This window comes from Podarcis liolepis, assembly GCF_965112155.1.
Source record: "Podarcis liolepis genome assembly, chromosome: 7".
NCBI lineage: Eukaryota > Metazoa > Chordata > Lepidosauria > Squamata > Lacertidae > Podarcis > Podarcis liolepis.
In genome coordinates, this window is record NC_139561.1 from 7,591,096 (window position 1) to 7,731,873 (window position 140,778).

The window sequence follows — 140,778 nt, forward strand, 5'->3', positions numbered from 1 at the left end:
ATATTTTTTAAACAATATTTCTAACAGTAATTTCACAGAGCTTCTTGAAAGCCAACAAACGTTATTTGCTCATCACAGAAATTTTTGATATACTCTGTAAATTTCTTCCAGTCCTCGGAGAATCTCTGGTCACGTTGGTTCCTAATTCTCCCCGTCAATCTGTCCATTTCTGCGTATTCCATCAGTTTCATCCTCCATTCTTCTTTCGTGGGCATCTCTTCCTGTTTCCATTTCTGTGCCAGCAAAATTCTGGCTGCTGTTACTGCATACAAAACTAATTTCACATCTTTTTTACTAATTTCATTATCCAGTATTCCCAATAAGAGAGCTTCTGGTTTTTTAACAAAAGTATATTTCAACATTTTCTTTAACTCATTATAGATCATCTCCCAGAAGCTTTTTACCTTCTTACATTCCCACCACACATGGTAAAATGTTCCTTCTGTCTCCTTACACTTCCAACATTTATTACACACTTTACACATTTTACCCAGTTTTACTGGTGTTATATACCATCTATATAACATCTTCATAACATTTTCCTTAATCGTTGTACAAGTTGTAAACTTTAACCCATCCTTCCATAATTTAGTCCATTTCTCAAATTCAATATTATATCCGAAATCTCTAGCCCAACTAATCATTACAGATTTAACCTCTTCGTCCACAGTATTCCATTCCAACAATATTTTATACATTTTAGATAAAATTTTCACTTCATTATTTAAGATTTCTTGTTGAAATCTAGATTCTTTTTCAGAATATCCCCTCTCTAAAAACTCTTTTTTAAACATTTCATTTAACTGAAAATAATGCAGACAGTCCTTCACATTCTTTTACTTCTTCATATGGCCTTTTTCCCAGACTAGGGCTCAAGGCAGCTTGCACAAACTGAAACAACAGAGACAAATTGCAGAAAGCTAAAAAAAAAAGATAACAGTCTAAAAGCAATTAAACTCTAATAGAATTAAAACAGTATTGGGGGGGGACCCAAATCTATTTAAAAAGACAGATAACAAAAACAGCACAGCACTACTGTAAAGCCCTACTAGTTCTCAAAGGGACATGGGTGGCGCTGTGGTCTAAACTGGGCCCAGGGCTTGACGATCAGAAGGTTGGCGGTTCGAATCCCCACGACGGGGTGAGCTCCCGTTGCTCAGTCGCTGTTCCTGCCAACCTAGCAGTTCGAAAGCACGTCAAAGTGCAAGTAGATAAATAGGTACCACTCCAGTGGGAAGGTAAACGGCGTTTCCATGCGCTGCTCTGGTTCACCAAAAGTGGCTTAGTCATGCTGGCCACATGACCCGGAAGCTGTACGCCAGGCTCCCTTGGCCAGTAAAGCGAGATGAGCAACGCAACCACAGAGTAATTTGCGACTGGACCTAACGGTCACGGGTACCTTTACTTTTACCTTTTAATTCTTTATTCAGCAGATGCACAAAACGGCTCTCGCTGCAAATTCTGCTCCCTGAGTTCCAACACACAGCTATGAAAAGGAGACCGCCAAGTGCCCCCAGACCCTCCCTTCCATTGCACCCCATCCGCTGGGCATGTGGATCGGGTTTTCCCAAACCCACCTGAGTCACCATTCCTGCTCTCCTAGCCGGGGAAAGAGGGGGACTTGTCACAATTTCACAAATCCCCACATATGTAAATCGAGAGGCTTGCCAGCCCTAGTCAAACCCCACGTAGGACAATGCAGCCCAGCCAATGAGAGAAACAGGAAGCAGGTTGCGGTGAGGCAAAGGAGGAAGTTTGGTTCCGGTCGTGACCACAGCTGAGCAGCGACCGCGCACCCAGGAGTGCCCAGCAATGCGCTCAGACACAGCATCTGTGACGTCCGACTTCCAGTTTTGCTCAAGGGGTACTTGGAATACTGACCAGGCTGTGGCTTTTGGGATTCGAGCCAGGCTGTCGCTAGCAGGAGTGTGGGGCTAGATGGGTGACTCTCTGAGTCATCCTAATTGCTGGAGCACAACAGAATATAAGAAGCTGCCTAATGTTGAGTCAGGCCCTTGGGTTCCCTCTAGTTCAGTATTGTCTACACACGGATTGGCAGCAGCCACTCTCTAGGACAGGGCTAGGCAAACTAAGGCCTAGGGGCCACATAAGGCCCAATCGCCTTCTCAATCCGGCCCGTGGACGGTCTGGGAACCAGTATGTTTTTACATGAGTAGAATGTGTCCTTTTATTTAAAATGCATCTCTAGGTTATTCGTGGGGCATAGGAATCCGTTCATTTCCCCCCAAAAAATACTGGCCACATGACGGAAGCTGTACGCCGGCTCCCTCAGCCAGTAAAGCAAGACGAGTGCCGCAACCCCAGAGTCGGCCACAACTAGACCTAATGGTCAGGGGTCTCTTTACCTTTACCTTTACTCTCTCTGCCCTACATGGAGCTGCTGGGGATTGAACTTGGGAACTTCCGCATGCAAGGCGGCTGCTGTACCACTGAGCTACCCCGGAAACCCATGGGCAGGAACGCTCAGAGAGGCTTTCAGAAGCAGGGCTGCTGGCAAACCCAGAGTTCAGTTTGAAGATCCGGTTCATACAGCGCTGTTGTTCATTGTGTCTCATTTGGACACACATCCCCCTTGAGCATGCACGAGCCGCGCTGGCATTTCAGCAAGCAGCACATGCCCATCCACTGAGCCGCCGGTCGTAGCAAACCTAGGTGTCCTGCATTAACAAGGCCGTGGGTTTGGGGCTCGGTCTGGGTGATGCCCTGAGACCCTTCCAGTTCTCAGGAGCCTGTATCTGTGGGGGTGGCAGGTATGAGACCAAGCTTGCCAAACCAGCCCCTTTGTCTAGGACGGTCATGGTTTTTAGCTGACTGGTTAAGCACCACAATGAGCATAACCAAAGGGGTTGCTCTGCGCCATCAAACAAATGCGTGGGCCTCCCCACCAGCTAATGGCACCTTTCCATTTGTGGGATGCTCTCATGCTTTTGAATTCTGGTGCTGGAGGAGACTTGAGAGTCCCATGGACTGCAAGAAGATCCAACCTCTCCATTCTGAAGGAAATCAGCCCTGAATGCTCACTGAAAATTAAACCACTTCGAAACCAGTTTGTTATATTATAGAGGTTTAATGTGGGGTGCTTCTTGCTCACAGCAAGGAATTCTGGAGGGATAAGACCTGAGAAACCTCTGAGGCCCCCTCAGCTTACATATTGTTAGTTCTGAGTAGGCATTTTTTGAGACTATTTATGGGCATCAGGAAGGTGGCCAACAAAAGAAAATATCAGAGTAGATCTGTGCATGGTTTGAAGCTCAACATCAAAAAAACAAAGATCATGGCCACTGGTCCCATCACCTCCTGGCAAATAGAAGGGGAAGAAATGGAGGCAGTGAGAGATTTTACTTTCTTGGGCTCCATGATCACTGCAGATGGTGACAGCAGTCACGAAATTAAAAGACGCCTGCTTCTTGGGAGAAAAGCAATGACAAACCTAGACAGCATCTTAAAAAGCAGAGACATCACCTTGCCAACAAAGGTCCGTATAGTTAAAGCTATGGTTTTCCCAGTCGTGATGTATGGAAGTGAGAGCTGGACCATAAAGAAGGCTGATTGCCAAAGAATTGATGCCTTTTAATTATGGTGCTGGAGGAGACTCAAGAGTCCCATGGACTGCAAGAAGATCAGACCTCTCCATTCTGAAGGAAATCAGCCTTGAGTGCTCACAGGAAGGACAGATCCTGAAGCTGAGGCTCCAATACTTTGGCCACCTCGTGAGAAGAGAAGACTCCCTGGAAAAGACCCTGATGTTGGGAAAGATGGAGGGCACAAGGAGAAGGGGACAACAGAGGACGAGATGGTGGGACAGTGTTCTCGAAGCTACCAGCATGAGTTTGACCAAACTGCGGGGGGCAGTGGAAGACAGGAAGGCCTGGCGTGCTCTGGTCCATGGGGTCACGAAGAGTCGGACACGATTAAACGAATAAACAACAACTCCCCATTCTCTCCTTCATTCAGATTACTGGGTGGGAAGCCACATGAAAGAGTTGGGGGTGCAGGAATACTACTTGACCTAACCACCCAACCTAGCCATGGGTTTCTCACCAGCTGGGCCCCCTGGGACGCTGGAAAAATCCCAAAACGGCCTGATTACATCTCACAGCAGAAGCAAAATTCTTGAAAGCCTCCAGGGTGTCACTTCTTGTGGTATTCTTGTCATTTGCCTCTGCTGAGCACAGCAAATCCCCACAAAATTCTGTGCTTTCACAATTTGTGTTGTTGTGCTCATTTTGCAACGCAACCGCTTCCTGTTCATGGAAGCAAGAAGGAAAGGACTTCCTTTTCGCCGCTTTCGAAACGCTCAGGTACGAGAGGGAAGTTCATTTGCATGACCACGTCTTCTTCCGCTGCCGAGAAACAGATAAGAGAGCCATCTCTGCTGTAGCAGAAACCACTTCACAACAAGAAGAGCAGCTTGGAAGGCTAGAAATCCTCTGTTCTGGAAAAAGACCGGCGAGACTTCCTTGGACAGGTAAAACTTCTGCATTGCTTTGCAGGGAGGTTGTCTTGAGGAATATGTCTGGCTTGCAAGGCTGAGTCTATGATTAGCTGCATTAAATGTCAGCCAAAAGGTTCTGCAAGGATTAAACGGACCCCCAGGCAGACATCTGGGTGAGGGTTCCATGTGAAAATGGGATGGTTTAGGAGTCAGAACTCTAAGAAGCTGTAGTTAAGTGGTAGAGGATTTTGCCTTGCCAGCAAGCATCTTCTGGCAGGTGTGGAAGAGACTCCTACCTCAAACTCCACAGACCCACTGCCAGTTAGGTAATACTGTCCCAGGTAGACCCAGTTCTCTGTGAAAGGCAGATTCCTATGAAGCAGAGAAGAAGGAACCAGTTTGAGGGGGAAGCTGGCCCAGCCTGAGCCAGATCATCTCATGAAGAAGGGGGGCAGAGAGGACCCCGCCAACCCTGACTTTGGGGAGAGAGACCCCACAGCAACTGCCTTGAGAAGACTGGAGAGGTCTAATACCGTAGTAATAATAATAATAATAATAATAATAATAATAATTTATTTATACCCCACCCATCTGGCTGGGTTTCCCCAGCCACTCTGGGCTGCTTCCAACCTAATATTAAAAACAATACAGCATCAAACATTAAAAACTTCCCTAAACAGGGCTGCCTTCAGATGTCTTTTAAAAAGAAGATAGCTGCTTATTTCCTTCGCATCTGAAGGGAGGGCGTTCCACAGGGCGGGTGCCACTACCGAGAAGGCCCTCTGTCTGGTTCCCTGTAACCTCACTTCTCTCAGTGAGGGAACCATCAGAAGGCCCTCGGCGCTGGACCTCAGTGTCCGGGCCGGACAATGGGGGTGGAGACTCTCCTTCAGGTATACAGGACTGAGGCCGTTTAGGGCTTTAAAGGTCAGCACTAAGACTTTGAATTGTGCTCGGAGGTCTTTTAGGACCTGTGTTATGTGGTCTCGGCAGTCACCAGTCACCAGTCTAGCTTCCGCATTCTGGATTAGTTGTAGTTTCTGGGTCACCTTCAAAGGTAGCCCCATGTAGAGAGCATTGCAGTAGTCCAAGCGGAAGATAACCAGAGCATGCACCACTCTGGCAAGACAGTCTGCGGTCAAAGGGGAGACTTGCAGGTTTCATGAAGAGACCTCATCCTTCTTTAGCTGTGATTCCTGCATGGGGTTGGGCTAGATGACCCATTGGATCCCTTCCCACTCTACAGTTCTTGATTCATCCCCAAATGGTCAGCCCTGCTTTGCCTGACCCTTCAGAATGCAAGGTTGCCTAGTACTGTGGCTTGCAGTACCCATAAATTGCTGTATCTCAGGCCCACAGAGATATGATAAATCATTTGTATGATCATTGGTTGGGTGTTACTGGAGAAGAGAGAGCAACATGACCATGGCCACCTGACAGTCTGCCTTGAGGTTGATGCTCCAGCCCGCAGGAACGTAAGAAACTGGGCCATTGACTGCAGGTGCCCTCCAAGATTTCAGGCAGGGGGTCTCTTCCAACCCTCCCTGGAGATGCTAGCAGGGAGTGAATCTGGGACCTTCTGCTTGCCTGGAAAGTGCTCTAAACACTAAGTTATCTTCCCGGGTCTGTCCTTCTCTGCAGAAGCTCTGCAGCTCCTGGCAGAAGAGGAAGTCTGCAAGCTGAAATTCCTCGTGCAAACTGAAGTTATTTGAAGGCACTTGTGAACTTGACCTGCCTGATTTCCTTTTCTTGCACGCTCAAGGGTTCTCTTCACTTCCCGAAATTCTCCCTTTCCCTCTGCAGGCTGGAGATGAAAGTTTGTGGGAATTAGAGGAGAGTGCTAAGTAAGAGTCACGAGTACTCTGACTTAAATCACATCGAAATTCTCTTGAGTTTCTAAGTGGTTAAGGGAATTGCTTGTTTTCAGACAACAAAGATCATAAACTCCACCTTTATTCAAGTGATTTGCTTGAGTTGCTCATGTTTGCTGCCCTGCTTTGTATTCTGTGGGACCACAACAACCGTACGAACACCTTTCCTGGGGCTGCTGGTAATCTGTCCACACAGTGTGCACATAGTTTCAATCGCAATCTTGTTCGTCTGGTTACGAAACAGCAGCTTCGCTTCTCCTTCCTCTGAAGGTGCTCCAGTGTGAGACTCTTTCGCTAACTTCCGTAAATTTCTTTCTTCTCCCTAGATCAAAAGCCCCCATGTCCAGAGTGCCTGAGTGCGAAGAGGAGGCGATGGACTTCTGCAGGTAACCACCACTGATGGCCCCAGGCTGTGAAGCTGTGCTGGGTGCTCAGGGACAGGCAGGCAGGCAGGCAGGCAGGCAGACACACACACACACACACACACACACACACACGTTATGGTATTATTTACCGTATTTTTCGCACCATAGGACGCACTTTTTCCCTCCTAAAAAGCAAGGGGAAATGTGTGTGCGTCCTATGGAGCGAATGCAGGGGGGAGGCAGGCGGGAAAAGCCCTCAAGAGCCGCACACAAGCTCCGTGCGCTCTTGTGGGCTTTTCTCTAGGAGGGAGAAGGGACTGACTGGCTGCAGCAGTCCCTTCTCCCTCCTGGGGGAAAAGCCCCCAAGAGCGGCACCCTCTTTAAAGGCTGCGCGGCTCCTGCGGGCTTTTCTACGAGGTGGGGGAATCCCCCCACCTCCCAGAAAAGCCAGGAGAAGCGCGCAGCCCCTTTAAAGAGTGCACGGCTTCTGCGGGAGTTGGGGGAAGCTGCAGCAGATTCCCTCCTCCCGGGCTCCCTTTGAAGCGGCAATGTGGGAGGGGAGCAGCTTACACTCGTGTAAGCAGCTCCTCTCCCACTTTCCTCCTTCAAAGCAACCACGGAGGAGGGAAAGAGGGGACCCATGGATGCTCTTCGCTGCTCGAGGCTGCAGCAGATTCCTCCTCCGTAATTGCTTTGGAGCAGGAAAGTGGGAGGGGGGCAGTTTACACTCGTGTAAGCAGCTCCTCTCCCACTTTCCTGCTTCAAAGCAACCATTGAGGAGGGAAAGAGGGGACCCATGGATCCTCTTCGCTGCTCGAGGCTGCAGCAGATTCCCTCCTCCCGGGCTCCCTTTGAAGCAGCAAAGTGGGAGGGGAGTAGCTTACACTCGTGTAAGCAGCTCCTCTCCCACTTTCCTCCTTCAAAGCAACCACGGAGGAGGGAAGGAAGGGGACCATGGATCCTCCGCTGCTGGAGGCTTCAGCGGATTCCCTCCTCCGTGATTGCTTTGAAGCGGCAATGTGGGAGGGGAGCAGCTTACACTCGTGTAAGCAGCTCCTCTCCCACTTTCCTGCTTCAAAGCAACTACGGAGGAGAGAAGGAAGGGGACCATGGATCCTCTGCTGCTCACGGCTGCAGCGGATTCCTCCTCCTTGATTGCTGGGAGTTTCTCTGGGCAGGAATTCCCTCAGCTTAAGTGGGGTGGGGGAAGTGTGGCAGGTAGGGGGGTACTGAGAGACACATGTCTCTCAGATGAAAATTGGGAGTGGGCATTGTGTGAAGTGGCTGTGGATCTCCTGCCACAGAACTGTAGGACTGTATAGAGTTGGGAGGGCCACCCAAGGGTCATCTAGCCCAGCCCCCTCACAATGTAGGAATCACAGCTAAAGAACGCCAGGCAGATGGTCCCCCAACCACTGCTTAAAAGCCTCCAGTGGTGGAGACCCCAAACACCTTCCGAGGTCATAGAATTGCAGGGTTGGAAGGGAACCCCAGGAGTCATCTAGTCCAGCCCCGGTGGACAGCGGGCGCAATCCATCCCGTTGCGCAAGACTAAAGATGCTGTGCAAGGCTAAAGAAGAAGCCAAGGCAGTGAGCGGGATGGATCGCGCTTGCTGCCTTGTCTTCTTTAGCTGCACTGGAGAGGTTTAGCTCCTGGCTGGAGAGGTTGCGCGGCTATGGATCCCGCGCACTGTCTTGGTTTCTTTGCTCTTTGGGGCTGGGGGGGGGAAACCCGGGCTTCCCCCGCAGCCCCGAGAAGCTCTGGGAGAAGTGGACAGGCTGCATGCAGCCTGTCCGTTGCTCTTTGGGGCTGGAGGGGGGGATAATATTTTTTCCTTGATTTTCCCCTCTAAAAACTAGGTGCGTCCTGTGGTCCGGTGCGTCCAATAGAGCGAAAAATACGGTACTTATAGGCCACCCTTTGACACCCCAAGGCAGCTCACAAACAATGCAAATGCAAACATGCCAGTGCAAACGCGATAATTCAATAAAAATCAGACTAAACCTGAATATTCCAAACAGCAAATACAACATCCAGAAAGGCAACAGATTATTCCTTGTGAAATTAGCAAGAATTAGCACTTAAGCAGCAGCTCCCCTTTATATAGGTCCAAGGCAGGTGGAACAACTGGTGCCCCCGATGGTTCCCGCAGAGATTAATCACGTCACTATGACTGCCACCTGCTTCTCAGGTCCAGATATTGATTGATTGTGTGGATTCCCTAGCCCAGTGGTTCCCAACATAAACTCACCCCCAGCGCTCCTCCCCTATAAAAAGCATTGTTCATAATAGTGGTTTGCATGACCCAGAAAGGAAGATAATAGCACAATTAGCATTCAAAACTGCAAGAAATTATTTGCACATTTGTTCAGAATCCAATTCAAACTATTCAGTTTAATTAATTCGACAAAACTGGTGAACGATCTAGTGACGCCAGCTTGCAAAGACAGATAGTCATTTATACCTCAGGTGCCTCCCTGCCCCTCTTGACTCTTAGTGTGTATACAAACACACACACACACACACACACACACACACACACACCAGGTAATCCCACCACCCGCTTTGAGAACCGCTGAGCTAGACCCATTTTAATCCACCTTTTGGTCTGGACATGGAACAGAAGCAGCCAGTGTTGTTTTTGGCTGGATCTAGACACATAAAAAAAAATTCGGGAAAATGTGTTGTAAAGCTCATACTGTAATGGGAAACCATATTGCCAAAGGATCGAACTCTATAGCACCATCTGGTGTCACAGTGTTATAATGCATTTAAAACGCTTTAAAAAAACCCAAAAACTAATGTAGCTTAGTCCCTGGTAGAAGATGTACTATAGGAACTGGACAGGGGGATTGTGTGTGTGTGTGTGTGTGTGTGTGTGTGTGTGTGTGTATCTCTATTGATCCCACTGGACATGATATTCTTTTGGACAACCAGGGTGAGTGAGATCTTTGCCTTTCCTAAAGAGGCAGTTCCAGAAGATGTTGCCTGGGGTTTGTTTACCCAACACCTTGACTCCCCTGCAAATACCCCAAGAAATGTGCCGTGTGTGATGCTCATATCCAGCCTAGTTCCAATGATGTTGACTTTTGCCTGGGAGTCTCTGACCTGCTTCTCTCGCTTTCTGCTTGCAGTGTGGACGAGGTGCAGTTCTACGAAGAGGACCGGCCTTCTCTGGCCAAGGTAAGGAATTTCTCCAGGCTGCTTCTGTTCAAGAAAGCTCCTCTGTCCCATCCTAATCATGAGCAGAAATGAACACCTGAAAAGGGCTTAGTCAGCCAGATGGCTGGAGATGCAGAACCACCTCCAAGCAAGGCGGCCATTTGCCTTCCAAGGAAGCTAGACACCCCATGGTGGTTTTCACCATTAGAAGCATTGTCAGTGAAAAAAATAAATATGGAGAAAGAATGGCCAACATATAGAGAACTGTTAATTGAGGGGGGAAATCAATTGAGAGTAAAAAAAATAAACTAAAATGAGGATATAAGACATTTGTTAACTGATTGGCTCCAATATCATCAATTATCGTATTTTTCGCTCTATAACACGCACCAGACCATAACACGCACGTAGTTTTTAGAGGAGGAAAACAAGAAAAAAAATATTCTAAACGAAACAGTGGGTGTATGATTTTTGTGGTTCATGCTATGGCCACAGACATGTGATCTGACAGTGAGTTTGGAGTAGCCCAATGCAAAAATCCTGAGGATCCATGTGGAGCCATGCTTTGTAACCACGTTTTAAGTGGGGAGGGAAGGAAAAGCACTCAAGGGACAAGGAGCATGCATGGGGTGTGTGAAGAAGGATGCTGCTAATAATGCTATTTAGCAAGCTGAGTGGGGAGGAGAGAGGGACAGAGCCTGCTTGCTTTAAAGGAACCAACTGGACAGGAGCCGCTTACACTCGTGTAAGCGGCTCCTCTCCTCTCCCGCTTTGCTCCTTTAAAGAAGCAGGCTCTCTGTCCCTCTCTCTTCCCCACTCAGCGGCTCTTCTCCCGCTTTGCTGTTTCAAAGCGAGCCGCGGAGGAGGGAAGGAAGGGGAACCATGGATCCTCTGCTCACGACTGCAGCAGATCCCCCCCGCCACCCATAGGCATTCCCTCCATAACACGCACAGACATTTCCCCTTACTTTCTAGGAGGAAAAAAGTGAGTGTTATGGTGCAAAAAATATGGTAAATGACCTTTTTAGATTGAACAAAGGAGTCGCCTTTTTAGACTGAACCAAGTGCAGAAAGAACCGTTAGATAATAATGGAAAAGTTCTGTCAACAATGTATAAATTGTTGCTGGAATGGGAAACAAAAGATTAGGAAGTCTGTAACAATACACTAGGCAAAAGATGTGGGATATAATATACAATTTGCTTCATGGGGGAAGTTATGGAATAAGGACTTAAATTTACAGCTTGCTGTACGTTAAAAGAGAATTATATAAAGATGGTGTGTAGATGGTATTTGACTCCTACAAGACTAGCGAAAATGTATAAGAACACGACCAACGTATGTTGGAAGTGTAATGTTAAAGAAGGTACATTTCACCACATGTGGTGGACTTGCAAAATAGCTAAGGCCTTCTGAGAAATGATTTATAATGAACTGGGGAGGGATGTTTAAAATCATTCCAAGGAGGCTAGACAACTCCTCCCTGAGGGGCAATGCGCGTTGCCTGGTGCCCCATCCCTCAGCACTTTGCCTTATTTATTTAATATCATAAAATTTCAGGAGTACTGCCTGATGTCAATAGGCAGGGAGTTCCAGGGTTCAGGGGCCGCCACACGGAAATAATCAAGTCCTTACAATTGCGGAATGAGACTTCTTGTCCCCAGGTGGACAGGAGGGCACTTTGCTGCTGATGGTTTGACTTCAGCTGAGCTCTGCTTTGCTCCCCCACCCCAGGAGGCCTTCCCAGGGCTGAGCCATCCTGCCTGCAAAGTCGGCATTCAGGTGAAGATCGCCAACAGCCCTTCATCTCTGGGCTTCCAGAAGGCAGCGATCATTATGGTGGCGATTGAGAGGATGAAGAAGAAGAAGTCCTCCAAAGCCAGGGCGCTTTTCACAGATGACGACCTGATGGACATCATCAATTCCGTCTTAGGTACGGTATGGAACACCAGCTGGCTGCCATATTGGGTGTGATCCCGATGGGAATCCCCAGCAAGGAAGGAGTGTAAAGACGCTTCCTGCAGCAGGAGGTGGTTGAAGGACAAAGCACTTTATTCCATTTGTTGGCCAAGCAGACCCAACTGGAAGCTGCTGTCGTGTCGCTGTTCTTTTCCGCCATCCCTCTGGCCTTAGAGGGAAGCAACAGCCTTTGGACTGCAGGACCCTTCAAAATAATAATAATAATAATTTATTATTTATACCCCGCTCATCTGGCTGGGTTTCCCCAGCCACTCTAGGCGGCTTCCAACTGAATATTAAAAACAAGAGAGCATCAGACATTAAAAACTTCCCTAACAGTTTCCTTTGAGGTGGATCAGGGACACACAGAGGCCATGATCTCTTCCTGCTTGCCTAAACACTTCTGGGAGTTAGCACTGAATAAGATGTGGGCAAGGGACACAGGTGACGCTGTGGGTTAAACCCCAGAGCCTAGGGCTTGCCGATCAAAAGGTTGGCGGTTCGAATCCCTGCCACGGGGCGAGCTCCCATTGCTCAGTCCCTGCTCCTGCCAACCTAGCAGTTCCAAAGCACGTCAAAGTGCAAGTAGATAAATAGGTACCGCTCTGGCGGGAAGGTAAACAGTGTTTCCATGCACTGCTCTGGTTCACCAGAAGCGGCTTTGTCATTCTGGCCACATGACCCGGAAGCTGTACGCCGGCTCCCTCGGCCAGTAAAGCGAGATGAGTGCCGCAACCCCAGAATCGGTCACGACTGGACCTAATGGTCAGGGGTCCCTTTAAGATGTGGGCAGGGGCGGAGGAAGGGGCGGTGGGGCTGGGCCGCCCCAGGTGTCACCACTGAGGGGGGTGACAAAATGCCAGGTGGCACTCACCACGGGGCCTGCAGCGTGCCCGAGCCACGCATCTCTCTTGGGAGTGACATGGTGGCTTGGGCGCCCGCAGGCTCTGCGCTGCCCCAAACAGTCCGCCCACCGCCTCCCCCTCAGCTATAGGGCGGCTGAGTGGGAGGAGGCAGGCAGACTCCTCAGAGGCCCCACGGAGCGTCCTGCCCTGGCTCGCGCAGCCCCACAGGCGGCTGGCCCCACTCCTGGGTGCAGGGCACGCACACCACCCCAGGCGCCCAATCAGCTTCCTCAATCGCTGGATGTGGGGGCAAAAAGAAAGAACAGCTCTGGCTTGGTAAGGGTGGGGGCAGCAGCAGGTGGGCTGTCACTGCTAAAGGACCCCTGCCAGCCAACTTTTGTTTAAAAGCCTCCTATGAAGGAGAGAGCTCCCCACCTTCTGAGATCATACGTTCCACCAAAGAACAGCTCTTACTGTTGCGTTGCAAGTGGCAGGTCTTGACCCAGAGTGTCTTTTCCTCTTCAGAACCAGTTGACTTTGACACCTGCGAATGCACCTATGCCACAGATCCCATCTACCACCTCAGCAGGAGCATCTCCTGCAACATCAGAGACGTCAACCAGAAGTCCCTTGTCCTGAACGGGACAACCCAGCTGGTGGCCTTGGAGCTCCAACAGGCAGACATCAGCAAAGAAGGTAGGGAACCCCCCCCCCCTATCCTTGATGTTCCTCACCAGCCATCTCCTACAGGTGGCCAGTCCTAGCCGGGCTGAAATGTTTCTTGCTATTAATCCTGTGTCCTCACATTTTCCAGCGAGGGTGAAAATGTACGTCTATCGGCCGAAAATCGAGGAAGGCGTAGCGAAGATCCCCATCGCCCTGAAAATCAAAGGGAAGGAGCTATACCTGTCTTGCGTGCAGAGCGGTGACCAACCAGCGCTTCAGCTGGAGGTGAGAGGTTCCTTCACAGCTTATGCTTCCGGTTACTGGAAATCCCAAGAGGAGGGAGGGCTCTTGTGCTTAGATCCTGCCCACAGTGAGAACAGGATACTGGACCATTGGCCTGATCCAGCAGGTTCTTCTTTCGTTGTTGCGATGGTCAGAGTAAACAGCTCAGGACCGCAGTACCTAAAGGACCTCCTCTCTCCATATGAACCCACCCAGACCCTGAGATCATCTTCCGAGGCCCTTCTATGTGTGTCTCCTCCTTGAGAGGTCCGGAGAGTAGCAATGCAAGAACAGGGCCTTTTCTGCAGTGGCCCCCCCATTTGTGGAATGATCTCCCAAAGGAGCTTCGCCAGGCACCTTCATTATCCACCTTTAGGCACCAGCCAAAAACTGTAGAACTTCTGCCTGTCCAGTGCGTTTCCACTGCTTTGCTCTCAATGCAATCTTCTGGGGAAAACTCCACCTAAGGCAGGAATAGCAGAGGTGCAGCGGCGTTGCTGTCGTGAAGTAGAATAGGGAGTGATATAGTCCAGTTTCTGGCAGATTGACGTAACCCATAGATGGATTTGTGCAACCGCCACATCCATGCCTCATGATCTCAAACCCTGGAGGAGGAAGCATGTGCAACTCCTCCTGCCTGGAGATCTGAGTTCAAGTAGGCAACTCAGCTGGCACAGCGTCTCCTTGCAAAAACATTCCTCTTTAACTAGGGCTTTGGCCGATTGACATCCAGTGCCCTTTAAAAATGTGTTGAGGAGGGGGTGGTTATTGGGTTTTCTTGTTTTTACTATGTATTTTGTGTTTTTTTTTGTTGTGGTTTTACGTTGTTAACCACCCTGAAACCTAGTGGTGTTGCGGAGCTAGTGTAGGCGCCTTGGAAAGTGGATTTCCTTAGATGTAATCTCACCTTTTCCACCTGCAGGAGGCCAGCATCGAAGGGGACCTCGACAAATCCCACAAAGGGCGCTTTCTCTTCTACAGAGTTGCAGTTGGGGACTACACCAGATTCGAGTCAGCTGCCTTTCCTCAGTGGTACATCTGCACATCTGCCCAGGTCAACAAAGCTGTCAGCGTGACAAACCGGATCGGGGAGGTCTCCATCGTGGATTATATTGTCACATAAAACGCGCAAGACGCGCAGAACCTTTACATGCGCCTTTGGACAAATTTCAGCCTCCTGACTCTGTGACAAGGAAAGACTCGTCACTGAGACAACGCAACCTTTGCCTCCTTTCTCTGGAAGGACTTGGCAGTTGCCAAGAAAGCAGTGGATAAAGAGGACCGCAGGGGGCTGGACTAAATGGCCCTTCGGGTCCCTTTCGGCTCTGCCGTTCTCTGTTGTATATTTATTGCAAGTATTTATTAATAATTTAATAATTATTTTTTGCCTGACGGCCCATCTTAATAAATTATCTGGTATGTAAGGTTGGCTTCTAACTGCAGTTTGTAAATTGTACCTCCGACACCCAACTGAACGAGCCAGACGGAAAGAGAAGGGCCTTCCGAAAGAGGGTGGGGGTGTCCCTTTAGCCAGACCCCAAGAGGGAGAGGCTGGTCTGGAGCCAAGGCAGCCCAAGAGGAGGGCTAGAGTCCTTGTTTGCCCCCCCCCCATTCACTCCTATGTGCCCGGATTTGAGGCTGCCTGTTAGCCCAGCGTCTGGTCTAGAGGTGGGGGTGCTCAGTGCCAAATCTGCCCACAATCAAACATCTGCCTCCCACAATTTTCTCTCGGGTGCCGGGGCCCAGCCTGGCGTGTATAGCAAAGGCCTGGTTGGGTAAGCTGGGTGGCCCAATGTACCCTGTGCGTGAACTATGGAACTCTCTGCCACAGGAGGCAGCAATGGACACCAAGCTAAAGGTAAAAGATAAAGGGACCCCTGACCATTAGGTCCAGTCGTGGCCGACTCTGGGGTTGCAGTGCTCATCTCGCTTTATTGGCCAAGGGAGCCGACGTACAGCTTCCAGGTCATGTGGGCAGCATGACTAAGCCGCTTCTGGCGAACCAGAGCAGCGCATGGAAACGCCGTTTACCTTTCCGCTGGAGTGGTACCTATTTATCTACTTGCACTTTGACATGCTTTCGAACTGCTAGGTTGGTGGGAGCAGGGACCGAGCAACGGGAGCTCACCCCGTCACGGGGATTCGAACCACCGACCTTCTGATCAGCAAGTCCTAGGCTCTGTGGTTTAACCCACAGCGCCACCCACGTCCCTTGGACACCAAGCTAGACGGCTTTAAAAGACAATCAGAAAAATCCATGAAGGAGGAGGGGACTCTTAATGGCTACTAGTCATAATGGCTATGCTGTGCCTCCGCAATCGAAGCACCAATGCTTCTGAACATCAGTTGCTGGAAACCACAGGAGGGGAGAGCGTTGGGCACTGTGAGAACAGGATGCTGGACTGATCCAGCAAACTCTTCTTGGGGTCATAGGGTCTTAACACCATTGCAGGTCAGAGTGGCAGTGTCTTGTGGTGAAAGGCAGTTTAAAAAAACAAAGCCATCCATCTATCTCCCTTGCTAGGAAGCCAACCTGCACTGGGTCTGGGTTAAAGGGGATGGGGATGTTGTTAGTGAAGCATCCCAGCAGGCCACCTCAGAACTTCCTGGTCTCCAGGGTCAACCCTGGGCTGTCTCCATACATCACCCCCCTGGCCCTTGTGGAGAGACATCACCTTGACCTGGTCTTTGCCACAGAGCAGACCAGTGGCACGATGTTAACTGGAGGAGAAGTTCATGGTCAGTTCTTTTTTCCCCCAAAATTTTTTTATTCATTTTATAACACAAATAAAAAAACACAAACAGAAAAGACAAACAATACTTGTCATATCCTTATTTTTCTAAACATTAAGTGGGCTTCCCCAAGTCCCAACTATCTTTCATTTTACTTCATCTTTAGCAGTTTACATATGTCATAATTTCTAACCATCTTTTTTTTCCTCCACACTTACTTTAACCACAAAAACTTCACATTTTATCACTTATAAAATACGCTATCTTCTACTTCTAACCCTACCGCATATATATCCACTTCCAAAGCTTTTCTAAGATTTAAATATTAACATATTTTTTTCAAATATTCCTTAAACTTCTTCCAGTCTTCTTCCACCGTCTCTTCTCTCTGGTCTCGGAGTCTCCCGGTCAGTTCGGCAAGTTCCATATAGTCCATCATCTTCATCTGCCAATCTTCAATAGTTGGTAAATCTTGTTTCTTCCAATTCTTCAGTAGCAATATTCTCGCAGCTGTTGGGGCATACAGGGCGAAAAAGTAACATCCTTTTTGAGGCTTTCACCCCCCCACTATACTAAGTAAAAAGGCTCCTGGTTTTTTAATAAATGTGTTTTCCAACACTTTTTTCAATTCATTACATGGTCAGCTCTTCTCATGGACGGGTCACAACCTGGTAAGGTTTGGACTGTGCATGGCTCCTCCGCTCTGCCGGGGGTAGGGGATCCACTGAGATGATCTGCCCCTGGAGACTTATGGGGCCTGGTAGGTTCCTGAGTGATCCCAGGGGTTCCTGGTCCACATGACCAGAACACTCTTTCAAGGCTCTTGTCTCACTCTGGAATGGAGGGGGGGCATTGGCACAATCTGAGTGCCCTCGCCATGCTATGGGATGAAGTCAGGGCTGACCCAGGATGTTTCGCTGCTTGCCTGAGAAAAACCAGAAAATGCAATGCACACACACACCACTGCAGCCTCCTCCACAGCCCCCCCCCCCAATTACTGCCTCCTCCGCAACCACCCTGGCACTACCTCCATCTCTGCAGCCCCCGTGGGCACAGCACACAAACACACAAGCAAAGCCTCCTCCACTGGGCTGAGATGCTGGAGTGTATTGCTACTACACCAACAGTATGGCATCTGAAGAAGTGTGCATGCACACGAAAGCTCATACCAAGAACTAACTTAGTTGGTCTTTAAGGTGCTACTGGAAGGAATTTTTTTATTTTGAGTATGGCATAGTGGTTAGAGTGTTGGACTCAAAGGCCTGGAAACGATGCCTTATGAGGAACGGCTAAGGGAGCTGGGCATGTTTAGCCTGGAGAAGAGGAGGTTAAGGGGTGATATGATAGCCATGTTCAAATATATAAAAGGATGTCACATAGAGGAGGGAGAAAGGTTGTTTTCTGCTGCTCCAGAGAAGCGGACACGGAGCAATGGATCCAAACTACAAGAAAGAAGATTCCACCTAAACATTAGGAAGAACTTCCTGACAGTAAGAGCTGTTCGACAGTGGGATTTGCTGCCAAGGAGTGTGGTGGAGTCTCCTACTTTGGAGGTCTTTAAGCAGAGGCTTGACAACCATATGTCAGGAGTGCTCTGATGGTGTTTCCTGCTTGGCAGGGGGTTGGACTCGATGGCCCTTGTGGTCTCTTCCAACTCTATGATACTATGATTTTATGATTCTATGACTAGGACCTGAGAGACTAGGGCTCGAATCCCCACTCAGCCACGAAGCTCGGTGGGGGCCAGTCGCTGCCTCTCAGACTAGCCTACCTCACAGGGTTGTCGTCGTGGGGGTTAAATAAGGAGAGGGGGAACCACATGTGCCACTGTTTGTTTGTTTGTTTGTTTGTTTGTTTGTTTGATTTTTGTTTGAAGCATTTGTAGCCCGATCTTCAGCTGAAAAGGCTCCGAGAGCAGCTCCTGGGAGAAAAGGATGGGATAGAAATGCAATAAAATAAATTAATTAAATCAGAATACATGTAATCCTATCTCAATTTAGCATGTGCGCACTCTCTCTCTCTATATATATATATATTAACATGGGTAAGTTTCAGGCTAATCTGTATGTGCCTACTCAGCAACCCTGCCAGACTTTCGCTCCAGACTTCCTTATTTGCAGTGCTTCTGTGTTAAAATAGTTATATTTCTGAGTCTCGCAGACTTGAGTTTTCCCTTCCGCTCCACTCGGTCTTCATTTCTCACGGGGCGGGGGGGGGGGAGTGTGTGCATGTGCGCAACAGCACGTCAGGGGGGAGTCCGCGCAGCCGTGTATCCGTGAAAAATAGACTGGGATGTGCATGCAGATGGAAGACAGCTGGAGTGCATCTTTGCACGCCCTCAGTTCACCACTGGCAACAGACACGCTGGGATTACGTGCCTGACAGTTTAGCGCAGCAAATTTCCCAGTTGTGTCATCAATGAAACATTTGGGCTTAAACAACAATTTTTTAAAAAAAAATCCCGGTGCTTTTCCTTTCCCTGAATCAAGGCCTGTTCCTGCCTCCCTCATGCTAATCCAGGGTTTTTCCTGGAGACCCTGCCTGCAGCCAAAGACCCAGCCTCTGTCGGCCATCTCTCTGGTGAGAGCATCACACTGTAATGAAAGCATCACCCCTTCAGCTCTTCTGATTCCTGCCTGGTGTGCATGGCAGTCTGGGCACTTCAACAAGCCTGAAATCCCATCGGCTTCTTGGTGCATGGAATGGGCATGTGGGTGCAGGTACCATCTTTATATATATATATAAAAATATTTATTGAATTTTTACAAACTATAAAAACACACACAATACACAATACAAACACACACACACCAAAACAAACAAACATGTATAATTTCAAATCCTTTTTTTTTCTTAAACCTTACTTCACCGACTTCCCCATACCTCCCCTTTCTGTATTCCATTTCCCAAATTTATTTCAGCAAATCCTCCCCCTTAATTTTATCTAATTTTTTCCTTTTCTTTTCTTTTGCTTAAACTTTTACCGCTATAATCCCTTACTTTCTATAACCACAACATTTTAACACTCATTAATTTTACAATATTTCTTAAGATAAATTTTGAATTTCTTCCAATCTTCTTCCACCGTCTCCTTCCCCTGGTCTCGGATTCTGCCGGTCATTTCAGCCAGTCCCATGTAGTCCATCACCTTCATCTGCCATTCTTCCAGGGTGGGTAAATCTTGTGTCTTCCAATACTTTGCAATAAGTATTCTTGCTGCTGTTGTAGCATACATAAAAAATGTTCTATCTTTCTTTGACACCAATTGGCCAACAATGCCCAAGAGAAAGGCCTCTGGTTTCTTGGGGAAAGTGGGTGCAGGCACCATGTTGGCCTTGGGCAGCAAAATGTCTTGGACTGGCCCTTCTGGTTTCACAGCCCTGGTACCTTTCCAGACCCCTGCCTTGTCCCCTGGGAGCAACAGGGAGGGAAAGGAATCTGAGTCCTGCTCCTAGAATCATAGGAGAGTTGGAAAGAAACCCCAATGGTCTAGTCCAGGGGTTGTCAACCTGGTCCCTACTGTCCACTAGTGGACGTTTCAGGATTCTAGGTGGGCTGTAGGGGCTTCTACGGCGCAAGCTGAATCCTCCTTCCATCGAGCACTGGTGGGCGGTAAGGAAATTTTACCATCAAGAAAGATGATAGACTATATGGAACTGGCAGAAATGACTGGCAGAATCCAAGACCTGGAAGAAGAGGCAGTGGAAGAGGACTGGAAAAAGTTTAAGGACTATTTACAAAAACATTGTAAATTGTATGAGTGTTAAGAAGGATGCAGGACTGAAAACAACACGGCACCAGCAATTCAGTTGAAAGAAACATGAGAATAAGTGAGATCTGAGAAATAAGATAAATTTTGGAATAACATTATGTCTAAATTAAGTATTTAAGTATTTGATAAAAATGTTTAAAGTCGGGGACATAATATTTGAAAACTACAAAATAAGAGTTGAAATAAGGCGATAAATTGCTGTGTATAATTCTATAACTGGGAACGCAGGAATAGGAGATGTGAGGAAGTCCAAAAGCTTAAGAAAAGATGGATGTTGGATATTTGATTTTGTGGTGTGTTTGTTACTATATGTTATTCTTTTTGTTTTTTTCTGTTGTTCTTTGTTTGTTGTATTTGGGTGAGGGTGTTATATGTGTTTGGTGAATTTAATGTTTAAAATCTTTAATAAATATCTTTTAAAAAAAAAAAGAAAGATGCATTAGTGGGCGGTAGGTATAAAAAGGTTGACTACCACAAGATCTACCCACCCTGGAAGAATGGCAGGTGAAGGTGATGGACTATATGGAACTGGCAGAAATGACTGGCAGAATCTGAGACCAGGGAGAAGAGGCGGTGGAAGAAGATTGGAAAAAGTTCAAAGATTATTTACAGAAACTCTGTAAAATTAATGAATGTTAGAATGATGTTGGATAGAAACTAAGTGGTCTTTTGCTGTAATGCTATAAGGGAATATGAGAAAATGGTTATTAATGGGTAAAAAAATTAATGTTATAATATTTAAAAATTGAAGATTAAGATGAATGAAGAGGGGAGGGATTTGCTGAATTAACAATTGGAACTGGAATACAGAAAAGGAAGGCGTGAGGAGGTCCGGGAAATAAGCAAATGAAAAATATGTGATGGAAAGATTGAACTGTTTTTTAACTATTTTTATTTTGTATTTTTCTTTTTTCCTTTTTCTTTTTATTTTGTAATTTTTTGAAAATCTTAATAAATATCTTATAAAATAAAAAATAAAAAGGTTGACTACCCCTAGTCCAGGGGTCAGCAAACTTTTTCAGCAGGGGGCTGGTCCACTGTCCCTCAGACCTTGTTGGGGGCCGGACTATATTTTTTTGGGGGGTGAACAAATTCCTACGCCCCACAAATAACCCAGAGATGCATCTTAAATAAAAGGACACATTCTACTAATGTAAAAACACGCTGAATCCCGGACCACCTGTGGGCCGGATTCAGAAGGCGATTGGGCCAGATCCGGCCCCTGGGCCTTAGTTTGCCTACCCATGGTCAAGTCCAACCCCCTGCAATCACAGCTAATTGATGCTAGGGATGCTGTGAAAAAGGAGGCTTTCTGTTCTTTTAAGTTATTTATTTCATAAAATTTGCCTGTGGGGGAAGGGAACCCTCCAAGCAGTTTGGAAAGAAGATAAAACAGAATTATCACCAAAAAAAATTTACATATCAGAGCCAGCCACTGTCTGAAAATAACTCCAGCCTCCAGGACTGCGATGATCTGGCAAGGTTTACTGGCCCTCCAAATTGATGGATAACCTTCACTGAATGGATTGGCCACTCCCTGCTTGCTCTAAATCACTGCTTCTCTTGCAACCCTGAGGCCATCTGCCGCATTAAGCCTCTGTCACATTTTGAATTGCCGGAAATTTTGCGGTTTGGAAATATCACTTCCTGGCTGATCATCGTGCTTTTGTCAGCAGGCAATGACATAATCTTCGCCCAACAATAGTACTGAGAATCATTTATACTTCCTAGTAAAGAGTCTGGAGAATGTCTGCTCTGTGTATGTGTAGGTGGGGTGTGTGTGGACGTTTTCCCCCTGCAATTTGCATAGAAAGAAAAGTTTATTAGTAAGCATGCATCTGGCTTTGCGGAGGAGTCTGCCCTTTCTGAGATTTCTAGCTTGTTGGAAAATGCCCTTCTTGACGCACAGAGAGCAAAACTACTTCATGGAAAGAATTGGAAGGATTCTAGTCCAACCCCCTGCAAAGCAGGAATCACAGCTATGAATCTCAGTCCAACAGCCACCCAACCTCTGCTTAAAAACCTCCGGAGAAGGAGAGCCCACCACTTTCTGAGACAGTCCATTCCTCTGTCAAACATGACTTCGTACTGTCAGAAAGTTCTTCCTAAAAGTCAGGGACTTTTTATCACATGCGGTGGGAATGTAAAAAAGTGAAAAACTTCTGGGGAAAGATATATAATGAGGTGAAAAAGATGCTGACATATACATTTATTAAGAAACCAGAAGCATTTTTACTTGGCATTGTAGGAGATGATATTAACAGACAGGACTGTAGGTTGTTTCTATATGCAACGACAGCAGCAAGAATATTATTGGCACAAAAATGGAAGCAAGAAGAATTACCGATGAAAGAAGAATAGAGGATGAAGTTGATGGACTATGCAGAATTAGACAAATTAACAGGAAGGATTCGATACCTGCGGGATCAGAGATTCTTAGAGGACTGGAGTAAATATATGAACTATTTGAAAAGTAATTGTGATGAACAGAGTACGCTAGTAGGACTGCAAGAAGTTTTGTAAGGTGGGTTATCTGAAATATTACAAGAAAGACTATGATAAGAATTATTAGTTAAGGATAATTAAATGCAATATAGAAATTAAGAAATGCAGAATAAGTGATAAAGAACAGAAAATCATCAGAGGTGTTGACGGAAGTCTAAAATATTGTATAAGATGAGAAGATATGTTGTATGGCTGTTGGAACTGATATGTTAAAAAATCAATAAAAATGTATAAAAAGAAAAAAAGTTCTTCCTAAAAGTCAAACAGCTCTTCCCATAAGGAGGTTCTTCCTGATGTTTAGTCAGAATCTTTTTTCTTGCCATTTGAGTCCTCCCCTCTGGAGCAGCAGAAAACCAGCTTGCTCCGTCTTTCACCTGACAGCTCTTGAGGTCTGAATCACCTCTCCGGTTTCGCATATCCAAGGCAGTGAGTCTTGCAAGACCTACTCCCTGTCTTGCTAACCTCATTCCACCTGGCTGGGCAGGGAAGGGCCTTGACTGATTGACTTCAGCTATTGAACAGTGAGTGCCAGAACGGAGATTCCTTCAAGACCTGCTTCTCAGGAGGTCTGCAGTCTCTTGGGGTGGGGTATGGTTTAAAGCTTTTCGTTGGGGTCAAGATTTAAATCCGGAGATGTGAATTTTGCTGATCATCGATATGAAATCTTTGTATCTGTATTTTGAGACCTTATTGTGCCTTAGATGGGAATTGCAATAAACCTAATGTATCCAAACGACAAGAAAGAAGATTCCACCTAAACATTAGGAAGACCTTCCTGACAGTAAGAGCTGTTCGACAGTGGAATTTGCTGCCAAGGAGTGTGGTGGAGTCTCCTACTTTGGAGGTCTTTAAGCAGAGGCTTGACAACCATATGTCAGGAGTGCTCTGATGGTGTTTCCTGCTTGGCAGGGGGTTGGACTCGATGGCCCTTGTGGTCTATTCCAACTCTATGATTCTATGATACATTTTGGGGTTGTTGTTTTTTAATCTGTTGCTTGGGACTACTTTTGTTATATATTTCTAATTGTGCAAATCTTGTATATCTTGCAGCTGCCTTGAGCAAGGTTTTAACTATGGAAAGGCAGCATACAAATAAATGAGATTGATTTTTCTCCAGATGTCTGTGGTTTACTTTGCCCTCTTCGAATGGCTGTCATGCTCCTTTGCATTCCAATTTCCTTCTCCTCTGCCCTCATTTGGACTATCAAGAGATGCTTTTGCCCTAATTCCTTAGGGTGATTCATCCCAAGCCTGATGTACCCAGCTCCTCTCGGAATTCCCCTAGAGGTCAGTTTAAAAGCTGCTCTGCAACAGTTTTTATATTAAGTGCCAGCCATCTAGTTCCATTTGGGTTTAAGTAAAAAGGTAAAGGGACCCCTAACCATTAGGTCGCTCACTGGAAGGACAGATCGTGAAGCTGAGACTCCAGTACTTTGGCCACCTCATGAGAAGAGAAGACTCCTTGGAAAAAACCCTGATGCTGGGAAAGATGGAGGGCACAAGGAGAAGGGGACGACGGAGGACAAGATGGTTGGACAGTGTTCTCGAAGCTACCAGCATGAGTTTGACCAAACCACGGGAGGCAGTGGAAGACAGGAGTGCCTGGCATGCTCTGGTCCGGGGGTCACGAAGAGTCGGACACGACTAAACAACTAAACAACAACAACCATTAGGTCCAGTCGCAGATGACTCTGGAGTTGTGGCACTCATCTCGCTTTACTGGCCGAGGGAGCCGGCGTACAGCTTCCGGGTCATGTGGCCAGCATGACTAAGCCGCTTCTGGTGAACCAGAGCAGCGCACAGAAACGCCGTTTACCTTCCCGCCGGAGTGGTACCTATTTATCTACTTGCACTTTGATGTGCTTTTGAACTGCTAGGTGGCAGGAGCAGGGACTGAGCAACGGGAGCTCATCCCGTCGTGGGGATTTGAACCGCTGACCTTCTGATCAGCAAGCCCTAGGCTCTGTGGTTTAACCCACAGCACCACCCGCGTCCCTCTGGGGTTAAGTAGCTCCCATTAATTTTGCTGGCTTGTCCCAAAACCTCCTCCAGTTGTATTGTATACAGTACCTGATTTCCAAAGTGTCAGCTGTTCCTCCCAGCTTTGTGTTGTCTGAAAAACTGATATGGATTCTCTCTACCCCAGTCAGGGTTGGTTGGTCAATTGGGCAGGTGGCTGGGACCAATCACCTGTCAGTCATAATGATGTCAGGTGATTGACTCCAGTCAAAGTTCAAAGAAGGTTGCTGCAACTGTCAATCGGCTGATGAGCGATTGCAGCAACCTCCTTTGAAGAAACATGTTCAGCAGCGATCAGCTGATTGCTGCAGGGAGCGCAACTGAGCCTTTGGTCTGATCCAGTAGGCTTACACTCTGGCTAAAATAAAATAATCATTGTTTGTCTGTAGGTTGGAATCCTTTTAATTTCAAGGGGAAAGTTAAATTAATTTTTGGAGGGAGCAAAACTGCATGCAAATGGAATTAAGTGTCCCTCACATTTGAAAAGCTTTGGTGTTTTAGTTTTTTTGGCAATGGATGTGTAGATGTAATAAATACATAAATTCATAAACTTATGGCATGCAGTATGGCTTAATTTCTAAATAAGAGATATAGAGTTGTTTTTATCTCAAAATCATATTTTGACGCTCTCACATGGAAGCTCTTTCCCTGACGAAAGAAGTGCAGAGATATTTTTTTTTTACTGCGAAGACAAAGGCCCTCTGCACATGTGTAATGGCACGCTTACTTGAGGAAGTGTACAAGTCCTATTGTGGTGACAACGCACGGTTCAAAATGACAGAGCTATGAAATCCGAAAAACTTTAGAACCATCTTTATGTATGCAACTACGGGCGGCTAGAATTTTAGTAGCAAAAAACTGGAAATTCCTACAAAGACTCAATTCCTACAAAGCTTGATTGGCAGATGGAGATGATAGAATCATAGAATCATAGAGTTGGAATAGACCACAAGGGCCATCGAGTCCAACCCCCTGCCAAGCAGGAAACACCATCAGAGCACTCCTGACATATGGTTGTCAAGCCTCTGCTTGACAAAGAAGGAGACTCCACCACACTCCTTGGCAGCAAATTCCACTGTCGAACAGCTCTTACTGTCAGGAAGTTCTTCCTAATGTTTAGGTGGAATCTTCTTTCTTGTAGTTTGGATCCATTGCTCCGTGTCCGCTTCTCTGGAGCAGCAGAAAACAACCTTTCTCCCACCTCTATATGACATCCTTTTATATATTTGAACATGGCTATCATATCACCCCTTAACCTCCTCTTCTCCAGGCTAAACATGCCCAGCTCCCTTAGCCGTTCCTCATAAGGCATCGTTTCCAGGCCTTTGACCATTTTGGTTGCCCTCCTCTGGACACGTTCCAGTTTGTCAGTGTCCTTCTTGAACTGTGGTGCCCAGAACTGGACACAGTACTCCAGGTGAGGTCTGACCAGAGCAGAATACAGTGGCAAGAGCAGAATACAGTGGAATACTTGGAACTTGCGAAAATGACTGGGAGAATAAGAGGAAACTCAAACCAGAAAGTGTGTAAAGAATGGATAACATTTTAAAAATATCTAAAACAATACAGTGGTACCTCGGGTTAAGTACTTAATTCGTTCCGGAGGTCCGTTCTTAACCTGAAACTGTTCTTAACCTGAGGTACCACTTTAGCTAATGGGGCCTCCTGCTGCTGCCGTGCCGCTGGAGCATGATTTCTGTTCTCATCCTGAAGCAAAGTTCTTAACCCAAGGTACTATTTCTGGGTTAGCGGAGTCTGTAACCTGAAGCGTATGTAACCTGAGGTACCACTGTATTGTGAAAATGCAAATCTCCTGACAGGTCTAGATTGAATCTTGAATATTAAGAAAAACTATAAATGTAGAAAATTTTCTGGATATGTAACAGATATAACAGGAAATGCATAAAGGTTAAGAATATGTAGAAAGCACAATGAGGTGAATCAGAAGTCCAAAGTGTGTGTGATGTTAGACGATGTGTTGTTAGTTAATGTTTAGTTGTCATTATGGTATTGTCCTTGTCTGTGTTGTTATATGTAAATTGTTTTGCAATAAAGTTTTTTTAAAAAAAAAACCACAAAGTGGCAGAGCTATGAGCCTCATTGGGGTGATACCCAGAAGCACCCAGGATGTCTGATAAATCAGGACGGTTATAGCTAGTTTGGTTATTGCTCGCAGTGGAAATTGTGGTTTTCAGTTTCCTGATGATGACATAAGATATGGAAGTTCCCCAGAGGCAAGGTCTGCGCAGGGAGCCACATGCCCCTGGGGATTTATTTGCAATTCAAATGAAGGAATCACAGAGTTGCAGAGTTGAAAGGGAACCCAAGGGATCATCTAGTCCAACCCTCTGCAATGCAGGAATCGCAGCTGAAGAATCCCTGACCACCCTAAAACCTCTGATTCCAAACCTGCAATGAAGGAGAGTCCACCACATTTTGAGGTTGTCCATTCCACTGTTGAACATCTCTTGCCGCCAGAATGTTCTTTCTAATGGTTGAGTTGCAATCTCATTTCTTGTCATTTGAATCCATTGGGTTTGGGTTCTACCCTCTGGAACAATACAGTGGTACCTCAGGTTAAGAACTTAATTCGTTCCGGAGGTCCGTTCTCAACCTGAAACTGTTCTTAACCTGAAGCACCACGTTAGCTAATGGGGCCTCCCGCTGCCGCCGCCGGAGCACAATTTCTGTTCTCATCCTGAAGCAAAGTTCTTCACCCGAGGTAATATTTCTGGGTTAGTGGAGTCTGTAACCTGAAGCGTATGTAACCCAAGGTACCACTGTATTGCTCCATCTTCCGTGTGACAGCCCTTCAGTTATTGAAGATGGCTAACGTGTCACCTCTGTCTTCTCATCTCCAGGCTAAAAATACCCAACTCCCTCTAGGGTTTCCAGACCCTTGACCATCCTGGTTGCCCTTCTCTGCACAGTTTGTCAATATCCTTGTGGGTGTGAGTTGGCCGTCACAGCAGACTGAAAATCATCCTCTGGAAAACTAAGATATTGTTACATGCCACCACCCCACTTTCTGAGCGGTGCAAGTTTCCAGGAATCTAGGGGCTTACACAAGGTCTATGTTTCCTTTGGAAAAGAGGCACAGCTGAGATTGTGGTGTCTTTATGATAGATGGTTTATTTACACATATATGCAACCTGAGCCTGCCGTGGAGGGGGTTCAAGGCATTGTGGTGTAGTGGTTAAGAGCGGTAGAGTGGTAATCTGGGGAACTGGGTTCGATTCCCCGCTCCTCCACATGCAGCTGCTGGGTGACCTTGGGCCAGTCACACTTCTCTGAAGTCTCTCAGCCCCACTCACCTCACAGAGTGTTTGTTGTGGGGGAGGAAGGGAAAGGAGAATGTTAGCCGCTTTGAGACTCCTTCGGATAGTGATAAAGCGGGATATCAAATCCAAACTCTTCTTCTTCTTCTACACTCCAAGAGGGTCCCATTTTCCCCATTGGATTCAAGCTGTCAGCCCAAATTGACCTTTCACCACCACTCCTCCAGTTTGCTGCATTTGACAGACTGACACCTCTTTTCCTTGATCATGCCACAGCCAACTGAAATCCTAAAACTTCTATCTAACAAAAACTCTGAGTTCAGGGAGGGGCTCCCCCCCCCCAAACTGTTTGCAGGTTGGCACAGAGTCTTTGATTTGCTGATAGCCCAACTTTCTGTCTTTCCTCCCTACTAATAGCCCATCTTTCAAGAGATCTTTTGAACACAGGGAGATGAAAGTCTGACTTCCAGTTTAACTCTCCAAGCACTGATTAAATTCTAACATTTACTAAGTCCAGGAATGATGTGTCTTGCACCCACAAACACTGGCACCCACAAACTCATAACAATGTTAAACCTGGACACATGAATTTTTATCATTTAGAATCAAAACTTACTAAGAATCCCTGAGTTTCTTTCATGTTTCCCACCATAATGAAAAATATTTTTGTGGGTTTTCAATTCTAACCTTGGAACAATATGTTGTCTTTCTTGCTTTTTAAATAATTGCTTTTTCCATGCCTTCCCCCCGCCTTTTTTCAAACAAGGAACTAAACTACTATTTTCTTAGATAGATCTAAAAGATAGAAAAACCCAATGGGGTGTCCAAGGGAGCGTCTGACAACACAAAATAACAAGGAAGTGAGTCACAGGAAGTGCTAGATGCTTATGCTGGAATTTTGCTTCGTATGACCAAAATAAGAACATAAAAAGAGACTTGACCCGTCAAGTCCAGCATCCTGTATCCACAGTGGCCAATCAGAGGGCCCTGAAGAAGGAAGCATGGCAGCCGTTGGGATGTCGTCATTGCTTCTGCTCAGTCCTGCAGCTCTTCCCTTGAACCTTGGAAGGATCCTGACCTCAGACTCTGTGCTTGCATCTAGCACTTCCTGCTATTAGCCCAAATACAGAGCTTATTCATTTCTTCATTGCACTTATATCCCACCTTTGTTCTCCTCCTCACCATTTTATCCTCGCAGCAACCCTGTGAGATAGGGTAGGCTGAGAGACTGTGGCTGGCCCAAGGTCATCCAATGAGCTCCATGGCTGAGTGGGGACAAGAAACCTGGTCTCCCAGGTCCTAATCTGACACTTTAACCCAGGAGTCAGCAACCTTTTCCAGCAGGGGGCCGGTCCACTGTCCCTCAGACCATGTGGTGGGCCGGACTATATGGGGGGGGGGGGGAATGAACGAATTTCTATGCCCCACAAATAACCCAGAGATGCATTTTAAATAAAACGACACATTCCGCTCGTGTAAAAACACGCTGATTCCCGGACCGTCCGCGGGCCGGATTGAGAAGGCGATTGGGCTGTATCCAGCCCCCAGGCCTTAGGTTGCCTACCCCTGCTTTTAACCACTGCACTGGCTTTTCCTTGCGCCCAAATATGTAAGAGCTGTTGAGCTGCGTCATCCTGTAACTGTTCACTCAGAAGTAAACTATGTTCGGTCATAAATAATAAGGAAAGCCCCCCAGCCTCAGTTCTCCAAGCTGTGAAATGGGAGGCATGAAGGAGATGCCCTTTCAATGAAATAGAAGGGGATATCTAGAACCAAACACATAGGGGGGAAAAATTCCACACCAATGTCAAACATAGTTAATTAATTAATTAATATCAGAAGGCTGCAAGTAATACAATTGTGTTTACACTATCCTGTACCTTATTATTCCAGGAAATAATAAAAAGACCTATTTATCAATAAGGGCATTATCTAGTTGCCTGCCCTCTCTGTTTCTCACCATGTAAGCAAGCTTAACCATGCATACAGAGTCCTACATTTTTGTTCTCCATTCTTTCGTGGACAGTGTCCTCATTACCGCCCCCCAGTTTTGACAAATAATAACTCTGACAGCAGTTAAGAGTTCATAGAATAATGGGGTCAAAGATGTTGCATTAATTCCCTGTCCTTTATTAGCACAGTTTCTTTAACATATCCAAATTGTAAAATCCATTTTGTTGTTTAGTTGTTTAGTTATGTCCAACTCTTCGTGACCCCATGGACCAGAGCACGCCAGACACTCCTGTCTTCCACTGCCTCCCGCAGTTTGGTCAGACTCATGCTGGTAGCTTCGAGAACACTGTCCAACCATCTCGTCCTCTGTCGTCCCCTTCTCCTTGTGCCCGCCATCTTTCCCAACATCAGGGTCTTTCCCAGGGAGTCTTCTCTTCTCATAAGGTGGCCAAAGTCTTGGAGCCTCAGCTTCACAATCTGTCCTTCCAGTGAGCACTCAGGGCTGATTTCCTTAAGAAAGAAGATCCATAGGTATAGCCAGTTATTCCTTCAATTTCCACTGCAATATCTTTCCAAAATTTTCTGATTTGGGAACATCTCCAGAATATCTGCTCTATCCCAGCATTTGCAGCCTTGATACCTATGGAGCTAAAAACTGAAAGCATACATTTGGCATAAAGTGTTTGCAGGGGGGAAAACAGAATAATAATTCTGGGCTTGTGCTCTTGAGAAGCAGAGAAAAGCTTGGCTTGGGGGACAGATTCTGCAGCTTGGATCAAATGTTCAGCCAGATGGTTTGTATTGTAGAGAAACCAGGCCAGAGGCCACGAACTCTCCAAGATCTGATCCCTGGAAGGAAGGAGCTGGTCTTCCTCAAGGGTGGAGCCAAGATAGTTCTCCACCCCACGCAAAAGACTTTCCAGCCTTGCAGGCAATCAAAAGTAGATTGCACAATCCGAGCTTGACAGCAGGTTCGTAGAAAAGGCAGAGGTGGAAATTCCAGCCTCAAGCCCCACCTTCTCCATGCTATAAATTTGGACAGAGGCTTCTGGACTGAGAACCAAAGCAGAAGAGCAGCAAGCAGACTTGGATCGCGAACCACAGGTAAGGATGCCTCCATAGATTCCCCTCCCACCTGGTTCCTGGTCACAGGCATCCTCCTCTCTTGGTGGCTCTGCTGAGGAGATGATGGATGGGGAGACTTCCTTTGGAGATGATACCCAAGCTCACCTTTGCAGCCAAATCCTGAAGCTCCTTCCCCTCCACCCTGCAGCCCCTTCCACCCAGATTGCCAGAGCTTGCCCCCTGCCAATTGGGGTTGCCAAGAGAAGCTTCCAGGGAATAGTCATGTCTTTCAGATACTGGCAGGTTGCCACTCAAGAGGCAATATGGGGTAGTGGATAGAGCAGAACTTTCCAAACTGTGTGTTGGCGTCTCGCGCAAACGCTCCACGTGCTCCTTCCGGGACTGGAAAGGGGTTTGTTTAACCTCTGGTTTGCTAGGAAAACTCAATTACTGTGTCGTGAAATGATGCATGTCTAAAAAGTGCGTCACCATTATGAAAAGTTTGGAAAGGTCTGGGTTAGTGTGACGGAATAGGAGCTGGGTTCAAATCCTTCCACTCAGCCATGAATGAAGCTTGCTGGGTGGTGAATTTGGGCCAACCGCTACCTCTCAACCCAACCTTACAAGACTGTTGTTGTGGGGATAAAATGAGGAGGGGGGATAGAATCATAGAGTTGGAAGAGACCACAAGGGCCATCGAGTCCAACTCCCTGCCAAGCAGGAAACACCATCAGAGCACTCCTGACATATGGTTGTCAAGCCTCTGCTTAAAGACCTCCAAAGTAGGAGACTCCACCACACTCCTTGGCAGCAAATTCCACTGTCGAACAGCTCTTACTGTCAGGAAGTTCTTCCTAATGTTTAGGTGGAATCTTCTTTCTTGTAGTTTGCATCCATTGCTCCGTGTCCGCTTCTCTGGAGCAGCAGAAAACAACCTTTCTCCCTCCTCTATGTGACATCCTTTTATATATTTGAACATGGCTATCATATCACCCCTTAACCTCCTCTGAACCATGAACCATGTACGCCACCTTGAGCTCTTTTGAGAAAAAGGAGGGATATATAAATGCAATAAATAAGAGTCTAAGGCAGGGGTAGGCAATCTAAGGCTTGTGGGCTGGATGCGGCCCAATCGCCTTCTCAGTCTGGCCCATGGATGGTGCGGGAATCAGCGTGTTTTTACATGAGTAGAATGTGTCCTTTTATTTAAAATGCATCTCTGGGTTATTTGTGGGGCCTGCCTGGTGTTTTTACATGAGTAGAATATGTCCTTTTATTTAAAATGCATCTCTGGGTTCTTTGTGGGGCATAGGAATTCGTTCTTTTTTTTTTTTTCAAAATATAGTCCAGCCCCCCACAAGGTCTGAGGAACAGTGGACCGGCCCCCTGCTGAAAAAGTTTGCTGACCCCTGACCTAGAATATAGGATCTATGTTTACCAATAAATCATTGGAAAATACTTACTATATTTTTGGTTTTATTACCGTAATCTCTCTAAGGATTTGCTTTTCACTGGGTAGTGAACAACTTCCAGCAACAAAACAATTGTTCTGGCCCTGAGCTGTGGTATGTCCAAGGCCCAGCTGGCATGAGTTGCCATATTTTGAAGAGCAAAAAGGAGGACCCTATTATGACTCTCATTTTAAATACCCCTACTCTATGTAGGCTATAAAAGGGACGCGGGTGGTGCTGTGGGTTAAACCACAGAGCCTAGGACTTGCCGATCAGAAGGTCGGCAGTTCGAATCCCCGCAACGGGGTGAGCTCCCGTTGCTCGGTCCCAGCTCCTGCCAACCTAGCAGTTCGAAAGCACACCAGTGCAAGTAGATAAATAGATACTGCTCCAGCCAGAAGGTAAAACGGCATTTCCATGCACTGCTCTGGTTCACCAGAAGCGGCTTAGTCATGCTGGCCACATGACCCGGAAGCTGTATGCCGGCTCCCTCGGCCAATAAAGCGAGATGAGCGCTGCAACCCCAGAGTCGGTCACGACTGGACCTAACAGTCAGGGGTCCCTTTACCTTTATGTAGGCTATAGAAGCTGTGGTATATTGCTATGGGGGGGGGCAGGAGGAGAGAAGAGGAAATCATAGAATCATAGAATCATAGAGTTGGAAGAGACCACAAGGGCCATCGAGTCCAACCCCCTGCCAAGCAGGAAACACCATCAGAGCACTCCTGACATATGGTTGTCAAGCCTCTGCTTAAAGACCTCCAAAGTAGGAGACTCCACCACACTCCTTGGCAGCAAATTCCACTGTCAAACAGCTCTTACTGTCAGGAAGTTCTTCCTAATGTTTAGGTGGAATCTTCTTTCTTGTAGTTTGGATCCATTGCTCCGTGTCCGCTTCTCTGGAGCAGCAGAAAACAACCTTTCTCCCTCCTCTATGTGACATCCTTTTATATATTTGAACATGGCTATCATATCACTCCTTAACCTCCTCTTCTCCAGGCTAAACATGCCCAGCTCCCTTAGCCGTTCCTCATAAGGCATCGTTTCCAGGCCTTTGACCATTTTGGTTGCCCTCCTCTGGACACGTTCTTTCAGCCACCAGTTATGTCTATGTCCCAACCAGAAAGTATAACCAGAGATATTTCAGCAAATTTAAAAAATCCACCTGGACAGAAATTTTACCCCTGAAAAAGTGGACGTGTCCTGGAAAAAGGGGGTGTAAGGGAACCCTATTCAAGGGGGGGCTGTGGCTGGTGGGGCTCATCCTTGTACTTTTCCCTTTCCAGACACAACCATGGCCAGAGTCCCGGACGTGTTGCTGAGAGACATCAGGTGAGCATCTTCCCCGCTTTCCTTGCTGGGTCATCTGCACTCCTGGTACAGTGGTACCTCAGGTTACATACGCTTCAGGTTACATATGCTTCAGGTTACAGACTCCGCTAACCCAGAAATAGTGCTTCAGGTTAAGAACTTTGCTCTAGGATGAGAACAGAAATCGGGCTCCAGCGGCGCGGCGGCAGCAGGAGGCCCCATTAGCTAAAGTGGTGCTTCAGGTTAAGAACAGTTTCAGGTTAAGAACGGACCTCTGGAACGAATTAAGTACTTAACCTGAGGTACCACTGTATCTGCTTATGCAGAGGCAGAAGCAGGGTTTTCTGTGGTGGGGTGTGATGGAGCGCCCCACACATAGCCCATGAACCTCATCATTGCTCCTCAGCAGGGCCTGTCTCAGGGCTGACCCACTTGCTGCCTGGAACAGAGGAGAAGATGCTCACAAACACCGCAGCTCCGGACGCAACTTGGGTGGCTGTAAAAGAGGAGTAGGGTTGTCAATGGCTACTAGCCACTGTCAGAGGCTGCGCTCTGCGTTCCCAGTTGAAGGCAGCAATGCTCCTGGATGCCAGTCGCTGGCAAACTGCTGACCGGAGAGGGCTCTTGCGCTCCAAACCTGCTTGCAGGTTTCCCATAATGGGAACTACAAATAATCCAGAATGCGGCAGCTAGACTGGTGACTGGGGGTGGCCGCCGAGACCACATCACACCGGTCTACCTTGGCTCCCAGTACGTTTCTGAGCACAATTCCAAGTGTTGGTGCTGACCTTTAAAGCCCTAAACGGCCTCGGTCCTGTATACCTGAAGGAGCGTCTCCACCCCCATCGTTCTACCCGGACACTGAGGTCCAGCGCCAAGGGCCTTCTGGCAGTTTCCTCCCTGCAAGAAGTAAGGTTACAGGGAACCAGGCAGAGGGCCTTCTTGGTAGTGGTGCCTGCCCTGTGGAACACCCTCCCACCAGATGTCAAAGAGAACAACTACCAGACTTTTAGAAGACATCTGAAGGCAGCCCTCTTTAGGAAAGCTTTTAATGTTTGATGCATTACTGTATTTTAATGTTTTCTTGAAAGCCGCCCAGAGTGGCTGGGGAAGCCCAGTCAGATGGGCGAGGTATAAATAATAAATAATAATTATTATTATATTATTATTATTATAACGGGCACCTGGTTGGCCACTGTAAGAACAGAGTGCTGGACCAAATGGACCATTGGCCTGATCCAGCAGACGCTTCTGATGTTCTTACACAGAAGCCAAATCTACCAGCAGCTGAATCTTGCCTCCATGCCAGCAATGGGGTCACATCCTGCACCAACCTTGAGGGTCTTGTGACAGAGACTCAGTCCAGGCACCCACGGCTCAGACCCCCAAGGAAACAGTGCAGAGCAGAGGCAGAGCAAGGCATTGCCTCAGGCGGAAGATGCTGGAGGGCCGAGCAGCTATGAATGCCATGCAGATGCCAGCTTGCTGCCCTCAGATATGGGGGAGGACGGTGCTCCATCACTATCATTTGAGGTTCAGCTGTAGCTCCAGGCGGTTTCCATATTGTCCTTTGCCTTAAGCAACTAAATCTCTCGGCCCGGCCCTGACCTTGAGAGGAAAAGCCTCCCTTGCCTTCCAGCAGTTGCCGCCTGAGACAGTTCCCGCCTCCCTCTGCCAATCTTCATTTGTACATTGCTTTGAGGGTTGTTGTTTTTTAACACTCACGCGGGTGGCACTGTGGGTTAAACCACAGAGCCTAGGACTTACCGATCAGAAGGTCGGCGGTTTGAATCCCCGCGACGGGCTGAGCTCCCGTTGCTCGGTCACAGCTCCTGCCCACCTAAGCAGTTTGAAAGCACGTCAAAAGTGCAAGAAGATATATAGGTACCGCTCCAGTGGGAAGGTAAACGACGTTTCCGTGCGCTGCTCTGGTTCGCCAGAAGCGGCTTACTCATGCTGGCCACATGACCCGGAAGCTGTACGCCGGCTCCCTCGGCCAATAAAGTGAGATGAGCGCCGCAACCCCAGAGTTGGCCACAACTGGACCTAATGGTCAGGGGTCCCTTTACCTTTACCTATTGTATAAATGTTATGAAACTGGAAGGCCTTGCTTGACCCCGTCACTGCCGTCTATTTTTCTGCCCCAAACCAAAGTCTGTTCTCCCATTGTGGGACTCCTGGGTACCCCTCTGAAGAGTGCCACCGTCTCTGGCATCTTCCCACCCCAACCAGTGCTGCAAGGCCCCAGGGCTGCCTCTTGCCTTCCTAGCCCTGCTGTCGCCTGGATGGGAAGAGTCACCAGCTGGCCAGGGCGGTGGTGGGCATTACCACCACTTTTTTTCCTTTCTCCTTCTGTGATGGAACTCCTATTTGGGGACTTCCCTGGCTTTTTTCTGGCCCACGTAGGACCAGTCTGGATAGTTGGCCTTGGTGAAGACCTGACATTTTCATCCCCCCAAAAGTTTTTGATTTGAGTTTCCATTCAAATAAGGTTGTATTTTAATTTTAATGTTTTGATGTTTTAATGTTGTATTTTAATCTTGTTTTTAAGTTGTATTTCAATCAATTTGTTTTTATATCGGGTGTTAGCAGCCCTGAGCCCGGTCTTGGCTGGGGAGGGCAGGGTATAAATTATTATTATTATTATTATTATTATTATTATTATTATTATTATTATTATTATTAAGTCCTATCCTTAAGGGTCTGCTATCTCAGAATCCAAACTCTCTTCTTCACCTCCTTCCCAACCCCCTTCCCTTCTAGTGAGGAAGAGATGGAGATGGAGTTCTCATTCGGCAACGAGGTAAGACGCCTTCAGCATTTTGGGGGGTGGGAGGGAAAAACCCCATAACACAGCTCACCCCCCCCCCCTATTCGGCTCCCACTTGGGAAGAGGGGTCGCTTGCAAGGCTTTCAGAGTGGCTTCAGTGGTACCCAGTGGGCAGGGAAGGCTTGGGGCTCAGCCCAGGAATTCACCCTTCCAGGCAGAGAGCCGTAGGCCAAGGTGTTTTTCACCTGGCATTTAAGCACAGTGCCACAGTTAGGCTCAGTGCCATTGTTGGGGAGGGACACAGCCCCAGATCTTTTCCGCCAGGCCCCCAGGCCTCCTGCTACCCTCCCCTATGAAAAACACTGTTCAGAATAGCGGCGTGAATGGGCTGTCGATGAAGATAACACAATGAAATTTTATTTTCTTTTCAATACAATTTTTATTGAATTTTACACAATTTTTCCAACACAAGATGACAAATCCTTGGCTGTCGTAGCCTAGGACTTCCATCAACCTCTTCTAATGGTTTTCTGAATTCCTTTCCAATTACCGAATTTTTCGCTCCATAAGACGCACCCGACCACTTTTTTACATTCCCACCACATGCGGTAAAACGTGCCCTCTTTTTCTTTACATTTCCAACATGTATTACCGTATTTGTTTTATACATTTTGGCTAGTTTCACCAGTGTTATATACCATCTGTACACCATTTTCATTATATTTTCTTTTAATGCACTGCAGGCAGTAAAGTTTATTCCTTCTCTCCATAACCTCCCCCAATTGTCTATTGTTATAGGTAAAGGTAAAAGGACCCCTGACCATTTAGGTCCAGTCGTGGCCGACTCGGGGGTTGCGGCGCTCATCTCGCTTTACTGGCCGAGGGAGCCAGCGTACAGTCAGATGGCCAGCATGACTAAGCCGCTTCTGGCGAACCAGAGCAGCGAACGGAAACGCCATTTACCTTCTCGCCAAAGCAGTACCTATTTATCTACTTGCACTTTGACGTGCTTTCGAACTGCTAGGTTCGCAGGAGCAGGGAAACCAGAGCAGAGCATGGAAACACCGTTTACCTTCCCACCAGAGTGGTACCTATTTATCTATGGGGAGCTCACCCCATCGCAGGGATTCGAACCGCCAACCTTCTGATCGGCAAGTCCTAGGCTCTGTGGTTTAACCCACAGCGCCACCTGCGTCTATTGGTATATTATGCCCTATACCTTTAGCCCAATGTATCATTACTACAACGAAAATTTCTAAACAGCAACAATTAATAACTCACCTTTATTCAAAACCCAGTTGGAACGGTTTAGCTGAATTAATTTAACAGAACTGATGAACTTGATCTGGTGATACCAGCTTTGCAAAGTCTGATATACCTCCAGTGCCCCCTGCTGCCTGCTTGCCTTTTAGCATTCTGCCCCCCCAGCGAATCCCTCTGCCCCACACTGCTCTGAGGGAACAAATAAAGAGGGGGGGTCCACATATGTGGTGACCTGCTGCTGCTACTGCTGCTGCTGCAGTGCTTACAAAAAGAAAAACCTGGATATTCTGCAACCTGAAGAAAGGCTAACAAAATAAATAATAATAATAATAATAAATAATAATAATACTACATTTTTATTTATACCCCACCCTTCCCGGTTCAAAAACCGGGCTCAGGGCAACAAATTTAAAACACTTAATTGTAAAAGCAGCATAAAACACAGTATGAAAACATGAATAACAATAAAATTCAAAAGTCAGACATCAATTTAGGGGAAATAAGCATTAGATAATCCCCAGGGCTAGCTGGCTGAATTGGTCCTACTTGGGCCAGTGAGGAGGAGGCCTGGGGAGAATTAGCTGTGGGGTCTCATAGAAGGGTAATCTTCATAAAAGGGGAGGGGGAGGGAAGAGAAGGGAAACAAAATATCAGGCTGAAATCAAATTAAATGCTAGATGGAATAGCTCTGTCTTATAGGCCTGACGGAAAGAGGTTAAATCCTGAAGGGCCCTAGTCTCATGGGACAGAGCATCCCACCAGGTCGGAGCCATCACTGAAAAGGCCCTGGCCCTCACTCCCCGCGATGGAGTGAGCTCCCCTTGCTTGGTCCCTGCTCCTGCCAACCTAGCAGTTCGAAAGCACGTCAAAGTGCAAGTAGATAAATAGGTACCGCTCCGGCAGGAAGGTAAACAGCGTTTGCTCGCGCTGCTCTGGTTCGCCAGAAGCGGTTTAGTCATGCTGGCCACATGACCCGGAAGCTGTACGCTGGCTCCCTTAGCCAATAAAGCGAGATGAGCGCCACAACCCCAGAGTCGGCCACGACTGGACCTAATGGTCAGGGGTCCCTTTACTTTTTTAGCATATCTCCTCTTAGTCATCTTCTCTCCAAACTTAAACATATTCAACTCCCTCAAGAGTTCCTCATAAGGAAAGAAGAGGGATTGACCTGGTTTCTTCTGCAGTTCTGGCCTAGGATGTTACTTCTGCTCCTCTGATAAGGCTGTAGCTTAGTTATCTGGTTGTAACTGCTCTTTACGTACTTAATTTCTACGCATGTGTAAAGCTAAGGCTGAGAGATGCCTCTCTATACGCTTGTGTAAAGCAAATGCCTTGCGGACTCCACCTTTGTGTGTTCCCCAGCGGCGGCTGTAGTTCCAGCCGAGCAAAGCTGCCTCAAACGTTACAGCTCGGTCTGGTTAGAATTACAGAGTTGGAAGGGGCTCTGCAGTGGTCATCCAGCCCAACCCCCTGCAATGCAGGAATCACGAAAAAAAGCATTCCTGTTAGATGGCTGCCCAACCTCTGTTCAAAAACCTCCAGTGAAGGAAGGTCCACCACCTTCCACTGTGGAACAGCTCTTGCCACCAGAAAGTTATTCTGAATGTTTAGTTGGAATCTCTTTTCTTGTAACGGAGAGACAGTGTGGTGCAATGGTTAGGACCCTTGTACCTACAGGACCGCCTCTCCCGGTATGCCCCACGGAGGACCTTAAGGTCCATAAATAGCAACACCCTAGAGGTCCCTAAGGAAGTCAGATTAGCCTCAACCAGAGCCAGGGCCTTTTCAACATTGGCTCCAGGCTGGTGGAACGCTCTGTCTCATGAGACCAGGGCCCTGCGAGATCTGAGTTCTTTCCGCAGGGCCTGGAAGACAGAGTTGTTCCACCTGGCCTTTGGCTTGGAATCAACTTGATCCCCTCCCTCTCTTTCCTTTTTCCTTTCTCCTTCTGTGATGGAACTCCTATTTGGGGACTTCCCTGGCTTTTTTCTGGCCCAGTCTGGATAGTTGGCCTTAGTGAAGATTTGACGTTTTCATCCCCAAAAAGTTTTTGATTTGAGTTTCTACTGAAATGACGCTGCATTTTAATGTTGTTTTTTAATCTTGTTTTTAAGTTGTATTTCATTCAATTGTTTTTATACCTGGTGTTAGCCGCCCTGAGCCCGGTCTTGGCTGGGGAGGGCGGGGTATAAAAATTATTATTATTATTATTATTATTATTATTATTATTATTATTATTAGAGTGTTTGATCTGAAAGAGGAGGGTTCAAATCCCCACTTGGCCATGAAACTCTCTAGGTAACCTTGGGCCAGTCACCGCCTCTCAGCCTACGTCACAGAGTTGTTGCAGAGATTAAAAAAGGAAAAAAGAGATATAAATGAAGTAAACAACAACAGCATTAGTCAGTTGAAGAAAATCCACTCCCCACCCCCACCCCGTGAGCCAGTAAAAGGGCCTGAGCATTCTTTATTAAAAAAACAAAAAATTATTGATTTTCAAAAAAAAAATTAAACAAACATAAATGTCAACCGTATTTAAACCAATCTTAGTGACATTGTTAAGTGACCGCCTCATATCCCCTAGTTGAATTTCAGTGCATATCATTTTAACAGTTTTCCAAAACCAAATTTTCTCATAAAATTAACTTAATCACTTAACGTCTTTCTTTCTTTCTATTTTAGCATTAAACATATTAATTCCTAACATTACATATTTAAATCCTAAGCCTATCTGATATTTGCAAGCTTTTCCAATTAAATTAACTTAACATATTTAAAGTTTGACCAAACTGTGGGAGGCAGTGGAAGACAGGAGGCCTGGCGTGCTCTGGTCCACGGGGTCACGAAGAGTCGGACACGACTAAACAACAACATATTTAACTAAATAGTCTTTGCATTTCATCCATTCCTCCTGGTACTCCTTCTCCTTCTGGTCACGGACTCTTCCAGTCAGGCCAGTTAGCTCCGAAAAACCCATCATCTTCATCTGCCATTCCTCCACTGTTGGAACTTCTTGTGTTTTCCAATTCTTAGCTAACAAAATTCTTGCTGCAGTTGTGGCATACAAAAACAAATTTGACATCTTTCTTGAGCAATTCCAAACCTGTTGCCGTATTTTTCGCTCTATAAGACGCACCAGACCACAAGACGCACCTAGTTTTTGGAGGAGAAAAACAAAAAAAAAGGTATATTCTGAATCTCAGAAGCCAGAACAGCAAGAGGGATCGCTGCGCAGTGAAAGCAGCAATCCCTCTTGCTGTTCTGGCTTCTGGGATAGCTGCGCAGCCTGCATTCGCTCCATAAGACGCACACACATTTCCCCTTACTTTTTAGGAGGGAAAAAGTGAGTCTTATAGAGCAAAAAATACGGTATTCCAAGAAGGGCCTGAGCATTCTTATCAGCAGCAGACAACAGCAGCAACCACTTCCTTCCCTCGGGTGCCTGAGAGCCAAGCCCTTGGCTGGGTGCAATGGGAGCAGGCGGAAGAGAAGGGGCGAATGCAGGGTGCATTTGGAGGGAGCGGCAGGAGGTCTCATCAGAATGAGCCAGAGCCCGTGAGGAAGGGGCTGCTCCCTTGAGCTCTTTCCATAAGGGGACACCTTGCACTGTTTGTTCCAGGGCCCCGTTCTGACTATTCCAGCTGATTTCCCCCCTATAGATCTCCTTCTACCAGTCTGTCCAGCACGCAGGTATCCTTTCCGTTCTAGAAGATGCCGCAACCAAGCCCAGCATGCAGCCACCGAGACGGAGAAGGCCCAGCCACAGCAGGCTGTTCACAGATGCCGACTTGAGCGAGATGCTGACCAGCAACTTGGTGGAAGGTACGGAGCTCCCTCTATTCAGCCAGTCCCAGTTTTGAGTGGCGAGGAGGTCCAAAGGATGGCAGTGCTCTAAAAGCGGATTGGATGTCCTCATGGAGGAGGAGGAAGCTATTGACAGCTACTAGCCACTACGGCCGGACTCTGGCTCCACAGTTGGAGGCAGCAGTGCTTCTGAATGTCCGTTGCTGGAAACCATAGGAGGGGAGAGGGTCCTTGTGGTCAAATCCTGCTTGCTGGTTTTCTACAGGGATTTGGGTGGCCCCTGTGAGACAGGAAGCTGGACTTAGACAGTACATTGGGCTGATCCCAATAATCTATATATATAAATTTTTATTAGTTTTTTAACATACCATTTTCAACAGTAATTAAACATACTTTTACATCTTATACAATTTTTTGACTTCCCTCAATCCTGTCTGAAAATTTTCCAATCTAATCTCTTAGTATACATTTCTTACTTTCCCTATTACATTTAATACTCATATCCAATATCTCTATTCTTTATCTAATTTGTAACGTTTCATATATTTCTCCTTACAAAGCTTCTTGTAATCCTACTAGCGTAATTTGTTGATTACAATTGCTCTTCAAATAGTTCATGTACTTCTTCCAATCTTCTGCAAATCTCTGTTCCCGCAGGTTTCGAATCCTTCCTGTCATTTTGTCCAATTCTGCATAGTCCATTAATTTCGCCTGCCATTCTTCTTTCATCAGAATTTCTTCTTGCTTCCATTTCTGGGCTAACAATACTCTTGCTGCTGTTGTTGCATATAAAAACAGTTTAACATCTTGCCTATTAATATCCTGACCTATAATACCAAGTAAAAATGCTTCTAGGTTTTTAAAAAACATATATTTCAATATCTTTTTCATCTCATTATATATCATTTCCCAGAAGTTCTTTACTTTCTTACACTCCCACCACATATGATAAAATGTTCCTTCTGGCTCTGCTTATGTTCTTATGCAAATTCCCACACGGCCATGAGGCTCGCTGGATGACATTAGCCCCATGGCGCTGTGGGTTAAACCACAGAGCCTAGGACTTGCCAGTCAGAAGATCGGCAGTTCGAATCCCCGCAACGGGGTGAGCTCCTGTTGTTCGGTCCCTGCTCCTGCCAACCTAGCAGTTTGAAAGCGCGTCAAAGTGCAAGTAGATAAATAGGTACCCCTCTGGCGGGAAGGCAAACAGTGTTTCCGTGCGCTGCTCTGGTTTGCCAGAAGTGGCTTAGTCATGCTGGCCACATGACCCGGAAGCTGTACGCCGGCTTCCTCGGCCAATAAAGCGAGATGAGCGCCGCAACCCCAGAGTCGGTCATGACTGGACCAAATGTCAGGGGTCCCTTTACCTTTACCTAACCTACCTCACAGGGAAACATGAGCTGGCAGAGAACCATGTGTACCAATCTGAGGTCTTATTAAAGGGGAAAGTAAGGTTAGAATGTGTTAAGACAATTATAGGATAGAAAACAGAGGAAGATGGAAAGGAATTGCTGAAACAATTAATAGAAGTGGAATACAAAAAGGGAGGTGTGAGGAGGTCGTGGAAATTAGTGAAAGAAAGATATTGAAATTGGACTGTGTTTTAAATGGTTTTTGTTTTGTTTTGTTAGTTGTATGTTAGTGTTTTGCAGGGGGTGGTGGTATTGTATTGTATTATTGTATGTTTTTTCTTTTTTGGTTTTCTGTAGTGTTGTGTTCAATTTGTTGGAAAACTAATAAATATTATTATATATAAAAAAAACAATCTGAGGTCTTTAGAGGATAAAGATGTGTTAAGATTGGGAGAATATCGCTTCCACCAGAAGGAGCGTCGAGAGGATTGTTCTGGAAGGGTTGTAGCAAGAGCTTCCAAGTCTTGCTGGCCTCTCCCTTGTGCTGACCATAATGCTCCCTGTTCCCTCTTGCATGCCCAGGTCCATCCTCCTTTGCTAAAGCCAGCCTTGTGTCTTCAGGGCTTCCGTCTGCTTACACCTATGACAGGGTGCAAAGGTGGACCATCCAAGATCTGGACAACAAGTGCTTTTTCCTGGAGGGGACCCCAGGGCAGCCCAAGCTCCTTGCCTTGCACTTACAAGCCAGCGACAAGCCAGGTAAGGAATCAGGTAAGCGTAGAGCTAGAAGGGACCCTCCGGGGTCATCTAGTCCAACCCCCTGCAAAGCTAAATAATCCCTGACTGGTGGCCACCCAACCTCTGCTTTAAAATCTCCAGTGAAGGAGAATCTGCCACCTTTTGAGGGAGTCCAGTTGCACTGTGCAATGGCTCTTACCAGCAGAAAGCTCTTCCTAACATTTACTCAGAATGTCCTTCCTTGCCATTTCAACCCATTGGTCTGGGTTCTGCCCTCTGGAGCAGCAGAAGACAAGCTGGCTCCATCTTCTGTGGGACAGCCCTTCAGGTATTTGAAAGTGCCAGCACGCCACCTCTCCATCTTCCCTCATACCCCAGCCTCCCTCCTTTCTCCTGCCAAGCACCACTGTAGGGCGAGTTATAGATGCTCCAAGGCATCTGGAGGGTGCCAGGGTGTTTCAGGCTGGTCCATGCTGGGTCTGTCTCCAATGGTCTCCAACAGTTTGGTCAATGAAAGACAGGGAAACAGTAAGAGGGTCTTCTCTGTGCTAGCTCCCAGTTTGTGACATGCCCAGCCTCCTCATGGCATATATTTCGATGTCAGGGCAAAGTACATCTTTTTGCAGACGGAGGGCGAGATCAGAACATCCCTGGCATCTAATGCTTATGTATCAGGTCTGGGGTCAGCAAACTTTTTCAGCAGGGGGCCGGTCCACTGTCCCTCAGACCTTGTGGAAATGAACAAATTCCTATGCCCCACAAATAAGCCAGAGATGCATTTTAAATACAGTGGTACCTCGGGTTACATACGCTTCAGCTTACATACGCTTCAGCTTACAGACTCCACTAACCCAGAAATAGTACCTCGGGTTAAGAACTTTGCTTCAGGATAAAAACAGAAATTGTGCTCCAGCGGCGTGGCAGCAGCAGGAGGCCCCATTAGCTAAAGTGGTGCTTCAGGTTAAGAACAGTTTCAGGTTAAGAACGGACCTCTACATCAAATTAAGCTCTTAACCCGAGGTACCATTGTACAGTCATACCTCGGGATGAATATGCTTCAGCTTAAATATTTTCGGGTTGCGCTCCGTGGCAACCCGGAAGTAATGGAGCTCATTACTTCTGGGTTTTGCCGCATGCGCAGAGGCTCAAAATGAAGTCATGCGCGTAAGTGGCGAAATGCGACCCGCGCAGACGCACAGTCGCGTCTTACGTTCGCTTCAGGATGCGAATGGGGCTCCAGGACGGATCCTGTTCACATCCAGAGGTACCACTGTAAAAGCACACATTCTACTAATGTAAAAACACCAGGCAGGCCCCACAAATAACCCAGAGATGCATTTTAAATAAAAGAACACATTCTACTCATGTAAAAACACGCTGATTCCCAGACCGTCCGCGGGCCAGATTTAGAAGGCGTTTGGGCCTTATTCGGCCCCCGAGCCTTAGTTTGCCTACCCATGCATTAAGGTAAAGGGACCCCGGACCATTAGGTCCAGTCGTGGCTGACTCTGGGGTTGCAGCGCTCATCTCACTTTATTGGCCGAGGGAGCCGGCGTACAGCTTCTGGGTCACGTGGCCAGCATGACTAAGCCGCTTCTGGCGAACCAGAGCGAACAGAAACGCCGTTTACCTTCCCGCTGGAGCGGTACCCATTTATCTACTTGCATTTTGATGTGCTTTCAAACTGCTAGGTTGGCAGGAGCAGGGACCGAGCAACGAGAGCTCACCCCGTCGCGGGGATTCGAACCACCGACCTTCCGATCAGCAAGTCCTAGGCTCTGTGGTTTAACCCACAGTGCCACCCGCGTCCCTTACCCATGCATTAGGTGGTTCAAATGTACCAAGTTGCATGGGACCCACTATGAAATTTATAAATGTTCATAAATAAAATGAAAGAGGGGAAATCTAGTACCAAGTAGGACCTCCTTCTTGAGCTGTGAAAGTCTGCTGACCTGTGTCACATGAAAAAGTATCCCAAGAGAGCGATACGGCCTGCTTGCCATTTTAAGGGGTGCAGCCGTTTCAGCAGGGAATCAGTGAGGACATCAGATAGGGCAGAGGCAGGAGACCAGAAACCCACCCTGTGCCTGATCTATGATTCTGTGTACTGGAAGTGCAGACCCAGGAGCAGGGGGCTTGGGGAGACATAGCCAAAGCTCCAGCCCCTCCCTTTTGCAAGGGTTCTGGACCTTGAGCTCAGCAGAACTGAGACAGGATTTGCCCTTTGGTTTCTTCCTAGTGGAACTGGACCTGCGTTTCTATCGCTCACCGCTGGGCAGCGATGCCACGTCTGGGCAGCTGGTTGCTCTGGACATTGTCGACAGCAAGCTGTACTTGACGTGCGTCAAGGAGGGAGATGGCTGCCACCTGCAGCTGGAGGTGAGTAGAGTAGTGAGTAGGAGGTGAGCAGTAGGGCTCCAGCGCCCCCCACAAAATGCATGGGGCTCCTCAGCATAGCTGTCTACCGTCCCTTATTTGGCGGGAAACTCCCTTATCCCAGCACCGTGTCCCGCTGCTGTCCCTTATAGGTGATGTCCCTTAAATTTCAAAGTTTCAAAGGAAGCAGCTCCTCTCCCTCCCTCCCTCCCAGCCAGGGAGGAGGGAGGCTCCAACTGTGTTGCTTGGCTGCGTTGCTCACCCAATAAGGAGTCGAAGAACGACTGGGGGGTGGAGCTTGCATGCCTTGTGCCGATCAAATCGGCCGCGTTGGCTGGGGACTCACCTTTGCTCAGCGCTTCCCAGCGGAGAGGTGATGGTGGTTTTCCTTGCTGCATCCCCTTTGCCGGGTTGCTGCGCTATGGGAACCACCGCTTGAGGCTTCGTTTGGCTGCTAGCTAGGCTTTCTGCCTTTGGCTCGGAGGGGCTCAGAAGTCGAACATACCTGTGCCCGGAAAATCCCTTATTTTGGCTGCCGATCCCTTATTTTCGAGGCTGCTGGTCCCTTATTTTCAAATCTGTAAGTTGACCGCTATGCTCCTCAGGCAGCTCTGTGTGGCCCCCAAGACTCTGGCTGTGTATTCTGGGGAGTATGGCAAACCCCTGACCGCTCTCCCTTTCCTCTAGGAAGCGGAGAAGCCCCTGAAGGAAATCTCCGGAGACAACCAGAAGTACCTCTTTTATTACAAGCCCACCAGCCCAGCGAGCGAAACCTTCACTTTCCAGTCCCTGGTCTGTCCCGGGTGGTACATGGCCACCCCAAACGATAACGGCTACGTGCAGATGCACAACGTCATCGGAGAACGTTTCTACACTGACTTTCATTTATTTTAATAACCATTAATGTTTTCAGCCACAGTGGTATGTTGGTTGGTTATCTTTTTAGGCTGCCTGAATTTCTCAGGGGCCACGTATGTACCACGTACAGAAATCCCAATTCCCGTGCTTGCATGTTATACTATTTATTTATTTATTTATTTATTTGTATATTTAGTTATTTATTATGTTATTTATTTCATAAAATTTATACACTGCTTGATTGTTAAAAAAAACAACTCTCGGAGCAGTTTTTGTCAACATGTTTTTTATCATGTATATACTGTATATGGAAATGTTGCATTTATTTATTTGTTTGTTCATTCATTCAATCATTCACTTGCTTATTTATTTATTTATTAGCAGACCTACTTGAACATTTTGATACTTACTGGATGGAATTTTTTTATTTTGTTTCGACCCCATGTTTCAATAGCTCAGTCAGTAAAGCATGAGACTCTTAATCTCAGGGCTGTGGGTTCGAGACCCACATTGGGGAACTAGATTCCTGCAGTGCAGGGGGTTGGACTAGATGACCCTCAGGGTCCCTTCCAACTCTACAATTCTATGATTCTATGATTCTATGACTACAGCAGACCAACACGGCTACACAACATTCACCTACACAGTTTCCAAATTCCAAAAGGATATCATAGATGACAATTCTAAATTGTTAAAGAAGGCATATAATATCCTGTTGGAATGGGAAACAAAAGGTGAGGGAGTTAAAGCAGTAATGATTAAGTGGGCACAAGATATAGGTCACAACATACAATTAAACGACTGGGTAAGGCTTTGGAAAGTGAACTTGAAGTTTATGGATTGTATATTGCTGAAAGAGAACTACCGTATTTTTTGCTCTATAAGACTCACTTTTTCCCTCCTAAAAAGTAAGGGGAAATGTGTGTGTGCATCTTATGGAGCGAATGCAGGCTGCACAGCTATCCCAGAAGCCAGAACAGCAAGAGGGATTGCTGCTTTCACTGCTTTCTGAGATTCAGAATATATTTTTTCTTGTTTTCCTCCTCCAAAAACTAGGTGCATCTTGTGGTCTGGTGCGTCTTATTGAACGAAAAATACGGTATATGAAAATGATGTATAGGTGGTAAAGGTAAAGGTAAAGGGACCCCTGACTGTTAGGTCCAGTCATGGACGACTCTCTGGTTGTGGCACTCATCTCGTTTTACTGGCCAAGGGAGCCGGCGTTTGTCCGCAGATAGCTTCCGGGTTATGTGGCCAGCATGACTAAGCCGCTTCTGGCAAACCAGAGCAGCGCACGGTAACGCCGTTTACCTTCCGGCCGGAGCGGTACCTATTTATCTACTTGCACTTTGACGTGCTTTCGAACTGCTAGGTTGGCAGGAGCTGGGACTGAACAACGGGACCTTCTGACTGGCAAGCCCAAGGCTCAGTGGTTTAGACCACAGCGCCACCCGCATCCCTTTAAAACTGGCCAAAATGTACAAAACTGAACAAAAGAACTGTTGGAGATGTAAAGAAGGAGAAGGTACATTTTATCATATGTGGTGGGATTGTAAGATTATTAAAAAGTTTTGTGAAATGATATATAACGATTTGAAAAAAAATGTTAAAAATAACTTTTGTGAAGAAACCAGAAGCCTTTCTGTTAGGTATTCTAGGACAAGAAATGCCGAAGGAAAATCAGACATTATTTATGTATGCTACTACAGCAGCAAGAATTTTAACAGCACAAAACTGGAAGACTGGAGATATACTATCTAAAGAACAATAAGAAACATTTATGAGATAGGCAGAACTGGCAAAGTTAACGGACAAACTGCCTGAAAAGGACAATAGTGACTTTGGAAAAGAATGGGAACCCTTTACAGCATACTTGCAGAAACAACAACAAAAAACATGGACTAGTTGGCAGGATTTAAATTAACATTTACAATTTTCTTTACAGATAACAATAAACACAATTAGTGATAATAGAACATTATGTATAAACAGCAGAATGTAACATTTGGTTTAATAAACCAGAAATGGAAGGTGGGGGAAGTCAACGGGGGAGGGAGAAACTAGAAAATGGATGTTAAATGATGATGTTGAACATTTGTTTGAGAAAAGAAAATCAATAAAAATTATTTTTTAAAAAAACAAAAAAACACGGCTACCTACCTGTAACTTGAAGGTACAGTTAAGCCCAGAAGGGGGGTTCCATTGGCTGGATGGTGCGAGGGGGCTGCCAGATCTCTACCTAGGGCCCAACTTTGATAGGTGGGCGGGGACACCCGTCACTGAATCATAGACTGGGAAGGGATCACCCAGGGTCATCTAGTCTGTTGTTGTTTAGTCATTTAGTCGTGTCCGACTCTTCGTGACCCCATGGACCAGAGCACGCCAGGCACGTCTGTCTTCCACTGCCTCCCGCAGTTTGGTCAAACTCATGCTGGTAGCTTCGAGAACACTATCCAACCATCTCGTCCTCTGTCGTCCCCTTCTCCTTGTGCCCTCCATCTTTCCCAGCATCAGGGTCTTTTCCAAGGAGTTTTCTCTTCTCATGAGGTGGCCAAAGTATTGGAGCCTCAGCTTCAGGATCTGTCCTTCCAGTGAGCACTCAGGGCTGATTCCCTTCAGAATGGAGAGGTTTGATCTTCTTGCAGTCCATGGGACTCTCAAGAGTCTCCTCTAGCAGCAGAATTCAAAAGCATCAATTCTTCGGCGATCAGCCTTCTTTATGGTCCAGCTCTCACTTCCATACATCACTACTGGGTAAACTTTAACTATACGGACCTTTGTTAGCAAGATGATGTCTCTGCTTTTTAAGATGCTGTCTAGGCTTGTCATTGCTTTTCTCCCAAGAAGCAGGCGTCTTTTAATTTCATGACTGCTGTCACCATCTGCAGTGATCATGATCTTCGTTTTTTTGATGTTGAGATTCAGACCATATTTTGCTCTCTCCTCCTTCATCCTCATTAAAAGGCTCTTTAATTCCTCCTCACTTTCTACCATCAAGGTTGTGTCATCTGCATATCTGAGGTTGTTGATATTTCTTCTGGCAATCTTAATTCCGGTTTGGGATTCATCCAGCCCAGTCTTTCGCATGAAGTAGGGTTCCATTGTCTGGATAGTGTGAGGTGGCTGCCAGATCTCTACCTAGGGCCCAACTTTGATAGGTGTGCGGGGACACCCGTCACTGAATCATAGACTGAGAAGGGACCACTCAGAGTCATCTAGTCTAACCCCCCTGCAGTGCAGGAATCACGTGATCCCATGATTGACAAGGGGCTGTCTTCACACCACCACCAAGGACAAAACCCCTTGCAGTCCCGGCGCTCCTGTTTGAGCACAGGATTTGCGGGGGGGGGCGGGGCGGGGAGGGGCTGGACACCCTTTAAAAAGGGGGGGGAGCCCTGCGCAGCCCCGCCCCCACCATCGAGGCGGGGTCTTTTGCACGTGGGAAAACCTCGGCAGCAGAACGGAGAAGGGGGCGTGGCAAGGGGAGTTGGCCCTGGGCGTGGCTAAGGCGCGAGGGAGGGGGGCGGCTCCTTTCCCTTTCTGAAGGGCCTCGCCTGCTCCGCCCACTCCGCTCTCCCCGGCCAATTGGATAGGCTCCTCCCCGCCCCTCGCAGCCCATTGGTCCCTTTGAACGGGAGGGGAAGCGGCCGCCGGAGGGCGATGCCGCGCCCGCTGGCTGTCATGGAGGCGCCTCGGAGCGCGGGAGGGCCGGGGCTGCGGCGCGGAGGAGGAAGGAGAGAGGAGATCGGTGAGGGGTGCAGGGGTCCCCGGAGCATGTGCAGAGTGCAGGCGCCAACGGGGAAGGGGGTCCAGGAGGAAAGGAAGCTCTGGAAGCGACCGTTTGGGGGGACTTCTCTGCTGACTCTCCAGAGGGGCTGGGGTGGGGCGTCTCCAGGGAATTAGGGGCGCCCGTTTGACTGCGACCCTCTGAAGGCTTTTCCTGTGTCTCTCTCTCTCTCTTTCCTGCAGCAGCAGCAGTGGAGGAGCGGCGGCAGAAGCTGCAAGAATATTTAGCTGCCAAAGGAAAGCTGAGACCTGCCAGCACCAAGTGAGTCTTTGCTTTTGCTTTGCTTTTCGGAGTTGCTTAAAGGTAAAGGTATCCCTGACCATTAGGTCCAGTCGTGACCGACTCTGGGGTTGCGGCGCTCATCTCGCTTTATTGGCCGAGGGAGCCAGCGTACAGCTTCCGGGCAGGGGCGCCGACTTATAAAAAATATTGGGGGGGCCCATACCGGGGTCCATACTGGCGGCAGGATGGCAGTGGTGCTTTTGCATGCAAGAACCGGCCTGCCCTCCCCAGGCTTCGCGCCGGGAGGCGGCCACCCCCTCCTACCAACGTCACCTTAGCCAAACCCAGAAAAAAAGCCCCGCTCCGGCGGCGGGAACTCCCGTCCCCTCCATTCTCCCCTCACCCCGGTCCCTCGCCGGCGACGAATACGCCGTTCCTCGGCCCCGCGGCTCCATTCCTTTCTGAAGTCCCGCCGCTGGGGGTCTTCCTCTGACTGACCGACCTGCCCGCCCCTTCTCAGGAGCTCCCAGTCACTTTGGGAGGCGCGCGCCGGAGTCCCCTGCGTGGTTTTTGGCAAGGTGCCTAATAATTTTCTTAAATTATTGGGGGGCAGAGCCCCCCAAACGAATTTTTGAGGGGGCTCGGGCCCCCTCAGGCCCCATGGAGTCGGCACCTATGCCCCTGACTGACATGGCTGGTTTAGCAAAGTGGGTGAGAGCATTATCTAAGAACCTAGAACCCCCTGGATCAAATTTCAACTCGGCTGTGAACACCCATCATCCCTTGACCATTAGAGATGCTGGCTAGGGTTGATGGGATTTTGAGTCCAGTAATATCGGGACTATCTCTGGTCTATCAGCACTAGAGGTAATAATTCTGCTGAAGTTACCCAGGTCTGAGTCCATGGGAGACCACCATTGAACCAGAACCTTGAGTTCTGCCTTGAATGAAAGGCGGACAATAAATTAACCAAATATAACGTGTCAACTGGAGATTGTGCTAGACTACGTTAAAAGAGCATTGTAAAGGTTACCAAGATACAATAAGTGAAGCCTCTTTATGGATGCTATATATCTGAAGTACCAACGGTTCCACCCATCATTAATCCTGGCAAAGCAAATTAATTTACCCAGGTGTCTTCTGGGCATGTAAAAATTAAATTGGGCCTTGTGGATTAATTATGCATGACACTTCTAGTTGGAAGACTTCTGGGCCCCAGCATGTGAAGTTGCCACTAGATATGTCTGATCCTGGCTCATCCCTCCATGGCAGATACAGCCACCACCACCCCTTTGCAGGGCCGTAGCTAGGGGTTGGTGAGGTGGGCCCCTGCCAGGGGAACAGATGGGGAGGGGACAAAAAATCCACTAAAAATATGTCTATCATTTAAAATACAGTGGTACCTTGGGTTACATACGCTTCAGGTTACATACGCTTCAGGTTACAGACTCCGCTAACCCAGAAATACTACCTCGGGTTAAGAACTTTGCTTCAGGATGAAAACAGAAATTGTGTAGCGGCAGCGGGAGGCCCCATTAGCTAAAGTGGTGCTTCAGGTTAAGAACAGTTTCAGGTTAGGAACAGACCTCCAGAACGAATTAAGTTCTTAACCCGAGGTACCACTGTATCGATTATTGCCTCATAAGAAAAGGTTTTCAATAGAGGGTGAATTGAATGGGTGGAGGGAGAGGGGTTGGAGGAGAGGCGAAAAGAAAAGCTAATTTGTCCATGGCTAGGGGGCACAATGGGGCGCGGGTAGTGCTGTGGGTTAAACCCCAAAGTTGGCCACGACTAAACCTAATGGTCAGGGGTCCCTTTACCTTTTTTTAGGGGGCACAATCTGGATGGTTCTGCCAGGGGCACAAGATCACCTAGCTACGGCTCTGCGCCCGTGCCATGAAGGAGCCGGGTCAGGCAGAGGAGCAAAGTAGACTCTGCGGCACCTAGATCTGGGCACCTGTTCAGTGAAATCTTTGGGGCCTGAGGCTTCTGTGTTGCCCTATATCCTCTTTCACTTCAGATGGGGCTGGTGCCAGCCTTTGGGGGTTCTGGTACCATGCTGAAATCACCCCCCAGGTGGGGGTAGAGATCCCCCTTGACTACAGAACTATGAAAACAATAAAACTCCAATTCAAAAGCAGCAGCACTGCTAAAAAGAATCAGGAGGGTGGGTGGGCAGTGGGGTGGCAAACGACAGGGTGACCCTAATGCCCGCCCTGGGTAACTGCTGGTGTCGGGCCTGACTTCAGAGCTATGTTGGGTATCTGGCAATTGCAATTAATACCCCAAACTCCCTTTTTTAAAAAAGCATATACACACAGCCACGCAAGCAGGTCATTGTTGTGAAATGGGTGCTCTTGGAAAGACTGCAGGACATCCCAGAGTGCGCCTTGAGTTCGAATAGTGCAGTGGCCTATAACCCTTGGCTCTTGTTGTGTTCTTTGCGGTCACCTAACCTCAGTCTACAAACGGGTGCGGCACAATGTCTCCACGACTTGCAGAGGAGCCAAAGAAAACTGGCACAAGCCAGGACTATGCCAACCTAAGGTAGAGGTAAAGGGACCCCTGACCATTAGGTCCAGTCGTGGCTGACTCTGGGGTTGTGGCGCTCATCTCGCTTTATTGGCCGAGGGAGCCGGTGTACAGCTTCCAGGTCATGTGGCCAGCATGACTAAGCCACTTCTGGAGAACCAGAGCAGTGCACGGAACAGCCATTTACCTTCCCGCCGGTGCGGTACCTATTTATCTACTTGTACTTTGATGTGCTTTCGAACTGCTAGGTTGGCAGGAGCAGGGACTGAGCAATGGGAGCTCACCCCGTCGCGGGGATTCAAACCGCCAACCTTCTGATCGGCAAGTCCTAGGCTCTGTGGTTTAACCCACAGCACCACCCGCGTCCCTGCCAACCTAGAGGTGTATAAAATGGGTGTGGACAGAGGGAAGGTTTCCTTCCTCTCTCATAATACTGGAACCCACCTGGGTTATCCAAAGAAGCTGAAAATTTAGCACAGACAAAAGGATGGACTTCACCACGCAATGGACAATTAAAAGCATGCCTTTGCTCCCACTAGATGCAGACTAGTGATGACTACCAACTTGAATGGCTTTAAAAGAGGATCAGATAAAATTTATTCAGGATAATGGCTAATAGCCATGAAAACGATGCTCTCTTTCCATGATTAGAGGCAGCATCCCAGTTGCTGCAAATCACAAGAGAGGAGAGTGCTGTTGCAACCAGGTTCTGCTGGCCGGCTTCCCATTGAGGCTTCTGGTTGACCACTGTTGAGAAGATGATGATGGACAAGGTGGGCCTTGGGCCAGATCCAGCAGCCAGGGTCTTCTTAGGTTCATAACTTTGCCAGCATCAAAGTAGGAAGGGGTGAAGCAGAAGGCGCCAGGCTCAATCCCCACTATCTCCAGTTGCAAAGGTAGACAACTGGTGATGGGATAGAGCCAGGGGCGCCGACTTATAAAAAATATTTGGGGGGCCCATACCGGGGTCCTGCCGCTGGTTCGCTCGGGTAGCCGGGAGAACGCAGTTCGAGGTGGCGGTGTTGGGGAGAGACCCTCGCTCAGGGCGCCACTAGACTTGGCGGCCGGCGGCCTATCTGGGGGGTTTTGGAGCGTATTTCGGCGGAGCGATTGGGGAGGAGGGGGCTTGTTGCCGGATTCTTCAGCTGAGCCGGAGATCCGCTGCTGGGGGTCCCTGGGCCGAGTTGTGAGCACGGCCTGCTGAAGGGAGATCCAGCCGATTGCGCGACGGGGACGGCCGGGGCTCTCCGGCTAGGGCGCGCGGCTGGCTGGCTGGCGAGGGAGCAGGTGGGGAGGAGGCGGGGGTCCTCACTCTCTTAGGAAACCCACCCGCGCGCCCGATTGCCACGAAGTCCGAAGGGTGCGTGTGTGGAATTAAAAAGCAAAAACGAGATACGGGCAGGGCAGGCAAAGAGTTTTCTGCAAGAGGATGGAGGGCAGGTTGAAGAGAAAATCACTCAGGATGAGACAGTCAAATCAGCCATGATAAAATGGGCTCAGGATATTGGGTATAACATCATGTTTGAGGACTGGGAAAGGTTATGGACCACCGGAATGAAATTCACGGCATGTAATGCCTTGAAGGAAAATATTATGAAAATGATTTATAGGTGGTACATGACCCCAGTCAAGCTTGCAAAAATATATCACCTGTCTGATAATAAATGTTGGAAATGTAAGGAGGCTGAAGGGACATTCTTTCACCTCTGGTGGACTTGTCCAAAAGTGAAGGCCTTCTGGGAAATGATCTATAATGAGTTAAAAAAGGTATTTAAGTATACCTTTCCCAAGAAACCAGAGGCCTTCCTCTTGGGCATTGTTGGCCAGAAAGTGTTAAAGAAGGATAGAACTTTCTTTATGTATGCAACTACAGCAGCAAGAATACTTATCGCAAAATATTGGAAGACACAAGATTTGCCCACACTGGAAGAGTGGCAGACGCAATTGATGGACTACATGGAACTGGCTGAAATGACTGGCAGAATCCGAGATTTGGGAGAAGAAACAACGGAAGAGGACTGGAAAAAATTTAAGGACTATTTACAAAAACAATATAAGTTGTATGAATGTTAAAAATTTACACGATTCGGAAACTATAGCTTCAGCAATTAGATTTGGGAAACAGGAAATTATATTTTAAGTAAGAAAAGGTCAAAATCTAAGGTAATACTATGTTTAATTTAAGAGATAAGTAACTGATGAAAAGTATGTTAAATTTAGAGGTATAGTATTTGAAAAGTACAAAATAAGGTACGAAACAAGGTAATAATTTGCTGATATCTTTATTATAAAGAATGCAGGGTAAGGGAGATGCGAGGAAGTCCAGTTAGTTATATAAAAAATGTGTTGAATGGTTGGTTTTCTTTTCTTCTTTTTCTTTTTTTCTTTTTCTTGTTCTTTTACTTTTTTCTTCAGTGTATGTTTCTAACTTTGTATTTGAAAACTTAATAAAATATTTATAAAAAAAAAAGAAGAGAAAATCCTTTCGCTTTTCTGGGGCGCAGGGAAGTCTCAGAGCCGGAGGTTGGGGAAGGGACCCCCTTTGCTCTGCCCTCTTCTCCCGTCTTAGATTCGCATGGGGGTCCCCGCCCGAGCTTGCCTGGCCACACAAGGGCCGCGCTCTACGCGGCGCACCTTGCTAGCCGCGCAGCTGTCCTCCGCGGCTGCGGAGCGGCCCTGCGCCGGTGCCCAGCCCCTCTGGGCGCCCGCTGCGCTGCCAATGACAAGCGGGCGACGTTGCGGGCGGGGAAGGCGTCGCTTTCTTTCCCGATCCTTCATCCTCCCAGTCTTCCAGCCCTTTTTTGGGTTGGAAGCTCGTCTCGTTCGCCCTTCTCCTTTCTTCACCCTGCACGCAATTTTCCTCCCTCGTCTCCCTCCCCATTTCTCCTTCCTTCCTGACTGACTGACTGACTGACTGACTGACGGGCTTGGGCTCGGGCTCGGGCTCGGGCTCGGGCTCGGGCTCCGGGTCGGGCTCAGGCTCAGGCTCGGGCTCCGGGTCGGGCTCGGGCTCCGGGTCGGGCTCAGGCTCAGGCTCGGGCTCGGGCAGCCACAGCGTCGGCGGTGTTGGCGATCGGCGGCGCGGGGGGATGGCCCTCCCGGGGGAGCCGGCGCTGCTCAATGGGGTTGCCAAGGAGACAGGCCGGCCGCCCCCCTCCCCCGGCCCGGCGCCCCCCGCCGCGCCGGTGCCCGTTATTGAGTTGGTGCGCGCCGGGCGCCCTATAAAAGCCGCGGACGCGCCCACCGCCGCCCGAGATTATTGGGGGGGGCTGAGCCCCCCCAAACGAATTTTTGAGGGGGCTCGGGCCCCCTCAAGCCCCATGGAGTCGGCGCCTATGCTTCCGGGTCATGTGGCCTGCATGACTAAGCCACTTCTGGCGAACCAGAGCAGCGCGCGGAAACGCCGTTCACCTTCCTGCCGGAGCGGTACCTATTTATCTACTTGCACTTTGACGTGCTTTCGAACTGCTAGGTTGGTAGGAGCAGGGACTGAACAACGGGAGCTCACCCCGTCGCGGGGATTTGAACCGCCGACCTTCTCATCAGCAAGTCCTAGGCTCTGTGGTTTGACCCACAGTGCCACCCGCGTCCCTTTTGGAGCTGCTTACATAGCATCGAAACAAGAAAGTCCCTCTTCTACCTTACAATCAATCATCATCATCATCACATGGCATGCAAGGGGAAAGGGACAAGGAGGGAAGAGGAAAACTCAGAATGCAGGCGCCAAGGTGGCACAGTTTAACGCAAAGAAGGAGGTCTGATGGGGCTGGGAACCCCTGCCTGCCTCAATGGGCCAGCTGGAAACATGCAAGTGGGGTGCAGGCTTCTGTCAAAGATTCTCATTCTTCTCCCTTGCAACCAAACAGCCTTTCAATGCCACTCTGTCCTTTGGGCACTGTGCACCAGCCACACCCAAATCAGCCCCTGGGGTTGACCCCAGAAACAGACCAGGACCCTTTGAGGATGGTGAAGGCCTGCTGGCATGAGAAGAGGGGTGGGCTTCATCCTGGGCTCACAACCCTCATTCATTTGTTGCATTTATATCCTACCTTTCTCTCCAAGGAGTTCAAGGTGGTATACATAAGTTTTTGGGACGCAGGTGGCGCTGTAGTCTAAACCACAGAGCCTAGGGCTTGCCGATAAGAAGGTCGGCGGTTCGAATCCTTGCAACGGAATAAGCTCCTGTTGCTCAGTCCCAGCTGCTGCCCACCTAGCAGTTCAAAAGCACCCCAAAGTGCAAGTAGATAAATAGGTACCACTCTGGCGGGAAGGTAAACGGCGTTTCCGTGCGCTGCTCTGGTTCGCCAGAAGCGGCTCCGTCATGCTGGCCACATGACCCGGAAGCTGAGCTTATATAAGTTTTCTTCCTCCCCGTTTTTATCCTGTGAAGTAGGTTAGGCTGAGAAATAAATGCGCACTTCTGCAGTCTGATCCTGTGCAAGATTCTTCAGGTGTAAATTGTATGGGATTTGGTGGGACTGCAGATCCATAGGATCATAGAGATGGAAGGGAATCTGTGGGTCATCTTGCCCCCCCACACACCCCGCAATGCAGGGGTTTACAACTGTCTCACACGAGGATCGAACCTGTAACCTTGGCATTATCGCCACACTTTAGACAACTGAGCTATCCTGTGTGTGCATGAATTGCAATCTTGGTCACATTTTTTATCCCTTGAAAGTACAGTGGAACCTCGTGTTACAGTGGTGCCCCGCAAGACGAATGCCTCGCAAGACGGAAAACCCGCTAGACGAAAGGGTTTTCCGTTTTTGAGCTGCTTCGCAAGATGATTTTCCCTATGGGCTTGCTTTGCAAGACGAAAACGAGTGTTCCGATTTTTCCCTGCTTTCCCCCCCTTTTTCTAAGCCGCTAAGCCTTTAATAGCCGCTAAACCGCTAATAGCGCTAATCCGCTAAGCCGCTAATAGGGTTGCTTCGCAAGCCCAAAAAACCGCTAGACGAAGAGACTTGCGGAACGGATTAATTTTGTCTTGCGAGGCACCACTGTACATACGCTTCGGGTTACATACACTTCAGGTTACAGACTCCGCTAACTCAGAAATAGTGCTTCAGGTTAAGAACGTTGCTTCAGGATAAGAACAGAAATCGGGCTCCTGTGGCGCGGCGGCATGGTAAGGCCCCATTAGCTAAAGTGCTGCTTCAGGTTAAGAACAGTTTCAGGTTAAGAACGGACCTCCGGAACGAATTAAGTACTTAACCTGAGGTACCACTGTAGAGGGAAGATAGAGGGAACGTTCGTCCGTATGTGGTGTAAAAGGGTAAAAGAGTATTGGGAAATGATCCATGATGAATTGGAAAATTGTTTACTTTCCCAAAAAAACCAAAGTCCTTTCTTTTGGGGAGAATTCAGACTGAAATTCCCAGGTTTCAGAAAAGGTTATTTATGTAATAAATATTTATGGCGGCCTGTGTTTTGTTAGCCCCAAAATGGAAAACGAGTGAGGTCCCAACCCAAGAGTGGCAACTTAAGTTGGCAGAATATGCGCAGCTTGCAGACTTAACATATAGAATAAGAGAACCAGGAGAACATACGTTTAGAGAAGATTGGAAAATGTTTATTAAATATATGGGAAATAACTGTGTACAGCTGAAAACACTGGCAGCATTAAGTTAAATTCAACAGTGTAAATAGGTTTTGATGGATGTAATAATGGAATACTGACTGTCATAGTTTTCTAAAATATGCAGGGATTTATTATATGTAAAATGAACCATGGAAAGAGAAGAAGGGAAGTCATTGATATGTTAAGGATGCAAAAATGAGTCCTTTAAATTGTAAAACGGGGGGGGGGGGTTAAGAAAGTAATTTATTTTCAAACTTTTCCTTATGCTGCACAGGCCCTACTTGAAGGACAACAGCAGGCAGAAGAATCCAGCTCCCTCCAAAGCACAACCTGTAAGTAGACAAGATCCAGTGAGCCTCTATTGTGATCTAGAGAGCCAGAGTGGTGTAGTGGTTAGATTGCTGGACTGGGATCCAGGAGACCAGGGTTCAAATCAGTTGGCCATCAGGCTCCCTGGGTGACCCAGGACGGTCACTGCCTCTCAGGCTAATTGAAGGAGAACCATGTACACCACTTTGTTGTTGTTTTTTTATAAAAATTTTATTGGGTTTTCACAATTTATATAAACACACAATACATAACACAGACACACAAACGCAAACAAGCATAATTTCAAATCCTTACTTCCATAACCACTTTCCCTGACTTCCCCACACCTCCCCTTCTTACATCCTAATTCTAATAGTTAACTCAGCAAGTTCTTATCTCTCACCTTTACCTTATTATTATTATTTTTTTAACTTAATTCTTCTTAATTAACCAAATTTAACTTATACACCTCAATTAAATCACAATACTAGTCATTACATCCTTTTCTAAGGTCGACCCAAATTCCCTTCCACAGATTTCCCAATTTTTATATTAATTACTGAACATACTAACAAAAGACAACATAAAATTATGCACCCTTTGGATTCAAAAACTCTCACCCCCCCTTTCCCGGTTTCAATCCCCAAAGAGTATCCACAATATCAGTTCTTAGCCTGGATTCCTCACGTCCGAGGCCTTCAAATCTCTCTCAGTCCCTCTCTGCCGGTTTTGTTGGTAGTCCTTTATGTTGGTCATCAAATCTCGAAGGAGCTCTGTCCCAGTAAAGTCTATGTTTCTTCCAACCAGTCCTCCATATTCAAAAGCGGAGCCCAAATCATATTTCTTGCTTCTTTTAAGTCCAAATGTCCCAAAGGCTCCAACTTTCATCTTAAACAAATTTGTAACCCATAGTTCGTCCGATCTCCCCATGAAGGGATCACTCCATTCTTCATTCTTAATTTCAATCCAAAATCTCATCATCGAAGTCTTGTTTCCCTTGTGTTCCACTTTTGTAGGCCTCTGGTTGTCCCTTTCCACCTGCAACATTTCAGCTCCTCCTTCCCACTCCTCTAGGTCTGCACATATCTCTTCTGATTCGGCTGCAGAATTTTCTTGAGTTAAGTCCTTAACGCAGTCAACAAATTTACTTACTTTAGAATTCAAGGTCATGTACACCACTTTGAGCTCCTTGGAGGAAAAATTGGAATATAAGTGCAATAAATAAATAATAAATGTATATTCTGACCAATGACATGAAGAGTGTCTGAGACTCTGGATCTTTCTGGGGGCCACCCTTGCTTGGGATTTAGATCCAGTCCCTTTTACCAGGATAATCTGTCTTTTCCTCACAATAGCTGGTGTGAGCTGGCAAGCTCTCTTGGCAGTGGAGCCCAAGGCCACTCGGAAGGTGGCAACTTGTGTTGGAGGAAAACCTTGCTGTTCAAACCTCCTGTCACAGGAATAAGGGAGGCATCCTCTGGTCTCCGGTTCTGACAAATATATAGAGTGTCATCCTCATTCTTTCTCTCCTCTAGAGCCGTACAAATTTGGTGACCGTTACTGAATTATCACTATATTTGTTTATATCGCACCGTTTCCCCAGAATGGGACTCAAGGTGGCTTGCACAAATTGAAACAACACAGACAATATATAGAATGCTAAAAACATTTTTTTAAAAGTTTAAAAGTAGGCAAATTCAACTACATCTGTTCTTTATATTATTTTAATTCTATTAAAATACAGATAATAAAAACAGCACAACCCTATTTAAAGCTCTTTCCTTTTAAAAAAACAGTCAGCTCCTACAGGCCTGCCAGAATACAGTGGTACCTCGGATTACAGACGCTTCAGGCTACAGACTCCGCTAACCCAGAAATATTACCTCAGGTTAAGAACTTTGCTTCAGGATGAGAACAGAAATCGTGCTCCAGCGGCGCGGCAGCAGCAGGAGGCCCCATTAGCTAGAGTGGTGCTTCAGGTTAAGAACAGTTTCAGGTTAAGAACGGACCTCCGGAATGAATTAAGTACTTAACCTGAGGTACCACTGTAAAACAGTTTTCACCTGCTGGCAGAAGGAAAGGAAGGAGGGAGGCAGTCTAGGGAAGGAGTTCCAAAGGCCATCTCCCACATCCTGAAGCATGCCTGTGAGGGTGGTGGGGTGGGAAAAAACCTCCCCCAAAGATCTCATGCACTTAACTCATTCTCAGACCGTGTTTTCTGCAAGGCACTCTGCACATGCTTTTAGTTCCCCCAAATTCAAACAAGTAACATGTCAGATTCACTGTTGTTTTTATGTGAAAGTGCAATATTTCTCATCCTTCCTTCCCCCCACCCTTTTCTCTGCTGTCTAAAAACTCTTTTCCCAAATGCTCCAGTGTGGTGTAGTGGTTAAGAGCGGTAGTCTTGTAATCTGGTGAACTGGCTTCGCTTCCCCGCTCCTCCACATGTAGCTGCTGGGTGACCTTGGGCCAGTCACACTTCTCTGAAGTCTCTCAGCCCCACTCACCTCACAGAGTGTTTGTTGTGGGGAAGGAAGGGGAAGGAGAATGTGAGCCGCTTTGAGACTCCTTAAAGGGAGTGAAAGGCGGGGTATCAAATCCAAACTCCTCCTCCTCCTCTTCTTCTTCTTCTTCTTCTTCCTGTCTTTCTATACATTGACTTACTCAACTTAAAGGTATTTCTCTAAGATTCCTCACTAAAATTGTCCTCATGTGATGATTGCGTGGGCATTAAGTTATCCCTTGAGTATGCCACAATGTTCTGTTAAAGCAAATCTGTCCATAGGGCATATATATTAAAACTCCTAACTGAACAGACATGGCACTTTTCAAGCTACCGTAAGTTGAGATCTGAATAGTGGCAGGGAAGGCTACCTGCTTTGCTGGGTTCACAGGAGCAGATTAAGAGGCACTTGTTTGCTCAGGCTCTGTGGAGTATCGGAAGAAATTGTCCAAGGTCTCCATGCTATTATTTTTATTTCTCTAAAAAAAATAGATGTGTACTGCTAAATCATAAATATATACAGTGGTACCTTGGTTTTCGAAGGTAATCCATTCCGGAAGACCGTTCGAATTCTGAAACGTTCAAAAACTGAGGTGCAAAGGGCTGGCTGCAAATGCAATTAAGAAAACTGAAAAAAAACACAGAGCGGAAGCCGTTCGACTTCCGAGGTGCATTCAAAAACGGAAGCGTTTACTTCTGGGTTTCCGGTGTTCGGGTTCCGAAACGTTTGACAACGGAGACTTTTGAGAACCGAGGTACCACTGTATACTCTGTGTGTGTGTGCTTTGCAGCAATAAAAACAATAAAAGCATAAGAAAGGTTAAAATCGGACATCAGTTAACCATTGTGGAAGAATTCGTTCTTAGTTGCCTGCATAGGTCTGATGGAATAGAATGCTTTTCAGCAGGTGCTGAATCTAGTGGCAGAGAGTTCCACAGGATGGGAACAATGGCACTAAAGGCAATTGAATATTTTTGTTTGTTCAAAGGCTTTTACTATTTTTCTAATTCTGTTTTACATAAAATGTCCTGAAAGCTCTATTTGGTGAAAAATTGATTTAAAGAGTTTCTCAAATAATTTCACCGTATTATTTTCTCCATTTCCAGACTGTCGGATCCCGGAAAACCGTTGCCCCAAGCACAGCCAAAAGTGCATTGACCAGGGAGGCAAAGGGGCTGGGACCTGCTAGCAAAGTCCTTCCAGATAAGCCTTCCAGGGAACTCGTGCATCGGGAGCCAAACAATGCACCCACACAACTTCCAAGGAAGCAGGGGCCCATACCTCCTGTCCCCTCAAAGCCCCCTGCTAGAAAACACCCTGAGAAGCTGGTCATCAAGATCTCATCTGCTGGACATCACTTAGGCAGGACGAAACAACCTGGAAAGCAGGAATTGGCCACAGCATCTGGGACGTCAAAAGTCCTTTCAGACTCTAACAAGGCAGAGCAGGATAAAGAGAACTCTGGGCCGAAGCGTGTTGGGCAGCCTCAGAAGAGAGAGACGTCTCGCTTCAGCCTCCAAGCCAAATCCCAAGCTGGCTCAAAACCGCCCGTGAAGAACTGCAAGCAGGCTGTGGAAAAGAGCACCCTTTCGAAAAACCACAGGGCCGCCGCGGCACAGGTTAAGCCCAGAGCACCCTTAGGGGGTCCTCAGAGGCAAGTAAACAGCATCTCAGTGGTGCGGACTTCACCACCCCGTGGACGGCCCTCGGCTGTTTCTAGGCCAGGAGTCCGAGGCCAAAATCCCAGATTAATAAAGCAGTCTGCAGTGATTCCACAGGCCACTGGTCCGCCTGTTCCTGGAGGGTCTCTGGCTGGGAGGGGATCAACAGCGTCATCCTCATCCCTGGGCATTCTTCAGAGGGGTCGGTCCAGGCCGCAGGCTGGTGCTCTGCAGGAGAGACCGCTGCCCGGGCGCCAGGGGGCCTTGCAGAGGAAACGGAAGGCCACTCCGGAGAGATGTCGTTCAGCAGCGCCTGGTGGCGCCAAGCAGAACAGAAGCCCAGCAGGGAGGGAGCCGGGCAGCAAGAAGTTCAAGCAAGCGCCCAGGACTCCTGAGCCAAAATCCGGGCACAGAGCCTCGGAGCAGGACTCTGGAGGACGCGGGAGAGGCGCACCCAGAGCAAAGCAGCCGGCGAGGGAGACAGGCCAAGAGCCCAAGACCCCAGGCACACGGGATCGGAGGCAAGTTGAACCCAGAGCGGGTTGCATTCACTCATCCTGCCCTGAGCAGCGACTAGCAAGGGTGCATTGTGGGGAATCTGGGCCGATAAAGTGCCCTTTCTTAGGTTTGCCCCTGTAATGTTTGGGCTCTTGTTCACAACAGATCAGACAAGTGGGTGCCTGAGTGGCTCTTGCACCCACTTCAATGATTCATTTATAAAAATACATTATTATTATTATTATTATTATTTTATTTATACCCCACCCTCCCCAGCCAAGGCCGGGCTCAGGGCGGCTAACAAGCAATAATAAAAACAAGCTGAATGAATACAACTTAAAAACAAGATTAAAATACAACATTAAAATATTGAAACATTAAAATATTAAAATGCAGCCTCATCACAGGAGGAGAAAGGAAAAAGAAAAACATCAGAGCAACTTACAGCAATAAATGCATAAAACTATACAGTTGTACTTTGGATCCCAAAGGCACTGGAACTTGGATGTTTTGCTTCCTGAACGCCGCAAACCCGGAAGTGATTGTTCTGGTTTGCAAATTTTATTTCGGAGCCCGAACATCTGACGGGGCTTCCGCGGCTTCTGATTGGCTGCAGGAAGTTCCTGCAGCCAATCGAAAGCCGCAATTTGGTTTTCTAACGTTTTGGAAGTCGAAGAGACTTCCGGAACAGATTCTGTTCAAGTTCCAAGGTACAACTGTATAAAGAAGCTTAGAGCACACATCGATTAACCATTGTCGGATGATGTATCCTTAATTGTCTGCACGGGCAGGCATTTAAAGTTTGGCACAGAGGTTGCCCGCTGAATCTCTAGTGGCAGAGAGTTCCATAGGACTGGACTGATGCCACTATCTTGTTCCATCTGTCTGTCTTTCCTGTGTGGAGAATGGGGTCTAGGCATGTCCCTTAAGGGTGGGCCAGCGCATGGCCAAACTGCTGCCTCAATCCCTCATGCACCTGTGTGCTGTAATGTTCAGAGGAACCCCTAGATCTTTATTCAGCCGAGGTGCCTCAATATCTCCACCAGGTTCTGCTGATGGACTAATAGGATGTTCAAGATTAGAGTTCGGAAAAGGCGCACTAAAGTGCCTCCTTGTGAGTGAATCTGCTTGCAAATAGACCTTCCACACTTGACAGGGGACATCGTGTCCGTGTGTTACTTTGTGTGCATGAGGAGCCACCCTCTTGGGAACTATGAGCTGTGATTCCTGCACTGCAGCAGGTCAGGCTAGATGGCCCTTGGTGTCCCCTCCAGCTCTGCAATTCTATGAATACTTAAGGCACGCAGAAAGCAGCTCTAAACAAAGGAGGGACAAGGAAGAAGAAAAGTGATAGGCCTGCAAGGAGTCATAGATGACCCCAGTTTTGCTCTGGCTTCTAACTATTAATTGGACCTCCTTGGCCTTGGGTAGGCAAACTAAGGCCCAGGGGCCGAATCCGGCCCAATCACCTTCTCAATCCAGCCCGTGGACGGTCCGGGAATTGGAGTGTTTTTACATGAGTAGAATGTGTGCTTTTATTTAAAATGCATCTCTGGGTTGTTTGTGGGGCATAGGAATTTGTTCCTTTTTATTTTTCAAAATAGAGTCCTGCCCACCACATGGTCTGAGGGACAGTGGACCGGCCCACGGCTGAAAAAGATTGCTGACCCCTGTTCTTGGCTATGGGTAGGCAAACTAAGGCCCAGGGGGCTGGATCCGGCTCAATCGCCTTCTTATTCCAGCCTGCGGACAGTCCAGGAATCAGCATGTTTTTACATGAGTAGAATGTGTGCTTTGATTGAAAATGCATCTCTGGGTTATTTGTGGGGCATAGGAATTCCCCCCCCCCTCAAAATATAGTCCGGCCCCCCACAAGGTTGGAGGGACAGTGGACTGGCCCCCTGCTGAAAAAGTTTGCTGACCCCTGTCCCTGGCCATCCTATTGCCCTCAAAGCCACAGAGGCTCTGATCAAGACCAGGCTTTTCACTGTAGCCTGGGAGATGTGTCAAGAGTGGCAGTGAGAGCCACCAACTCAGACGGCTTTGAAAGAGGATTAGACAAATTCATGGAGAGGCCTTTTTCCATCTGCCTTACCCCACCATTCAGCTCTAGGAGTCTTTCCCAGACCATGACTTTGAGAACAGCAGCAGCAGCTGGGAAGAAAGAAGGGATAATTTTTTTAATTGAAAAATTCATAAGTTGTGTGTCCTCGTTTCTCAATTTGATCCTTTTACGTGGTTTGGTATGTTTTGTGGGATTTTATGCATTGTAAATTGCTGCCGTTTTTATTGATTATACTTTTGCAATTCTTTATTGTTAAGTGTGAACTATTTAATTATTATCTGTTGGCATTTAATTATACTGTTTACAGTGGTACCTCGGGTTACAGACGCTTCAGGCTACAGACTCCGCTAACCCAGAAATAGTGCTTGAGGTTAAGAACTTTGCTTCAGGATGAGAACAGAAATCGCGCGGCAGCAGTGGGAGGCCCCATTAGCTAAAGTGGTGCTTCAGGTTAAGAACAGTTTCAGGTTAAGAACGCACCTCCCCTCCGGAACGAATTAAGTATTTAACCCGATGTACTACTGTACTGTTATATTTTAATGCCTTATTAAATATGTATTCATTAGATATGTTGTTCTGGCATTTTTGTATTGGGTCAGATTGTGATTAGGCGTGTGATCTCTGCTGTTTGTCTTGTTGCTCCTTCAGCTTGCAAACCGCCTCGTTTGTAGCAATACAGAAAGGCGGTAGACAAATTAAAAGTGAAATGAAAGTGGCCGCTGATCCGGCCGGCCTGTCTTCGGTTCTGACGTCGTCTGACCTCTCATTGATCTCCCTTAGGAAGCAGCTAGAGGAGTGGTTGGCATCCAAAGGGAAACAATATAAGCGGCCCCCGATGACCTTCCCCATTAAAAGGCGGCCCCCGCCCAAGGAGAAGGAGGCCTTGGACCGCTCCTTCTGGGACTGCATGGAGGAAGAGATGGAGCAGCAAAGGGTGGCACAGCAAATTGCCAGCACCTTGGCAGAGTGCATGAAGCTGGCAGACGAGGTGAGCTGTGGGTCTTCCGTCTAGTCTGGAAAGTTGTCCACGAGCTTCATCCTTCGATGGGGCAGAAAGTGCAGGCCAGGTTGGTTAGACCGATAAGCACCACCCATCAATAAATATTCGGTGTGTGGCTTAAAAGCAGAACCGTTTACAAAATAAAACATGCAATCATTAAAACCCACAAGGAACGATAAAAGCAGGGAGAAAAACCTGTCATGGGACACCAAGGCAGCCTCAATATTGTTTTTCTTTACTTTGAAACTCTCCTTTCTCCCACCCTGCCGGGAGCAGAGTTTTTCCACAATTGAGCAGGATATAAATGAAATAAGGAAGTCAATCAGGTTTTTGTTGTTTGCGGCCCTTGGCCCATTGCGCTGTAACTCTCAGGAAGCAAACTGGGCAGTCCAAGAGTCAGTTGAAACAGAGGCATTTTCAGAAGTGCCCGTTGCCCAACATCAAAGGGAATGTTCCCTAAATCATTTATAGGGGGGGGGGTCTGAATTGAGCCTGTGGAACTCCCTGACCCTTTGCAGACTGAAGCGGGGAATGTCAGGCCTGACGGGCAGCAAGTTCAAGCCCATTTTCTATGGGGAAGTCAGAATGCAGGACCCGTCTGCATATATTATTGTTAGAGCTGTTTGACAGTGGAACAGACCACCTTGGAAAGGGGTTGACTCCTTCATGGGGGTTTTTTAAAGGGAGGTTGGGTGACTTAAGGTTCAAGGGCAGGTAATAATTAAAACACAAAATTACACCAAAAGCAAAACAAAAAACAATTTAAAAGAACTCAAAATTACAGAAATACGGAGGGTCCTAAAATATACGTCTCCAGGGTCAAGAGGGAGTGGGTTTCTTACGCCTCATTTTCTTGGCAGGCTCTGTAATGTCTGGAGGTACAGGAATGCCCACCCAGTTTTCTGTCTTCAGTGCCAGCGACTTTGCCATCTGCTGGTTCTATCCTCGAGCACCGGGGCAAAAGGAAAACAAAAACTGATTTTGCACAAACACACCCTTACTGTTGGGCTAGCGCTGCCCAGTGGAAACAGTCTGCCTACAGAGCGAGCCCAAAATGTCTCTCATCTGCCGGCCTCCTTCTGACTCCTTTCTGTTTCCCTCCAGGGGGTTCCTTCAGAAGAGCTCCTGGCCATGCTGTCCCGCATCCCAGAGGCTGAGAAGTTTGCCCGGTTCTGGGCCTGCAAGGCGAAGCTGCTGGCCCGCCAAGGCCCATTGGATGCTGCTGGGCTGTACCGTGCTGCTGCTTGCGCTGGAGCTGTGGTGGGTGGAATCCCCTCACTCTTGGCCTCTCGTCCGCAGTGTCTGCGGCAGAGAGGCAGTGTGGTGTAGTGGTTAGAGTAGCAGGCCAGGACCTGGGAGGCCAGGGTTCAAAATGAAGCCAGACCCACGGAGGCCCAAAGGAGCTTTTCCCCTTGCAAGGACATTCCAAGAGGTGTGGGGAGGGGCAGGGCTCCCCAGCAAAGGCAGAGCCCTACGCCAGCCTCCTGCCTCCCTAAGCGTCTGGCCCCCAAAGCCCTTTGCCCATCCCACCTGGACTGAGACTGCTCAAAGCATCTGCGTGACTGGGATTTGCACAAGAGGTGCCCCCAGAACGTGGGGCGCACCCCCAGCAAGGAGCCATTTCTTGCTATGGGCTCTTGTTCAGATCATGGGGGCTGGGCTTTCCTAGATGAGCCTACAAGTCTATGATTCTCTGGGGGCTGCTGGAAGACATGTGTGCCCACAAGCAGGGGAGGGGGTTGCAATTGGCTGTGGTCCCCCCACCTCTGCTATAAAGAACCATCCATCCTGGGGTGGAGCTGTTAAGCAGCCAGTCCTGTGGAATCTCCCTTGCTGGGGCAGCCAGCTCTGTGCCCCCACCATGTGCGTCTCTCCCCCTGCCCCCAAACAGCTGTAGCAAAAGGGTGTTTGTGCAAGAAACCTGCTCCCTCGAAAGGTGGTGGACTCGCCTTCATTGGATATACCAGGGGTCGGCAACCCGTGGCTCCGGAGCCGCATGTGGCTCTTTTACACCTTTGCCGTGGCTCCGGGGCAGATACTAGCGAGGGGAGGAGGCGCATTGTGTGCCCCGACACTACCCACTGTGGCGGGCGCTGTACTGGCTGTGACGTCGCATGGGGGCGGTGCGTGCGTTAGTCACGCACCGTCCCGACGTCACCTTCCCGCCCGCCCGCTACATTGTAAGGGGCATGTACGCTGGTCACTGTTTTGAAGGGGAGTGAAGAACACACAGACACAAAAAGGTAACTTGTTAATTTCTATGAGGAGGAGTAATTCTGAGGGGTCAAACAAAGAAATAAAAAAGTGACAAAAAAGTTATTTTTATAATGACGAGTTTTGCGGCTCCTAGTTTTTTTTCCTTCGGAAACGGGTCCAAGTGGCTCTTTTTGTCTTAAAGGTTGCAGACCCCTGCATTAGAAGAACTGTCAAGCATATGTAGAGTATAGCCCTCATCCTGAGAGCCTGCCGGCTGCTGCTGCTGCATACAAACATACCGTATTTTTTGCTCTATAAGACTCACTGTTTCCCTCCTAGAAAGTAAGGCGAAATGTGTGTGCGTCTTATGGAGCGAATGCAGGCTGCGCAGCTATCCCAGAAGCCAGAATGGCAAGAGGGATTGCTGCTTTCACTGCGCAGCGACCCCTCTTGCTGTTCTGGCTTCTGAGATTCAGAATATTTTTTTTCTTGTTTTCCTCCTCCAAAAACTAGGTGCATCTTGTGGTCTGGTGCGTCTTATAGAGCGAAAAATGCGGTAATTTTAGCAGAGGTGGAGGATCGTTCACCTGGGATTCCTGCATTGCAGGGGGTTAGACTAGATGACTCCTTGAGGGCCCTTGCAACTCTATGATTCTGTGAAATCTGGCAGGCAGCGCTCTGATTGGAGGTCAGGTGGGATTGCTCTGAGGAATTATGAAAAATGAAGCAAGCCGTTGCGTCAGCAATGAAAGCATTGTGTTGACTGGGTTTGAGTCATTGACAGTAGTTTCTGATCAAATCCCATAAGCCTCTGCATCTCTGTCCATCTTCTCTACTGTCCATTTTCTACACCTGACAGGCATGTAAAGCATTCTAAAACACAGACTGCTTGCTTCACCAGGTATCCTGAGCCATAAAGATAGTAGGTTACTTTGATGTAGCTTTTGTTAATCTTTAGGTAGACGCGGGTGGCGCTGTGGGTTAAACCACAGAGCCTAGGGCTTGCCGATCAGAAGGTCGGCGGTTCGAATCTCTGCGACGGGGTGAGCTCCCGTTGCTCGGTCCCTGCTCCTGCCAACCTAGCAGTTCGAAAGCACCTCAAAGTGCAAGTAGATAAATAGGTACCGCTCCAGCGGGAAGGTAAACGGCGTTTCTGTGAGCTGCTCTGGTTCGCCAGAAGCAGCTTAGTCATGCTGGCCACATGACCTGGAAGCTGTATGCTGGCTCCGTCGGCCAATAAAGCGAGATGAGTGCCACAACCCCAGAGTCGGTCACGACTGGACCTAATGGTCAGGGGTTCCTTTACCTTTACCTTTAGGTAGATCTTAGGGCCAGGAAACAGAGTTTCACATGGAAGTGATAAAGATGCCTAATCTTTGCTGCTTGTTTATGACCTCCGGGGTTGCTGAATGCATTCCTCCTTTAGTCCTATTTTACTTACCCCAGAATGTATGCATGCTCAAATTAGCTCTTTGTAGTTTAACTTTGTCCCCACGTGGGGTTTCTTGAAATGCTCAGAGGAAACCTGATTGGTTCTTACAAACACTGTGTAAAGGGTTCTTTGGTTTATAAAACAACCTGGGCCAGGGGGTGGACAGATTATTATTAACACTTCCTCCCAGAGTCTTGCTGGTCAAGCCTGGTGTGTATTTTATTAATCAGAGTCCAATCCTTCCTTGCTTTTGGAACGCAACAGCCTGCTCTGGTCGCTCAGTGATGGACTTCCTTTTGTTCTCATTCCAGCCTCTACGAGAGTTGAGAGATGCCCTTGTTGACACTCTGAAGCGTTCCAGTCAAGCCTGGGGTAAGCAGTGGATCAGGCCAAGGGCCCATCTGGTCCCAGCATCCTGTTCTCACAGGGGCCAGCCAGACGTCTTTGGGAACCCGCAAGCAGGATTCGAACCGAAGAGCCCTCTCCCCTCCTGTGGTTTCCAGCTGCTGAAATTCCAGCTGTGGAGGCCAGAGCATAGCCATCATCGCTGGCTGGGCTGGGCTTCAGGCCTGCCAGCCAAACTCTGCCCTCCCCCCCAAACACACACGCGAAAGAGTGAAGAGAGGGCAGCTTCTCCTCCGTGTAGAATACAATGGTACCTCTGGTTGCGAACAGGATCCGTTCTGAAGCCCCGTTCGCAACCTGAGCAGAATGCAACCCGCATCTGCGCGGGTCGCGATTCGCCACTTATGCGCATGACGTTATTTTGAGCATCTGCGCATGCGCGAGCGGCAAAACCCGGAAGTAACCCGTTCCATTACTTCTGGGTCGCCGCGGGACGTATCCTGAAAGAGCATAACCTGAACCGAACATAACAAGAGGTATGACTGTACCTTACTGCTCCTTTAAGGCCAGTGCCTAGCGAAGGAATTGTAAACAAAATGATTTTTCTGTTTCCTAACTAAACGTTAATGTTGTATCTCTGCCTCTGGGAATATATGCAAGCAGCCTTTTGCAGACAAGGCCCAAAGCAAGCCCCGCATCCCTCTCTGTTCTGCAGGCAATGCTCCTGGTTTTCCAGATGGGGTTGGGCTAAGCATTCTTGGGTCCCAGTCAAAGTTTCCATTTTCTGGCCCCCTTGTGTCAAAACCTTCCTGCGAGGGAGCGATGTTCCTTTGCTTCTTGCAAAGCTTCCTTAGAGCTCAGGACCATTCCCTGAAAGGGTGTGTCCCAGGTTGGGCCTAGTATCTGCAAGGAACCGTGCACCTTCACATCCAACACAGTGGCTCTCGTGACCCCGTCCTCGATCCCCAAAGTGGCCATGGACTCATGCCCTGCTTTCCTTCAGCAGAGGCGGCGCCCTGTTCTTCAGAGTTTTTCAAGCATTGCTCATTGAGAAGGCTGTGTGCGTGTTTCTTTTTTCTTTTTACCCAATTGCGATTTCTGCATTTATAAGTCTACGTTCAGTTTACATTTTGTTTCTCTTGTGTATTAATGCACCGTAGCTTGCTCTGCGTGTCCTAATGCAGCCCTGCAGGGAGAGAGCTTTGGACCTGGACGGATGGGGGCGGGCAGGGAGGGGTAACACTGGAGAATCTCAGCACCATTTGAATCTTGTTGGGCCTGAGAGCGCTGGAGTTGCCTCCCTGGCAGCATGGCTGGGTAGGCAGCAGGCGAGAGCAGAGCAGGACCATAGCTGTCAACTTGCAGATTTGAAAATAAGGGACCAGCAGCCTCGAAAATAAGGGATCAGCAGCCAAAATAAGGGATTTTCCGGGCACAGGTATGTTCGACTTCTGAGCCCCTCCGAGCCAAAGGCAGAAAGCCCAGCCAGTGGCCAAACGAAGCCTCAAGCGGTGGTTCCCACAGCGCAGCAACCCGGCAAAGGGGATGCAGCAAGGAAAACCACCGTCACCTCTCTGCTGGGAAGCGCTGAGCAAAGGCGAGTCCCCAGGCAACGCGGCCGATTGGATCAACACAAGGCATGCAAGCTCCACCCCCCAGTCGTTCTTAGACTCCTTATTGGGTGAGCAGCGCAGCCAAGCAACACAGTTGGAGCCTCCCTCCTCCCTGTCCGGGAGGGAGGGAGGGAGAGGAGCTGCTTCCTTTGAAACCTGGGAAATTTAAGGGACATGGCGCTGGGATAAGGGACTGTCCCGCCAAATAAGGGACGCTTGACAGCTATGGGCAGGACCTTCTGGAGCCAGCTTGAAAGAAAGATGCCCCACTTGCTGTCGGTTGCCAACTGCGGAAATGGGCCCTCTGGGCAACTGCCTGCCCCTGGAAGCAGGACAGTCTTCTGCATGGGGACATGGAGCAGTTTCTGCAAAACCAGAACAGGTGTGCCCTTCTTGCCCTTGCCAGCAAGGCCCCTCCAGGCTGCTCTGGGCAAAGGCAGGCCCAGCTCAGGGCTATTCCTCTTCAGCCACTGCCTGTCCTCCAATGGCTTCTCTTTCTCTCTTCTCCCCCAACAGCAACCCCTGCTGAACTCCGGCTTCCCAGCAAGGAGCAGGCGCAGAGCAGCGGGCAAGGACCGGCTTGCCAGCCTCTTTCGGCAATCAAGCTTCAAGTGGCATCGCTGCCCAGGTAAGAGATGGGTCTTAGCTCTGTCTTTTTCAACGCTACCCTATCCTTTCTGAGGTGAGGCAACCAGGAAAAGAAGGACAAGATGGCAGAGCAGGCTGGGGCAACTGGCCGCCTTCTGGTTCTGAGGGGTCCTCTATGATTCCATGCCCTCTGTCCCTTTCCAGAGCCAAGGAGCCGAGTGCGAGGCCAAGCCTGAAGCTCCTGACTCCCGTGCGGCGGTCTCTGCGAATCGAGCGGGCGTCTGCTCGCTACCCACAGATGCTGAGGGACCACGACCCCGTCGTGTCCTGCCTGGACGAAATCACGGACGCGGAGGACGGCTGTCGCTTCATCTTCCGCAAGAACGAAGCTTTGCCAGAGAGGGTGGAGGTGGAGGGCTTTCTGCCACGGACCTCGGCGCCAGCCTCCCCAGACCCACCCCTGCGCAGGCCCCTGTTCTGTTAGAGCTGCATCGGCGGACTGGAAATGTGGGGGGTCATAGCATGGGACCCTTTTCAGAATATATATATGCATCTTTATTCTTGAAATGATTAAAAAAAGAAAAAAACCTTTTTGACAACACGGGTGGCTTTAGGAAGCGGCAAGAATTGGGGGGGGGGTCCCTCATCTCTCCCAGCTGGATTTCTCTCTGAGCAAAAGGAATTGGGGGGGGGAGCCTCTGCCTGCCATTTTGTGGGCACAGGCAGGGAAGGTTCCTCCCCGTATCCTGGTTGTGGAATGGGTTTTTCAGAGTGGGGGGGTGGGGCTGGCATCCTGGGCTTGGCACCGCCGGGCCTCACCCTAAACGAAGTCCAAGTCTTGGGTCCAGGCGGCCGTGAACGGGAAGCCCCTTGGCGGTGGCATTTGTGTGGATTTTCTGGGAGCTGCGAGTGGATTGTTAGCTCTTCCGCGTTTCTCGCAAGAGAGGGCATTGTGGCAAAGGGGGGTGCCCAGGGCTCCCCTTGGACCTGGCGTGGGGCTGTTTCTAAACTCCTTTCTAGGGCTGCTTCTGGCTTCTCTGCAAGACACTCGAATCCGCTCCGTTGCAAGCCATCCTCAGTGGGCAGCCACCATGCCCCTCTTCTCCCTCGGACATTCTCTTCCTTTGGGAGGTCCTTGTGCTCAAGGGACAGCTGAGGGCCTTGTCTGGGTTGCCAGTGCTCAGCGATGAGGCCACAGCTGTTCCTGTCAAAACACACAGCCACAGCCCCCTACATTTGTGGCAACTGCATTGACCTCCGTCAGTGCCCAGGCAGAAGAGGGGCTTAGGTTTTTCCCCAACCCCACCAGAGAGCCTCTCCTTTGCCGTAAGCATCTCCCGATTTCTTCCCAGGACTTCTTGAGTCTTTGGAAGAGCAGGGCGGCCTAGTGGTTGGAGCCTTGAGGGAAGGGGCTTCCCTCCAGCACAGCGGCAGGGGGTCACGCTGGATTTCTCCCTTAAATCCTTGGCCCCACAACCCCAGCCGTGCTTGGGAGTAGGAAGGGATCTCAAAAGCCCTTTGGAGAGGTGGTTGAAGCCAGCAGCCATGAGGAGCTCAGCTGGGGCTGCCCCCCAGAAAGCTCCCACTTTGGAAAGCAGCCTTGGGGTGCTGTCCCTTCGGGTAAGCCTCCCGGAAAGACCTCCTGGAGCCCCACCCCCTGGGCAGCTGAGCAGACGCCCTTTGCCTCTCTTTGGAATCAGGAGCGTCACAGGGAAGGGTCTGGGGCGGACCTCTCCTCCCCCCACCCCTCCCTTAGCAGCTTAAGGCGTTCGTTCCACTCAAGATTTTCCTTCCGCGTTCTCCGTTGGGGTCTGGCTCAGTCGTGCTCATTGTCGGTGTCTTCCTGGGAAGCGCTGTGCAGCTTCTACGGGACAGGGAAACAGTGGTGCAGTGTTCAGAGAGGCCCCTAAGCTGCTCTTTTGCAGCAGTTAAAGTGTTGCATGCTAAACACTTAAGCAGTTTCCTGGACTCAAATCCAATTGCATGAAATGTAACCCTAAGGCAGTGAGGGGAGGATAATAATAATTAAATAATAATAATAATAATAATAATAATAATAATAATAATAATAATAATAATAATAATAATTTATTGATACCTATCTGGTGGAACCCAGTTCAGGTACTGATTGATTGCGTGCCTTGGTTTTGGAATGGACATCCGGAACTGATTAAGTTTGAGAACCACTGTATTGGCAATGACTAACTGAAACCTAAAGCCATTTTCAGTGTGCCGGCGTGGGTGTCAGTAGAGGGCAGCCGAAAACCACGGGAGGGAAAGGAGGAAGAATGCTGGGGTGTGTTGTGACAGCAGAAGAGCAGAAAGAGACTCACCTGCAGCGGCCTGTGTTGGGGCATCACATGCCCTGCCAGGAGACCCATCTCGCTGAACTCCACCCGGGTGTGCTCCACGGTGGATTCATGGGGCATCTGGAGGGGCAAGAATTGTCACGCAACTGTCAGGGTTGGGGGGTGGGCATCAGGAGGCAGACCCAGCCTCCCAGAGGGGAAAAAAGCCAAGCTGCTGCAGAGCTGGCCAAAAGCTGCAAGCCTGTGCAGGAAGGCTAGACGGTTGCCCCTCTCGTCCCATTCCCCCCACCAGCTTGGAGGAGTCGTCTCTTCTCTTCCATGGAGAAAGCCTGTGATGTAAGAACATTGGGGGAGCCCTGCTGGTTCCATCTATTATGGGATCCTGTCCTCACATGGCCAACCAGATGCCCCAGTGGGAATCCCCGACCATGGCGCAGCGCTCCCTCTAGCTGTTCTGGCTTCTGGGATATCCCACGAAGCCTCCGCAGGGCAGTGGGATGAAGGCTCCCCGCTGCCCTGCGGAGGCTTCCATGGCTATCCCCGGCTTTTGCGGGAGGTGGGGGAAGGGACAGAGCACACGACTCTGTCCCTTCCCCCACCTCCCGCAAGAGCCCCCAAGAGCCGCGCGGAGCGTGTGTGCAGCTCTTGGGGCCTTTTCCTCGAGGAGGGAGAAGGGCAGCCCGGCAGAGCCTGGGATGCATACAGTCTCTGCTCAGAATTCCCTTTAAATATTTTTTTTTTTTACTTGCATTCCCCCTCTAAAAATTGGTGCGTCTTATGGAGCGAAAAATACGGTACATACGCTTCAGGTTACAGACTCCGCTAACCCAGAAATAGTACCTCGGGTTAAGAACTTTGCTTCAGGGTGAGAACAGAAATCGTGTGGCGGCGGTAGCGGGAGGCCCCATTAGCTAAAGTGGTGCTTCAGGTTAAGAACAGTTTCAGGTTAAGAACGGACCTCCGGAACGAATTAGGTAAGTACTTAACCCGAGGTACCACTGTACAGCCAGCAGGGCTGACAGCCATCGATAGCCCTTTGCTCCCTGAACTTGTCTAATCCTCAGCCCTTTCTCTGGGCCAAGATGCAGGTCCACATTCACATCTCCTGCCCCAGGATGCCCTAGCCACATACCAGGGTGGGTGGTGCCCGGAAAAGGTAGCTGAAAGGGTAATAGAGGAAGTTGATGAAGGAGGCGGCATAAAGGTCTGCGTAGCGCATCAGCTGGTTGGCAAAGAGGGTCTGGCGGGACCCACAGCGGAAGAGGCTCCCCATCTTTCCGTAGCACATGTCCATCTCGTGGGTGACTTTCTGCAAGAGAAGAAGAGTCCCTGCTCAGTCAGGTGGCCAGGAGAGAAGCAGGGAAACCTAGGCTTGAGAGGTGGGGTCCTGGCAACCAGGTACCCCTTTTTGGTTTGATGAGCTTTGTCAGGGGAGAGGAGACACACCCACACCCGTCTCTCTGTTGTGGTAACACAAATGCTTTGTGCGAGATGCGGTCACAACTTCCAAGTCTACTATCTGTACATTGAGGAGGAGTTTGGAGTTTAGATTTGATATCCTGCTTTATCACTACCTGAAGGAGTCTCAAAGCAGCTAGCAATCTCCTTTCCCTTCCTCCCCCACAACAAACACTCTGTGAGGTGAGTGGGGCTGAGAGACATCAGAGATGTGTGACTAGCCCAAGGCATAGTTGTCAACTTACAGATTTGAAAATAAGGGACCAGCAGCCTCAAAAATAAGGGAAGCGAACCCAGTTCACCAGATTACAAGTCTACTGCTCTTAACCACTACACCACACTGGCTCTCAGGACTTTTGCAAATGAAAGCCTAAGTGAATATTAGAATTGTAGAGTTGGAAGGGACGCCAAAAGTCATCTGGTTCCTGAAATGCAGGAATTCCTGACCGATGGCCGTCCAAAACCTCCAATGAAGGAGATTCCACCACCTTCCAATGTCATCCGTTCCACTGGCAAACAGCTCTTGCCATCAAAAGGTTCTTCCTAACGTTGAGTCAGAATCGCCTTTCATGCAATTTGAATCCATCAGTTCGTGCCCTCTCCTCTGAAACAGCACAAATCAAGCTCACTCTGTCTTCCAGGTATTTGTCACCTCTCCGTCTTCACCAGGCTAAACATTCCCAACTCCCTCAACTGGGAAGCGTCCCTGAAGAAGTCAGCAGATGCTATAAGCAAGAAAGCTCACCGATGGTGGCAGCTTCTTGGCAAATGACCCATCATGCTGGCCTTGTTCCACATGTGAGGTAGCTTTTTCTAGTATGCAAGCTTTATCATATTATTATTAGTATTATTATTGAAATTTGTATACCACCCTATATAGTGGTACCTCAGGTTACATACACTCAGGTTACATACGTTTCAGGTTACAGACTCAGCTAACCCAGAAATAGTGCTTCAGGTTAAGAACTTTGCTTCAGGATGAGAACAGAAATCATGCTCCGGCGGTGTGGCAGCAGCAGGAGGCCCCATTAGCTAAAGTGGTGCTTCAGGTTAAGAACAGTTTCAGGTTAAGTACGGGCCTCCAGAACGAATTAAGTACTTAAGCTGGGGTACCACTGTACAAGGTCTCAGTCTTAACAGCAGTCTAAGTGACCTGTGGCCGCTCCAACTAATACTTTAAGTTTTTGCATTGAACCCTTAATTGTGTCTTCTTCCTCATTTTCTTCCGTGACTTTCACAACAGGAAAACATTGAATGCTCCCCCAACCCAGCCAACAATGTCCAGGTGCCAGGGGTATTTTAAGTACAATGGTACCTTGGTTTCTGAACAGCTTAGGTGACGAACAATTCAGCTCCCGAATGCCGCCAACCCGGAGTAAGTGTTCTGGTTTACGGACGTTTTTTGGAAGCCGAACGTCCATTTCGGCTGTTGGCATGGTTTCCAGGGCCAATCAGAAGCCGTGCCTTGGTTTTCAAATGTTTGGGAAGTCAAATTGAGATCGAGAACCAATATACAGGACTCCCTAACAATGAGTTCTCAAGTTGTAGCACCCACTGGGGTCATAGGATGACCAAGGGGGCGGGTGGGGGGCGCTGGAGGTATAGACTATCCTATTTCAAAAAGCTGGTATCACTTGATCAAGTGCATCACTTTTGTTGACTTTCTTAAACATAAACTGTTCTAATCGGGTTTTGAATTAATGTCCTTACTGTTCTGAATTTTATTGTATTACCTTCCATAATAGGGTGTGAAAATGCCGAATAATATGGAATTAAGGGGGCAGTGCTCCAAAAATGTTTGGGAACAACTTCAGAACATTTGGAGAGAGAGAGAGAAAAAACAGAAGTCTCTTATCAGTATTGGTTAACTTTTAACACAGGAAACAGAGAGAGGCGTAATTAAAGTTGGAGTAACCCCCTCAGGATGTTGCAAAACCAGCTGTGGTCAGCTGGACTGCATCGCTCAAGGGCCTGAGAAAAAACAAACTTTCCTCTGTGGCAAGCTTATGTTGCAATGTTCTGAATCTGGCGGTTCTAGCCCATGTTTCCCGACTGCCTGAATAATCTGTTGTGTGAGCAGACCTCTATGTGGCCTCCTAAAACCAGGGCGGGGGTAGATCACCTTTTTCGGGCTTGTGGGGGGAAGAGCATGGGGAAAAGTGGACATGGGGAGAGCTACAGCTCTCGACGGTGCCTTCTAAAAGGCTGGTCCATCAGATATTCTGCACTACTTTTAACCTTTTTTAAAAAAATAGTCCATTCTTTTATTTTATTTTTAAATCAAGCTAAAAACAAACTTGGTGGGCTCTGAGGGAACCGCTTTTGGTATCACAACGCAGAGCCTCTAGGTAAAATAAAAAATTATGTAATAAAAAAATTAAGGTCTTATATATATAATGGAAAAGGGACCCCAGTCGCGGACGACTCTGGGGTTGCAGCGCTCATCTCACTTTATTGGCCGAGGGAGCTGGCGTACAGCTTCCGGGTCGTGTGGCCAGCATGACTAAGCCGCTTCTGGCAAACCAGAGCAGCGCATGGAAATGCCGTTTACCTTCCTGACCGAGCAATGGGAGCAATGGGATTCGAATCGCCGACCTTCTGATGGGCAAGTCCTAGGCTCTGTGGTTTAACCCACAGCGCCACCCTCGCCGTATATATAATAAATGTTCATAAATGTACCAACCAAGCATGTACATAGATATGTGGACACATGTCTGGAGCAGCACAGGAAGACCGCCCTGAAACCATTTTGACTCCCAAACTGACCAAATGTTTTCTCTGCAAGGAGGGAGGGGGTGAGGGAACCTTCCCATTGTCTCAGGAATTGGGTAATCACCATCTCAAAGGAATGGCCAGACTACCAGGAAAGACAATCAGATAAGGCATTATCAGATAACCTGGCAGACAGGAAAAACAACAACATTCAAATTTCTGTTGTAGACCGCCTTTTCTGTGATGTAGATATGGTGTTTGTGGGGGGTGGTCTTGCGTTACACCCCTTCTGTGATGGGAAGCCTTGAGAGCTCATGCACCCCCACCTGAAGGCAACTTCAACTTGTGCTATTGTGCTGATTTGGCCTAGCATAAGAAGGGGACGCGGGTGGCGCTGTGGGTTAAACCACTGAGACTAGGGCCTGACGATCAGAAGGTTGGCGGTTCAAATCCCTGCAACGGGGTGAGCTCCCGTTGCTCAGTCCCTGCTCCTGCCAACCTAGTAGTTCCAAAGCATGTCAAAGTGTAAGTAGATAAATAGGTACCACTCTGGCGGGAAGGTAAACGGCGTTTCCGTGTGCTGCTCTGGTTCGCCAGAAGCGGCTTAGTCATGCTGGCCACACGACCAGGAAGCTGTACGCAGGCTCCCTCGGCTAGTAAAGCGAGATGAGCGCTGCAACCCCAGAGTCGGTCACAACTGGTCCTAATGGTCGGGGTCCCTTTACCTTTACCTTTAAGAACATAGGGAGAGCCTGCTGGATCAGGCCAATGGCCCATCTGGTCCAGCATCCTGTCCCCATCACAGCCAGTCCCACTGCAGGACCTGCTCCCTTTTCCCACACTCCATCGTAAGCCCATTGGGGCTTCTGGTTGTCACCTGCGGCCTGTCACAGCCGCCCAGGTAGGAACCAAGAGGACGACGCTGCTGGGCATCTGGACCATAAGACAGCAGAGCCTTAAAGAAGGCTCCATTCTTTAGCCAGCTCTGCTGCCTACTAAGGTAAAGGGGACCCCTGACCATTAGGTCCAGTCATGACAGACTCTGGGGTTGCGGCGCTCATCTCGCTTTATTGGTCGAGGGAGCTGGCATACAGCTTCCGGGTCATGTGGCCAGCATGACTAAGCCGCTTCTGGCGAACCAGAGCAGCGCACGGAAACACCGTTTACCTTCCCGCCAGAGTCGTACCTATTTATCTACTTGCACTTTGGTGTGCTTTTGAACTGCTAGGTTGGCAGGAGCAGGGACCGAGCAACGGGAGCTCACCCCGTCGTGGGGATTCGAACCGCCGACCTTCTGATCAGCAAGTCCTAGGCTCTGTGGTTTAACCCACAGCGCCACCCGCGCCCCTTGCTGCCTACTAAGCAAACCCTAAATGGATTTGTGTCTCAGTGAGGCTGAGCTCTGGCCCCAGAAGCCTTGACCAGCAGCCCAAATGCTTGAGTGATGGGCTCAGGAAGGCCATAGGCCAAGATGCTGCTTGGGAACCAGTGGGGATACCTGAATCCGCTTCTTGATGGAGCTGATGTCTGGCCGTTCGTTGCTCCCACTGTCCAGGTGCCTGAGGGGAAAAAGAGGACACCTGTGCTCAAAATCCCACCTGAATCCCTTCTGGAGGTCACACTGCCTGCCTAAAGATTTGCTGGGAGCCCAGTTCCACCCGGCACTTCTTGCCCCTGAACTGTACAAGCTGGAGATTATAGGAACAGCTGTTTTGAAGTTGGTGCCTGAATTTGGATGCTGATTTTCCTATTCCCTCTCTGTTGTTTTTCCTTTGTTTGTCATAGGACTTTTTTTAAAAATTGTAAGCCTGCAAGTATGGACTGTCTTGTTTTTACTGTGTGTGTGTGTGGTTTGGGAGCTGCACGGTCAGGGGAAAAACAATGCTGTCCAGGGTTGTAAAGACTGCGGAGAGAATAATTGGGTGCACTCTTTCCACCTGGGATCAAATCTATGCTTCCAGGTGTCATAAGAAAGCTGCAGAGATAGCACAGGATAGTGATCTCTTTCAGCTTCTGCCTTCTGAAAGAAGGCACAGGGTTATAAAGACAAGGACTAGCCGCCTGAGAAATAGTTTCTATCCAAATGCGATTTTGGTTTTAAACACAGTGTAAGGTAGTCTCTATGGGAGTATATTGTATTTAATTATGGGGTATCAGAGTTTTTAGGGGGTTAACCAGACTGGGATAGCAGACTTGTTGGTTTTTGAATGTCTGAATTAGATTTTTTCAATTTTGTTGTTCTGTATGGGACAGTGACAATTATCGTATCGTATGTAAGCCCATTCTTTCTGGATGAAGGACAACATAAAAAGGGTAAAGGGGACCCCTGACCATTAGGTCCAGTCGTGACCGACTCTGGGGTTGCAACGCTCATCTCGCTTTTTGGCCGAGGGAGCCGGCGTACAGCTTCCGGGTCATATGGCCAGAATGACTAAGCCGCTCCTGGCGAACCAGAGCAGCGCACGGAAATGCCGTTTACCTTCCCGCCAGAGTGGTATCTATTTATCTACTTGCACTTTGACATGCTTTTGAACTGCTAGGTTGGCAGGAGCAGGGACCGATCAACGGGAGCTCACCCCGTCATGGGGATTCGAACTGCCGACCTTCTGATTGGCAAACCCTAGGCTCTGTGGTTTAACCCACAGCACCACCCGTGTCCCTGAAGGACAACATACAGATGCTCTAAATATATAAACAAAGAGGATCTGATTGCCATCTTTAAGCATCTTCAGGGCTGTCCCATGGAAGATGGAGCCAGCTTGTTTTCTGCTGCTCTAGAGGGTAAGTCCTGAACCAATGGATTCAAATGACAAGGAAGGAGATTATAACTAATTATCAGGAAGAATTTCCTGAGGGTGGGAGCTGTTTGTCCATAGAATGGACTCCTTTGGAAGGTAGTGGACTCTCCTTCGCTGGGAGTTTTTAAGCAGAGGCTGGATAGCCATCTGTCAGGGCTTCTTTAACTGTGGTTCCTGCATTAAAGGGGGATGAATTTGATAACCCTTTGGTGGTCCCAACCAACTCTACCATTCTGTGATTCTATAATCGCCATAATCAGGGCAGGGGGCACCGCAGGACACTTCCAGTCCAGTTCCAGCCATGGCAACGCCTCCAACAGAGGCAGCTCTCCCTGGCAATGACTCCACGTTCAGAATCTTGTCCGTCTTTCTAAAAACAAAGTTTCTCTTCTAGTAATACGAAACATGGGCTCCTTGCAAATTTCTCATGTGCACACAACAGGCAGCAAAGTGCTAATAGGCAGAAATCCCGACTTACTGGTATAGCTCAGCCAAGAAGATGTCCAGGCTCCTCAGCTCTTCAAAAAGCTCTGTGGAGGGGGAAATGGACACTATTAAGTGTGGCTTCTGAAAAGGAGGTGCAAAAGACCTGCCAGCACAACCTCTTAGGACTGGGGGTGAGGTGGGTCTTTAGATTCTTGGTATCTGCAAGTAGCAAAACTCTCTGATACACATCTAGGAAATAAGACCTGGTTTGGGGCACCAGTAAAAGGATTGGAGCCAAGATCTGGAGGTAGGGTGGGCTGGAACACCCCCTTAACCACGGGAGAGCAGAGAACATAAGAAGAGACTGCTGGATCAGGCCATTAGCCCATCTAATCCAGCACCCTCATCTCACAGTGGCCAACCAGATGAAGACCACCAGCAAGATTCTCCTCTCCTGTGGTTTCCACCAGCTGGAATTCAGAAGCATCGCTGCCTCTGACTCTGGAGGCAGAGCAGAGCCACCTGGCTAGGAGCCATCAATAGCCCTCTCTTCCTCCACAAATTTGGCCAATCCTCTTTGAAAGCCATCCAAGTTGCTAGCCAGCGCTGACTCCTGTGGAAGGGAGTTCCAGAGATTAACAAGGCACTGTGCAAAGAATATGGTTGGTGGTGCTCTCTGGGTCATTGCAAAGGGGTGAGAGGAGCCTGCCTCCACCCACTGAAACCTTCCTCCTCCTCCTCCTCCTCCTCCTCCTCACCGCTTTTCTCTGTCCAGACTTGCAGCTCCTTGGCCAACTCGGGCACCACCAGGAAGGTTCTCCATCCCTGCCTCTTCTTGGATTTGAGAATGTCCCCAAAAATGTGGTCTCCGATGTACAAAATGTCCTTGCCCTTCACTCCCAAAAGGTCACACACCAGGTCTGAAGAGCCTGGAATGAGAAGAGGTGTGATGGGAATTTTGAGGTCTTAGATATATGTCAAATGTTCATACGTGTACCAACCAAGCACGTACATACATCAGCACAGGAAGACCGACCTGAAACCATTTTGATTCCCAAACCGACCAAATGTTTTCCCTGCAAGGAGGGAGAGGGGTTAGGGAGCCTTCCCATTGTCTCAGGAATTGAGTAATCCGCATTTTAATGGGTGGCAGACTATCAGGAAAGGCAATCAGATAACCTGGCAAAACCAACAACATTCAAATTTCTGTTTTAGACCACCTTTTCTGTGATGTACCGTATTTTTCGTCCCATAGGACGCTCCGTCCCATAGGACGCACCTAGTTTTTTGGGGGGAAATAAAGGGGGGGAATTTCCTTTATTTCCCCCCCAAAAGCAGGTCGGGGAAACTGAACCAGGTCGAGGAACAGCGGGATGGCGGCAGGCTGCGCCTCCCTGCTGTCCCCCGAGCTTGTGGGGCTGGCCCATGTCTGCCCGACGCGAGGGGCGTGCTGCTTCAGGGCGCCCCGCCCACCGGGCGGCAGGCTGCTATCCAGCGTGGGGAGCCCTGCGAGGAACTCCTGCAAGGCTCCCCACGCTGCGGATGTCTGTCTGGCGCGGGGGGCGCTCTGCTTCAGGGCGCCCCACCCGCCGGGGGGCTGGCTGCTATCCGCAGCGTGGGGAGCCCTGCGAGGAACTCCTGCAAGGCTCCCCACGCTGCGGATGTCTGTCTGGCGCGGGGGGCGCTCTGCTTCAGGGCGCCCCACCCGCCGGGGGGCTGGCTGCTGTCCGCAGCGTGGGGAGCCCTGCGAGGAACTCCTGCAAGGCTCCCCACGCTGCAGATGTCTGTCTGGCGCGGGGGGCGCTCTGCTTCAGGGCGCCCCACCCGCCGGGGGGCTGGCTGCTATCCGCAGCGTGGGGAGCCCTGCGAGGAACTCCTGCAAGGCTCCCCACGCTGCGGATGTCTGCCTGGCACGGGGGGCACTATGCTTCAGGGCGGCCTGCCCGCCGGGCGGCAGGCTGCTATCCAGCGTGGGGAGCCCTGCGGGGAACTCCTGCAAGGCTCCCCTCGCTGCAGATGTCTGCCTGGCGCGGGGGGCGCTCTGCTTCAGGGCGCCCCACCCGCCGGGGGGCAGGCTGCTATCCGCAGCGTGGGGAGCCCTGCAAGGAACTCCTGCAAGGCTCCCCACGCTGCGGATGTCTTCCTGAAGCCTGGAGGGCGAGAGGGGTCGGTGCGCACCAACCCCTCACGCTCTCCAAGCTTCAGCAAAAGCCTGCATTCGCCCCATAGGACGCACCCAGATTTCCCCTTCATTTTTGGAGGGGGAAAAGTGCGTCCTATAGGGCGAAAAATACGGTAGGTATGTGGGGGGTGGTCTTGGGTTACACCCCTTCTGTGATGCATGTATGATGTATGGAAGGGTGGTCTTGAGCTCCAGGGCAGGGAATTTAAAATGTCTATATAAGGCCTTGCACACCATTGTTCTGGGTTCCTCCTCCCTCCTGCGTGTGGTGAGGGGAGCACCCTGTTGCAACAGATCAATAAAGATCAGTCTTACTAGCTGCTTTGCTTCTCAATATTTTCTGGTTGGCCTCTGTTATTTTCTCCTACCAATAGGGAACCTACGTAAGGACTCTAGATGGGCTCTTGGATAAGGGAGAAAGGGCAGATTTTGTTAACAACAGAGGCAACAGATTCCAGACCTGTGGCTCAGTTTCCCTTCTGCAACAACTGACGTCTGGCTAATATTAGGGGTTCTTATAAAGGCCAGGCAGTTTTCCCAACGTGGCCTATAGCTTTGGTGCAGGCTTTACCTCCCGAGTAGACAGCGCAGTGTTGAAGGGGTCCTGTGTAGGTACCGATCCGCAGCTTCCCTGTGTCCTGAGAAAAAAGACAGGGAGTTACGTCGGGCAGGGGAGGAATGAGGTAAGCTGGAAGGCAGGGTGAGTGGCTTTCCAGCTGCTCAGCACGGAATCACATAATTGTAGAGTTGAGAAGGGGTCCTCAGGGGTCATCTAGTCCAACCCCCTGCAATGCAGGAACCCAAACTAAAGGAACTGCCTTTGTCCATGTGTTCTGCTCTAGACCCCAATCCTGCCTCAATTCTGGATGGGGAAGCACTTCCTAGAATCATAGAACAGTAGAGCTGGAAGGGCCCTCCAGGGGCCATCTAGTCCAACCCCCTGCAATGCCTCTACCCCCATCCAGCCTCCCAGCTGGCAACAAAAGGGCACTTACCGTGTTGACCTGCCGAAGGACAGTGCCCTCCGCGAAGAACAGAGGCTTGCGAGTGTCCACCACAATCAGGTCGAAGTAGGAGCGCCAAGGCCGGCTCTGGGGTGCTTCCTGCTGGGGGACAGGAAAAATCAGGGCAGATTAGAGCTGGGTAGGAGGGGGGTCTTTGTTGGGAAGAGGCTGACCTCTGAGTCTGGAAGCTTATTGGTTTATTTATTACGTTTGTATTCCAGGGCTCCATCTGGTATGCAGGCTGAGACCCTACCTGCCCGCAGACTGTCTTGCCAGAGTGGTGCAAGCTCTGGTTATCTCCCGCTTGGACTACTGCAATGCGCTCTACGTGGGGCTACCTTTGAAGGTGACTCGGAAACTGCAATTAATCCAGAATGCAGCAGAGAGACTGGTGACTGGGAGTGGCTGCCAAGACCATATAACACTGGTCCTGAAAGATCTTCATTGGCTCCCAGTATGTTTCCGAGCACAATTCAAAGTGTTGGTGCTGACCTTGAAAGCCCTAAACGGCCTCAGTCCTGTATACCTGAAGGAGCGTCTCCATCCCCATCGTTCAGCCCGAACACTGAGATCCAGCGCCGAGGGCCTTCTGGTGGTTCCCTCGCTGCGAGAAGTGAGGTTACAGGGAACCAGGCAGAGGGCCTTCTTGGTAGTGGCGCCTGCCCTGTGGAACAACCTCCCAGTAGATGTCAAGGTGATAAACAACTATTTTACTTTTAAAAGACCTGTTTAGGGAAGTTTTTAATGTCTGACCCTGTATGTTTTTGATATTTGGTTGGAAACCACCCAGAGTGGATGGAGATCCAGACAGATGGGCGGGGTATAAATAATAATAATAAATAATAATAATAATAATAATATATTATTATTATTATTATTATTATTATTATTATTATTATTATTATTTTATTTATTATTATTATTACTATTACTATTACTATTCCACCTTTCCTCTGAAAGGTGGCATGTGGGGAGTCTCCTCCTCCCCATTTTGTCCTCACAACAACCCTATGAGGTAGGTCAGGCTGAGATAGAATGTCACACCCAGTGACAGCTTCATGCAGGAGACTCAAACCCTGGTGTCTCCCAGGTCCTAGTCCAACACTCTAACCCAGAATTGGCCCACCCGTGAGGCGGCACCCCGCCAAGGGGAACCCCCTCCCCCATTCCTGTCACCCAGCAGGAGACAAGAAGCTTTCCTCACATGAGGCCCGCTCGTGGAGTTTTCTAATGGTCCTTGATGTAGGGGTGCAAACATCCAGAGTGTGGGGGTCAGGAGGGATTTCTATGAGGAATTATGAAATATGGAGCAAGCCACTGTGTCTGCGATGAAAGCATTGCGTTGACTGGGTTTGATTCATTGACAATAATTTCTGATCGAATCCCACAAGCCTCTGCACCTCTGCCATTTGCTTTCTCTACGCCTGACAGGCACGTATAAGCATTCTAAATACACAGGGCAGTTGTTCATCAGGCATCCTGGGCCATAAAGATAGTAGGTAGCTTCTCTGATGTACCTTTCTTTAGTTTTGTTAATCTAACGGCCAGGAAGAGAGTTCACAAGGAGATGGTAAATACTGCCATCCTTCTCTCCTGTTTACTGCTGTTTATGACCTCCGGGGTTTCCTAAAAGCATTCCTCCTTGATTCCTATTTTATTTACTCTGAACTATGTATGCATGCTCAAGTAGGAAATAGTTTCTTTGTAGTTTTAACTTTGTCCCCATGTGGTTTTTGTTTTTTTAAATGCTCAGAGGTAATCTGATTGGTTCTTACAAACACTGTGTAAAAAGTTCTTTTGTGAATAAAACGACCTGGGCCAAGGGGTGGACAGGATTATTATTGGCACCCCTCCCAGAGTCTTGCTGGTCAAGCCTCGTGTGTATATTATTAATCAGAGTCCAATCCTTCCTTGCTTTGGGAATGCTACACTTGGGAGCAGGGAGGAAGAGAAAGAGCGAGAGCTAGCAATCGGAGAAAGCAGCGACTCACCACGTCGTCTTCTCCGAAGTCAAACAAGTACGTCATGATCGCCTGCATAGGGACAGACCCACGTGTCACTGGAGCTTCTTTCAGGAACCCGAACCCAAGACAGGATCGTCTTCCTTGTTTCCAAAGGAGGCACCCCGGCCGCCATCACTTCTCTGACTCTGTGGCTCCCCCTCCTGACCCCTGCCAGCCAACAATGTCCCCCTGCCTGCAATGGCATTGTGTGGGGCAGTGGCATTCAGCGGATAGCTCAGTGGGGAAGACCCACAGAAGTGGGGGGGGCAGAGTGTTGCATGCGTCTGGCAGCCGGCCACGTCTTCTCCCCATGGGTGGAGCCAGACACAAAGGGGGGAGAACAGAGGTGCACCCACCCACCCTTAGTGAGCTGTGGGGTGGGGTGGGGCTTACTTAAAGGTAAAGGGACCCCTGATCATTAGGTCCAGTCGTGGCCGACTCTGGGGTTGCAGCGCTCATCTTGCTTTATTGGCCGAGGGAGTCGGCGTACAGCTTCCGGGTCATGTGGCCAGCATGACTAAGCCACTTCTGGCCAACCAGAGCAGCGCACGGAAACGCCGTTTACCTTCCCGCCGGAGTGGTACCTATTTATCTACTTGCACTTTGACGTGCTTTCGAACTGCTAGGTTGGCAGGAGCAGGGACCAAGCAACAGGAGCTCACCCACATCGCAGGGATTTGAACCGCCAACCTTCTGATTGGCAAGCCCTAGGCTCTGTGGTTTAACCCACAGCGCCACCCGCGTCCCCGGGGCTTACTTACATCTGTGTAATTGTAGTCGCTGTTGGTGGCCAAAAAGACCTTCCCGTGGTCCTTCATGCGGCTGAGCAGGAGAGACACCCGTGGCTGTGGAAGCAAGGCAGGAGGAAATGGAGAAGGCAGGCAGCAAGACCTCAGAGGGGAACAGACCAATTCATTCGTAAAACCTTTTATACGACAGACTGCTCTGCCTCCTTTCTTTTAGCAAATGTTTTGTGCCACTGGGAAGTGCTAATTCTGTATTGATTTGTTTTGTTTTGGATGTTGTATGTGATGCCAATAAAAGGTTTTACGAACAGACCAAGTCATGGAGGAGAGGGCTATTGATGGCTACTAGCCACAACGGCTAGTTGTGTTGCATGCGTGTTGCACGCCTCTCCACAATCAGAGGCGGTAAATGTTTCTGGGTACCAGTTCCTGGAAACCACAGGAGGGGAGAGGGCCTGCTTGTGGGCTTTAGGTAAAGGTAAAGGGACCCCTGACCATTAGGTCCAGTCGTGGCCGACTCTGGGGTTGCGGCGCTCATCTCGCTCCATTGGTACAGCTTCCGGGTCATGTGGCCGGCATGACTAAGCCGCTTCTGGCGAACCAGAGCAGCGCACGGAAACACCGTTTACCTTTCTGCCGGAGTGGTACCTATTTATCTACTTGCACTTTGAGGTGCTTTCGAACTGCTAGGTTGGCAGGAGCAGGGACCGAGCAACAGGAGCTCACCCCGTCATTGGGATTTGAACTGCCAACCTTCTGATCGGCAAGTCCTAGGCTCTGTGGTTTAACCCACAGCGCCACCCATGTCCCAACCTTTTAATACTTAGGATTTGCCAATCGCATTGGCTTTAGGTTCAATGGATTGATGTAATCCTTGCAACGTCCAGCAGGGTGAGTATGATTACCCCATATTGCAGAAGGGAAGGTTGAGGCTGGGTGGGAGGGGCTTGCCTAAGCTCTACCCCCTTTTGGTGAAGTCAGGGCAGAGACGAGATTCAAATTAGGGACTTCTGGACTTGTCACTCAGCCCCCTGGTTCCTCTGGGCGAAATGACCTTGGGAAAGGATCTGCGCTCCCCAGATTCTTTGTCAACAGCTGTTGAAGTACGACCGAGCACAGGAAATTTGCAAAATGGAATTGCACCGACAGCTGCAGCTGCTGAGCTGGAAGTTGCCTCACACTTCCTGGCCCTCTGGCACCTGCCTCAGCAGGCTTGGTGGGAGGGAGGCAAGGTGAGCTCAAGGTGGAGAGGCCTGCCTGTCAAGGGCCAAAGGGGTCAACCCCAAAGAAAGCTTCCTGTCTGACAGCAATTCTGCACCTAGGCCTGGGCAACACTCACGTCTTTGACCACATATTTCTCCAGATTCTCCAGCGTCTTCTCCTTGAGGGAGCCCTAGAAGATGAAGACACAAAGAGGTCATCAGAGTCCCTCCAACTCTGGCAAGGCTTCAGGGGCAGCCAGCAGGGCCTCCTCAGGGCTTTCCCAGACCCCCCCAGCACAGATCGCAGCATGACATAAAAGCACCAGCCATCAATCAACACCTCTTGCATTTGATTTGATGAGATCTTGAGAGGATTTGGGCTGGTGGAAGCCAAGTCTAAAACATCTGGCGGACGCCAAATTGGGGAAGGTTGGCAGAGGGCAAGGTTTCTAAAGGTGGGTCATGCTCCCTTGTCGTTCTCCATGCCCACCCCTCACTGCCCACGCTGCGGTGCTCACTGAAAGGTGGACATAGTCCATGGCGTCTCGGACATCTTGGAACATGCTTCGGAAGGACATGAAGAGGTTCCCGTGTTTATAGCCTGTGTCACAGCTGGGGGGAAAGGAAGAGACACCACAAACAGATGTTTGGATTTCTGGACCGTTTCAGGCACCTTCCTCCCCCCGGCACCTCGTGCTCCCTCGAACCCAGACCGCCCAGGCAAAACAATCCATCGCACTCACTTCACGTATCTGGAGCAGTTGGTGAAAAAATCCACCAGGCAGGCAAACAGGTAGGTCTCTGGAGGAAAAGAGGGGGGGAAGAGGTCAGTGGGGCACCTCAAAGGAAGAGGTCAGTTGCAGGGATCCCTTCCCAGAGCTACCCAGAGGCCTCCATGGGCAGCTGCGAGTCCAAAATTACTCCTAGGCTGCACGCCTGGTCCTTTATGGGCACAGATACTCCATTCAGGACCAGGGAGTCCCTTTACCTTTACCCATCAAAGCTATTGTGGCAAGGAGCCATCAATCGCTGTCTCCCCCATCTGCACTCACCTGTCAAGTTGAATAACGTGTTCAGGATGTGGAACCTCTTCATGTCATCCCTCTGGATGAACTTGTTGGGGTAATAATTCCAGATCTCAGCCCTAAAAGCAGGGAGGGGGAGGGGACAGCACACAGGCATGAGGTGGGGGATGTGCAAAGGGGAAGCAGGTGAGGGGGGCTGGAAGGAACCAGCAGACTGGGAACCCCAAACCTCCATCTCCGTTCAGAGGTTTTGAGAGTAAGGCTGTGCACAAAGGGAGCGGTGAATTGGGGGCTCCGTTGCTCACCGCTGCCCCCTGGCTGGCAGCTGGATTGGGCCAGAGGGGACCCAGTAAATCCAGCATCCCACATGGATGAGAAACCCTCAAACTGGGTGGGAGAACAAAGGCAGACTCTCCCCAACTGGGCTCCCCAGCAGGAGAGATTACACACGGAAAGAGAGAGATACATACACACTCCATTGTGACTGCCTTGCTGTTCTGAGCTCCTTTCAGATGGGGCAGTATATACCCTATTTTTCGCTCTATAAGACGCACATTTTCCCCTCCAAAAATTAAGGGGAAATGGGTGTGCGTCCTATGGAGCGAGTGCAGGCTCCTTGGCGTTTCGCTGTAGCAACGCAAAGCTCCAGAGCGCGGAGGGAGCACTCCCTCTGCGCTCCGGAGGCTTTGCGTTGCTTTCGCTGAAGCCTGGAGAGCGAGAGGGGTCAGTGCACACCGACCCCTCTCGCTCTCCAGATAGCCGCCTGAAGCCTCCGGAGCACGGTGGGAGCTCCCGCTGCACTCCAGAGGCTTCAGGTTCCTTTCGCTGAAGGGTAGGTGCCCCTTCAGCTAAGGCGCAGAACCCCTTCAGCTAAGCGGGAGGAAAAATGGAAGGGGCTTCATTTCTCCTGCCGCTTCGCTGAAGGGGCGCTGCGCAGAGAGGGGGAGAATTTTTTTTTCTTGTTCTCCCCCTCTAAAACAAGGTGCGTCCTATGGTCAGGTGCGTCCTATAGGGCGAAAAATACGGTGAAATGAAATTCGAACTTCATCTCCCACCCCTCCAAACTGATGGACAGGCTTCTCAGCAGGTTCATGCAGCATGTAATTTGATTTTCCACCACGGGGTTTAGATAAATTCATGGAGGAGAATAATATCATCATATATAATCACAGTTAATAAATAACATTCTCCTCCATGAATTTTTCTAAACCCTGCGGTGGAAAATTAAATTATATGTTGTGCGAACCTCCTGAATAGCCTGTCCGTCATTTGGCAGTGTTGTATCTTAGGGTTCCGGTTAATCACTGACCTATGGGTCACTTGTCAACCACTTGACCTCAGGTGGACATTCTGCTCCCTGCTGAAAGCCGTGATGGAAGCAGGGGGGAGGCTTGTGTGGCCAGATGGTTCCCTGGCAGCTGTGTCTTACCTGCCCTGCACCTGATGTCACCTGATGCCAGGTGAGTGACAAGCTGGCTCTGGACCCACGGAAACCCTGTTTTGCTCTTAGAAGAGAAAGAGGGGGGAAGTCTTCCCGGCCACTCTGTCCATACCAGGCCCCCCTCTTGGATGGCGGGGGGGGGGGCAGCAGAATGCCCTCCACTTTGGCTGCCATCGCCTTTCTAAGTTTATTTATTTCCGTCCCACCTTTTTCCCTGTAGCACCGAGGGGCAGGGACTGACCCCCAAGGTCATGCCCAGCGAACTTTGTGACTGAGTGGGGAACTGAACCCCGGTCCCCCAGGTCACAATCCGACACTTTAACCACTGCACCACGCTGTCTCTTCCTGTTTCCCAGTGATCAGCTGGGCCTCCTTGCAGCCCAGCTTTCCCCGACTGACGGAGGCTCTGCCTGCCTTCGAACCAATGTCTAATTTGGGGCTTCCCCATTTCTCTGCCAATTCCTTGCACCCCCAGCTGCCCAACCCTGTCCTAGTTTCAGGCAAGAGGGATCTGTGCCCCGTGGCATCAGGAGGGACGCCAGGGCTGGTGCGATCCAGGGACAATAAGCCTGGCACTTAGGGAAGTATCCGCGCTATAGGAAAGGGAAAGTCATCTGGGCAGGATTTAGCATCATGACAGCAGCTGGGAACTATCCCCCCCCCCCAACTGCAGCCTCCCCCTCCTGCAGGCTGGACCGCCTGCAATAGCTATTCTCAGCCTGTTCCAGGGACAAAAACAGAGGGGGGGGCACCTCCGTGGGGAAAGAGAGAGCAGGGGCATCTTGCTGGCAGGGAGGGCAAAGAGGGCGCTGGTTCTGCTCTCAGAATGGCAGAGACCTTGAAATTGGCAGGGAAGGGGGCAAGGGCAAAGCAACGCCAATTATCTGACCCTAGGAAAGGGGAGATATGGGGCCTTGATCCTGAAAAGGCAGCAATCCTGCCTCCTGGATTGGGCAAATTCATGGCAGAGAGGGCTACTGGCGGCCACCAGAGCTGTGTTCTGCCTCCTCCTGAATACCAGCAACACAGGAGCGGGGAGAGTTGCTCTGCGTTCGAATCCTGCTTGCAGAATTCCGACTCCCTGGCTGGCCACTGCGAGAGCATGGTCCCTTTGGACACACCTCGAAGGGTTCTTGGTTCACTGCAAGCAAATGCCCGGCTGGTGATTTGGATGCCCAGAGCTTGGGAAGCTCTGGGGAGACATGGGGGCAGGGAGTGACCTTGCCATGGGTCCCTTCTCCTTCCTGCCCGGCCCTGGGTGCAGTAGAGGGCAAAGAACCATCCCAGATATCAGAACAATGCAAGGCAGGAATGTGCTGGGGGGGGGGGAGAGGGAGAGGTATAACAGCTTTCCAAGGGGCAAACTGAAGCTACCGCCAAGGTCATGCCAGCTGCTCCTACCTGAGAAGGTGACTGCCACCTCTGGCCCTGTAGGATAGGGTTACCAGACGTCCCCATTTCCAGGGGACAGTCCCCGGATTTGCGAATAAGTCCCCAGACAAATTCCATCCCCGGAATGTCCCCGGATTTCATCTAATGTCCCCAGGAAACGCAGAAGGCAGTCTCAGCAGCCCAGAGCAGTTGGCTCTGGCTGGCTTCAGGAGCTGCTCAGAAGTCCCCATGTGATGGTGGCGCAGGGGCTCTAAGATGCAGTTTCCGGGCTGCCTCCACCTTCTCTGACCCCAGTAACTAAGCTGTGAAGGGAGGCTTTGTGCTGCCTATCGGAGCAGCCTCCCAACTCCTACTTGTGTGCAAGCAGGAGGGGGCAGGGATCTCTCAGTTAGGCAACGGGAAGCCTCCCTTCCCAGCTGAGGGATCCCTGCCCCCTCCTGCTTGCACACAAGTAGGAATGGGATTGGGGCTGCTCTGATGGGAAGGGAGGCACTGTGCTGCCTGAGAGATCCCTGCCCCCTCCTGCTTGCACGCAAGTAGGAGTTGGGATGGGGCTGCTCCAAAAGGCAGTGTGAAGCCTCCCTTCCCAGCTGAGGGATCCCTGCCCCTTCTGCTTGCACGCAAGTAGGAATGGGATTGGGGCTGCTCTGATGGGAAGGGAGGCATCGCGCTGCCCGAGCCTTGCTGTCGCTCTCAGCCCTCCTTCTCCGCCTTCCCTGCCTGACCCACTGCGCACCGCTTCCCCACCACCACCACCAAAGAACCAACAAGTCAGGGGCTGCCCAGGCTTATGGAGAAAAGAAATAGAAGCCTTGGAGGAAGGGAAAACGTGGCGGTTGTGGTCAAGACAGCAGCCGCCCCTCTGTCCCCGCCATCGCTGCAGCATCACCATCCTGAATGTGTAGTGATTAATTAATTAATTAAAGCGTCCCCGGATTCATTGGAAAAAATCTGGTAACCCTACTGTAGGAAAACCCACAGAGGGAAGGTTAAAGACCCATCCATTTGCAGAAGCACTAAATTGCGCTTTGCGCATGTGCAGAAGTGCCGAAACGCAACCCACGGGTGTGCAGACACAGGTTGTGAATGCTGCGGGTTAAAGATGAATTTAAACAGGGAGAAATGTAAAGTATTGCACTTGGGCAAAAAAAAGGAGAGGCACAAATACAAGATGGGTGACACCTGGCTTGAGAGCAGTACATGTGAAAAGGATCTAGGAGTCTTGGTTGACCACAAACTTGACATGAGCCAACAGTGTGACGCGGCAGCTAAAAAAGCCAATGCAATTCTGGGCCTCATCAATAGGAGTATAGCATCTAGATCAAGGGAAGTAATAGTGCCACTGTATTCTGCTCTGGTCAGACCTCACCTGGAGTACTGTGTCCAGTTCTGGGCACCACAATTCAAGAAGGACACTGACAAACTGAAACGTGTCCAGAGGAGGGCAACCAAAATGGTCAAAGGCCTGGAAACGATGCCTTATGAGGAACGGCTAAGGGAGCTGGGCATGTTTAGCCTGGAGAAGAGGAGGTTAAGGGGTGATATGATAGCCATGTTCAAATATATAAAAGGATGTCACATAGAGGAGGGAGAAAGGTTGTTTTCTGCTGCTCCAGAGAAGCGGACACGGAGCAATGGATCCAAACTACAAGAAAGAAGATTCCACCTAAACATTAGGAAGACCTTCCTGACAGTAAGAGCTGTTCGACAGTGGAATTTGCTGCCAAGGAGTGTGGTGGAGTCTCCTACTTTGGAGGTCTTTAAGCAGAGGCTTGACAACCATATGTCAGGAGTGCTCTGATGGTGTTTCCTGCTTGGCAGGGGGTTGGACTCGATGGCCCTTGTGGTCTCTTCCAACTCTATGATTCTATGATTCTGTGATCCCGCACGGATCACGTTCGCAACCTGAGCGTTCACTGTAGTAATAATAATAATAATAATAATAATAATAATAATAATAATGGACCCATCCACATCCCACAAGCAGCACGTGGCAAAAGAATGAAGAACTTCCTGGCAGTAAGAGCTGTTTGGCCATGGAATGGACTTCCTCAGAAGGTGGTGGAGGTTTCTAAACAGAGGTTGGAGAGCCACCTGTCAGGGATAGCTTAGCTTAAAATTCCTGCAGCTAGATGACCTTCGGAGAGCTCTTGCAGCCAGGAAGGAGGGAGATACAGAGGGGGCCCTTCGCACCCACTGCCCTGGTTTCCCTCTGCAAGCTCAGCGGTGGCAGCCTCTTTGCAACAGCCCCCCAGTGGACAGAAGCCCCATCCGGATGGGGACTGAGCAACCAACTTGCCCCCCTCCATAGCAGCTCCCCCCGCCCAGACCTCAACGCGGCTGGGCTCTTCCTGGAAGAATCATAGAATCAGAATGGTTTACTAAAGATGAAGAAGTTAATTCAGTGGTGATACACTGAGCAAGAGATTTTGGTTATACAGTGGTGCCTCGCAAGACGAAAAGAATCCGTTCCGCGAGTCTCTTCATCTTGCGGTTTTTTCGTCTTGCGAAGCAAGCCCATTGACGGCTTAGCGGATTAGTGCTATTAGCGGCTTAGCGGGCTTAGCGGATCAGCTGATAAGCGGTTTAGCGGCTTAGCAGATCAGCTGATAAGCTGCTTAGCGGCTTAGCGGATCAGCTGATAAGCGGCTTAGCAGATCAGCTGTTAAGCGGCTTAGCAGCTTGGGAAAAGGGGGGGGAGGGAAAAAACCCCGCAGGAACTCGCAAGACATTTTCGTCTTGCGAAGCAAGCCCATAGGAAATTCGTTTTGCGAAGCACCTCCAAAACGGAAAACCCTTTCGTCTAGCAGGTTTTCCGTCTTGCGAGGCATTCGTCTTGCGGGGCACCACTGTAATATAATAAATAATAACAATAATTTATTATTTATACCCCACCCATCTCGCTGGGTTTCCCCAGCCACTCTGGGCAGCTTCCAACCGAATATTAAAAACAATACAGTGTCAATCATTAAAAACTTCCCTAAACAGGGCCGCCTTCAGTTGTCATTTAAAAGTAAAATAGTTGTTTATTGTCTTGACATCTGCTAGGAGGGCGTTCTACAGGGCGGGGGCCACTACTGAGAAGGCACTCTGTCTGGCTCCCTGTAACCTCACTTCTTGCAATGAGGGAACCGCCAGAAGGCCCTCGGCGCTGGACCTCAGTGTCCGGGCAGGACGATGGGTGTGGAAACGCTCCTTCAGGTATACTGGGCCGAGGCCATTTAGGGCTTTAAAGGTCAGCACCAACACTTTGAATTGTGCTCGGAAATGTACTGGGAGCCAATACAGATCTCTCAGGACCAGGGTTATGTGGTCCCGGCGGCCACTCCCAGTCACCAGTCTAGCTGCCACATTCTGGATTAATTGCAGTTTCCGAGTCACCTTCAAAGGTAGCCCCATGTGGAGCGCATTGCAGTAGTCCAATATATACAATTTTCATCATGGGAAAGGTTATGGAGACAGGACCTGAAGTTTATGGCCTGCTGTTCGTTGAAAGAAAATTATATGAAAACAATGTATTGTTGGTACCTGACTCCGAGTACAATTGTGGAAATGTACAGAAGCAGCTCAAATTTGTGCTGGAAATGTAAAAGAAAAGAAGGTACCTTTTTATCATATGTGGTGGGGTCCTGTGGGGCAGTAAAAGCTTTCTGGGAAATGATATATAATGAACTAAAGAAAACTTTTATTAAAAAACCAGAGGCTTTTCTGTTAGGTAGAATAGGTGAGGACCTACCAAAAGAAAATAAAAGATTTATGTATGCAACGATGGCAGCAAGAAGGCTTTCTAGCCCAGAGATGGAAAGAAGGAGAAATACCGACCAGAGAAGAATGGCAAACCAAACTGATGGAAAATGCAGAAATGGCAAGATTGCCATGAAAGATCAGAAACCAGGAAGACCAAGTATTTCTTAAAAGACTGGAAGAAATTTCTCGCAGTGAGGGAACCGCCAGAAGGCCCTCAGTGCTGGACCTCAGTGTCCGGGCTGAGCAATTGGGGTGGAGACGCTCCTTCAGGTATACAGGACCGAGGCCGTTTAGGGTTTTAAAGGTCAACACCAGCACTTTGAATTGTGCTCGGAAACGTACTGGGAGCCAATGCAGATCTCTCAGGCCCGGTGTTATGTGGTTCTGCTTGTGTTGGAGGACGTCACCTACCCTTTGAGGAAGCGGAAGCCGTGGGCACAGACCAGTAGGTTCCCGTGGGAGTCCACCTTCAGCAAATTCCCGTACATGGCGTCAAATACGAGGCCCCTGAGGAAGAAGAGAGGGCGGGTGAGGAGAGTGGGTCCTTTCCCCCTGGCCACCTCTGGGCTGCCAAGGCATCGCTGCTCCCTTACCTGGTGGGGAAAGTGGGGTCGTATCTATACTCCAGGATCTCATGGGGGTAGCCAATGGACACCAAGCGCTCCAGCAGCAGCTCAAAAGCCAACTCCTCGTAGTCCGGAGATTTGTACACTGCAGAGGCAAAAGGCAATTTAGGGAGCAGTGCTGGATTTACAGATAAGCTAAACAAACTATAGCTTAGGGCCCCACGCTCTTGGGGGCCCCCCAAAAAAATTTTAAGGGGAAAAAAACCCTGAATGTACATTTCCAAAATATAAGATAAAAAACAAATAAAATAAAACTTACATACAGCGACAGTGTGTATTTCACTATTAATATACTTCTTCTTAATTGTATTTCAGTTCAACAATTACAGTGGTAACTCAGGATGCAAACGGGATCCGTTCCGGATCCCCGTTCGCATCCCAAATGGAACGCAAGACGCGTCTGCACATGTGTGGGTTGCGTTTCGCCGCTACCGCGCATGCACATGACGTCATTTTGAGCATCTGCGCATGCGCAAGCGGCGAAACCCGGAAGTAACGTGCTCTGTTACTTCCGGGTTGCCACGGAACGCAACTCGAACGCGCTCAACCCAAAGCTCATTCAACTCGAGGTATGACTGTACTTTGATAAAATACATATTTTGTTATGTGCAAATGGCTTTAGATACCTGTTAGGTCCATAAATTACCATATAGCATATATATTCGGCACAAAAAACAGCGACGATTTGTTGTTGACAAAGGACAGTTGGACATATAAAGGGCCCCATTACCTTCAGTAGCTTAGGGCCTCATCAAACCTAAATCCAGCCCTTTGGGGGAGGCATTTCCTGGGTTTAACTTTGCAGGCTGGTTTGACTCCCCCCCCCCCCCAAAAAAAAAGTTGCAAAGCAAACTCAGGAAATCTTGGGCCCCATCTATCAAATACAGCCTGGTGGTCTTTTCCCCCCTTTGCAATGATTACTCCAATGACTCTAGAATATCCAAAGCAAGATGATGAAAAAAAATTTGAGGATATTGACAAATACAGAAATGCAACTGGAAGTTGGCTTTATTTAGCAAACCTATCCAGGCCTGACATATCAAATGCAACTAATGTACTTAGCAGAAAAATGTCCAAGCCAATACAGCAAGATTGGAATGCAATGAAACGTGTTTTAGGATACTTTAAAGGAACCACTCGTTATAAGCTTGGGCGTTTTTCTGCTAAGCATGTTAGTTGCATTTGTTATGTCAGGTCTGGATAGGCTTGCTAAATAAAGCAAACTTCCATTTGCACTTCCGTATTTGTCAATATCCTCAAATTCTTTTTCATCATCTTGCTTTGGATATTCTAGAGTTATTGGAGTAGCAACTGGATTCTACTTTTATTCTGTGTCATGGAATTATGAACAAGCCTAAACAATTGTTATTATTGCTATTTTAACAATGTCTTAAATTATTGTTAATTTTCTTAGTGTTGTGGTTTTGTGTGTGTGTGTGTTTTGTTTGTTTGGGGGCTTCTTTGAAAATCGCTTCGATTTTCCTACAGTCAAGCGGTGCAAAAAATTTATGAAATAATAAATAAACAAACAAGCAAATTTTAGAAAGCAATCAAAATGAAGTATCTATGCAATGTGGACAAGAACTGCAGCCCGGTGTCCCACCCAAGCCAGGCTAACTTTCCCCTGTTGCTTGTATACTCAGAGGTAGACTGCCCCTGAACAGGGAGGAACCATTTAGTATTGGTATTTGATATAAGAAAAAAAAATGGGGGGTTGACTTTGACAGCCCAACTCCCCCAAGGACTCGGTATATCCCCTTTATTAGTTGCTTTTTCACAAAAATAGCTCAAAGTGATTCAGAAAGGAAAAATTAAAGTATAAAAACAAGAGTTTTTGGCCATCTTGGGGCACAACTTTTATCATCTGGTTCCTCAGCTTAAAATTTACAGGGGTCTGTTCCCCATCTCCTTTGTGTCACATGGAAGATAGGGCAAGCTTGTTTTCTGGTGGCCTCTTACTTACTTGCGAGAGTGTAGTCCATGTCAAAGCCGAAACATTTGATCTTTTCCAGCGCCAGACTCCGGTTCACAAAGATCCTGAAAAGGAGAGGCCGTGTCATGAGGTTCCCAAGAGCCACAATCTGCCCCCTGACTTGCCGGCAATTTGGGTGTCCCATCTAATCGGCTGTGCTTTGTCTGGAAAGGACCTAGGAAACTGGGATGCAGTGTCATGGAGGTTTTCTACCCAAACAATCTTTCGAAAGGTACACACACTCCACTCTCTGCCTTCGCTGGCACAGAGTCCTTTTGAGATTGAGAAAGCCCAACCATCTTCCAGTTACTCCGAGTCTCACTTGGAGGTCATTTGGCTACGGAGAGCCCTGAGTTCTGAGTGCAAATTGTAGATCAGGGGGTTGGACAAAATGGCCCAAGCTTCCTGGAAGACCCCCATGCATCAAATTTCTTCAGGTTTCCATTTTTTTTCACTGCACCTGTTGCACACCCAGGGATGTGGGTGGCGCTGGGGGTTAAACCACAGAGCCTAGGACTTGCCGATCAGAAGGTTGGCAGTTCGAATCCCCACAGTGGGGTGAGCTCCCGTTGCTCGGTCCCTGCTCCTGCCAACCTAGCAGTTCGAAAGCACATCAAAGTGCAAGTAGATAAATAGGTACCACTCCAGCGGGATGGTAAATGGCGTTTCCGTGCGCTGCTCTGGTTCGCCAGAAGCGGCTTAGTCATGCTGCCCACATGACCCGGAAGCTGTACGTCGGCTCCCTCGGCCAGTAAAGCGAGATGAGCGCCGCAACCCCAGAGTCGGCCACGACTGGACCTAATGGTCAGGAGTCCCTTTACCTTTACCTTATTGCACACCCAAGCCTGACTCGTGGCTGCTGGTCCTGGGTGGCTCTGTGTGATGAGCCTCACAGCATCGTTGATGCACAGAGAGGGAGGGAGCTGGCCTGGAGGGCACTAAGCGTAGCTGTGTAACATTAGCAGGGCTCCTGGGCAGGCTGTGTCAACAAGTTTCCCATTACAGGGATTTATGAGCTATGAAACTCAGCCTTCCCTATTTAACACACACACCCCACGTGAACCTAACATTCACTGAAAGATTCCCCAATGCGAGATCTCGGGACCCAGACCAGCTCGCAAAGGAGTTTTTAATACATCCGCCAGCCCTTATACACTCACAGCCTTCCAGAAAAGGCGGGCTCCTCTCTCCCACCCACATTTCCTGACACTGAGCGAGGGTTCTGCCACAGGCATCCCAGGCATTTTCTAATTATGTTTTATGATACTGAGAATCATTACTGGGGCTCTGCAATTGCCCAACTGTTGCTTCCAAAGGCGCCTAGGCAAAACGCTGCTCTTCTCTTTTCTCCCCCGGGGGTCTCCCCACTGCGCGGAAGGCATAGCTGTCAACTTACAGATTTGAAAATAAGGGACCAGCAGCCTTGAAAATAAGGGATCAGCAGCCAAAATAAGGGATTTTCCGGGCACAGGTATGTTCAACTTCTGAGCCCCTCCGAGCCAAAGGCAGAAAGCCCAGCCAGCAGCCAAACGAAGCCTCAAGCGGTGGTTCCCACAGCGCAGCAACCCGGCAAAGGGGATGCAGCAAGGAAAACCACCTCTCCGCTGGGAAGCGCTGAGCAAAGGCAAGTCCCCAGGCAATGCGGCCGATTTGATCAGCACAATGCATGCAAGCTCCACCCCCCAGTCATTCTTAGACTCCTTATTGGGTAAGCAATGCAGCCAAGCAACACAGCTGGAGCCTCTCTCCTCCCTGGCCAACAGGGAGGGAGGGAGAGGAGCTGCTTCCTTTGAAACCTGGGAAATTTAAGGGACATCATCAATAAGGGACAGCAGCGGGACACGGCGCTGGGATAAGGGACTTTCCCGCCAAATAAGGGATGGTTGACAGCTATGGCGGAAGGAGTAGACAGCATACATCAGAGCCTCTTGAATTCGGGAAGAGGCCCACAGGGATGGGCGAAGAAGCAGTTATCTTTTCACTCTGCCAGGTGAATCTCCAGGACCACCAGGGCAGAGTCCCACACCCTGCACTGACTGGCCAGGAGGAGCCACAAACTTGCCCAGAGCTTGCAATCCAAGTGGCAAACTCCCTCTTGGAGTTGGCAGGTTATAGCACCAAGAGCAGAAGACGGACCTCTGTTGGATCAGGGGTGTGAGTTTCCCACAATGGGCAACTGGCTGGCCACCTTGAGAGCAGGACGCTGGCCTGATCCAGCATATGCTCTTCTTCTTCTTCTTCTTCTTCTTATTATTATTATTATTATTATTATTATTATTATTATTTCGCTCGGTGTTTCAGCTCAGTGATTCAGCACAGCTCAGAGGGTGGCTGCATCTGGCTGTGCTCTGATGCCCATCGATCCCACCTTCGTCGCCAGTGTTAAGTTGTGGGTGAACATATCAGACGACACAGCGATTCTTCAAACAGCTCTTGTTTATTCACAGGCCAGAACAGAACTGAACGGAAGGGTTCAGCCAGCCTGCTTATATAGAGCTCCAGTACAACGCAGCTGTAACCACTTTCTGTAACTATCCAATCACTGAACGTCACTTTCAATCCCTTATTTGCATATGTGGACCTGAGTGAAAACTATCTACAGTATCTCCCTGCTGGCCCAGGGTGGGAACTTCAGTACATAACAATAAATTATTATTATTATTATTATTATTATATTGAATTTATATACTGCCCTATACCTGGGGGTCTCAGGGCGGTTCAGAGAACAAAATCAAAATATAAAACCACAAAATGCATAATCAAAATAAAATTAAAAACAGCAACCCAATAACACACACCCCCTAAAAAAAATCATTTTAAAAGGGCATAGGATGTCAATCAAATCAAGCAAAGGCCTGGTTAAAAAGGAATGTTTTTGCCTGGTGCCTAAAAGTGTATCATGAAGGTGCCAGGCGAACTTCCCTGGGGAGAGCATTCCACAGATGGGGAGCCACTTCAGAGGAGACCCCGTTTTCGTGTTGCCACCCTCCGGACCTCTCAAGGAGGAGGCACACAAGAAAGGGCCTCAGAAGATGATCTCAGGCGGACCAGGTAGGTTCATATGGGAAGAGGAGTCCTTAATCAGGATGAGTGCCCAATAATCACAGCATCTGGAAGTCCCTGTGGCTTGTTTGGGGGCCGGGTTGCTGCAGCTGGCTGGGTCGATATTCCCGGGGTGGCAAAGGTCATTTTCTTGAAAGGGAAAAGGCCATCCACTCTTCAGCATCCCTCTTGGTGAGATCACCCCTTCCCACGCCACCCTGCTGTGGGCTTCCGGTCCTGCCAACTACCTCCTGGGTTCCTTGAGGAGAAGAACAGCCTGCTAGATCAAGCCAAAGCCCCATCTATTCTAGCATCCTGTTCTCTCAATGGCCAACCTGTGGGAAACCAGCTTGCAGGATTCAAGCACAAGAACACTTAATGACCACTAGGCCTAGAACTTGACCTGCCCTACCTACTAACTCACCTTCTGCAAAAGTTAGTTCAGGCCCTGGGGTGTGTCCAACATCCTGCATTGTGAAGACTGATGCAAGTAACTCATTCAGCGTCTCAGCAATTTCCTTATCCTCCTTTGACTCCCTTGTCATCCAACTGCCTCTCTAGATGGTTTCCTGCTGCTAATATATTTGAAGAGCTTCTGGTTGGTGGTCTTAATGTTTCAGCAATGTGTTCCCTGAAGTCTTTTTTGAGCATCCCTAACTGCTGTGGGACACGAGTGGCGCTGTGGCCTAAACCCCAGAGCCTAGGGCTTGCCGATCAGAAGGTCGGCAGTTCGAATCCCCGCGACGGGGTGAGCTCCCGTTGCTCGGTCCCTGCTCCTGCCCACCTAGCAGTTCGAAAGCATGTCAAAGTGCAAATAGATAAATAGGTACCACTCCGGCGGGAAGGTAAACGGCATTTCCGTGCTCTGCTCTGGTTCGCCAGAAGCGGCTTAGTCATGCTGGCCACATGACCCGGAAGCTGTACGCCGGCTCCCTCGGCCAATAAAGCGAGATGAGCGTTGCAACCCCAGAATCGGTCACGACTGGACCTAATGGTCAGGGGTCCCCTTTACCTTTAACTGCTGTGGGACACAGGTGGGACTGTGGTCTAAACTACAGAGCCTAGGGCTTGCCGATCAGAAGGTCGCTGGTTTGAATCCCCCGCGATGGGGTGAGCTCCCGTTGAAAGCACGTCAAAGTGCAAGTAGATAAATAGGTACCGCTCCGGCGGGAAGGTAAACGGCATTTCCGTGCACTGCTCTGGTTCGCCAGAAGCGGCTTAGTCATGCTGGCCACATGACCCGGAAGCTGTCTGCCGGCTCCCTCGGCCAGTAAAGTGAGATGAGCGCCGCAACCCCAGAGTTGTCCGCGACTGGACCTAACGGTCAGGGGTCCCTTTACCTAACTGCTTAAATTCCCACCCCTTCACAAGCTGAAACCAACCCTGCCTTTGGGGGAGGGCTTCCCCCCCGTACCATGAGGTCTAGAAACTAATCCTCCTTGCTAACAAAACGCCTAAGCAGATCTCACACTCACATTCTTCCAAAGGAGCTTCCAAGTTCTACATTAAATGCAATGTGGCCTAGTTGGAAGACTCCAAGCAGATTCCTTGAATGAGCAAGGGACGGAGGGAGGGAGCTGACCGCTTTGTAGGGAAGGAGTCAGTGCCTGCCAGAGGCTGCCTGCCAGCTCCTTAACTGGGGAGACGCAGCCACGTCCAAGGCACAAAGGCTGCCATTAAGGCCCCGTGGTCAGCCACAAAATGCTAGTAGTGAAGAATCGTAGAATCATAGCATTGGAAAGAAGTGCAATGAAAAAAATTGAGGTCATATATATATATATATATATATATGCTTTCGTAGATTTTCACGGGTACAGGAATGCAGGTTTTGGTGTCTTCGGGTGTCTTCCCGTGTAAGAGTTGGGGTGTCTAGGCGACGTTTCGACGAGGTCTCACTCGTCATCTTCAGGCTGGTGCTTTCGGCTTCTTGTTACTGGAACAGAGCGGGATCTCAGTGTTTGAGTTCCTATAAATACTGTAGAGGGGTGTGGTGTATTGCCTCAAAAGTTCTGGGCAGAGGGGAAGTTCCCAGGCTAGTGTTCTTTTCTTCTTTTGTTCCTTAATTACTTGAGGGATATCTTGAGTGATTTCTTGAGTGATATTCTGAGTACCACTTAGGTGGGTCATTAGGTGTGGATTAGTTGCTAAAGCCTTCGTGTCTTGACCTCTTGAATTTGTGAAGAGTTTTTTCTGGGAAGATGGCTGTACTGCACTTAGTTGTGCTTTGGCTTGGCTTCGTGTATAGGGGCGAGCTGTGGTTTTGTGCCCTGTGCCAGCCAGATCTGTGTAGGGATTGCAGGGGGGTGCAGCATCCGGAGGTGCCACTATGGTTTGGTTACTGGATGGTGTCTGTAATTTATCTGTGGAGAGGGTCTGGGTTTGGGTCTGGTGTGGTTGATTGGTGGTGGCGTTCTGTGTGCCTCTGGATCTGGTGTCGGTTTTTGTGGGGAGGGCTAATTTCCAGATGTCTGGCAGGCGGGACGTGTCGTCACGCTTGTTCATGTTGTGAGGGTGTTTCTCTATCTCGATGGCTTCCATGATTATTCTCTTGTGGTGATGTTCCATGTTAAAGAGCAATTTGGAATCTGCAAAATTAATTTCGTGTCCTGTTTCTTTCATGTGTTGGAAAAGAGAGGAAGATTTTTCTTCTTTTTTGACGGCATTCTTGTGTTCTGCGATACGTGCATTTATTCGTCTGTTTGTTTGTCCAATGTACGTGGCTGGGCAGACTTTGCAGGGTATTTCATAGACCCCTTGGTTTTCCAACTGGATTTTATCTTTGGGGTTTCTGAGGATATTGGCTATTTTTTGGTTGGTGCAAAAGGCTGTTTTGATATTGTGTTTATGGAGGATTTTGCTAATTTTATCTGTAGTGCCCTTGATATAAGGAAGGAGGGCCATGCCATTGTTTTCTTCCGTGTCTTGGTTTTTGGGGGGTGTTTCTTTTTGGATTAGCTTCTTAACCCTGTTTTGCTGGTATCCATTGGCGATTAACACATTTGAGAGATTCTGTAACTCAGTTGTCAAGTGGTCTTTGTCAGCCAGGCGTTTGGTTCTGGAGATGAGGGTCTTGGCTACGGAGTTTATTTGTGCAGGGTGGTGGTGTGATTGAGCATGTAAGTAGCGGTTGGTGTGTGTTTTTTTCCGGTAGATAGTGTGTCCTAGGGAGCCATCAGGTTTTTTGTAGATTAGGACGTCAAGGAAGGGAAGCTGGTTGTTGGCTTCTATTTCCATAGTGAATTGTATTTTGGGGTGTAGGCTGTTGAGATGTGTGAGGAAGCTATCTAGTTTTTCTTTCCCGTGTGGCCAAATTACAAAGGTGTCGTCAACATATCTGAGCCAAAGTTTGGGTTTGTGTTCTGACTTGTCTAAAGCATTGGTTTCAAAGTGTTCCATGTACAGATTTGCGATGACCGGTGAGAGGGGTGATCCCATAGGTGCTCCTTCTATCTGTTTGTATCTTTGTCCATTGTGGATGAAGTACGTGTTGGTTAGGCAGTGGTTGGTCAGGTCCAGGATGTATTCGGGGGGATTGTATTTGTTTTGGATGGCTGTCAAGGCTTCATTAATGGGCACTTGTGTGAAGAGAGATACAACATCGAAGCTCACAAGTAGGTCATCGGGATGTAGGTTTTGCTTCTTTATTGTTTCTATGAACTGGAAGGAGTTAGTAACGTGTGAAGCGATGGATTCTGCATAGGGCTGAAGTTGCTTAGCGAGAAATTTAGCGAGATTTTGTAGAGGTGAGCCTATGGAGCTGACTATTGGTCTGAGTGGTGTTCCTTCTTTGTGTATCTTGGGGAGACCGTAGAGTTTGGGGCATCTGGATGATTTTTCTCTGGGGATGATTCTTAGCTGGATTTCTTCACTGATAGGAGAGGCTTTTATTTTGGATTTGGTGGTTTTTTCCAGATAGGTGGTGGGATCTGTTTTTATAGGTTGGTAGGTAGGGTCTTGGAGTAGATTTGATAGTTTTGCTTGGTAGTGATGAACACATGCTTGGTAGTGATGAACACATCGGACTACCAAGCAAAACTATCAAATCTACTCCAAGACCCTACCTACCAACCTATAAAAACAGATCCCACCACCTATCTGGAAAAAACCACCAAATCCAAAATAAAAGCCTCTCCTATCAGTGAAGAAATCCAGCTAAGAATCATCCCCAGAGAAAAATCATCCAGATGCCCCAAACTCTACGGTCTCCCCAAGATACACAAAGAAGGAACACCACTCAGACCAATAGTCAGCTCCATAGGCTCACCTCTACAAAATCTCGCTAAATTTCTCGCTAAGCAACTTCAGCCCTATGCAGAATCCATCGCTTCACACGTTACTAACTCCTTCCAGTTCATAGAAACAATAAAGAAGCAAAACCTACATCCCGATGACCTACTTGTGAGCTTCGATGTTGTATCTCTCTTCACACAAGTGCCCATTAATGAAGCCTTGACAGCCATCCAAAACAAATACAATCCCCCCGAATACATCCTGGACCTGACCAACCACTGCCTAACCAACACGTACTTCATCCACAATGGACAAAGATACAAACAGATAGAAGGAGCACCTATGGGATCACCCCTCTCACCGGTCATCGCAAATCTGTACATGGAACACTTTGAAACCAATGCTTTAGACAAGTCAGAACACAAACCCAAACTTTGGCTCAGATATGTTGACGACACCTTTGTAATTTGGCCACACGGGAAAGAAAAACTAGATAGCTTCCTCACACATCTCAACAGCCTACACCCCAAAATACAATTCACTATGGAAATAGAAGCCAACAACCAGCTTCCCTTCCTTGACGTCCTAATCTACAAAAAACCTGATGGCTCCCTAGGACACACTATCTACCGGAAAAAAACACACACCAACCGCTACTTACATGCTCAATCACACCACCACCCTGCACAAATAAACTCCGTAGCCAAGACCCTCATCTCCAGAACCAAACGCCTGGCTGACAAAGACCACTTGACAACTGAGTTACAGAATCTCTCAAATGTGTTAATCGCCAATGGATACCAGCAAAACAGGGTTAAGAAGCTAATCCAAAAAGAAACACCCCCCAAAAACCAAGACACGGAAGAAAACAATGGCATGGCCCTCCTTCCTTATATCAAGGGCACTACAGATAAAATTAGCAAAATCCTCCATAAACACAATATCAAAACAGCCTTTTGCACCAACCAAAAAATAGCCAATATCCTCAGAAACCCCAAAGATAAAATCCAGTTGGAAAACCAAGGGGTCTATGAAATACCCTGCAAAGTCTGCCCAGCCACGTACATTGGACAAACAAACAGACGAATAAATGCACGTATCGCAGAACACAAGAATGCCGTCAAAAAAGAAGAAAAATCTTCCTCTCTTTTCCAACACATGAAAGAAACAGGACACGAAATTAATTTTGCAGATTCCAAATTGCTCTTTAACATGGAACATCACCACAAGAGAATAATCATGGAAGCCATCGAGATAGAGAAACACCCTCACAACATGAACAAGCGTGACGACACGTCCCGCCTGCCAGACATCTGGAAATTAGCCCTCCCCACAAAAACCGACACCAGATCCAGAGGCACACAGAACGCCACCACCAATCAACCACACCAGACCCAAACCCAGACCCTCTCCACAGATAAATTACAGACACCATCCAGTAACCAAACCATAGTGGCACCTCCGGATGCTGCACCCCCCTGCAATCCCTACACAGATCTGGCTGGCACAGGGCACAAAACCACAGCTCGCCCCTATACACGAAGCCAAGCCAAAGCACAACTAAGTGCAGTACAGCCATCTTCCCAGAAAAACTCTTCACAAATTCAAGAGGTCAAGACACGAAGGCTTTAGCAACTAATCCACACCTAATGACCCACCTAAGTGGTACTCAGAATATCACTCAAGAAATCACTCAAGATATCCCTCAAGTAATTAAGGAACAAAAGAAGAAAAGAACACTAGCCTGGGAACTTCCCCTCTGCCCAGAACTTTTGAGGCAATACACCACACCCCTCTACAGTATTTATAGGAACTCAAACACTGAGATCCCGCTCTGTTCCAGTAACAAGAAGCCGAAAGCACCAGCCTGAAGATGACGAGTGAGACCTCGTCGAAACGTCGCCTAGACACCCCAACTCTTACACGGGAAGACACCCGAAGACACCAAAACCTGCATATATATATATATATATATATAAAATAAATGTTCATAAATGCACCAACCAAGCACATACATAGATATCATAGCTGTCAACTTTTCCCTTTTCTTGCGAGGAATCCTATTCGGAATAAGGGAATTTCCCTTTAAAATAGGGAAACGTTGACAGCTATGATAGCTATGTGGACCACATGTCTGGAGCAGCACAGGAAGACCGCCCTGAAACCATTTTGACTCCCAAACTGACCAAATGTTTTCTCTGCAAGCAGGGACGGGGTGAGGGAACCTTCCCATTGTCTCAGGAATTGAGTAATCCGCATTTTAATGGGTGACAGACTATCAGGAAAGGCAATCAGATAACCTGGCAAAAACAACAACATTCAAATTTCTGTTTTAAACCACCTTTTCTGTGATGGAGGTATGTGGGGGGTGGTCTTGGGTTACACCCCTTCTGTGATGTATGTATGATGTATGGAGGGGTGGTCTTGAGCTCCAGGGCAGGGAATTTAAAATGTCTATATAAGGGCAGGCACACCTTTGTTCTGGGTCCTCCTCCTTTCCTGTGTGCGAGGGAAGCACCCTGTTGCAACAGTTCAATAAAGATTAGGCTTACCAGCTGCTTTGCTTCTCAATATTCTCTGGTTGGCCTCTGTTATTTTCTCCTACCGACAGGTAACCCACCTAAGGACTCTATATGGGCTCTTGGATACCCCATAAGGGAAGAAGGGCAGATATTGTTTACAACAAGAAGTCATCAGGTCCAACCCCTGGGAATGGAGTGATTCGTCCTGTCCACCCTGTCCTAGGGAGGTGTTAGCAGAAAGGCCTTGAGCGGCCAAGGGACAGCCCTGACCTCAGCGCATGCGTCAGAGCTTTGCATCATAAGCGGTGGCTTTACCTTCCCTATCAGAGTTTGGAAAGGGTCCCCTGGCTGCTTCCCCCAGTGCCAGCTGATGTAATGGGCTCCGGCAGTGCCCACACAGGAGGGCGACCTTTCCTCCCTTGGGGACGGATCCCTCTCTTGCCAAAGCAAGGTCCGCCAGGAGAGGCCAGGAAGGAGGTGTGTAGCCAGAAGTCATCCTGGTAGGGTGAGCGGAGGCCCCGGCCAAAGGTTAGAGACCCTCCTGTTTGCTTTGAGCCAGTGCAAATAGTCCTGACTCTGGCAGGACACCACTTTACCTACAGCTCCCAGAGCTGACCCTGCAACTTCCATGGCTCACGATTACGTAAGAACATCAGAAAATACTGATAGTGGGATTCTGGGATAGTGGGATTCTGGGAAAATATCTATAACGAACTGAGAAAGACGTTTAGATTTTCATTTGGGGGAAAAACCCAGAATCATTTCTCCTAGGTATCATGTCAGAGGAAATAAAAAGAATGGTCAGACCAACATTTACCATATTTTTTGCTCTATAAGACTCACTTTTTCCCTCCTAAAAAGTAAGGGGAAATGTGTGTGCGTCTTATGGAGCGAATGCAGGCTGCGCAGCTATCCCAGAAGCCAGAACAGCAAGAGGGATCGCTGCTTTCGCTGCGCAGCGATCCCGCTTGCTGTTCTGGCTTCTGAGATTCAGAATATTTTTTTTCTTGTTTTCCTCCTCCAAAAACTAGGTGTGTCTTGTGGTCTGGTGCGTCTTATAGAGCGAAAAATACGGTATGTATGCAACTACGCCGGCAAGGTTATTGATTGCTAAAAATTGGAAAAGCAGCAGCGTCCCAACCAAAACAGACTGGTTATCTTAAATGATGGAATACTTCCATATTGCCGAACTAACAGGGAGGATAAGAGGAGATATGGTACAAAAAGTGAATAAGGAGTGGGCTATCTTTAAGGAATACATCAACATTTATGTGGAAAAAGTAGAATTTCTGACAGATATTGAGTGAATCCAGAAAATGATTTGAATGAAAGGAGAGTAAAGTCAAGATAGAAGAAGAGATTAAAGAAATAATGAAATGCGTTTAAGCTAGTTGGAAAAATGAAGTAGTGTAACAAGAACGGCTGGAAGTCAAGTCACGTGGTGGGTGTCCGTGTGGGGTAGGTGTGTAGGTATGTTGATATGTACAGTATAGGTAGGTATTATATAATGTAGGTATGTTTTATGTTATGAAAATTAGGTAGTGTGTTGTGTACGTGTATTGTGTAAATGTATATGTATGTGTTTTATATGTTAATAATGGTGTTTTTTTTTAAATAACATCAGAAGAGGTTGCTGGATCAGGCCTAAGCTCAGCCTCCTGTTCTCACAGTGGCCACCCAGTGGGAAACCTGCATGCAGGATTCGAACACAAGAGCCCTCTCCCCTCCTGTGGTGGGCAACAACTGGCTTTCAGAAGCATTGCTGCCTCTGACTGTGGAGGCAGAACGTAGCCCTTGATAGCTCTCTCCTCCATGAATCTGTCTTACCTCCTTTTAAAGCCACAAGAAGTTGCTTTATACCGAATTAGACCTTTGGTCCATTGAGCTCAATACTGTCTACACTGACCTACACTGGCTCCCCGTACGTTTCCGAGCACAATTCAAAGTGTTGGTGCTGACCTTTAAAGCCCTAAACAGCCTCGGTCCAGTATACCTGAAGGAGCGTCTCCACCTGCATCATTCTGCCCAGACACTGAGGTCCAGCACCGAGGGCCTTCTGGCGGTTCCCTCACTGCGAGAAGTCAAGTTACAGGGAACCAGGCAGAGGGCCTTCTTGGTAGTGGCGCCCGCCCTGTGGAATGCCCAAATGTGAGAGAACAACAACTACCAGACTTTTAGAAGACATCTGAAGGCAGACCTGTTCAGGGAAGTTTTTAATGTGTGACATTTTAATGTATTTGTAATCTTTGTTGGAAGCCGCCCAGAGTGGCTGGGGAAACCCAGCCAGATGGGCGGGGTACAAATAATAAATTATTCTTATTATTATTGGCGCTGTGGGTTAAACCACAGAGCCTAGGACTTGGTGATTAGAAGGTCAGCGGTTCGAATCCCGGCAATGGGTGAGCTCCCATTGCTCGGTCCCTGCTTCTGCCAACCTAGCAGTTCAAAAGCACATCAAAGTGCAAGTAGATAAATAGGTACTGCTCTGGCAGGAAGGTAAACGGCGTTTCCATGCGCTGCTCTGGTTCGCCAGAAGCGGCTTAGTCATGCTGGCCACATGACCTGGAAGCTGTACGCCGGCTCCCTTGGCCAATAAAGCGAGATGAGTGCCACAACCCCAGAGTCGGCCACGACTGGACCTAATGGTCAGGGGTCTTCTTCTTTTTATCATCATCATCATCATCATCCCAGAGGCATCATTCGCCCGCAGAGCTTGTAGCCAGGGCTGCTGCATTAAACTGCTGTGCAAGCCTTTGGGAGGCAGAGATGTGAGAGGGCATCTAAGGAGGGAGGGAAGGAAAGAGGGACAGAGGCTAGTGTTGCCTGCAGCGCCCCTGGCCACCATTCAAGACACACTGGTTGAAAGCCACTGGCATAGGGGATTCACTCCATCACCTCGATCATTCGGGTGTCCCCTTTCTGAAACTTGTCCAACTTGCAATATCCTTTGGATAGGTGAGGTGGCTAGAATCGTGAATAGCATTGCAAATCTGGTCACACCGTAGATTTGTATAACAGCCTTACATCACTGGCAGTTTCGATTTCTTTCCAGGGGATACCTAGCAGGGAGTCTGCCTTTCATTTTTACAGCTGCCGCACACCGGATCACCATCTTCCTCAAGCAATCTACTGCGACCCCAAGGTCTCATTCCTGCGGAAGTTTATAGAATAAGATCTAAAAGATTGCTTTGCACTTGCTTTCGCTGAACCCCGTTCAGTGGCGTAGCGTGGGTTGTCAGCACCCGGGGCAAGGCAAGTAATTTGCGCCCCCTAACCCGTGGATTTGCGCCCCCTAACCCTAACCCCCAGATGTTGCGCCCGGTGCGGCCAGCCCCCCCTGCACCCCCCACGCTACGCCACTGACCCCGTTTACCCTTTTAAAATCCACTCACTCAGCTTCGAGAGATTCTTTTGGAGCTCTCCACAATCCCTTTTTTGCATTAGCTACCCAAAACGATTCGGTCTCATCGGCAAACGTGGGTTGCTCTCTGCTCACCCCTAACCCTACACCACTGATGATGGGGACAAAGCAAAAACTGATGGCACTGGGTCTTCCTCTTCTGGTTGGCCTTCTCCTTCACCCACCCCAGTCCCAATGGGTGGCTTTGCTGCCTGCCGGTGTCCTCTTCCCCATCTCCCTATCTCCCAAGAGGTCTCTAGATTGCAGTTGAATGCTGAGACAGAGCGATCATGGATTTGTACAATTGTAGAGTTGGAAAGGTATGGGACGCAGGTGGCGCTGTGGGTTAAACCACAGAGCCCAGGACTGGCTGATCAGAAGGTCGGTGGTTCGAATCCCTGTGACGGGGTGAGCTCCCGTTGTTCGGTCCCTGCTCCTGCCCACCTAGCAGTTCGAAAGCACAAAGTGCAAGTAGATAAATAGGTACCACTCTGGCGGGAAGGTAAACGGCGTTTCCGTGCACTGTACTGGTTTGCCAGAAGCGGCTTAGTCATGCTGGCCACATGACCCGGAAGCTGTACGCCAGCTCCCTCGGCCCATAAAGCGAGATGAGCGCCGCAACCCCAGAGTTGTCCGCGACTGGACCTAATGGTCAGGGGTCCCTTTACCTTTACCTAGAGTAGGAAGGCACCCCCAGGGTCACCTGGTGGAAATTAGGAAGCTGGCAGTGCCCCATTTTGCCCTGACGGACCAGGCCCCCCGCAGGCAGCCACGGGTGCAACAGGGAAGCAGGAAAAGCCACGAGGTCAGGGTCTCTCCCATCTTCCTTGCCAACAGGAGGTGAGCGGAATCTGAAGGAAGCGAGGAAAGTGCCGTCAAGAATCCAAGCTTCCCTGACCCAGATCTGAACCAAACCCCTCTCGGAATGCAGATGAGGCTGATCTGGGTTCTTTACTGGCGGTTGAAAGGAGATGTCACATGGCAGATAAAGATGATGGATTTTTCGGAGCTGGACGACCTGACTGGAAGAGTCCGCGACCAGGAGGAGGAGGAGTACCAGGAAGAATGGAAGAAATTTAAAGACTATTTAGCTAAATATGTCAAGATAACTTAACTGGGAAAGCTTGCAAATATTAGATAGGCTTAGGATTGAAATATGTAAGGATAAGATTTAAGATATTTAAAGCGAAATTAGAAAGAACGAAAGATGTTAAGTGATCAAGCGATTTTTTTTGAGAAAATTGATTTTGGAAAACTGTTAAGATGATATACAGTGGTACCTCAGGTTAAGTACTTAATTCGTTCCGGAGGTCCGTACTTAACCTGAAACTGTTCTTAACCTGAAGCACCACTTTAGCTAATGGGGCCCCCTGCTGCTGCCGCACTGCTGGAGCATGATTTCTGTTCTCATCCTGAAGCAAAGTTCTTAACCTGAAGCACTATTTCTGGGTTAGTGGAGTCTGTAACCTGAAGCGTATGTAACCTGAGGTACCACTGTATAATGAAATTCAACCAAGGGGATTTGAGGAAGTCACTTAATAATTTTACCAAGATTGAAGCAGGATGTCTGTATGTTTGTATGTCTGTTTGTTTTTGAATTTTTGGAAAATTAATTTTTAAAAAATTGGAAAAGAAAGAAAGAAAGGAGATGTCACAAGGGCCCAGCGACACCTTTGCCACAGAAGGGCCTCAGGAGGGATCTTTTGACACCCCCACCTAGGCTGCATATTCAGCCGCCAGTGCCGGGAGGAGGGACCCTTGTTGTTGAGAGACAGCGTGGCATAGTGGTTAGAGTGTTGGACTAGGACCCAAGAGACCAGGGTGCAACTCCCCACTCAGCCACAGAGCCCACTGGATGTGACCTGGGGCCAGTCCCTTGCTGCCTCTCAGCCTAACCCACCTCACAGGGTTGTTGTGGGGGATTAAATGCCCCCTTGAGGAAACAAGAAGAAATTCCAATGAAAGAAGAATGGCGGACGAAAATAATGGACTATGCAGAATTGGACAAAATGACAGGAAGGATTCGAAACCTGCAGGGCCAGAGATTTACAGAAGATTGGAAGAAGTATATGAGCTATTTGAAAAGCAATGGTAACCAACAAATTACATTAGTAGGACTACAAGAAGTTTTGTAAGGAGGAATATATGAAGTGCTACAAAGTAGATAAAGAAGAGAGATATTGGTTACGAGTTTTAAATGTAACAGGGGAAATAAGCAATGTATACTAAGAGATTAGACTGGAACATTTTCAGACAGGACTGATGGAAGTAAAAAAAAAAATTGAATAAGATGTAAAAATATTTTTAAGTACTGTTGAAAATGGTATGTTGAAAAGAAACTAATAAAAATTAATATTAAAAAATAAATAAATGCCCCCTTGAGCTCTGTGGAGAAAAAGGTGGGATATAAATACAGTAACAAAAATTAAAATAAACAACGACGACGACAACAATAATACGGGAGCACCCCAAAGGTAAAGTCCTTCCCCTCCTATCTCCCCCAGCTTGAGATTCTGGGCCTGCAATGCTGTTTGGCAGTTCAGGACTGACCGCCCTCCAGGGACACCCCATTTCCCCCCCCCCAGCCTCCCTGTCCATTGGGTCCTCTGCCTTCAGGGCAACTTCCCTGCTGACATTGTCTTTGGGGGGGGGGGAGCGTGTAGTCCTGGCCCCAAAGAGCCAGCAGGAGGATAAAGCAAGGAAAGGCCTTGGCAGGAGAAGAGGAGGAGGGGGGGGAGAGAGAGAATACAAGTTATTAGAGCAGAAAGCGCTTTTGAGATGGAAATGAGCCCTGAAGTGGAAGAGAGGCCAATTTGGATGCAGCAAAGCTTCCTTCTCTGACCAGGAAGGGCCTGCTCCTCACCCGTCCCCAGTAACACTCATTTACCGTATTTTTCGCTCTATAACACGCACCAGACCATAACACGCATGTAGTTTTTAGAGGAGGAAAACAAGAAAAAAAATATTCTAAACGAAATAGTGGATATATGATTTTTGTGGTTCATGCTGTGGCCACAGACATGTGATCTGACAGTGAGTTTGGAGTAGCCCAATGCAAAAATCCTGAGGATCCATGTGGATCCATGCTTTGTAACCACGGAGGAGGGAAGGAAGGGGAACCATGGATCCTCTGCTCACGACTGCAGCAGATCCCCCCCCCCCGCCACCCGCAGGCATTCGCTCCATAACACGCACCGACATTTCCCCTTACTTTCTAGGAGGAAAAAAGTGAGTGTTATGGTGCAAAAAATACAGTATTTCATTTTTACCCTACTTGATTGTAAAGGAGAAACCTCCAAGGGGTTCACGAAAGAGATAAAACGATAAAATTATCGCCAAGAAAAATTAGCAATAATAATTGAAGACATCCGTAACATTAAAATGGCAATGGACTAAAAACCGATTAAGACTAGCATCCACTTTCTGAACACCTGGGTAGGCTTGTACTAATGAAAATGATTTTAGCAGGCAACGAAAAGAGTGCAGTGAAGACGTCCGCCTGCTGTCAAGAGGCAGGCAGTTCCAAAGTGAGCGTGCTGTCACCCTAAAATCTAGTATTTAGGTCTTATGTGGCAGAGTCAGCTCCGCTATTGGAAGCAATCAAATTAGGCGTTTATGGGGCGAGGTGATCTTGCAGGTAAACTGGTTAAGTAACAGGTAAAAATGCTGTTAAGTAACACCTTGAACTTGGCCAGGGATCATATCTGCAACCATTGTATATCTCCGAGTGCAGGTGGAGGAGGCAGGAGCGGCACTGCTCCCATCAATAATCCACTTTCTTCATTGACCCCCCCCCCCGCACCATATTCAGCTGAAGAGAGACATATTCCCCCACCCCTGCCCAACAAGCGCCCGCGTCCTCAAAGGGGACCAGAGGAACTCCCTGCCACTGGATAAACAAACATCACAGCCACTGCCAAGAGATCGCACTCAAAAACACTCCCTTGCACCACACGCTCAGAGGGGGAGCCCGCTGCCCCCTTTTTACGCCCCCCCCCCAACTCTGCAGAGCAGCTGGCAGCAGCCTCTTGGCCCTGGGCTCCCTAGGAAGGTAGCGGACTCTCCTTCCTTGGCTGGCCATCGGCCTGGGAGTCTTGTGATTGCTGCCTTGCAGGGGGGTTAGACTGGATGACCTTTGGGGTGCCCCTTCCAGCTCTCCAGTTCGACGGATGCCGCCCGGCATGCTCTCCCTGGGTCTGGAGGTAGCAGCGCCTCCCCACGCCCCGATGGTCCCGCTGCCCCCTTACCGGTGATGGTAGTCCCGCTTGATGGGGGCGCGCGTCTCGGGGGCGCTCAGCTCGGCGCGGGGCTCCATGGCTCCGTCGGCGGGCTCCCTGGCGATGCTGCCCATCCTCTGACAGCGGCTGGCGCGGAGGAGGAGGCGGCGCGGAGGCGGCCTGCTCCCTTTTACCCGGGAGATAGGAGGCTATCAGCCCGGCCCAGCTGATGGCCCTCCTCCTCCCGCCCCCCGCCAGCCCATAGCCTCCCGGCCCCCCTTGCTGCGCCTTGGCTTGGAGGGCTGCCCCGCTCGCTCAGGCTGGCCAGCGCCCCCGCCTCCCCGCCACGACTGCGCTCCCCTGCCGGGGACTTTGCTCCTCCTGCCGGTGCGTATTTTTAGCCTCTCCCCCCACCAAACACAAACACCAGCTCCCCGTCCTCTTCTTGCTCCCAGGCAGCCATCCCAGCTGCAGGCGGACCCCTCCCGGGCCTGATTGGGGTGGAGAGAGTGGGGCGGGAGAGAGAAGGGGTGGGATCCTGCAAAGAGCTCTCTGCAAGATGCGCGCATTTGCAGCTCGCCGGAGGCGCTTTCCAGAAGCGCGCCGGGCGCTCTGGAACACACACACACACGCCGGACCTCTCCCTCTCTCCGTTCCTCGCAGTTTCATGCCAGCGATCCTGAGATCATAAGGCGATCTATACACCATAAACCTATGGCGCGACCGCATTGGGAAGGCTGCCCGCGGTTCTCGCTGCCAAAGGGATGTGAGAGAATTGGGACAGGCTCGGAAAAAGGCAACCAAAGCCATCAAGGGGCTGGAGCGACTCTCCTGAAATGTTGCAGCTTTGGGGGCATTTTAGATCAGAGAAAAGGCGAGGCATTCATGCATTGCAGGGGGTTGGACTAGATGACCCTTGGGGTGCCTTCCATCTCTACAACTATTCTATGCCATGGGTAGGCAACCTAAGGGCCGGGGGCCAGATTCGGCCTAATCGCTTTCTAAATCCGGCCGTGGACAGTCCGGGATTCAGGGTGTTTTTAAATGCGTAGAATGTGTGCTTTTATTTAAAATGCATTGCTGGGTTATTTGTGGGGCATAGGAATTCATTTTTTTTCCCTCCAAAATATAGTTCGACCCACCACAAAGTCTGAGGAACAGTGGACTGGCCCCCTGCTGGAAAAGTTTGCTGACCCCTGTTCTGTGCAGCTACATGATAAAAAGGTAAAGGGTAAAAGGACCTCTGACCATTAGGTCCAGCCATGGCCGACTCTGGGGTTGTGGTGCTCATCTCGCTTTATTGGCCGAGGGAGCCGGTGTACAGCTTCCGGGTCATGTGGCCAGCATGACTAAGCCGCTTCTGGCGAACCAGAGCAGCGCACGGAAACGCCGTTTACCTTCCCGCCGGAGCGGTCCCTATTTATCTACTTGCACTTTGACGGGCTTTCAAACTGCTAGGTGGGCAGGAGCAGGGACCGAGCAACGGGAGCTCACCCTGTCGTGGGGATTCGAACCACTGACCTTCTGATCGGCAAGCCCTAGGCTCTGTGGTTTAACCCACAGCGCCACCTAAGTGACATGATAGACATTAATAAAATTGTGCAGGGCATGGCGAGAGTGGAGAGAGTTTTTCTCCCTCTCTCAAAACACTAGAACTCCTGGACATCCAGTGAAGCTGAAGGTGCAGGACAGATAAGAGAACTTTTTCATGCAACACAAAATTCAACTGTGGAACTCCCTCCCCCAGTAAGCAGCAAAGACCTTGGATGGCTTTAAAAGAGGCATTAAAAGAGACAAGTTCATGGCGAGGTCTCGGCTCTGCCTTCACAGCTGGAGGCAGCAAGGCTTCTGGACACCAGCTGCTGGACACCACAGGAGGGGAGAGGGTTGGCCACTGTGAGAACAGAATGCTGGACTAGACAGGCCTGATCCAGGAGGCTGTTCCTATGTCCTTATGGGAAGCCAGGGACCAGGCTTAAGACATTCCTGGAATCTACCAGGAACAAACCCTGTTGCAGATACACAAACAAATCGGCCATTTATTTCCTCTAAGTTTCATTATATTGCTGGTTAGAGTTTTGTGGGGATTTACTATTCTGTTGTAGATACTTAATTCTTACGTATGGTTAGCAACTGTCAGTCTCAGGACTGTCCTGCCCACGGACTGTCTTGGCAGAGTGGTGCATGCTCTGGTTATCTCCCGCTTGGACTACTGCAACGCGCTCTATGTGGGGCTACCTTTGAAGGTGACCCAGAAACTACAAGTAATCCAGAATGCGGCAGCTAGACTGGTGACTGGGAGCGGCCCCAGGACCACATAACACCGGTCTTGAAAGACCTACATTGGCTCGCAGTACATTTCCGAGCACAATTCAAAGTGTTGGTGTTGACCTTGAAAGCCCTAAACGGCCTCGGCCCAGTATACCTGAAGGAGCGTCTAAACCCCCATCGTTCTGCCCGGACACTGAGGTCCAGCGCCGAGGGCCTTCTGGTGGTTCCCTCATTGCAAGATGCAAAACTACAGGGAACCAGGCAGAGGGCCTTCTTGGTAGTGGTGCCCACCCTGTGGAACGCCCTCCCACCAGATGTCAAAAAGATAAACCTGACATTTAGAAGACATCTGAAGGGAAGTTTTTAATGTGTGACATTTTAATGTATTTTTAATCCTTGTTGGAAGCCGCCCAGAGTGGCTGGGGAAACCCAGCCAGATGGGTGGGGTACAAATAAATTATTATTATTATTATTATTATTATTATTATTATTATTATTATTATTAAGTTCGCCATCAGGGATGAAGTCAAACTGTTGGAAGTGTTACAGCACCTGTTGTCGCTGTAGAGACCGATGGAGGAGAGACATGTTTTGTTGCAGCTGGGCGTCCGTCCGGTTGTGCTGCTGTAGATGTGCCTCAATGCTTGTTCTCTCTGCATTCTTTCCAGCGGTCGTGCCTCCTCTGGTTGCACCAAGAAGATTGTGTCCCTTGCACGAGAGCATGCATGGCAATCTCCAGTACGGCAGCTCATCCTCGGATGCCTTCCCTATAAAGAGCCGTGTGAAACAGGGTTGCTTTCTCGCCCCAACTCTGTTCGGCAAATTCTTCTCCCGGTTGCTCTCCTCTGCCTTCAATTCTTAGGCATGCCACCATGAAATCCAGCTCTGGGGAAGCTGGGCTGCTCCACTCGGTGCTCATGCTGGGGCTGTTCTAGGAGCCAGGGGGCCACGAGCGCAGGGAGAGAGCGTGGAGACGGATCTGTCATTTGAATGATGAGCAATGGGGAGAGGTAACCAAAACACTCCATAGCTTAAGACCAGGCGCCATTGTGTGGATCTTCCAGCAGAGGGCGCCCCTTGTCCACCAGAAGCATGGATGCTCTTGCCAAAATAGTATAAATAGATAGATGAATAAATAAATAAATAAATAACTTTATTGTCAATACATCACTTGTGTGCAGTGAAATTAAAGAAGCCCCCTCACCCCCCACATACACTTTGTGTGCTTGTTGGAAGTCAATTGCACCACCATTTATTTTTTCCATTCATTTTTTCTTCATTTTTTCAAATGAGAAAGCTTAGACTTTTTTTGGAAGGAGTTGGCATTTGTCTTTTGGTGAGACCTGGAAGACCACCAGATACATTATTAAGGCAGAACGTCCGCAAACTGTTTTGCCCCCACAACCCACAACAATCTTACTGATTATTCCCCTTTTCCAGTACAGTGGTACCTCGGTTTAAGTACTTAATTCGTTCCAGAGGTCCATTCTTAACCCGAAACTGTTCTTAACCTGAAGCACCACTTTAGCTAATGGGGCCTCCTGCTGCTGCCGCGCCGCCAGAGCATGATTTCTGTTCTCATCCTGAAGCAAAGTTCTTAACCCGACGTAATATTTCTGGGTTAGCGAGGCTGTAACCTGAAGCGTATGTAACCTGAAGCATATGTAACCCGAGGTACCACTGTATTCATACATCAGCATACAGTTAAATTTCCTTTGATTTCTTTTCCTGAAAGTTGCATGTTATCAATTGCATTCTCACAATGAAAGCCAGTCTGGTGGCACTTGGAGGCCCTCCTTTATTCAGCTGGCCATGTCTCATCCAGACTTTGGCTTGTGCCACCGCTTTCCTCCAGGAAAACCCGCTCTTTGGTGCTGCATCGGAACAAACGTCAATCGGATTTGCTGAAATTCCGTGCTAAAGAATGAGTTTTCCCGGGCAGCACAAACAGAAAGGTGTTCGGACCCTTGCTTAGAAAGTGTGGGACAAGGGGGAAATACATTCTAGGCACAGGGGAAGTGTGGACAAGCCCTAAGCCTGTTATCAAGACAACCAAAGGGGCCAACCTTTGTTAGCCGAAGCCATCGGTTGCGTTTGCAGGCAGGACAGTCCCCACCCCAGCTTCTGGCCTTCCAAATTTCAGACAGATGAGGGGAAAGGGGTTCCCAGGCCTGAGACTGGGAGAAATGCAAAGTGCCTACAAATGTCGTGCCACTTGCAGAAAAGTGTGAACTTGCCAACGACAGCACGCCACAAATCAGCCTCTAATCCACAAGGGTCTCTCTCTCCAGCCACAGTAAGGCTGCATTCCTAAAATCACTTAGTAAACTTCATGGGGTTTATTCCTGAGCAAACAGACGTCAGATTGTGTTGGCATACCTCGTCCTTCAAAGAGGCCAGCTCTGTCCCCACGTTCCCCCCCACACCTCACTTGTGCCATTAATTATACACCAGAAACTCCAAATAATGGCTGGTTCTGCCACCAGAAACCTTTGAAGGCCAAGTTCTGGGGGGGGGGGGGCAGTCCCATCTCAAGACTTCACAGAGCTGCATTTGAGACACACACACCCCCCAAAAAAATCTCTCACTGGCTGGTGGCTGCAATTGGGCGAAGCAAATCCAATCTACCCCATTCAAAGGTCCCGCTGTGCAAATTTATTCAGGCTGGGTGGCAATTGAGACTCAAAGGAGATTTGGAAGAGCTTAAGCGCTTCAGCTGATTTGTGCAACAGCGAATTCAAACAGAATACAAAAGAGAGAATGACACTGAAGTGTAAAATGGGCTTTCAGGATGAAATTCAGATATAAATAAATTCACCCTGGTGCCCTGGACTCTGAAAGATACATCACAAGGCAGGAAGTGCTAAGAATACTCATCGCACCAGGCGAATTTGGTCACAGAACAACTTCCTCAGCTGATTATAAAGAAATCACATGGACAAAGCGCTTTCTCGCTTCATGGGGAGCAGATCCCACAAACCAGCAGCCTGAGTTTCCATGGCACAGAAGCAGTGTGGCAATGGGGCAGCGGGCTTCGACATTTGCACTATTCCATACCCCAGGCAGGACCAGCGTCTGGGAAGACAAGGAATGCATCGTTGGTGACCAGACTCCTGCTTCCCAAGAGATTTCATGCTGGGAACATTCTAGTCCTTCATAGCAAACAGCAGCTACGAACCTCAGGCCCCCGGGTATGGGCAATGCCTGGCTGCTTCCATGCTCCTCCCCATCACAGAGAAGGCGGACAGTGCAGCAAACACATTATCTCTGTAGCCTTCACAACAACCTTGCAAGGAAGGTGTCAGGGGCTGGTGTGGTTGCTCAAGAGTAAATAAGCAAGACTCCGACGAGTCTTTTCCAGGCTTTATTCTTGGTGCAAACTATTTACGGTCAAGAGCGTCGTAAGTTCATGTCTGGCTCAATTGCTAGCAGAATCTGGGAGTGGTCGGTTTTTGTACCTCCCCCAGCATAAAAGTCGCGTCACCCCCAGCCTTTTCTGCCCCTCCCTGCGCCAAAGACTACTGCGCAGAATGGGTGCTGGCAAGGGTGCGATTCCCGCCTCTCCGGTTTGCTCAGGCTTGGGGTTGAGGCTCTCCCTAGCATTCCCTGGTCCCTGGAGGCAGTGGCGTAGCGTGGGGGGTGCAAGGGGGGCCAGCCGCACCGGGCGCAACATCTGGGGGGGGCGTGCTCACTGCCTCCGGAGTCGCCGAAGAGCCTCGGGCGCAGGCTGTAGCAGAGTCCCATGTCTCGCGGAACCGACGAGCTGTGCGCGCGTCCGGGCTGAAGGCGTCCGGCAGGCAGCGGCTCTCAGCGCTCACCGCGGTCCCCGCACGTCAGGGCCGCGGAGGACGCGCCAGGCAGCCCCTCCTCACAGCCCCGCCTCCGCCGCTGCTGCTGCAGCTGCTGGGCCATGTTGCATTTTCCTCGCCTCTCTGCCACCCTCCTCCTCCGGGCAAGCGGCGTCGTTTGGGTGGCAGCGCCAGTGGCAACTCACCTCAGATCACCTGACGCAGCAGGTTAGGGGTTAGGGGGAGCGCAAATTACTTGCCTTGCCCCGGGTTAGGGGGCGCAAATTACTTGCCTTGCCCCGGGTGCTGACAACTCACGCTATGCCTCTGCCTGGAGGTGGGGCTTCCCTCCTGGCTGGAGGAGGAACTGCTTCGCAAGATTTTCGGAGGCTCCCTATAATACAACTGCCCTTCCATCTCTCACCTCTGAGCTGATGGCATTTCCCTGACAGAAGGCCACGCGATAGTATCCAAAACTGCAGCTGCATCACCAAGGGTGTGCTTCCCCCAAAAACACTCAAGGATCTGAGTGTGATAGGCCTCCTGAGCATATGAACATAAAAACAGCCTGCAGGATCAGGCCAATGGGGGCCCATCTGGCCCACCACCCTGCTCACAGTGGCTCACATGGTGAGATCCGAGCCATAGTTCCATAGTTTAACTATGCGCTACATAAACACTTTCTTTTCTCTGTCCCAAATCTTCCAACCTTCAGCTTCATTGGATATCCACTAGTTCCAGAGTTTGGACGCGGGTGGTGCTGTGGGTTAAACCACAGAGCCTAGGGCTTGCCACTCAGAAGGTCGGCGCTTCGAATCCCTGCGATGGGGTGAGCTCCTGTTGCTCGGTCCCTGCTCCTGCCAACCTAGCAGTTCGAAAGCACGTCAAAGTGCAAGTAGATAAATAGGTACCACTCCGGCGGGAAGGTAAACGGCGTTTCCATGCGCTGCTCTGGTTCGCCAGAAGCTGGCCACATGACCCGGAAGCTGTACGCCGGCTCCCTCGGCCAATAAAGCGAGATGGCGCCGCAACCCCAGAGTCGGCCACGACTGGACCTAATGGTCAGGGGTTCCTTTATCTTTACCTTTAGTTCTAGAGTTAGGAAGGAGGAAAAAACACATTTCTCTCTCCATGCCAAATGCTGCAACTTTTCTTCACAGGGGAGTCTCTCTACTCCCCCTGGATCATTCTGCTTGCCTTTTTCTGAACCTTTTCCAACTCTGCAATATCCTTTTTGAAGTGATGCAACTAAAACTGCACGTGGCATTTCAAATGCAGTTGCAACACAAATTTGTTGTATGATGACATTGTGATGTCAGCAGTTTTATCTTCAATGATCGCTAGCATGCAATTTGCCTTTTTCACGGCCGCCACACACTGGGTCAACATCTTCCTTGAGCTGCCTGCTACGACCCCAAGGTCTCGTTCCTGCTCCGTCACCCCCAGTTCAAGCCCCATGAGTGCATATGTGAATTTGAGAAACAGAAACTGCCCAAACTTGCATCGCTTTAAACACATGGAATTCCATTTGCTATTTTCTTCTTCTTTGACGATCCCTCGTAGTCGAGTAAGGTTGTCTTCCATTAACACGGTCTTAACCGTGAGTCCATAAATGACTCTGGAGGCCAATTCTAGATCCACACATCCTTCCACAGTGGGGACATAGGTTTCTGGGTGGAAGTTAATCATGATGAGGGTTTACTAAACATGCCTTCCTCTTAGCGCATTTCTCCCTTACGTCCCGAGTTCAAGCGTCTTCAAAGCCCACGACTGTTCTCAGGCCAGTGTTTTCCAGTTGCCGGTGTTTATACTACATTTTTTAAGATTTGCATTGAGAGAGCCTTTGAACCTCTTTTGTTGACCACCAGCATTACGCTTTCCATTTTTAAGTTCAGAATACAGCAGTTGCTTTGGAAGATGAAAATCAGGCATCCGAACAACATGACCAGTCCAACAAAGTTGTTGTTGAAGAATCGCTTTGACACTGGTGATCTTTGCTTCTTCCAGTACACTGGCATTCGTTTGCCTGTCTTCCCAAGTGATGTGTAAACTTTTTCAGAGACACCGTTGATGGAATATTTCAAGGAGCTGGAAATGGCGTTTATAAGTGGTCCATGTTTCACAACTCAAAGCTAAGAACATGAGTTTGACCAAACTGCGGGAGGCAGTGGAAGACAGGAGTGCCTGGCGTGCTCTGGTCCATGGGGTCATGAAGAGTTGGACACAACTAAACGACTAAACAACAACAATACAGTGGTGCCCTGCAAGACGAATGCCTCACAAGACGGAAAACTCGCTAGACGAAAGGGTTTTCCGTTTTTGAGCTGCTTCGCAAGATGAATTTCCCTATGGGCTTGCTTTGCAAGACGAAAAACGAAAACGTCTTGCAAGTTTGTTTCCTTTTTCTTAACAACGTTAATACAGTTGCGACTAGACTTCGAGGAGCAACTAATAGAACGCGGTGTGGTAGCCTTATTTGAGGTTTTTGAAGACTGGTGATTTTTGAAGCTTTTCCAAAACTTCTTTTAAACTTTTAAAACTTTTGGGGGGGGTTGGATTTTGGGTTGGGGTGTTTGGAATTCAAGGACTTGGTGTTGGGGAGGGGTTTGCAAGAATCTGGAAGCTTGTGTGTTTTTTTCTCTGCATTTTTATGATTTTCTGTGACCATTGGGCCACTCTGCTGTTTTTTAAAAAAAATCTGGATTTGAATTTCTGTGTGGTGGGTGGCTGGGGGAACAGTTGAGGAGGGGGTTCTTCAGCAAGAAGCAAAGAGTGGAAGAGGAACCTTCTTCGAGTTGTCCCCCAGAGTCTTAGAAAATGCACTGTACACTTTGTTGATTTTTAAATGTTTTTCTGTCATGTTTAGAAACTTAATTTATTGTTCCTTCAATTTTTGAAATGCTCTTTACAGTATGTGTGACTTTAAAGAGCACTTAATAAACTCTTGTTGTACCAAATTTGGCTTTGTTTGGCCTTTTTTTGACAATAGGAACGCATTAATTGAATTTCAATGCATTCCTATGGGATTTCGTGCTTCGCAAGACGAAAAATTCGCTAGACGAAAAAACTCGCGGAACGAATTAATTTTGTCTTGCGAGGCACCACTGTAGTAAGGTTGGTAGTACAATAGCTTTGTAAACAAGCATTTTGGTTTCCCTGCGAATGTCCCTGTCCTCAAACACTCTGCACTTCAATTGGGAGAAAGCTGCACTCGCAGAGCTCAGGCGATGCTGGATTTGCCATTTTACCATCCGTGGGGAAACTGCAGCTCCCAGAACCCCAAAACAGCAGGAGAAACAGGATCTGAGCTTGCCCACCCTGCAATCACCTGTCCCTCTTGCAACAGCCAGCCCATCCACCTCCTGCTGTTTGGCACCGTCAAAGTGGCCAGGCCTTGACCGCCAGAGGTTGCCCTAACCAAGCAGTGCAGATCCAGGCCTCACGTTCGAAAAGGGGGCAAAGGGCAGGGGAGGAGGCTGGCAATAAGCCCCTCTGTACACACAGCACAGCCAGAGAGCTGCCTCAGCGGCAGCATAGCCTTGGGCAGCTTGGGGACTCTGTGGTCTCCCTTGCGCAAGGACCCCCTGCAGCCCAACTAACTGCCCAGCGGCAGCAGGAGCATCCGGCATTCTCCTAGACCCCAGGCCCACAGCCTCGGTTCAAAGTTGAAATATACTCAGAGTCGCAAAGTGATTTCATGCTCTTTATTCAGCTCATAGTGGTGAGGAGGAATGAATGAAAGAACCCTCAAAGTATCTGCTTTATATACATTATTTACACAATGGGCTGCACATGATTGGCTAATTCTGGAATTCTACTGTAAGCCAATCAGGTTGTGGATTCACTTATATCTGGAGCATGATTGGGTGGTTCCTGCCAACCAATCATACTGCTGCATTGTTCTAGGACCAATCAGACTGCTGCATTCTGAATCCTATTGTTCTAGGACCAATCAGACTGCTGCAATTTGGATTCTATTGTTCTAGGACCAATCAGACTGCTTCAGTTTGGATCCAATTCAACTCAGTACATAACAAAAGTACAAAGCCAGGCGTACATACCAAAAAATAAATAAATCCAAGACCATTATAGGCAACGCCCATGCCCACACCAATCCCACCTTATGCCAGCATAATAAACACAACATCTAGAAACAGTTTAATACTAGCAATGGAACAGCCTGGTGCAGTAATCTCTTGTCCTCTGTGTGCCTTCCAAGACACAGTGGTAAGGTAAAGGTAAAGGGACCCCTAACCGTTAGGTCAAGTCGTGGCCGACTCTGGGATCGCGGCGCTCATCTCGCTTTATTGGCCGAGGGAGCCGGCGTACAGTTTCCAGGTCATGTGGCCAGCATGACTAAGCCGCTTCTGGAGAACCAGAGCAGCGCACGGAAATGCCGTTTACCTTCCCGCCGGAGCGGTACCTATTTATCTACCTGCTCTGGTGTGTTTTCGAACTGCTAGGTGGGCAGGAGCAGGGACCGAGCAAACAGGAGCTCACCCCGTCGCGGGGATTCAAACCCCCAACCTTTTGATTGGCAAGTCCTAGGCTCTGTGGTTTAACCCACAGCGCCACCCGCATCCCAGAAGTGTGGGATAAAGGTAAAGGGACCCCTGACCATTAGGTCCAGTCGTGACCAACTCTGGGGTTGCAGCGCTCATCTCGCTTTATTGGCCAAGGGAGCTGGCGTACAGCTTCCGGATCATGTGGCCCGCATGACTAAGCCGCTTCTGGCGAACCAGAGCAGCGCACGGAAACGCCATTTACCTTCCCACCGGAGCGGTACCTATTTATCTACTTGCACTTTGAGGTGCTTTCGAACTGCTAGGTTGTCAGGAGCAGGGACCGAGCAACGGGAGCTCACCCTGACGCGGGGATTCGAACTGCCGACCGTCTGATCGGCAAGTCCTAGGCTCTGTGGTTTAGACCACAGCACCACCTGTGTCCCTCTTTGCTAATTTAACAGGTGTCAAATACCACCGATACATCATTTTCACATAGTTCTCCTTCATTGTACAGCATGCTGTTGATTTTAAATCCTCCAATTCATTGGAATTTTCAAACAGCCAGGGTTGGGCTGGATGACCCTTGGTGTACCTTGCAGCTGTGCAATTGCAGTTGTTCTCCAGACATATGAGGGGTGGGGTGGGGGGTAGCCCTCCACAAACTCCCTTCTCCAGCAGAAAGGGAGCCGAAAGGGCTCCTCTCTCCCCACCCTGGCAATCTCTCAGCCACAGTGGGTGGCCCAGCTCAGCCTGGCTCTGGAGATCAAAGGCCGGCGCAGGTTTGGGAGTGGCTGCGGGAGACAGCTGAGCGCAAGTCACTCCATGTCCTTCCCTGCCATTATCAGCTCCTGCAGTGGCTCTGGAGCTGGTGGGAACCCAGGACTGGGGGGCGGGCAGGAAGGAAGCAGAGGCAGGTGGGAGGAGGTAGGGAGAGCTTTTTGGCTCCTAGCTCAGCCTCTGCTAGCTCCAACTGAAGGGCCTCTTCCTCTCCATCTCTGCTCTGTTCTGTCACCCAGACGGGCCCGTCTGCTGGGACACCACAGAAAGCCCTCCCTGCTGTGTGGGAGAGCATTGCACATGGGTGGGCAGGGGTCTCAAGGGACATAGACCCCCCTCCCTTTCACAGGCCTTTTAGTTAGCGTGGTGTTGTGGTTAAATGTTGGAGTAGGACCTGGGTGATCAGCGGCGCGGCAGCAGCAGGAGGCCCCATTAGCTAAAGTGGTGCTTCAGGTTAAGAACAGTTTCAGGTTAAGAACAGTCAGTATATTAATAGTGAAATAATTATTAAGCTCTAACTTAAAATTATTTTTATTCATAACAGACTTAATAATGCAAACACATTGGCATTTGGCGATAACAAAATTTCCTTTAGAAACAATATTTACAAAGACTGATGAAGTCCAGGGGTAGGCAACCTAAGGCCTGTGGGCCGGATCCAGCAAATCGCCTTCTCAATCCGGCCTGAAGATGGTCCAGGAATCAGCATGTTTTTACATCAGTAGAATGTGTCCTTTTATTTAAAATGCATCTCTGGGTTATTTGTGGGGCATAGGAATTCGTTCATTTCCCCCTCAAAAAAATATAGTCCAGCCACCACATGCTTGCTATAACATGAAATAATAATAGGTGTAAATATATGATGCAAACTACTAATAACTATGGGACACGGGTGGTGCTGTGGGTTAAACCACAGAGCCTAGGACTTGCCGATCAGAAGGTCAGTGCTTTGAATCCCTGCAATGGGGTGAGCTCCCGTTGCTCGGTCCCTGCTCCTGCCAACCTAGCAGTTCAAAAGAAGTCAAAGTGCAAGTAGATAAATAGGTACCACTCTGGTGGGAAGGTAAATGGCATTTCCGTGCGCTGCTCTGGTTCGCCAGAAGTGGCTTAGCCATGCTGGCCACATGACCTGGAAGCTGTACGCCGGCTCCCTCGGCCAGTAAAGCGAGATGAGCGCCGCAACCCCAGAGTCGGCCACGACTGGACCTAATGGTCAGGGGTCCCTTTACCTTTACCTTTTACTAATAATTATAAATAGCAGAATGCAGGCACCCTATATATAGAAATGAGCGAACCAGTGATATTTGAGGGAGCAGGCCAGCAGGCCATTACTTACATCATAGGAGCCTACACAACACAAAACACTGTTGCTGTATGTAGGTTTTATTTGAATTGTTTTTGATCTTATATTTTGGAAATGCACATCCAGGGTTGTTTTTTTCCTTTAATTTTTTGGGGGGCGGCCAAGAGAGAGGGGCCCTAAGCTATAGTTTGTTGTTTCCTTCACTTTCCTCTGAGATTCATCTCCGCTTAATATTATTTCGGAATCTAACAGCTAAATCTGTCCTTGTCGTTTCACTGTCGTCTCTGTGCAGACGCAGTTCAGCTGTAACTTCCTCTGTAACAGTTGCACATATTTAGCCACTACGTAAATCTGGCACTGAGCAGATGCAAGACAAGACACTGTGCAGACAAACCTAGACAGCATCTTAAAAAGCAGAGACATCACCTTGCCAACAAAGGTCCGTATAGTAAAAGCTATGGTTTTCCCAGTAGTGATGTATGGAAGTGAGAGCTGGACCATAAAGAAGGCTGATCGCCGAAGAATTGATGCTTTTGAATTCTGGTGCTGGAGGAGACTCTTGAGAGTCCCATGGACTGCAAGAAGATCAACCCTCTCCATTCTGAAGGAAATCAGCCCTGAGTGCTCACTGGAAGGACAGATCCTGAAGCTGAGGCTCCAATACTTTGGCCACCTCATGAGAAGAGAAGACTCCCTGGAAAAGACCCTGATGCTGGGAAAGATGGAGGGCACAAGGAGAAGGGGACGACAGAGGACGAGATGGTTGGACAGTGTTCTCGAAGCTACCAGCATGAGTTTGACCAAACTGCAGGAGGCAGTGGAAGACAGGAGTGCCTGGCGTGCTCTGGTCCAGGGGGTCACGAAGAGTCGGACACGACTAAACGACAACAACAAATCCGGCGCTGCTTCCAGCTAAGACTGGCCTTGGGCTCCCTCTGCAAAGGCTTGCCTCATAGAGGGTTCCTGAGGTCCTTCTCCCGCCTTCCAAAACAAGCTGCAGGCATCACATGAGGAAGACCCAGAGTCCCTGATAGTTTTATCATCTCGTAGGCAGAGCTGGTGGCCTCACAGCAGAGGCAAACCTCGTGACCCCACCTAAGCCTCAGTTTCCCAGTAAAAAGAAGATAAAATGTACCTAAAGCTTCTGTGACTCGGCAATAATTCCAGATAAGCTGAAATTGTAGTCCTTTTGGCGCCTGCTAAAAATATTCCTGTTTAGGCAAGCTTACCTAGATGCTTGGAAAGTTGAGCTCATTTTAATCTGTTTTATTATTTCAACTTTTGTGTGTTTTAAAGTACAGTTGTGAATTTTTATCGATTGTATTATTATTATTTTTTAAAAAAGTTTTTATTTATACTTTTCAAGTTGATACATTTCATTAGTTTTAAAATCAATTTAACATTTCAAAGTCTGACTTCCTTCCCCTTCTTTCTGCGGTTCATTAAATTTGTTTTTTCATATCTTCTGCATATCCAAATTCATTGAATTTGATCATTTAATTATCTACTTTAAATATATAATCCTGCTAATGTTTTGATCTGTTTGCAATTTATCTTTAAATATTCAATAAACCATTTCCATTCTTTTATAAAAAGTTTGTTATCTTGATTTCTTATTCTTCCGGTAAGTTTCGCCATTTCTGCATAGTCCGTACGTTTTTGTATCCATTCTTCCTTTGCTGAGACAATTTCTTCTTTCCATTTTTAGGCAAGTAACATTGTTGCATGAATAAGTTTCTATATAATTTAGGTAGTTCTGTTCCTATAATTCCTAAGAGAAAGGCTTCTGGGTTTTGTTTTTTTACAAACGTTATTTTGAGCACCTTTTTCATTTCAGTGTAAATCATTTCCCAGTAAGCCTTAACCTTACTGCGAGACCACCACATATGATAAAAGGAACCTTCTTTCTCTTTACATCTCCAACATTTATTTGATTTAGATTTGTACATTTTTGCCCGTTTACTCAGTGTTATTATCTTTTTGTAATATGCTTTGAGGGATTTTATTTCTGTTTTACAATCTGTCGGTGTATAAATTTTATGAAAATAAATAAATAAATAAATAAATGTGAAATTACAGAGGCATGTTCTAATACCCAGTCTACCAGAGAGTACTGAATATACAGCTTGTTATAAACTATTTTATTTATTTGTTCATTTCCCTTCTTTGCATATACAGTGGTACCTCAGGTTAAGTACTTAATTCGTTCCGGAGGTCCGTACTTAACCTGAAACTGTTCTTAACCTGAAGCACCACTTTAGCTAATGGGGCCTCCTGCTGTCGCCGTGCTGCCGGAGCCCGATTTCTGTTCTTATCCTGAAGCAAAGTTCTTAACCTGAAGCACTATTTCTGGGTTAGCGGAGTCTGTAACCTGAAGCGTATGTAACCCGAGGTACCACTGTATGTTTACTGCAATCAGAAAGTCAGCATCTCCGCAGCAGCATTTTGTAACTGTTATTTTCTGTTTTTGTCGCATCGTTAATTCTATGTATGTTTACTGAAAAACACTTCGTTTCCATCTCACAGATCGTTTCCCCAAAAAGGGCTGCTTCCTTGTTGCTTCTCCCCTCTGAATTTCTCCACCCTTGTTGGGCAAGTTATTGTTCCTTGCAATTGTCTCTTCTTCAGCATTTTGAACCACAGTTTCTTCTTCCTTATCCATGCACATCTAAACTGAATCTTTCTTTCGTCTAAACACTTTGTAAAAAAAACCAACCCAAAAACCCGCAGGTTCCCTTTGCCTCAAAACATCGGGTTGGTTGTACATCACCTAATATTTCTATGTCTCTTCAGATTATGACATTTCACTCTTATATATTTAATGTGAATATCCTTGTCAAGTTTATTTTTAACTGCAGATCTCAGGTTAATCCTATAAGCTCTTTCTGTGACTCCCACTCTCGTCCTAGACTCTGTACCTTAAAGGTACTCTGACTGGTCGTCTCCTTCACCTTCCTCTGGGATTCATCTCCGCTTAATATTATTTCGGAATCTAACAGCTAAATCTGTCCTTGTCATTTCACTGTCGTCTCTGTGCAGATGCAGTTCAGCTGTAATTTCTTCTGTAACAGTTGCACATAATTAGCCATTTTAGCCACTAGTTATATGTCTTTTTTGCGTTTCCATCTCAGCTTTTACATTTATTGTCCACAACCTTTAATAGCACCTGAGAGAGGTCCCATTTATTCTGGAACTTTTTGGTCTCCCCCTTGTATGAATTTCATCTTTCTTCACTTTCTTTCAGTCTATCATCTCTCCTCTGGGTTTCTTTAGCTCTGTTGCAAATATTTCTCCAACATCACAAACTGTTAACTGTGATGTCTCCTCCTCCTCTGTTTCCTGACTGAGGTTGCTAAGTAAGTCATGAAATAAGAGGCAAGACCCTCTTGTGGATCATCATGAACTAGTTAGATAACAGTAAGTGGTAAAGAGAAGGAATAAAGGGGCAGTTATCCTGATGGAGGGATGCGGGTGGTGCTGTGTGTTAAAGCACAGAGCCTAGGACTTGCCGATCAGAAGGTCGGTAGTTCGAATCCCCGTGACGGGGTGAGCTCCGGTTGCTCGGTCCCTGCTCCTGCCAACCTAGCAGTTCAAAAGCACACCAAAGTGCAAGTAGATAAATAGGTACCGCTCCAGCGGGAAGGTGAACGGAGTTTCTGTGCGCTGCTCTGGTTCACCAGAAGCGGCTTAGTCATGCTGGCCACATGACCCAGAAGCTGTACGCCGGCTCCCTCGGCCAATAAAGCGAGATGAGCGCACAACCCCGAGTCGGCCACGGCTGGACCTAGTGGTCAGGGGTCCCTTTACCTTTACCTTTACCTATCCTGATGGAAGGATGAAGGAAGTAGAGTCCACCAAGAACCAGAACTGGGACCTATGTTTCTTAACTGGCTCATAAATCACCTGGAGCTGCAGGCGAACAGTGAGGTTGCCAGAGTCACTGAAGATACTAATTCTATTGGGGTAGTTAAAAGAAAAAGAGGCTGTGAAGAGCACAAAGAGGATTTATCCAGATTGGGGAAACAGGCAGTAAGGTGGCAAATGCAACTTGGACTAGATTGGCCACTTGCCTGAGCCAGCAGAACAATTGGTTAAATTTTAAATGATAAACAATTTATCCAATGAACTACATTTTTAAGTAAGTTCACCCCAGCCCTAAAATTGCACATGAGTGAATTCCATGGATCCCATTGTTTCAGAGAAAACAATTTCAGGAATGCAGATCGATTCGAAATGAGCACAGGTGCCTTGGTGCTCAGCCATATAGCTGGACTGGGTGTGTTTATTTATCCGAGCATTCACTACATTAACCCACTCTAATCTTACGAAGGAAATAATGGGGTGGTATGTGGGTTAAACCACAGAGCCTAGGACTTGCTGATCAGAAGGTTGGCTGTTTGAATCCCTGCGACGGGGTGAGCTCCCGTTGCTCGGTCCCTGCTCCTGCCAACCTAGCAGTTCGAAAACACACCAGAGCAGGTAGATAAATAGGTACCGCTCCGGCGGGAAGGTAAACGGCGTTTCCATGCGCTGCTCTGGTTCGCCAGAAGCGGCTTAGTCATGCTGGCCACATGACCCGGAAGCTGTATGCCGGCTCCCTCGGCCAATAAAGCGAGATGAGCGCCGCAACCCCAGAGTCGGCCACGACTGGATTTAACAATCAGGGGTCCCTTTACCTTTACCTTTATCCCACACTTCTGCTCCACGAACACAAGTAGCACCCACTTGCAGCATGTAATGTTCCTTCCTTGCCCTGCAGCCCCCCCACCAATGAACACCCTCAAAATCAGCTCCAGATAATATGTGGCTGGAGAGCAGGTAGGGGAGGAAACTGAACTCTACTAGTTCCGCTTTGGAACAGGCTGGAGGAAAGCAAAGGGAGCGTTGCCTCTTGCCAGCATGTAGGGAAGCAAACAAGGGGATCCTGGCCTTTTCCCCATCCTGCTGGCTGGGCCACTCACTGGCCCACTAGGGCTTGTTGTGTTCCTTTCCCCCATCCACCCCTTCTGCTGGCTAGATATGGGCTTTGATTGATATTTTGCTCAGCTGTTTTGGCATCAGAAGGGACGCAGGTGGCGCTGTGGGTTAAACCACAGAGCCTAGGATTTGCCGATCAGAAGGTCAGTAGTTCGAATCCCCGCGACGGGGTGAGCTCCCGTTGCTCGGTCCCTGCTCCTGCCAACCTAGCAGTTCAAAAGCACGTCAAAGTGCAAGTAGATAAATAGGAACCACTGCAGCGGGAAGGTAAATGGCGTTTCCATGCGCTGCTCTGGTTTGCCGGAAGTGGTTTAGTCATGCGGGCCACATGACCTGGAGGCTGTACGCCGGCTCCCTCGGCCAGTAAAGCGAGATGAGCGCCACAACCCCAGAGTCGGTCACAACTGGACCTAATGGTCAGGGGTCCCTTTACCTTTGGCATCAGAACTCACAGAATCATAGAATGGTAAAGTTGGAAGGGGACCCCAGCGGTCATCTAGTCCAACCCCCTGCAACGCAGGAATCACAGCTGGAGAATCCCTGACAGATGGCCACCCAACCTCTGCTTTAAAAACCTCCAATGAAGGAGATTTTGAGGGACTCCAGGTCCACTGTCAATTGGCTCTTGCCATCAGAAAGTTCTTCCTAAGGTTTAGCCAGAATCTCCTTCTGGGTCATTTGAATCCATTGGTTTGGGTCCTCTACTCCAGAGCGGCAGAAAGCAAGCTTCTCCATCTTCCGTGGGACAGCTCTTCAGATATTTGAACTAAGCAACCTCTTGGCTGCCTCTGCAGAGAAGGTTATTTTCGCTCACCCCAGGGCCTCCTGAGATGAACACAGCTGTGGATGTATTTTTTCCACACTTCCCCCTGACTTCTGCAATGTCAAAGGAGCTTGGAGCTAGAAGCAGAGAAGGACCAGCTGGGCTGGAGAGGCTGAGCAAACATCCCAGTGGCACTTCAGCCTTGGACTTCCTCCCCACCGCAGGGTCAACGTGACCTGGCTGGCTACTGCCCATCCAGGAGCGTGTGGGCAGCTGTATCCAGAAGGCCTTCACCAGTTTTGGAACTCTGCCTTGGGAATTTTTTTTTAATAAATATTTATTAGGATTTTACAAATTATAACAGACATATCAATACACACAAACACAAACAAAAATAAAATAAAAAAGAAGAACAAGTATAGTTTCAAAACCTTATTTTCTTAAAACTTATTTCACCGACCTCCTCATACCTCCCCTTTCTGCATTCCCATTTCAAAAATTTAGTTCAGCAAATCCTCACCCTTAATTTTGTCTAATTATCATCCTTACTTTTCTTTCACTTAATCTTTACAGCTGTACTCCATTTGATTTTGAAAACCACATCATTCTAAGACTCATGAATTTTACAATATTTCTTAAGATAATTCTTAAATTTCTTCCAGTCTTCTTCCGCCGTCTCTTTTCCCTGGTCTCGGATTCTGCCAGTCATTTCTGCTAGTCCCATGTAGTCTATCACCTTCATCTGCCATTCTTCCAAGGTGGGTAGATCTTGTGTCTTCCAATACTTTGCGATGAGTATTCTTGCTGCTGTTGTAGCATACATAAAGAATGTTCTGTCTTTCTTTGGCACCAATTGGCCGACAATGCCCAGGAGAAAGGCCTCTGGTTTCTTAGGGAAGGTATATTTAAATACCTTTTTCATTTCATGATATATCATTTCCCAGAAAGCCTTAATCCTTGGGCACGTCCACCAAAGGTGAAAAAAAGTACCTTCCATTTCCTTCCATTTCCAACATTTATTGTCAGACAAGTGGTAAATTTTTGCAAGCTTGACTGGGGTCATGTACCACCTATAGATCATTTTCATAATATTTTCCTTTAAGGCATTACACTGCCTTGGGATTTTTGGAATCTCCTAACAGACTCAAATTCCTGGCCAGCCAATGGCTTCTCCCAGTGGTGACGCTCATTATTATTATGATGTGCATTTATACCCCACCTTTTTCTCCAAGATGCTCAAGGTGGCTAAAACATTTCTTTCCCCCTCCTCATTTAATTCAAGAACCCTGTGAGGTAGGTCAGGCTGAGAGACACTTCACAGGGAGCTTCACAGCCAATTGGGGATTTGAACTCTAGTTTCTTCCCAGGTCCTAGTCCATGGGTAGGCAAACTAAGGCCCGGAGGCCGGATCCAGCCCAATCAGTCCAGGAATCAGCATGTTTTTACATGAGTAGAATGTGTCCTTTGATTTAAATGCATCTCTGGGTTATTTGTGGGGCCTGCCTGGTGAGTAGAATGTGTCCTTTTACAGTGGTACCTCTGGTTACGGACTTAATTCGTTCCAGAGGTCCGTTCTTAACCTGAAACTGTTCTTAACCTGAAGCACCACTTTAGCAAATGGGGCCTCCTGCTGCTGCTGTGCAATTTCTGTTCTCATCCTGAAGCAAAGTTCTTAACCTGAGGTACTATTTCTGGGTTAGCGGAGTCTGTAACCTGAAGTGTATGTAACCCGAGGTACCACTGTATTTAAAATGCATCTCTGGGTTATTTGTGGGGCCTGCCTGGTGTTTTTACATGAGTAGAGTGCGTCCTTTTATTTAAAATGCATCTCTGGGTTGTTTGTGGGGCATAGGAATTCATTCATTTCCCCCCTAAAAAAATAAAGTCCGCCCCCCCCCCCAAAGTCTGAGGGACAGTTGACTGGCCCCCTGCTGAGAAAGTTTGCTGACCCCTATCCTAGTCCAACTAGGGACACGGGTGGCGCTGTGGGTAAAACCTCAGCGCCTAGGACTTGCCGATCGCATGGTCGGCGGTTCGAATCCCCGCGGCGGGGTGAGCTCCCGTTGTTTGGTCCCAGCTCCTGCCCACCTAGCAGTTCGAAAGCACCCTTAAGTGCAAGTAGATAAATAGGTACCGCTTTCTAGCGGGAAGGTAAACGGCGTTTCCGTGTGCTGCGCTGGTGCTGGCTTGCCAGAGCTGCTTTGTCATGCTGGCCACGTGACCCGGAAGTGTCTGCGGACAGCGCTGGCTCCCGGCCTCTAGAGTGAGATGAGCGCACAACCCTAGAGTCTGGCAAGACTGGCCCGTACGGGCAGGGGTACCTTTACCTTTACCTTTATCCTAGTCCGACACTCTACCCACTATGCAACACTGCCTTCTTCTTCTTCTTCTTCTTCTTCTTCTTCTTCTTCTTCTTCTTCTTCTTCTTCTTCTTCTTCTTCTCCTTCTCCTCCTTCTCCTTCTCCTTCTCCTTCTCCTTCTCCTTCTCCTCTTCCACCTCCACCCACTCAGTGACTCTGCCTATGAGGCATCACACACACCCCTCTGGGATTTCACAGGTACAAATGCGCAATTTGACACAAAATCAGATGGCCGAATCACGGGGACTCCTGGGAGCGTCATTTGCCTTGTGAAAAACAGAAACAAATCCCAGGCCTCCAAGGTGGCAGTTGTGTGATGCTCCAGCACTCTGGAGAGGCAACTTCTGCTTTCGCACCTCCCCCCCCCCCTTGCATTTTCTCACCCCCACCACCCGGCTCCTTTTTTCATCTGCCACATTTAAATCTTCCACCTAAACAGAAATTAAATTTAAAAAAACAACAACAAAGCAAGCCCCCTCTAATTTTGGAAAACATTCACAGGAAGTTGAGAATGAAAGTGTGAAGCCCAAGATCATGATTCATCGGCATCCTTAAATGTAGATTAAGGGAGCCAGACCACCCACAAGGAAGACACAGAGCCTCCTTCAGCTGCTGCCACCGAGTTGAGATCCAAAAGTTCCAGGAAACCCCCTCCTCTCTCTCTCTCTCTGGCTTTGAACACTGCTGCCTCCCCAAAGCCAGCACCCAGGCAACTAACTTCTGCCACCTCCTGCTGCTCCCTGGCACACAATTTTCACCTTTCGAAAGGTGTGGGTCTTCACCCCTGGCTCCTGCACCCAAAGGGCCTTGGCTAAGGTTACAAAGGCCCTCTTCCCCCATCCCAGGCCAGGTGTGGATCCTATATTGCCAAGGGTAAAACTGTCAAAGGCACAAACTGTCTGGGAGTGGTTGGGGAGCAGGTAAGCAGAGCAGATCCGTCCCCCTCCCTCCAGCTCTTGGCTTCTCCTAAAGTAACAGCAGCAGCAGCAGCAAAACCGCAGTCAACATGGAATCATAGAATTGCAAAGTTGAAAGGGACCCCAAGGGACATCTTGCCAGCCCAACCCATTGCAATAATAATAATAACAACAATAATAATAATATATAATAATAATTTATTATTTATACCCCGCCCATCTGGCTGGGCTTCCCCAGCCACCGTGGGCAGCTTCCAAAAAAATATTAAAATGCCGTAATACATCAAACATTAAAAGCTTCCCTAAAGAGGGCTGACTTCAGATGTCTTCTAAAAGTCTGGTAGTTGTTGTTCTCTTTGACATCTGGTGGGAGAGTGTTCCACAGGGTGGGTGCCACTACCGAGAAGGCCCTCTGCCTGGTTCCATGTAACTTTGCTTCTTGCAGTGAGGGAACCACCAGAAGGCCCTCGGCGCTGGACCTCAGTGTCCAGGCTGCACAATGGGGATGGAGACGCTCCTTCAGGTATACTGGACCGAGGCCATTTAGGGCTTTAAAGGTCAACACCAACACTTTGAATTGTGCTCGGAAACATACTGGGAGCCAATGTAGGTATTATGTGGTCTCGGCGGCCACTCCCAGTCACCAGTCTAGCTGCCGCGTTCTGGATTAGTTGTAGTTTCTGGGTCACCTTCAAAGGGAGCCCCACTGCAGGAATTGCAGCTGAAGAATCCCAGGCAAATGACCAACCAACCCGTCTTAAAACTTCCAGGCTAACCTCCCCCCCTCCCTCACACTCAACACAGCACAGGGAACAGGCCATTGTCCCACTGGGCTCTGGATCAGGATGAAATTGTTTCTAATGCCATTTGCTACTTGAGGCATTTCAGGGTTATCCCCTCACCTTTGTCCCCTCAGCTGCATGCAAGAGCAACACCTCCCATCTGCCCTGCCTGGGCCCATCACTACCCCCCACCCCCCCTAGAATCAAGGGCAGGTCCCTGGCCCCAATGCTCCAGGCCCAGAACAGCTCTTCTCTGCCCAGCTCCAGTCGAGCCAATTGCTAGCGAAATTATTTCGGCACCTTTTGCAAGCTAAATACGGCAAGTTTTGCAACAGGCGAGGGGAGACCTTTAGCCATGGTGAAATATGCATGAGCACGTATTGACCCTTGCTAACGAAACCTGACACAGCCCACCCACCCTTGTCGCCAGGCCAAAGCACCGCCATTGCACCCAAAATCACCTTGGCTACCCCCCCCACCTCCATGCAGGGCAGAATGTCCTCTTCAAAGCTTCCCCCTTCAGGTACTGCATTGAGCTGGCATTTGGGAGAGGCAGTTAGCTATTAAGTGGATTGCACTGGCATAGTCAGCCTCTGACGTCCTTACAAGAACAGAAGCAGCTGCTGTGACCTTGCAGGCTCACAACCGCAGCAGCAGCAGCCACTGCCAAAGAGAGAGAGGGCTTCTCCTCC

The 140,778-nt window shown here is 48.7% G+C and overlaps 4 protein-coding genes and 1 long non-coding RNA gene across 8 annotated transcripts; 3 read left to right on the plus strand and 2 right to left on the minus strand.

Annotated features, from left to right (window-relative positions):
• Nucleotides 1-4,346: 4,346 nt before the first annotated feature.
• IL1B (interleukin 1 beta) lies at nt 4,347-15,030 on the plus strand. Its single transcript, XM_083514435.1, has 7 exons — nt 4,347-4,489; nt 6,654-6,713; nt 9,828-9,876; nt 11,589-11,787; nt 13,184-13,354; nt 13,473-13,609; nt 14,529-15,030. Exons 2-7 carry the CDS (start codon nt 6,667-6,669, stop codon nt 14,727-14,729), a joined length of 804 nt encoding a protein of 267 aa, XP_083370561.1. The 5' UTR covers nt 4,347-4,489; nt 6,654-6,666; the 3' UTR covers nt 14,730-15,030.
• An 11,128-nt stretch (nt 15,031-26,158) lies between these two features.
• LOC310712025 lies at nt 26,159-26,633 on the minus strand. Its single transcript, XR_014528739.1, has 2 exons — nt 26,414-26,633; nt 26,159-26,190 (listed from the first exon to the last, which is right to left on the minus strand). It is a non-coding gene; the product is annotated as an uncharacterized lncRNA (long non-coding RNA).
• Nucleotides 26,634-30,390: 3,757 nt separating this feature from the next.
• Nucleotides 30,391-47,215, plus strand: LOC310711935 (interleukin-36 alpha-like). 3 transcript variants are annotated; one of them, XM_083514440.1, is made up of 7 exons: nt 30,391-30,970; nt 33,669-33,714; nt 36,457-36,496; nt 41,386-41,548; nt 43,465-43,641; nt 45,860-45,999; nt 46,684-47,215. In XM_083514440.1, exons 2-7 carry the CDS (start codon nt 33,677-33,679, stop codon nt 46,888-46,890), a joined length of 765 nt encoding a protein of 254 aa, XP_083370566.1. In that variant the 5' UTR covers nt 30,391-30,970; nt 33,669-33,676; the 3' UTR covers nt 46,891-47,215. The 3 variants fall into 3 exon arrangements, with proteins under 3 accessions (XP_083370566.1, XP_083370568.1, XP_083370567.1); XM_083514442.1 differs by having other exon boundaries at nt 46,688-46,833; XM_083514441.1 differs by lacking the exon at nt 43,465-43,641.
• A 3,040-nt stretch (nt 47,216-50,255) lies between these two features.
• On the plus strand, nt 50,256-74,985 carry CKAP2L (cytoskeleton associated protein 2 like). Its single transcript, XM_083514238.1, has 9 exons — nt 50,256-50,602; nt 50,824-50,902; nt 59,254-59,311; nt 62,898-63,977; nt 66,800-67,003; nt 68,120-68,275; nt 70,955-71,015; nt 73,118-73,229; nt 73,394-74,985. The coding sequence occupies exons 1-9, from the start codon at nt 50,515-50,517 to the stop codon at nt 73,671-73,673; spliced, it is 2,118 nt and encodes a 705-aa protein (XP_083370364.1). The 5' UTR covers nt 50,256-50,514; the 3' UTR covers nt 73,674-74,985.
• On the minus strand, nt 73,721-118,009 carry NT5DC4 (5'-nucleotidase domain containing 4). Of its 2 annotated transcripts, XM_083514289.1 has the most exons (18): nt 117,674-118,009; nt 100,224-100,297; nt 98,228-98,345; nt 98,046-98,141; nt 91,082-91,173; nt 90,773-90,830; nt 90,548-90,641; nt 90,167-90,220; nt 88,843-88,926; nt 88,070-88,111; nt 86,070-86,177; nt 85,646-85,712; nt 83,651-83,821; nt 82,945-82,996; nt 81,167-81,227; nt 76,631-76,807; nt 75,523-75,618; nt 73,721-75,053 (listed from the first exon to the last, which is right to left on the minus strand). In XM_083514289.1, the coding sequence occupies exons 1-18, from the start codon at nt 117,775-117,777 to the stop codon at nt 75,006-75,008; spliced, it is 1,596 nt and encodes a 531-aa protein (XP_083370415.1). In that variant the 5' UTR covers nt 117,778-118,009; the 3' UTR covers nt 73,721-75,005. The 2 variants fall into 2 exon arrangements, with proteins under 2 accessions (XP_083370415.1, XP_083370416.1); XM_083514290.1 differs by lacking the exons at nt 98,046-98,141; nt 98,228-98,345; nt 100,224-100,297; nt 117,674-118,009 and adding an exon at nt 92,079-92,207 and having other exon boundaries at nt 91,082-91,583.
• Nucleotides 118,010-140,778: the final 22,769 nt, after the last annotated feature.

Bases quoted from the DNA above. Each gene is read 5' to 3' on its own strand.
- IL1B (XM_083514435.1), top strand. From the start codon at position 6,667: ATGTCCAGAGTGCCTGAGTGCGAAGAGGAGGCGATGGACTTCTGCAG. The intron at 6,714-9,827 runs GTAACCACCACT...TTCTGCTTGCAG, and splicing joins GAGGCGATGGACTTCTGCAG to TGTGGACGAGGTGCAGTTCT. The intron at 13,355-13,472 runs GTAGGGAACCCC...CACATTTTCCAG, and splicing joins GGCAGACATCAGCAAAGAAG to CGAGGGTGAAAATGTACGTC.
- LOC310711935 (XM_083514440.1), top strand. From the start codon at position 33,677: ATGGCCAGAGTCCCGGACGTGTTGCTGAGAGACATCAG. The intron at 33,715-36,456 runs GTGAGCATCTTC...CTTCCCTTCTAG, and splicing joins GTGTTGCTGAGAGACATCAG to TGAGGAAGAGATGGAGATGG. The intron at 46,000-46,683 runs GTGAGTAGAGTA...CCTTTCCTCTAG, and splicing joins GCTGCCACCTGCAGCTGGAG to GAAGCGGAGAAGCCCCTGAA.
- CKAP2L (XM_083514238.1), top strand. From the start codon at position 50,515: ATGCCGCGCCCGCTGGCTGTCATGGAGGCGCCTCGGAGCGCGGGAGGG. The intron at 63,978-66,799 runs GTTGAACCCAGA...TCCCTTAGGAAG, and splicing joins GCACACGGGATCGGAGGCAA to CAGCTAGAGGAGTGGTTGGC. The intron at 71,016-73,117 runs GTAAGCAGTGGA...CTCCCCCAACAG, and splicing joins GCGTTCCAGTCAAGCCTGGG to CAACCCCTGCTGAACTCCGG.
- NT5DC4 (XM_083514289.1), bottom strand. From the start codon at position 117,777: ATGGGCAGCATCGCCAGGGAGCCCGCCGACGGAGCCATGGAGCCCCGC. The intron at 98,142-98,227 runs GTAAGGGAGCAG...CTTCTTCCTCAG, and splicing joins GACCCCACTTTCCCCACCAG to GGGCCTCGTATTTGACGCCA. The intron at 81,228-82,944 runs GTAAGTCGGGAT...TTTTCCCCTCAG, and splicing joins TTCTTGGCTGAGCTATACCA to GCACCTGGACAGTGGGAGCA.